This window comes from Scomber japonicus, chromosome 23 (assembly GCF_027409825.1).
Source record: "Scomber japonicus isolate fScoJap1 chromosome 23, fScoJap1.pri, whole genome shotgun sequence".
In the NCBI taxonomy this organism is placed as follows: Eukaryota; Metazoa; Chordata; class Actinopteri; order Scombriformes; family Scombridae; genus Scomber; species Scomber japonicus.
The window spans coordinates 16,412,221-16,534,116 of record NC_070600.1 but is presented as its reverse complement, the minus strand read 5'-3'; the positions used below and the strand labels follow the sequence as shown (position 1 = coordinate 16,534,116).

Here is a 121,896-nt window from a genome sequence, read left to right as displayed (position 1 = left end):
TACCCTAACCTTAACTACTGACCCAAAAATCATAATTTTACCAATTGGATACACAGCTTTTGTCCACATTTGCACAAGCTGTCCCTAATCAACTTGTCTTAAGTTTGCCGTGTGTCCTTGAAAGCCCCCCGCCACGCACACATTCATGCACATACCTTGATGGGCTCGCTCAGACCTGCTCCTACCTCACGGGCACCCACACTGTATAAACTTGTCAGAAGACATGTAGACTTCTGTCCGAAAAGAAAGAAAGAAAAAAAAAACTTGTGGGATTTCCAGTTTATTCTTGTGCCAGAGTGGAGATTCCAGCGGAAATTTCCCAGAGCAGGACACTGAGTAAATCTAAATAGCAGCACTGTTTCATCTTTTTCATACAACAGTCACTTCCCCTACAGCTTGACATTGTATTTTGAGGAAACAGCCTGGCCCAGATAATCAAAAATACATTTCACTGTGGTGATAAGCACAGATGTTTGACTCACTCTAAGATAAAACCCAAGGCATGAGTAATGTGAGTATAGTGACACAATCAATACTTAAAATAAGCAATGTCCCTACTTTATGATGGGACGGTTTAAACTTGTGCATTATTAGATCACTCATGTTTCTTCCCTTCCAGAGAATTAAGACTCATGATTTCCTGAACCAAGTTGCGTCAACAGCTTACTTGTCTGGGACTTGAAATAAATATACTGCACTTTTCAATAACTGTGCTAGAAAGTTATTTTCTCTCGGCAGAAACTGGAGGGCAGCCAATAGTCTGAACTACTCGTCCAAAAGAACAAATTAAATCCTTTTGCTTCTCATTTCCCTGCCAGGACTTGAAAAGCTGACTCACCAAGAGAAACAACTGTCTAATTCATTAAGTATATTTAAAACAATGCCATAAGCGAGACAGGCTGTTTGGCAGAGAGCCCAGTAAAGACGGGCAAACAATAGGACAGAGAGAAAAAAGCACAAGAGAGGAATCAAAGATAACTCTTTAAATCTTTAGACTAACTCTTTAGACTTAAATTGTGAGGTCTCTATCTTTACAGCAACTAAATTAAAGTTAGAACATCTGTGATGAACAACATGCAAACTGAGCAGTCACATAAATCCCTTACTGAGGATGTTGCACAGTAATGACGTTTAATGTAATGTAATAACATATTGAAACCACTAGAGGGCAGTGCTTAGTTCCTCTTGCATGAACACAGTTTAGTAGGAGGTGGTAAAATTCAACAGATTTCAGAAACACATTAAATATTGATCATATGGTGTCTTAGGTCTGTAATAAAGTTAGATTTTTTTGCTCAGATAATAATACACCAAAGCATTATACAGTAACAGAAGAAAAAGATGATGCCGGTAATATAAATACATTTTTAAAAATCACACAAGTAGGCTTAAAAATGGATCCCACTGAAAAAAGAGTAAAACAATGTCAACAAAAAATAATTTTGATCAATGGGAAAATGAAAAATCATAATATACTGGCATAACAAATAAAAAATAGAATAACCAAAACTGGACTGTAATATAAGACCAATTTTATTAAGACATGAACTGATACTGTTCATGTGCATACTTTTATTTATTTATTTTAATTATCTCAATAGTTGTCAATACTTGGGGGACTTGTGAATAAAAGATCAGAAAAAAGAAATCATGTGGGTCAAACCCTGCATCCATTATTTTAAATCAGAAAAGGCTGATGTTTAAAATCAATGGAGTTTATCTTTAAAAGTGTAATTCTGGTTCTGCTATGTCTGTCTATTTTGTACAGTACATACATTTTCTGTCGCTCTTTCTGAGTTTTCTTTTGTGGAAATTTTCCTCATCCACATTGAGCCTCTACAGATAAAGGGTCATTTATGTTGTACAGATTGTAAAGCTGTCTGTGATAAATTGTCTCTTGTATATGAAGCATGTGCTGTCTATCTCCTTTCCAAGTCTTTGTTGCAGGGACCCAACACTTTCCTGAATGGATTTTCCTCATAAGATAACTATCTACCTTATATTTTCATGTTGCTTTCCAATAGTTAATTCTCTCTTCTGTACACACAACATTGATTGCATTTTTCCTCCTTCAGAAATGAGAGTGTAAAGATAAAATGTATTGTGTGTCCTTTTAAGCGACTTTGTGATTTTGGGGTTCATATGAACATAATTTGACTTGACTTGATTTCATAAATGTGGGACCTTATACTATTCTTCTTCACTTTGTCCCCTCTCTATCTGTACAAGAAGTACTGTAACTCCAAATGTCTAACTCAAAGTGAGATGACACACCCATCTCTGAACTGCAATAACACTAATAAATGAAAATGACCGAGATTGTAAACAAAACTACTTGCATATAACATTTTAGAATTGTTACATGTATAAAACACAAAACAGAGACTCAGTGACAGAGTTGTAGTGCTTTGCTTGAAAAGAGGCCTGACTGTATCAAAGTAATCTAATGAATGAATTACAACTCTACAACTCTACTGTAGAGTCAAATCATCTGAGAGACGATATGTACACACACATCCACACACACACACACTCACAATGAGGGCTCTTTTGTTGGAAATGGCTACCCTTGTGTTAAAACTTATGACTCTGATTTGTTTCAGCCAGTCAATGACTATCCACACTGTGCACATGACGTTCATCATGTTGAACGTAATTGAATGAAGGACCATGCACAATCTGAGGTCATGCCTCCCATGGTCTTCTGCATATGACACCAACCCTTAGTGTAGCAGATTACATGATTTTAAGGTATAACAGCAGAAATGATCTATACTCAGATCCATTCATTACAATGAATAACACTGATTATCTCCTTACAATGGCACCTGGGTGGGATGTATTAGGCAGCAAGTAAACAGACGCATTGGAAGCAGGAAAGATGGGCAAGCATAAGGATTTGAGCAACTTTGACATGGGTGAAATTTTGATGGCTAGACACCTGGGCTAAATGGCAGGTCTTGTGGGGTGTTCCCAGTAAACAGTTACCAGTACCTACCAAAGGTTATCCAAGAAAAGACAACCAATGAACCGGCAACAGGGGTCACCAAAGCTTATTGAAGCACATGTGGACATGAGTGTCAGAACTGGACCAGGGTCTAATAAATCATGTTTCTTTTATATCATGTGGACGGCCAGGTGTCATTTACCTGGGGAAGTGATGGTGCAGGATGCACTATGGGAAGAGGGCAAGCTGTCAGAGGCAGTGTGATGCTCTGGGCAATATTCTTCTGGGAATTTTGTGTTTATGGCATTCATGGGGATGTTACTTTGACACGTACCACCTACTTAAACACTGTTGCAAACCAAGAACACCTCTTCATGGAAACAGTATTAGCTGATGGCAGTGGCCTCTTTCAGCAGGATAATGCACACTGCAAAAAATGTTCAGGAATGGTTTTCGGAACATGGCAAAGACTTTAAGGTGTTACCTATAGGCCAGATTCCCCAGATCTTAATCTGATCGAACATCTGTGGGATGTGCTGGAAAAACAAGTCCGATCCACCGAGGCCCCACAACACAACTTAAAGGACTTAAAGGATCTGCTGCCAACATCCCTGTGCTAGATACCAGAGAACACCTTCAGAGGTCTCGTGGAGTCCATGCCTCAACCTGTCAGAGCTGTTTTAGCAGCACGAGAGGGATCTATAAAATATTAGGCTGGTTGCCTTAATGTTGTGGCTAATCCTATGTATATCACATTTAGAATATATTCTTGGTACTAAAAGTCTGTTTCTTGATTTGTTATCTGTATTGTGTGGGTGAGGGGTTTCCGTTAGCATGTGTTTTATATGAGTGGTAAGTGGGGGAACTTACTCGAGCCTCAGAGGACGGGCTAAGAGGATTTTCCATCTTAACGTCTCACCAACTGTCACAAACAGTCAGTCACCTGGAGGTGATCCCTTTGAGAAGAGTGATGGTACTGCATGTGTGTGTGTGTGTCTGTGTGTAAAAGAGAATCCTTTCCACTGGCTAATCTTTACAAATGTTTCGCACAAAACCAAAAAAACAAAAGATGAGTAAACAGGTACTGTACATTTTATACATTGAATGTGTAGCCCACTAAAGATGATGAGTTCCCCATAGGGGACATTCTTTTAAAAACAAAATATTTTTGACACCGTGTGATTATGTAACACTCCTGACACTTTGGTGCAAGCTTCACTCATCTCTGTCAAGTACAAGCACATGTTGTGCTAGGCTCTGGGTCTAACCTTGGCCTCTGACTTTTTTTTAGGAATTCAAGTGGTTACACCAGAGCTGTTTTTATACAGACTGATTTTATACAGCCCCAGGTTTAGTCAGCTACACACTAGAAACATAGAGGCCTGCACAAAGTATGAGAAGCGATACAAATCATACATGTGAGTCCTGGTGTGAGGATCTAAATTTATAATTCAAAAGTAATGAAAAACATTACTCAGTGTGCCAAATACGTCTGGATATGTTATGTGTGCTGTATGTATTTGGTTTTACTAGAGCCCAATGAGGCAAATAAAAGTGATACAGTGATGATCTTGCTTTTTGTGCTCTAAAAATGCACTGCTCACTTTGCAGCGTCTGTCTCTAGTCCTGTTTATTCTAATTCTGAAATCCTCTTTGTGAAACTGACGTGGTGCCACTGATAGAAAGCAGGATTAACCCATACACAGAGAGGGAACAAGACATAGAGAGAGCTTCATGGAGCACTCAGCAGGACATCACCACTCACTCCATTCAACGTGTAGAGAAACGCTCAGGGCAATGAATGCTTTATTCCACACAGAGGTATAGGGCATGTGCTTTGCTCTTCTTCTTTCCATTACCCTTCGACTTCATGACAGAAAATCTCCTCCAACATTTTGAAGACATCAGTACAACAGCCTCTCCACAACAATGACAACGCTCTGCTGCTGACATTATTTCCACGGCAACACCCTCTCAGTGGAAGAATCTCCTAGGTGACGCCCTCTATTGACACGCCTAGAGGTGGCTGGTGCCTTTTTGTGGGCAGGTGCATCCTGTGCAGGGATAGACGGAGTAGCCTAACTCGGCTCTTTTTTCTGTTTTTGCTCTGTGGGAACACCTATGCAGCTCCAAATCTAGTCTGGAAGGCAGCTGCAGTGTAATCAAACAGATGCTGGAAATCAGATAAGACTATTTAGAAACAAATGGAAAGTATGCATTTGTTTTGCAAACTTTAACTCCTTCACTTCAACTAAACTCAGGCTATGAAGTTCATTTAAATTGGGGGTTTCAAGAAACCAGGGTCTTCTGTCTTGGCCCAAATGTAACCTTCAGCTGGTGGATAACTCCACTGTCTCTGTGCGTTCTGTTTAAGTGTAAGAAACTGCTGAAAAGCCGCACAGCAAGGCTAAAAGGCAACAACCTCACTGGATCAGAAACTGACCTTGGACCAACAATGGAGGGGCACGGGTATGAGCACTTTGGGGCTGATGAAGCGAGGGAGAGCCAGCAAGAGGACTATCGAAGAATTGTAGGAGTCGCTCAGCCCCCACGTACCAGTGTTTCATCCCAGGAGGGTGAACATTATGTTCGGCAAACATCACACGGCCATGGGCATGAAACTGCAGCCCAGCGATACAGCGCCACACGTATCCAGGCTGGTCTAGGCCCAGAGAGGTGAGTTACTGGGCCACCTTTAACAAAAATCAAATGATACTAAGGTGAAATACATCTGTGTGTTGTTTAATTATGTTTACAAAATGTGTCAGAAAATATTTTTGTAGCTATTTCTTATTGGATTTTTTTCATCATATTTCATATTGCATATCTCAATGCAAGTTAATTTCTTGCCAGCAAGTACCAGAGCTCTGCAAGAAATGATCAGTAATGCTTAAAAAAAAGACAGACTAAATAACGCCACAATCATTTCAGATCTCACTCAACAAGGTATAATAATTAAAAAAAGATGGAATATCAGTTCTCTATCTTTCATGCTGTGTCATTACTTTAACCAGCTGCGCCTTCATAAGACTGCACATGTAAATTAACTTCGTGCCATCAGATCAGTTTACATAGTCCACTCCACACACTTGCATTCAGATCAGTTTGCAAATGCTCCCGAGGTTAAATCCCTTGCCTTTGATTACACACTTCACTTTTGAAGTTGTCTGAAGGCCTTGTACATAATACTTTTGGCTTACAAACAGATGCTAAAACAACAGAAATCTTATATTGACAGGTGCTATTTTTAACTTGGCTCTTTTTCCCCTTGCACTGACGAGTGTGTGATGCACCATCAAGGCAGGGGTGTGCAGCATGCTGCGGGGAGGATAGACAAGGCTGAATCAACTGCTCAGAATAGCTACAGCACATAAAGGAACCACTGACCCATATCTGCAATGACCCACATTTAATTTGACACAAACACAAAATGGGAAATAGATCCCCCTTGAGTCACCTTCCCAGACATTTCAAGCAACCCTCACCTAAGATTAATATAGAACAAGAGAGGACCGTGATGCATATTGGGTTACAGGGAAGACCAAATGGTTGTTTATACTATGATGTACTGTATATACTGTAAATGAGTAAGAACCAACGCCATACAGCAGCAACGCCTATTGTTTTTCTTGTCTCTTAATATAGCACATATAATTTATTCAACACAAAACTGAAATGAAATATTCTGTACATCTGTAGACAACACCCACACAACTGTAGGTTCAGTTTAAATATACACACTCCTATGTCACATGCCAAAGTTTCAAACTGTAAACAGGTGACACTAAATTCAAAAGACCACTTCCCAGAGATAACTCCATAACCCCAAAACTGAATCATAATCCCTAATTTATGACAGATGAATGTACAGTCTTGTGTATCATGCCATCTTCAACAGCAATTCAACCTAAAACAACCTATTGGACATATATTTGTTTTAGGGTTGCCTGTAAAGAAAGTAAAAATTGCTCTTGATGTTGTTAAAATCACAAATGTGATTCCATGAAGTTCTCCATCTGATTCATGGAGCTGTAGATGAGATGATGACAGATACTTGGCATTTTATTGTTGTTATTGTTGGAAAGTAACAGTGATTTTCTATCAGGAGCTCATGCCAACCATTTATGCAGCTGACAGCTTTATGACAAGGTGGGCATGCTGATCTGATATCAAGTAATGTCAGTGTACGTGTGTGCACTGCATGCTGGAAAGACTGTGCAGTTTATTTATACTGTATTCAGTGAGAGAAGGCTACTGCTCAATAAATAACTCTTTACTCATTAGATTTCATAGCCCGAAGACTCCTTTCTCTCATACTGGCTGAACTTCTTTTAGTAGTACTTACACTTAGAAAGCAGCCATGAGGCAATTTATAGTTAAATCCACTTTTGTAGTCTACAGTATGGTGCATGTACATATGTATAAATAAATAGGACCTAAAAGTGAAAGTGAATTTGATCTAGGCTACATTAAGACTGTATGTTCTTTAACATGTTATCAGACAAGAAATACAGGATTAAGCAAGTTAGAAACGGAAGCCTGTAAGCCTACATGCAGCACGCTTTCTACAACTACTATCATGTGAGTAAAATGTGGTTTGGCGAGCTTTTCTTAATCCACTTGAGATGATTTACATGTGACCAAAATTTCAGACAGTGCCGTCCAAATTCAACATGACGTTTCTCTTTAGGAATATTAGAGCATGACATTTCAGATTTCAGACAGTACATCATTTTGCATAGTGAAGGTCAAACATCCAAAGCTGGGTAACAATAAGCAAATCATATTTTGAGATGGAGGAAATAAGATTTTTTATCATTCACACTATGCTATAGTTTGCTCTGAAGCTTTTGTCATTAAACTAATAATGACACTTAAAATAAAACCAAAAACAGTAGGCTACTATTAGCTGGATACAAAGCAGCGTTAAACCCCCTGACACAGACGGTGCAGCACTAAAGACTTTCACGTGTACCTGTCACTTTCGTTGCACGCTGCAGTAAGAGGTACTTCCCTTAATGCACATCAGCAGGATGCGGAGGGTTAAACCCGCCTCTGAGGGGAGAGGGGATGTGACGCTGCAGCTAGTACATAACACCAACACGCACTGTCTGCACACAGCGACAGGCAATCACTTCTGATTCACTTTACCGCCGACACCTACTTTCACATCTTTGGAGCCACGAACGACCGGTCTTTTCTTCTTGTTTGTTCTTCAAGGTAAAAGGGGATTGCTGCATCTATCACACGCTTTTTATAGCCCGACTCCTCTAGACCTACAGCTGGAAAGTTGCTTCTCTTTTGCTCAACGTGGGCATCAGCTCAACAAGGTAGCTAGCTAACGTGACATCATGGAGCAGGAAAATAGATTGGAGTTATCGCTAGCGAGGAACCTACATAGCTTAAAGCTCCTGCTTAGCCATTTGAGGGAGAACATGTTTTGCCTTAACGTCTCAGACAAACTAATTAAATAATAATTTAAGCTACATTAACCAAGCTGCTAATACAAAATGCTAACGGTTGTCGACATTTCTCTATTCCTAGGATGGCGAAGTCATGACCCGCCCTACTCTGCGTCTGATTGGCTTACACTGATAATTTTACCCAATCCGGACCAATGTAACCAACGGTGGAAACGAGTACTAGCGAATCAGAGGCAGAGTAGGGCGGGCTATGACTTCGCCATCATAGGTTAAAAAAATGTGGTTTAAGGATTGCTCCCACATGTAGTCTGTATGTGTGGTCTTGCCAAAAGTTAATATGCACCTACCTTTGCTTCACTTATGTGCGTTATTAATACATCGCCAGCTGTGACAGTTGTATAGTAGCGTTAATTGCGTATGGTTAAGCTGTCTCTTGATGCCGATGTAAAATTTTAACGAGACAACGTCAAAAATTGCGATGAATTTTTAGCCACGTTTCATACATTGGGTTGGGTTAACCAGCAAGTTCACCTTATTTGAACGCTAGTGTAACTTAGCAATGAAGACAGCGGGTTCACAATAAAAGCCTTTTTAAAGCAAGTAACATTGTGCATGGAAAAACTTAATTAATTGTGTTAAGCAATGCCAAATAAATATTTAGCGTGGTTTGCATTATATTATAAACCTAAATTGCCATTAACTACCCTCCGGAGGATTTTCTGCCGAATTTAACGTGTACGTTATTAATATTATTTTATGCTGCATGCACGCGCGCGCACACACACACACACACACACACGGTGTTGGCATGACGCCCAACACGCATTAACACCAAACTCGCTTGGAAACTTTGCTGAATAAGTGTTGTCTCTATTGCCAATACAACATTGTATTAAGTAGAAGAATATTTTTACACAAGTCATCATATAAAAGGAGTTACTCTTCAATTCGGCATGCAGTCAACACAAAAAAATCCCTTATTGTCATAAAACGTTTTGGCTTTTTGGTATCGTCACCCCCCCCCCCCCCCCCTTAAAATATACACGTAGATGTGTTAGACCGTAATGCGCGGTGACAAAAAAAAAATGGTAGCGTTAAAAAATGTATGCATTTCATTTTGGCTTTTGTCGGTCTCCCAAAAAAAACAGTGATGCTCCGAATCAGACGTGGCTCCATTTCTCCCTCTCTCTCTCTGAAGTGTGAGAGATGCGAGGGGCTAACAGATATGACCAGCGTGGATGCTGCGTTGGTGTTTTTTGTTGTCAAAACAGGACAGACAGGTCTGAATAGCTGGTATTTTATTAACTATAGCTTTACATAGCTGCTAATGTTTGTTAGCTTACTGGTAATGTAATGTAGGTCACCGGGCCAGTAGACGTCACCGCTCAAATGGAGACAATACGAGATTTAGAGGATGTTATGCTCTTTTTTTAAAATATCGTTTCTCGTTTACTGTAACAGTATAACGTCGTAAAAATAGAAAACGTGTACTAATGATCGATGCAGTGGTTCACTTGAATGTTAGTGGGTCACCCGGCCACATTTTGCCTCATACACGATGGTGCCAGGATTTGCCTTACTAGTATTATGTGTTTTTAAATAATAAAAAAATGCATGCATTGACAGAAAATCTGCTCTCAGTAGGATTTCTATGGTGATGTATTAGATGCACTTAATGTGTAAGCCTATGTTAATTAATGATCCACCCATGTTGCTGCAGTAGTCAAAAAATCAATGGTGCACAGCATGGTTGCATGTTTTTACAGGATTATTAATGTTTTGTTTTTGCAAGGAGAGGAAGAGGTTGTGTCTTGCACCTGCCACGCAGGCGCACTGACTTGAGGCAGCCTGGGGGATGTTGATGTTGCTATAGTTTTGTCTTCCTGTGAGAAGGTCACTAAATCGTTCCTTGCAAATAGGATGTCGAGTGTTCTTCCAAAGCATAACATATCTTCATCTGCATGTTGGGCTGCACAGGTGATTCAGGTTTCTCCTCTCTCTCTCATTTGACAGCATGGCGGATTACCTAATCAGCGGTGGTACAGGCTACGTCCCTGAGGATGGACTCTCAGCTCAGCAGCTCTTCTCGATTGGAGACGGCCTTACGTACAAGTAAGTTTCCTACATTACTAACTGATTTTTTTTCTTTTCTACACAGTCTCAGTAAAGACATAAAATTAATTCAAAGTGAGGTCTCCTGATTTTAAAACCTCACCTCACCGCGCACTGGTAGGTGACGTGTACGCTCCATTGCTTTGTAATGGCCAACACATTTTGAACCAGCAGATCTGACCAACAGTGCGTTGTCTCCGATGGTCATACGGCTGAAGAGCTATGCTCTAAAGGAGATGGGTTGACTTACAAGTGAGTAAAACAGTCGTCTTCAAACAATTTTGAAACTGTGCTGTTTAAAAATCTCTTTGTCTCTCCAAATAGTGAATTCATAAAGGGGAAGCAAATAATTGTCCTTCTAAAGCTTCTTGATTCATTTAATCAAACTATGCCAAAATCTTAATCTGGTGTCACAAAAGTGCATGAGTGCAGATGGCATTAAATAGAGGGCTTGTTGCAATGCTCAACCTGATCTTGGTCATGGGGATGAAATTTGCTTCCAGTGTAACTGCATTATTAACTTTAACTAACCATCTGAAGTGCATGACCTGTCTTGTGTGTGCACCATATGTCACAAAACAGCCCATGCACTTTTCTTTCAAACTCTTTGGTCTGATAAAAGCGCTAATCAAGCACTAATAATTTCCCACCTCTTACTTAACTTCACTCACCTCTTGTAAGCATTCTGGTGACAAATGAGGAATGCTTGTCGATTAACTCACTCTGCCTTTTGAATTATGCTTTTTAATTAATCCATTCGAAAACCTTTTCATCCCTCTAATCTTTTATGACTTAACAAAAATCAACTCACTTGTAGTGGCTGTTATACACAGAGAAAAATGCCATTTCCTCTCGTCTTGCATTTGCTCCCACATTTGAAAAAATTGTCCCAAACCCATCACACTGCTTTATCTTTTGAATGTGTTTGCCATAGGGCCTAATAGCCACTGCAGTCAATGCTTCGAATGCCCTCTCATTTTTCCCTGGTATACCATTAGTTAATGTGTTATTTTATAAATATAGATAAATATAGCTAATGGTCCATAGTACTGCATCATTGTTTGTACAAGGCCAACAAAACTTCATTCAGATTTTAAGTTATTCAAACACAATGTGAAGGTTTTATTTATCAAGTGAAAATCCTCAATCCCTCGGGCTAATCATCATCACTCCTCCTGCTTTACAGAAGCTAATTAAATAGAAAACGTAACAGTGTTTGACTGTGTCCGCGTGTAATTTGAATAACCTCTCCGCCCTGTAACGAAGCGCATCACGACCGGAGGAAAGGTTAGCTCACATGACTGCCAGAATTGGCGTCATGTGAATCGCAGGAGGAATTGAACAATTGGGGGTGGGGGTGGTGGGCCAGTTTTAGGATGAAGGATTCAGCCTTAGTCTTTGCAGGCTTTTTGTCCTATGTCAACCTTTACAACTCATGTCTTACAAATATAGATGACAGCAGCACGATTTGGCTTCTAGTCCACTTCCAGTACAGATGTGATGTAAAAACTAAGGGTGACATTTTTACTATTTCCTGCCTGGTAGATGATAAAGAAGTGAAGTCACCAAGCAAAAGTGAAACCAACACACAGGAAGTCAAACAGCTTTGTGAAGGGTGCGACTTCCTGAAGTATTGTGACGTTCAATCAGTAGAATGTGAAAATCACATCCTGAGCACGACTGTGAACATGTTTATGCAAACAAATCTACTTTTGAACTCTGTCAGTACTCCTGAAATTACCTCAAAAATAAGAGTGCACCAGTCCGTTTTTTATTAATGTAGGAAGACGTGAAGGAATTTAAGATTTCCAGACCCCCAGGAACTGTATTTGAAGTGTAAATACAGTGATGTGCATCCACTTGTAATCAAGTTTTTAAGAAATTCCTCTCATGCTTCTTTCTCGCAAGAGCCCCACGGTGTTGGTTTTGGGTAAATACTGAGTCATACATCATTGCCATTCACACAAAACGAGAACTTTCAACTACAGCGTATAATTTAAACTACATACTACACAATTATATGCTGTGTAATTCTTCTCTTGGCTCGGTGGACTTCTGCACTTACTGTCAGCTGCAGTGGATAGAGAGCATCCAAACTGTCTCCTCACTGATCACAGTGACTTTTAACAACATAAAATCTGTCTGATCTATTTAAAGTCTGAAGAGCACATTTTGCAGCAAACCCCACACCAACTCCCATTAAATCAAGATAGTAGTCGTGTAAACCACAGTCCATTACCTCTGACGTCAGGCGGGCGTATACTTCAACTTTTTCCATTTAATTTTATTTATGTAGCTTTTATATAAGGCACTTTTCACATAGAGCAGGTCTAGACTGTACTCTTTATTTACAGAGACTCAACATTCGCCCCATGAGCAAGCACTTGGCGACAGAGTCAACTCCCCTTCAAATGGGAAGAAACCTCAAGCAGAACCAGGCTCTAGGTGGGCGGCCATCTGCCTGGGCTGGTTGGGTTGAGAGAAAGAAAGCAGGAGAGAAGAGAGTGAGAGAAAAGAGAGTGAGCCAGGAGCCACGTCTATAACCACGTCTTTCTGATTGTTGTTCCACGTAGGACAGAGCTACTGTACCAAATACATTCCTGCGGCCGCCAATAGTGGAATATTATTTTGGCACACAAGCCAAATAAAGTGATGTGACTAAGGAATACACATGATACCCTCTTTATTAAAGTAGCCTGCTTGCTTTCTTTTATTTGGGTGTGGGTATGCAACCACCCTTGATTCTCTGTTACCTTCAGGCCAAGACAACGACAGGCAGGCCTCTATACAAGCAGGTGAAGACTGATTGTCGCTCTCTTTGTCGTTTGAAACACTGCTGCTTAGCATTAGTTATTTCATCTACCAAGCCAGTATTCAGTGCTGACCCTGAGTCAGTAGATGCAAGTAGAGGTTTGTGGTTGCTGCTAAATGCTCCCATATGCGTGCAGGACTTCCTGCTTTTCCCCACGTTGATGTGTGTGGGTGTTTTAGACTATATTGACAAACAGGACTCCTGAGGCAGTGACAAATAATCTCTTATGACTTTTTGACACCCACTCTCATTTAGACTCAATTATATCTATTTGTACTGCTCACCATATCTACCTGTTTAACTTCTTCTGGCCTCATGGTTTCCCCTCCGGTCCTTTCCGACGTCCTCCAGCATACAAAGCTCTCTTTATTCAAATTCATCTTTCCATCTGTCTCATGCCTGTTTACACACCCATCTGCAAAGCGACAAAATACACACACGGACTTTTGGTTGAAAAACAAACGCGTCATCCCTGTGTTTAGCTCTCGTTCCTCTTCATTTCTTTCTACTTCATTGTGTGTACACAGACCAAGAGCTGAGCTGAAAGAGGTCAACTGTAGCTTTTTTTTTTTTATCAAGAACAGGATGCACCCAGCTGCACTCAGTGTCTGGACTCAGCCAGTATGCCACTTTGCTATATTCTGGGAACCATGAAGAGACATAAGAGTATCCAACAATAGGCTGCAGGCCCTGAAGTGTGGTGGTGTCCTAGTTGAGGATGTTGCACACACACACAGAGAGAGGAAAAAAAATAAGTAGAAAATGATCCCGAAGACAATAACGTCATCACATTTGTTTTTGTTTTTGAAAACGTGGCCTCTACGGAGCACCCTGGTAGCCGACTGGTTGCGAGAAGGCATCCCATAATAACTGCAACGTCCCTGGTTTGCCTTCAGCTGGGGACGCTGGTTGCATGTCATGCCCCCACCCACCCCCCCTCTCTCACTCTCTGTCTTCCCTTGTTTTGTGTCTGCTTCTTAACTTATCAGCTGTCCATTAAAGACATAAATGCCCAAAAATACATCTTGAAAAAAAGTCATCAAGAGTAATTAAATGTATGACACATATTTAATTACACACCCTATTAAAAGCATTTGACAGCTGATCACATTCACATCTCTGTTGTTTACCAGTCTTGTTCGATGGCACTCACACGTGGTTTGTTTTTGAATTCACCCTGTTTGCCGTGAACCACTCATAACGTGGGAAAACATTCTCTGCTTTGCTTGGAGATAATTTTGCAGAATCATTATTGGTTATTCACATTCGCATAAACATGAGAAACTGGTTAGCTTCTGACACTTTTTAATTTGAGGTGATGTAAATGCTTTAGAAGTTGCAAGCATTAGCACCTTACTTTGCATTCTGCTTATGTCTTTCAGTGACTTCCTGATTTTACCTGGCTTCATCGACTTTACCTCAGACGAAGTGGTGAGTATGCATCTCTGTGTGAGGAGTAGAAGAAGGGCACGCAACGTCTGTTATTATTAGAGGAATTGTCGCAAGTAGCTGTTGAGACTTTTCTTGATATTTCGAAGGACAATTCAACATTTCTTTTTTTCAGTTCCAGCTTATGGACAAACTCACGGTGACAAATGTGCAGACTGGCTTTGTCAGCAGACACTTCTTGGCACACCCACTTCCTAAACCATCAGCCTTATTACATTGGAGAGCTGTTTTTATTTTCTTTAAGCGAACCTCTCCACTCCAGACCTCAACTTCATTTTATAATCGCAGCGTATACTAAAGTAACCTTGTTTTTGCTCATTTAAAACCATCCACATCGTTACTCCCATCCTGCCGCCTTGCTATTTTTGCCCGACGTGGTCACCCACAGGCTGCTCCGTCACCCTCGTGTTTACATTTATGTCTGGCTGGTTGCTCATCGAGCTCTCTCAGCAGATGACGGTAGAGTTAATCTCAGGGCTTTAGATGAAATCCCCCTCTTCTGCTTCATTCATCTCAGAGGGTTTTAATTTAATTGATATCTATAATCTCTCTTCGTTTCCTTTTAGAGTTAAACAGCTCTCATCGCTGTGTCAGATGTGTCTCTGCCTCGCCATGCTGTCATTGGTTAGCCACAGAGTCTTGGTCTGCCCTAGATTCTCTCTCTGGATAGTGAGTCCATTCAAGCTTGAATAACACAAATGCTTCCACTTTCGGTCTGAGTCACAACTTTGACTAGAGTTCATGTTCAGGCCGTCACTCTGGAGATCAGTTATGTCCAATATCATGTCTAGCTGGCATGCACTCGGTGAGGTGTTAAAAACATGAAGAGGGGCCCACGTGTGCTTTGGGCTCCTGTGGGAAATTCTATGGGGTCGCGATGTTCCAAACATGCTTTCCGAACTCTCGGTTGAATTTAGCAGGTTAGTGCAGTTGTGCGAACTAACTGGAGAATGGGTGCCAGGTTGATTTGTCTTGACTTCATGGTGAACCCTTGAGAAAAGCAGCAGGTTGCCTTGATAGTTTACGTCTGTGTCAGATAAGTAGTAAAAGCTTGGATACCATAGAGCTCATTTGCTGTTTTTCCCATGTGCAGGGAATGCCATTATTTCACCCTCCCAGCTGCAGATAGCAAAAGTTTGGTGCTAGCTGTTGTGGGAACCCATAAGAAGTGAAAGTGCAATGTGGCTGTCAGAGATACAGTCATTTCCATTTTTCCAGACAGGGTCAGGTTTCTTGGCCAGCAAGATAAGGCACTGTTAACTGATTACAGACACCTCAAACCATAGATGAATGCTTAATGATGTGCTTTAAATAAAATCATGAATATTTTAACTTTAAGGGAGAGAGTAACAAAACTTATTTATTAATTGTATGTATTTATTTATGTTTTTATGACTCTGCTCAAATTGCCCACATGAACCTCCTGTCATTTGAAGTTATGCCCTTTTATGTAACTGAAACAGATTTAGATTTATTAACCAATTGTGGACACGACTTTACACTGTATGTCTCTTAAGTTTAGTCTGCCCCCTGGTGGATCCTTTTGAAAATGATGGAAACATACTCTCACTAAAATGTGCTTTTTTTTTTTTTTGTCTCCTAAAGGACTTGACATCAGCGCTGACCAGGAAGATCACATTGAAAACCCCTCTCATCTCCTCCCCAATGGACACTGTCACAGAGTCAGCCATGGCAATCGCAATGGCGGTAAATAGCTGCTTTGCCAAAATAAATAAATGTTGAAATAATGCAAAAGAGCACTGTGTTTCCTTTTTATTGCATAATTCTGAATACAATTCCTTTATTTATTTTTTTTACTTTTAGCTAATGGGCGGCATTGGCATCATCCACCACAACTGCACACCAGAATTCCAAGCCAATGAGGTTCGCAAGGTTAAGGTAAACTGATTATACCTCATACAAATACAAATACAAATAAACAGTTGAAGTAGTTCCTCAAGTAGTTTATGTGAAACTGTCTCAGATCTCATTTGACCTCAGTCGTCATGTCGGGGATATTTGTTTTTGTTTCCAGAGGTTTGAGCAAGGTTTCATCACAGACCCAGTTGTGATGAGTCCACACCACACGGTTGGAGATGTGTCTGAGGCCAAAGTACGACACGGTTTCTCTGGCATTCCTATCACAGAGACAGGCAAGATGGGCAGCAAGCTGGTGGGCATCGTCACCTCCAGAGACATTGACTTCCTCTCTGAGAAAGATCACGGCAAACCTCTGGAGGAGGTGTGTATTGTAATGTGTAATGTGTAAAAGTTTTCTAAGAAACGGTGTGACTTAACATCAGTTCAGACATTTTAAAAATCTTTAACATTTTAATTGTGCTTGTGATCTTTTTAGACTATGACAAAGAGGGAGGAGTTGGTAGTTGCTCCAGCTGGTGTTACTCTGAAAGAAGCCAATGATATTCTGCAGCGCAGCAAAAAAGGTGAAAGAAAGCTTCTTTTTTTATGTAGCTCATATACCTGATGTGATGTTTTCTTTTTTTTGTCAGTTAATAACCTCACGTTCACTTTCTCTGTAAACAGGAAAGCTTCCCATCGTAAATGATAACGACGAGCTGGTGGCCATTATTGCCAGGACAGATCTGAAGAAGAACAGGGACTATCCTCTGGCCTCCAAAGACTCTCGCAAACAGCTGCTGTGTGGCGCTGCCATCGGTACCAGGGAGGACGACAAATACAGACTGGACCTGCTCGTACAGGCTGGAGTGGATGTTGTCGTATTGGTGGGTGTTGATGCTTGAAAGTAGCTGATGTGCCTCTAATCATTCATCCCAGTCTATCATGAATGTTAGATATTTGTGGCAGCACATGATGCTTAAAACATATAACACTTTCTGATTAGTTCCTCTGAGTAATTGGCAATGTCTGTGAGATCAACAGTGAGAATGTAATGTAAATTTAATGTAAATTTAGTGTGAAGAAAATATTTGAAAATAGTCTCCATAATATGCATTTTTATTTTAACCATACACATTTTTACTTTTTGCATTTCTAGGACTCGTCACAAGGCAACTCGGTGTATCAAATCAACATGATAAATTATATTAAACAGAAGTATCCAGACTTGCAAGTGGCTGGAGGAAATGGTGAGTGTGTTGACAAGAAAACACTTCTGCTATAAATACATGAGTAGAAAGAAAACTCATGGTAAAAGCACTTTGTACACAAACAGTAGCATTCCCGCCTGTTTTGGCAGCGTTCCCTTTTAATACATTTTAAATCAAATGTCTTAGTTTGCGCACTTTTCCAGACCATTCTTTTCTTCTCTTCCCGTATCTGCAGTGGTCACAGCAGCCCAGGCCAAGAATCTGATCGATGCTGGCGTGGATGCTCTGAGAGTCGGCATGGGCTGTGGCTCCATCTGCATCACGCAGGAAGGTACTCACCCTTATTATTCAGTGCCATTTTCTCAGCACAGTAACACATTATCAGAGTCCTGGACATGCATAATGTAATTTAATTTGACATAAATAGTTAAAGTATAGCATTATACTAATATAAAATAAAATCTTGTGATTTATATATAACTGCTCGCTGTGGATTTAAATACATTGAAAAGACAATAATACAGCAAGAGGCATACATAATCAGCTGTAGCACATCAATCCTTGCTGTACCTGTTCTTTATCTAGCTATGAGCTACAATAGAAAGAAAAGGCTATCTGTTGCCCATGGTAACGAGCACCCCGAGACCACTCCTAGTTGTCATGGTGATCTGCCAAGGCCCTGATCTGAGTTGCTATGGGGACCGGCCTTTCGTGCTCAGACTGGGTCACATTCACCAACAAGAATAGAAGAGACATGTTGCAGCCAGAGGACATGAACCCAAAATGTCTCCGTCAGACAAGCCAGTGAATTCATGCAGCTTTGTACTTTGGCATGTAACTTCTGTACCTCTCAAGTTCTGATCTGTCTTACCTGATTTGTTTCCACCACAGTCATGCTAAATATGTTTGTTTTGGGGTGTGTTTTTTTTTCTTCTAGTCATGGCATGTGGGCGGCCTCAGGGGACCTCAGTGTACAAGGTAGCAGAGTACGCCAGACGTTTTGGCGTGCCCGTCATTGCTGACGGAGGCATTCAGACTGTAGGCCATGTGGTGAAAGCTCTGTCGCTCGGAGCATCGACTGGTGAGATTTCAAAGATTGTGACACACAATGTTGCAACATTGTGAAAAGAAGGCCTCATATTTCACATGGCTCATTAATTTCATACCAACAGTTTGTCTCAGCACTGATGAGGTCAAGTTGTGTAATCGTGAACACAAAGATAATTCTCTCTCTTCTCCCACCCTAGTTATGATGGGCTCGTTGCTAGCAGCAACCACTGAGGCTCCAGGAGAGTACTTCTTCTCAGATGGTGTGCGGCTGAAAAAGTACCGTGGTATGGGCTCCCTGGACGCTATGGAGAAGAGTACCAGCAGCCAGAAACGCTATTTTAGGTGCGTGGGAAGTCAAAAGTAGTAAAAGCCAAATTCCAAGTGCCGCTATTACAGTACTGTGATATACCATTGGAGGAATAATGACTGATGTATTTCCACAGCGAGGGCGACAATGTGAAGGTAGCCCAGGGCGTGTCCGGGTCAGTCCAGGACAAGGGCTCGATCCATAAGTTTGTACCTTACCTGATAGCTGGTATTCAACATGGCTGCCAGGACATTGGGGCAAAGAGTCTCTCTGTCCTCCGGTGAGTAGTTTGGTTTTGTTGGTTATAATGTGTAAATGACTCAATATAATACACATGTCAACTGTTGTGTGTATTATATTTAACATGTTGTTTTTTCATGTATATCTCTCACAGTTCTATGATGTACTCTGGAGAGCTAAAGTTTGAGAAGCGCACCATGTCTGCACAGGTGGAGGGAGGAGTTCATGGACTCCACTCGTAAGTAGAAAAACAAACTTTGTCCCATTAAACAATAAAAGTTCATATTTATCACGTGTATACATGCACACTTTATTCTGACACATCAATGGAGTATCCACATTGATTATTAACACATTTATGAATGCAGCAGTTGTAATATCTGAAGTTAGACTGAATATTTCCTCTATTGGGACAGGTGAATAGGAACTCTGAATTGCTCATAGACTCATAGGAAATGTGAACATTGCGTTGCTAAGAAACAGCTTGGCTATTACTTCCTATCAGGAATTGACATTAGCCAAGCACTGCAGTGGACAAAGCAGCGTCACTTTTATAAGTAGCTTGGCAAGAGGCAATAAAAGTGATCTTTTGCTAGCTCATACAAAGAGGATACATTTTCTCCCTTTTGGTTCTTAAGTTCTTAAATGTTTCCTGCCAAGTAAATTCAGAAAATGCAAGTATTGAATTAAAGTGTAGTTACAGCAGCAATATTTGTTTATATTAAAGCAAATGCTGATGTGTTTTTAATGTTATTCATTTCAACAGTTACGAGAAACGGCTCTACTGATCGGGAGAATTGAGTGTAAATCAGCGCAGCGCATGTGACATACCCAATCTACCAGTGACCAAATGGTAAATCGCCACTTCTACTAAAAGAACTGACCACCGACAACACCACCCTTGCCCTCCCCCCCGCGTAGTATCCACCGTTGCTCTCTCTCTCTGATCCCAACCAGTTGCTTTGGGAGAGGAAAGAGGCATCGTAGCTAAGTGAGAATCTTCTAACTGACACCCCACTCTCTGATCACCTGGGATTTTGCACTCAAGAAGTGGCGCATCAGGGTTATCAGAATGACATACACACCTGTATCTTGAGTATGCAGCTGATCCCCAATTTTTTTTTTTTTTTTTTTTTTGTGTGTGCGTGTTGATAGTAGTGAGAGAATGGACTGCGTGCCTGTCTGATGAATTAAGGGTAGTGTGTGTCTGAGTGTGCGATATAGTTTAAAGTGTGTGTCGGGACAAACAAAGTGAAGGTGCACTGTCTTTTGTTTTTTTGTCCTATAAATATTGGTGAGTCTAAAACAGCGATGGTGCAGATCCCATTAGTATCTTTTTTTTAAAGGCTTTTTTGGGATCCACGCATACCAGCAAGCTCCAGGTCAGAAGCCTCACACATCCCAGTTCTTAAACACACTAGTGTGTGTGGGCAGAAAACAAGACAAAAAACTTGTCTCTATATGTGCAGTGCATCAGTATATCATGGCAATCTTCCATTGTTAATTTGTCCTGTTCTTTTCATTTGCATTTTGAAGTCATTACAGGTATAAACTACTTGATGAAGAGTAGCTGCTTATATTTCAGCACATATTGTTTACGTTGTGTATTGTGGATGCTGAGGTATGAGATATTGGCCATGGCAGTTACCCTGTTGACATTGTATCCTCCAGTTTCACCTTAATCAGTAGACAAAGCTCAGATCCACAGTCTTTGCCACTGTGGGCTTTCATTTTCCCTTCAAAGACATCTTGAGCCAAATAATCAGTGTCCCATCTCAGTGCATAGTGTTCATATGTTGAGCACAGAAGGGACCAAAAGCTGAAGAGCAGGTATGTTTAAAAGTAGAAAGGACACCCCTAAAAATATACCAATCAAAAATAATAAGGAGGAGAATAATGCATTCTCTGTCCATAATTTGAATACTTTTAGATTAAAAAAACCTTTATATTAAATCTGTATAGTCTTGGGGGCTTTGAATTGAGCATGAAGGGTTTTTGATATGCATGTTTGCTTTTTCACTAAGCCAAACATGGCTGTATTTATATTCTGCTTTATTGTAATTGCATACATACTGCCAAGTGTATTTATACTTCCTCTGACACTCTTCTTTTGTAATGTCAAAACCAAAATTAGCGTAACAAGTTGCTTGTCACTTGTTCTTTTCCACACTCACAGTGTGGCATATGTTCTCTGTAATAGGTTTATTTTATTTTTGATCAATTAGTTTTTTCTTTTTACCGGAGATATGCCTTGAAACACGGATGGATAAAGGCTGCACATAACAGCTCAGTGAAAATGCATTGAAGTGCATAACACTATACACCCTTTCGCCTCCTTTTCTTACTTTAAACAGCATAGCTGTGTTTGTTATCATTCAGCTGATGTAGGAGTAGGCTTTTCTAACATTTTCATACTGGATGTCCTTTTTGCCAGGTGTAATTTTTTTTAATAAAATGCCCCAGATTGTAAGAGTTGAGTTGCTTTTTCTAACGTGCTAATGTGCTTTACCCTGCACAAGGTTCACTTGACTAACACAAGTCTTGCAGTTGGACTGTATTGCAAGAAAATGTACATGACAATATATGGAGAAATGTATACTTCTATTCAGATGTAAACTGACTGCTGCTTGTTTTCAGTCTCCCACCTAAAGAGAGAATTCAGGTTTTTAAAATGTCTTATTTGTCACGTACTGGGTCCGGTTAGTCCATCTAAAAAGTACAGTTATAAGCAAGATATTAGGTTTACACTGTTTTTTTGTTTTTTTTCTTTCTTGTATTATGTTACAGCTACAGTTGTCAGAAGATACTGATAGCCTCTGCACCCATCAACCAAAATGAAAAGCATAGGCTTTGTAGATGGACAGAAAAGACTCAGTATTCAACAAATCCAGTAGGGTTTTTTGAGGATTATCACATCAGAATATGTTTACAGTAAAACACTCTACAGAGGAAAGTTGCTTTTGCTGTTCAATATGGTTTAAAAAAAGAATAAAGAAATCAAACTGTGTATGGACTGTTGTCTTATTCATTATGAGAAAAATAAACCAAATATTATCAAATATTATAAAACAAACTTTATTAAACAGTGTGTGTGGAGCAACGTTATGTTTGAACATAAGTAGATTTAGTAAGCCGGTCAGAAGATTCTGCGAATCAGTTTGTAGAAGCACAATTCATTGATGACACACATGTAGAAAGAGAAGGTAACACAGTGTGCATCTTACCAGTAGGGGGCACTGCTGCACCATTACTGCTAGTAAAATGTGTTGCTCATTGGTATGTAGAGTTTATAGATTGACAAACACAATTATAATCCCATTGGTTCAACATGAGTTTTAATGAGACATGAGACAATGTTTTGCTAGATTTGAAAGTGTGTGACTTCAGTAGTATTTAATAAGTGCTTAATTCAGTCACAGTACTGTATTGGAATGTTGGAATGCAATAAAAACATTTGTACAAATAAATTCATGTTATACCTCCATTCAGTAAAATGTTACTCTTCTTCTTTTGACTGTATCAAACTTCACCAGCCTTTATCAAACATGTAAAAGTTACAAATTACCTTTTGGCTCTTGACATTCTTGGCACTTAGACCCTCATAGACATTCACTGAAGACCACATAAGAAAGCTCTTCATACCTCCAAAAAAAAAAAAGTTATTTTGGCAGCTATAGGTATTGTATCATGTATGTAAAAGCTACCATGCACTAGGCTGTATAAATCTTGACAGTCAACCTGCTGCACAAAATAGGCACCCTTCTTAAGTCCTCAATATAACCCTTATGAGACCAGACTGTCGTTTTATAAATCAATAGTTTCGCTGCAAATGCTCAAAGCATCAATTTGTCTGCAAGCACTGATGAACTCTTCTTGCACTGATCGATCAGCGTCAGATGACATGTCGAGGTCCAGGCTCTCCTGTGATGCCGCACCCAGTGTATGATAGTGTCTCTGTGGGTCAGAAGAACCCTGATGGCCAGAGGACACCACTTGGCCTGAGCCCATTTCCTGTAGAAGCTGCCGAGCATTTCTCTCTGGGCTCGGGCAGAGGACCAGTGAGGAGCCCCCGAGAGAGGCTCGATAAAGGGAACAAGAGGAAGAACTGCCCCTCCAACGTTCAGGAGATGAACAGCTGGAGGAGGAGGAGGAGGACAGGGAGGGAGATGGTGGAGCGCCTACAACAGTTTCTCCTTGAGATGTAGCACAAGAGGGCTGGGGGTTAGGGGCCATCTCTATACAGGAAGAGGTCCGATAAAGGCCAGGGTCAGCTGAGAGAGGATCACAGAGGCCATTGCTGGGAAGCTCACAGTGGTTGTTTATGGATAGATCACTGCAGCGAAGAGGCCTGGTAGAGCTGAAGAGGCTCATGGGAAAGAGGGCCTCACTGAAGAGTGCCTCATCAATGCTGCGACGCAGGTTGATTGGTGAAGGTGGCCGCAGGTCTGTAGTGGAGTCACTGGTAAAGGAGGATCCACCTGATGGCTCTCCGCCTCCTCCATCCTCAGGTTTTTCTGAACCCTGCATGTCGAAATCCAAGTCCAGGTCTCTGTAGGCCAAGGCCCGGTTGCTGTGGTACAGGAGATCCAGTCCATTGAGGCTGCGACCAAGCCTCTCATCCATCAGAGTGTAAAGAGGAAGGCTCTCTGTCTCTCCAAGCCCAACTGTATCAACAATGGCAAGCTTTTCCTGCTGGCTCAGGGTCCACTGGTAGCTCCCAGGTAGGATGGGTGATTTGGATGCCAACAGTTCAGTCCAGCAGCTTCCGGCAGCTGGGAGGTGGTCAGAACAGTAGACAGGTTGCGCCACCACCAAGGCTAAGGTGAGACAAACCCCTAACTCACACAGTCTGCAACTAAACTGAAAAGCCCACCAGGGCCAAGGGTGGAAGACCTCCTCTCCTCCAGCAACACCCATTGCATTGAGTATTGCATATAACTGCAGTCCAGCACACGCTAAACAAAACAGTGCTGAAAGACAAACGGTTACAGCTGCACGGTTCCAGTCCCGGCTTTCAGCAAAGGGACAGCGGTTGTATCTCTCAGTAGGTGTTGGAGATGTGTTATTCAGGTGGTAGATGTGCTTCGAGTCTGCCCGCACGTAGATGTAGAACACAAAATAGGCAGCAGACAGAAATGTTGCCAGAACTACAAAGGCTCCACGGGAGATGAGTGAAAGAAAGAGGCAAAGGGGAGGCTTTTGCTCGTAGAATTTCAGTAATGTCACCGGTCCGAATGCAGCAGTAAAGTGCAGGGCAACCAGGCAGGCCAGGAAACAGGGTCTCTGGAAGGCTGAGTAGGAGAGCTGCATTCTTGAGCGCATGGAAAGGAGAAGGAAAACCAAGCCAAAAGCTGCAGTCAGGCAGGGGAACGGTGCCTCATAGAGCATGAGTGAAGCCTCAGTGGAGGGTAAGCGGTCCTGGTGACCGTAGGCATCGTACAGGAGCAAGAAAGATCTGGTACTACCAGCAGCTAGTAGAAACAGGCTAACCAAAGCAAAGTACCCACAACCAGATGGACATCGCAGTGGCAGGCAGAGCAGGTTGAGCGCTGAGGCCAGTGTCAGCATTGCAAATACGCAACCGGCGCCATAAATATGAGCCTCCCAGGCCAGGCCCCAGGCTGCCATGGCGCTGTTCCAGTCAGTGTACAAGGGCACCAACATGGGTGGAGCTGGGATTAGAAAGGGGTTGCTCGAGTGGTTTGTGGTGGTGGTGTTTTGTGTGGGCTTGATGTTTGAGGAGGTTGTGGCATCCCAGGTGTCAGAGAGATTGCAGATCCCAGAACGTTCTTTATTGCAGTCTGGAAGGAAGGTAGCATTGCTGTCCATCAGGTCTGACATCCAGTCTTCAGTGTACAAAGGAGTATGTTGGGGCTCTGGAGTAACGCCTGAAAAGAAAGCAGAATTTCAGTCCTATCATGATTACAGATGATTATTTAAGAGGAAGAGAACAAGAAAATCAAAAAGAACAAAATGGCTCACATCCAGCATGGTGAAAGCATGCTTTCCTCCTAATGTGCTAATCTTGTTTAAAAGCTTGTAAGAAGGCAACTTCAAACTGGGCTGATGTGTGTGCATGGGTGAGATCAGCCCACTCAGAACCACAAAGCAAGTTTCTCTTGGATTACGTAAGCCATCTTGAGTTTCCATGCAAGAGCAGTTAATTATGATTGAGTTAGACATGTTTTAGCACTGTGAAGGAAATTACTGTTTCTAGGTTTAGCTTTGGAAATTAAGAGGTAGCCATATAGATATGTGCCAGCATGAACATTACTAAGCAGCCTGTAAAGCTCATCTGCGCCGTACTTGTTTATGCAGTTCAATTATTGGGGGAAGACTTGAACGGGACACTTCAAAAGACAAACATTTTTTCAGTTTTCATATTTCCACATCAGTGCGCATCACATCATGGTTCTTTTCCATAAAACATAACCATAACCACGGGCACGCTATCTTTGCACCACAGAAAAGAACATATTGAGACCTTGAGTCTAATAATGGCAGCTTCAAAACCTTGCCACAGAAAAGGAAAGTGTGTGTGTGTGTGGCTGGGGTGGAGGTGGGGGGGGGGGGCTGCAGCCTCTGTCATTTGCACACACATAGGATCATCACTCATTTTGCTGCTAGCTTATCAGAGACAATCACTCCTCCATAAAGAACCAGGAGCTTTAATAGACCACAGAGACAGGGACATATGACAATGCAGTAAATCTCACGCCAGGTAGGTTTAGTGTTGTGTGCGTGCATAAAAACATTAACGAGTTAATTTTGTGTTGTGTGAGGGTTTTTTGTGCAAAATGTAGCTAAATATAGCCAAAAGCATTACTGGGGCTTTAAATACCTCTAGCGAAATCTGGGGAATACATTATATCTGAAGGTAATGTTATGCGCCACTTTAAGAACTTTAATGTGCAGTCGTCAGCACCACAAAACTCCAAAATTGTTACATATGGATTGGAGATGTCATATTTGTTTCCTAATTAAAACTAAAAGAATTCTTGTGGTTTAGCATTTTTGTTTTAAGTCCTTCTCATCTGTCCTTTTAATGCACTTTTATAGGCTTTATTCTTGCATTTCCTATCCCACCCTACCCCCATAATTTGCTCTTTTGTTTATAATTTCCCTTCAACACCCATTTCAACACCCACAAAAAGGGGATACACCCATAGGTGGGTTTGTTATTTTTAAACTGAGACAGTTTTCTATAGCAAACTATTCTCTTTGGCTGCTCTGAATTTTACAAGCCACTTCCCATGCTCTATGTTTTCTGCTTCAGTTGCTTTCTGACTGTTTTTCCAGTTGTACAGATCCAACACATGGCAAGACAGCGCAGTGTCCATTATGTTTAACATGTGTAAGTCTGCAGCTCTGGGGGGAGAGTGAAATGGTTGTGTCTTCTTTTAGTGCTCTAACATTACCGAGATGATGCTGAGATGCAAACAGCCTGAAGCCCTTTTCACTTGGATTCATGTTAACAATGCAATTTGTGTCAGTGTGTGTCCATACTGGGTTGTGTATAGGTGCGTTTGCATGTGTTTGTACTGGTGTCACTTGCTGTTCTGAAGTACCTCATGTGAACAAAGCCATGCTCTCTCTCTCTCTCTCTGCCTCAGATCCTCATGAGTGGCAGAAGATTTACACAAGTGGTTAAGCATAAGCTTTAGCACTTCTCTGCTGTCTGCCTGCTGTTGACAAAGTCTTTATCATTTTTCCTCGTTCGTCTCCTAACCCCAGAGCTGAATCATAGTCCCAGGTTGTAATGAAAACGTCAAGCTTGAGGAAATATGACCCCACTGCCAGCTGCCAGTGCATCTCTCAGCACGACGCAGCAGTTTTATTTCATTAGAGTTGTCTTTTGATGCTTCACAGCATCCTCAACAGGAACAGGATGAAAAACACAGATCGATGAGTTTTTGAGACACTGTCTTTTGGCTGATTCACTGTTTTTTAATTAAGCTCCGATATATCTTTTAAAGTATAGGAAATGCTGTAAAGATGACTCCCTTATGCATTCTTCCCATAATGATTTTTTCAGACCTGCACTGACATATATCACATTATATATAATTAGGTGTGTGAGCATCAGTCAGTGTATTCAGATATTTCACATATTCACACACTGCTGGTCTGACACGAAAGTACAAGCTGTGCGGGCATTAAGTCAGTTAAGCAAATGGATTAAACATCTTGTTCCATACTGATGTTTAATATGACAAGTGGGAGCTGCATTTCACATTCAGTGATTGATTTAGCATCACAGCAATGTCAAAGGAGTCTGGAAATCTCATGACACATATTTTATTTGAAATATTTTGCGGAAGAAAATCAGTCAAATTAGTCAATTGACAAAAATAATCAAGTAAAATGAAAAAGTCATTCATCAAGTTTAAATATTTGGTTATTAGTTCAGTACAGTATAAATTGCAGGAAAAATAAGGCAGAGCTATGTGTAATCTTGTTTAAAGTTATGACATTAGCTGCATTAAATGAGGGCATTAATTATGTCAGCGCTATGACAAACCTGCACAGTAGGACTGCATTGACAATGTCATGCTATCATAACAGACTGTAACTGTGTGGGAAATGTGGCTGGATTGTAAGACAAACCAGCAGCTGCAGGCATTTTGAATGTGGGGGCCACTGATAAAGTAGGTGGAGTCCGGTACAGTGTTATCCCAATGACTTGTCTATCCGTTTGTTTGCTTTCCAGGGCGATGGCGATGATTTGGGTGCCACTAAGTCAGGCAGAGTGGAAAAATGTGACTAGAGGTTGAATTAGTGCCATGTTTTGTTGCCTCGCTCATGACGATTAATGTCACATCTGAGCTGCTGGGCCGGCCGAGCGGCCTGGACAGGGTTTGGTATGTGGTGGCTGCAGTACAAGGATGGATCAGAGCGTTATGTTCCACTGCATGCTGCTCGGTCATCTGACACATTCCTGTGGGAACAAGTCTCTCATGCTAGGGACAGTTAGACATTTACAACAGACGGACACAGACTGAAAACAATGTCGTCTGTGGACACCAACTGAGAGGTCATTCAAACTAATTTAATCTTTTAAAGACATGGAGACGGAGTTCCACACAAGTACTGTTGAGGCTGATGGAAATATCATTAGTTCTTCAGGTACTGGGTTAACATTTTGACCTATTTATGGCACTAAGTTAGAGTTGTAATGAATGTCTGTACCAACTGATTTATATTTAGTCTGTACTGACCAAGTGGCAAATTCCATGTTAGGGCTCAAATTTTGATGAACACGACTATCTTTCACATGTTCTACAGCAGTAATGATTGTTGTAATTGTTACTGTAGATGTATGGTTAAGTAGAAATCAGATGAATTTCAGATCCTAGAGCTGTCTTAAGACATTTTAGTCAATTATTAATAGAAAGCAATTGCACACATTCTAAAAGATAAATGAGGAGTAATCAGCTGAAAATTAGAAAACCTACATTAGACGCTGTGCTTCACAGATGACTTCATGTGAGAAGTATTTTCATTTAGGTCTCAGTGGAAACACTATTAGAGCTCTGAGGCTATATATTTCTTAATTTATTTGGGTTTTGCTAGTAAATCTAGAAAGGCCTGACCTGAGGCACAATAAACTAGCTGAGGCAATAAAGGTGAGGGATTCCTCAGTGCATAGACCACAACCCAAGACTCATCTTGAATTGGCTGCCAGTTGACTCTGCATCGTGAAACTGAGGACTTCATGTAGTTTTCCTCTGATTGCCTTCATTTTCAATTTGGCTCACCTCAAGAAAAAAGCAATTTAGCGGGAGCTCACAGAGAAGTTAGATGGCGCATACTGAGGAGGCGCTGGTCGTGTGTGTTGGAACCCGGGAGGCTGAGTTTAATCTGATTCCTAAGCAGTTGCAGTTTGTACAAAAAAACACCTGCCCCAAGCAAATAAGAGAGCTTATATGATAACTGCAAATATGTTTATGTGTAACCTCATATGGCAGACAGAGTAATAACACTTGTGTTTTACTCATCCGCTCGCTCGCTCACTCACTGACTCATTCCTGACAAACCAAACTAGGGAGCCCTTGGGCATCCCATCGTCAGCAAGTGGCACATTTGACAAATCTATTTTTGAAAATCACTTGACAACATCTGCTATTCTGGGAGAGGTAATGTGGGTTACATCTGCTCCTGTGAACTGGGCTACATGAGAAATATGAAACCTATTTTAATTTCATGTTGATGAAGTAATATATTAATGAGGTTATGTCCATTGATATTTTACATAATATATTATACACAGATTTAAATAGGGATTATATACATCTGATAATAATTATAAAAATGACATTTATAGATTCACAAATGTATAAAAGGAGTCAGTTGACATCACACAACACTTTTAAGCAACCCTGTGCAGTAACTCTACTTTAAGTGCTCGGCTGTCATTGGCTAGCACTTCATCAATAGCTGTATGTCTTTTCAGTTTATTAAAGGCAGGTATTATTATCAGATTAATGAATACTTATCTGAAAAGCGAAACAGTGAGATATTTGTTTATCAGGTGAGCATTGTTCCCTGTCTTTTCGGTTCTTTCAAGTTCTCCAAAATCACAGCGTGAATGAGCAGATTTCTCCTCCCTTTGGAAGCAATTAATAGCTTCAGGCAAAGGATGCAGGGTAATTGTTTCTCCTAGTCCTCTGACAGATTTATTTACAGACAATGAAAAAGCTACAGGATGGCTTATCGAAGAACAGCATGCAGTCGTTTTAGTTGCCTTCATAACAGCATTGCAGAGCAAAGCGATGGGATTTTTGAAGTAAGTTACAGTGTGTGTTTACATCTTAAGTAACATGTTTGCTCACCTGTGTTCTGTGGCAGTGATGTTGTTAGCAGCTTAGCGTACGGCGTGGAAATGCCTGCCAACTTCGTGTCACCATCCCCGTCTGTAGCTGTAGGAACCACACCTTCCTCAACCTCATCCTCATCCTCCTTATCCTCTTTAGTTGGCAGCTCTGGGAAGACACAGGCAATTTAACTTGTGAGCAATCTCAAAGCCATCAGGAATACAGTTTAAATTACACAGCATTGCAGCTCTAAAGCAGTCTCAGAAAAATAGATTAACAAATCTGGAGCCTGCCAAAAAGAGAGTTTAACCCTCTCCGACCCATGTTCACATCTGAGACTTCACACTACAGAAAAAGGAAGGACTGTATTTCTTAACCCAGTTCTGTCAAATGGATCGGCCTATCATCCACTTAGTTGTAGCCAGTCATCCATAGCACAGTAGTCTGGCCCTCTGTAGTCTAATTACATTGACATCCCGATGTGTGTGTGCTTGTTTATGAATGTGTGTGCATTGGGTGTGTCTGCCCTGGTCTATCATGAACCCAGACGTCTTGTTCCAATGTCTTTATGAAATGCCTGTTCTTGTTTACCTCCACAGTTGAGGTAAACAAGTAAAGGCATTTCAGAACATAAAGAGAACAAAGATAAAGAAAGCAAGAGGCAGAGAGAATGCAGAAGTAATGCCTGCATGATTGAATAGCACGACAGAGCCGCATCTTCTGTTTTCCCTTTGGTACACTCACAGAATAATGTTCTCACAGTCAGCCCTTTGGACAGGAATTGTGTGCTTTACAACACAGTAGAGCACTTGTAAATGAATGATGGGCCAGCTGAGTATCAGGACAATTTTCAGGGAGTGAACCTGTTGGGAAAAACTGATGAGCTGACTGCGATGAAGTGTGAGATACCAGGTACAGAGTAAGTTTTCAATATTGACAGAATTGATATTAATAAAAGATGCCAAGGCATGGGGCTTCTGGGAGGAATAATGATTTACAAAAAAAATCATAACAGCTACGAGGCAATATAAACTACGATCTCATAATCTAGGTCATGCAAACAGGGGTTGCTTTAATCATACGATTAAAAAGTCTCCAAAGCAAAACCTGTTCAAGACTTAATTGCACTGTTGACCTCCACGCAGCTGGAGATTTGTCCAAGGGGAGAGGGAAAGTTAAGACTGACAACTGTATGCACACCTGCACAAACACACTGAAGCTATTATTGAAGCCACAACAGATTTCAAGGTGAGATTAAGTCAGAGACCAGAGAATTAACTATTGTCGCTTTTAAGTTTCAAGTCAAGTGTGAGGCTAGAACTTGTGATCTGAAGTTGGATTGTACAAATTGGTGATTTTGTTCAAAAAGAAGTGCTCTGTCTGTTCAAAAGATTACTAGTTGGTGAAACCTTTTGTAGTTTGAAAACCTTGGATTTTACTGGACTCTTTTAAAAAAAAATAGCTTTTGAAGTTAGAAGTAAGTAGCTTTTACAAAAAGCTTTTCCCTTTTCACAAAAAGAAAAACTCTGACAGCATCTGACTAGAACTCGCAATGGTTTGGTTTTACAATGTATTGTAATTAAGTTGTTTGTTAAGTTTATTTAGTGACTTAGACAGATAAGCTGGACACTGCAGCCAGAACACTTCACTGCAGCATCATAAATCTGCAGTTCAGACACACTGATGTGCCTTTAGTGTTAGATTTAACTACCACAACTAACAATATCTTCCACAAATGAAACATTAGGACTATTAACATATGCACTCACTCACTCACTCACTCACTCACTCACTGACTCACATCCAAACAGCGGAAGTCATCTCTTTAGCACTTCACAAGCAAAATTACTGATGACCAGCTATTTACACAGACTCTGCTGACAGAGCAAAATGAAAGCAGAAAGGGATGAGAGAAGAAGGCTTGTGTGGACTATCTGCATTTTACTTATTGAACAACTTCTACATTAGTGCTGAATTAACATTTTAGGTGTCTTCTTAATTAGTACATATATTAGCCATCCTTGTGCCTTTCTTCACATGCACATAGGATGAAAATGTAGTTTTCATTGTGTGATTTAGCCTTAAAGTATCACCCAAACCGGTGTGGTAGATGTAATTCAAATGTAGCACAATGTGAAGTGTTTCAGAAGCTCTTCATTATCAGCTACTAGAAAAAATAGAAGATGATGTTGCTGTCCATTTAATCTACGTAAGAACTGAGTGAATTTGAGAAAGGGGACATGTGTGGGTTTGTTGCAGAGACATTCAGCTAATAGTGATAAGAATCAATAGGAGTACGAATAGCAGTGCACATAATCAGATGCATTCAAATGGGATATAATGACTGAGATACCTCATCTTTAGTTTTTTCCATAATGTACTTGCACCAAATTGCATCATGCCACTGCTATTTTGGTTAATTTTCAAGATGGTTACTAAGGGATTTGTGGCATTTTCTAACCCCATTACATTCTTATGTCTTCCATTAACAGCAGTCTGAATAAAGGGGAGGAATAATCCTGATTGTTCTATAATTATAGATTTGAATCACTCAGATCTTTTCCTGTGGTTGATTCAGCCTGAAGACTGTGGGTCATAATCTTAAAAACAAATTGGCCTAATCCTTCCAGTTTTTTAAAACTCACAGATTCAGTCTGGTTTAAGTCATTGTGAGAGGATTAACATAATATTTAAGTCATCACAGTGTTCTCTATTTGCATTTTTGCCCATTTTTTTGTGTAAATTCTATACAACGACATCATTTATTCATGTCACATACTGTGTGCATAAAAACTATTTCCATAATCAATTAATCTGTCAATGGCTATGCTTTAGCTGTTTAGTTCAGCGCTCAGATCACAGAGACAATATATCCTTGCAGGTATTAATGGAGTGTGTCATGGGTCTAATGTCGCCACTGCCTATTAGTACAGCACATAGTAATGGAAAAGATGGGAGGAGGGGAAAGAAGGAGCAGGATAAAGGAAGAAAAATTACAGCAACAGCGATCTTGGATGCTTTAGAAAACCTATACAGTATTTTCAACCCCCACACCACATCATCCTCAACCCCAGTTCTCTTTCCCCTTTTTTTCCCTGCTCTCTCCTCTCATAATTGCCCTTGCTTTTGGATGTCAGAGTGTCACTTCGTAGAGAGTGTGACACAGATGCAGAGCATGGCTTTTTTCATACCTCTCAGCCTTCTCAAGGGCAATCTCACATAGCAAATATTCTCTAGATCAATGACAACCCAGCTATTTCACATTGGTGAAGGTGTTTCACAGCTCCAGTAGTGAAATGGTTGACTCTGTGCAGCTTTAAAGTAAATTACAGCACACAGCTGCAATGTTCACATTGGGATAATGTATGATAATGCAGGGGTGCCGTCCTTTCATTTTCATATTAGTCTCCTCTTGTGTCCTTTGGCGAGGTGTCATTTAAACACTGCAAGTGAATACTACTCTAGTCTGACTTCAAGGGTAAATAAATGTACATTTTTTTTAGCTTTGCATCCTTCTTGGACAACCAGAAGCTAACATTCCTGTCAAGATATTTTATCGTTCAACGCAGCATGGCTGACATGTCCATGGAACAAAATGACAGGGATTTGTGTTTGTACAGCAGCAAATATGTTTCAAAAAGGAGGGAGGGAGGCATGGATGGAGGAGACTAAATGGCAAGAAGCATGTTCAGCATCCATGAACAGCGACTGGCGGGCGGATGGTCCCACAGGAGAAGTGGTGGTTTCGCTGAGTGTGCGCTTGGAATACTGATACACGACCACAGCAGCCCTCCCCATCTAGGGCCAAGCCCCCTCCTCTTTGTGCCACCACACGGTGCACAACTGAAAACAAGTGTAGACACAACACCAGGCAACGCAGACAAAACACAACACCAGTTTCTGTGTAAAGTATAACATGGGAGATGTAAGGTCTGGAACACTGACTGTGCCCAATAGTGTCTGGATTCTGAGTGTGAAATGTATTTGTGACCTCAGATAAGAATAATATAATATAGGACAAAGCTCATATAATTTGAGAGGATTTCAGTAATATAAAACAGAGATGATGACTCATGTAGTAAAATATGTCAATTTATCAATCTGTTGCAGTAAGCAACTGAAAATATGCAACACAATTTTAAAGGTAAGTAAAAGCATTACAATAATTGGATTAAGAAACATTTAACATATAATTTGCATTGGCATTAGTACAGTAAAGATCATATTTGATGCTGAATGTATTGCAAAAAGGGTAATAATAATATATAACATGTTATACCATAATTAGGATTTATAATTAGTCAGGATTAATTGCCTTACAATAGTTTAAGTCTACTTGCTTGTGTATATATTAGCTTACAAAAATAAATTTTGATTTCAAAATTTCATTTATGCTTTTGTTGGGTGAACAGCTTTAAAATATGGAAACTAATACACAGAATATCATTGTGTTGTATTCATGCATAACTGTATGTATACATCCACCAAACCATCAAGGTTTTATCAGATGGCCGCTGTACCTCCCTGGCTCAGGATAATCAACTCATCATTTTCTGATCCAGCCTTTGACCCTAAATGATGAATGTGTCTGTACTCAGAGGAGGATCTTCTTCTGAAGGCTCATTAAGCATACAGATGCCAGACTGCCACCAGTGTTGGGGGGATGGGCCAGGGAAGGAAGGAGGTACTGCCTCAATATCGTGTCAATGTCTTGAGAAACCTACTGGCTACTGGTAGCTGCTTTTTGATCCTCAGTTTTCTTCTTTTCATGCACTGTGGAGAACAAAACCCCTCACCAAACAGCATTCAATCATATACTATTTCCTTCCATTCACTGAGGTAATGGCTTATGCAATATTGGAGTAGAGTTGCAGCTTGAAAACTCATTACAGTTTATTAAAGGAATATTTCAGACTTTTAAAAAAAGGAGATGATTGTGAAATTCAAAATTTGTTTAGGGAAAGGATGGGGTCAGTAAACAATGTAGCACTCACAAAAGGTTTCAACCACCCACAACAGATTGCACAACCGATCTGATGCTTTATTCTCCTATTCAACAGTTTGTTGAGTAGTTCAAAGTTTGTGAGAATCAAGTATTGGAAAGATGTTTCATTCTGTTGTTGTGAGATGCTTAAACACTTTTTAGTTGCTCTATCCTGTATTACTTTGGATTTCTGCAAGATGTCATTTGTCCAAAGGATCAGTAGCATAATTTATTCATGTTAATGTTGATTCCAGACTTGTACTTAACAAGTGTTGACAGGGTTTCAACATGATCTGGATTTTTGCAAATGTCCGACCTTTGACTTCTTACCATGTCAGAAATATCATTGATCAAGTTGAACTGTCAGTCTTTTGACAGCCATCTATTGAACACTTGAGACCTGCCTGCAGATGATTGATCACATCTATTGAGTCAATCCAGCCACTATTGATTGTTTAAATTTTGCTTACCTTCTATTATTGGGAAGTTAACCTCTTGGCTCTGGGGTGTGGTTGTTATGGATACCAGTAGTAGTTTGTGATCCATCTCTGTGGTAGTGGTGATTACCCCCATCTGTTCCTCCACGGACCCCGACCTGGACTCAGAGAAGCCCCAGTCAGTCTCACTTTGAGTGGGGTTTGTTGTTACCATTGTGGCCTCTTCAGTACTCAAACTAACAGTGGAGTCTTGTGGTAGTGTGACAAATGTAGTTTGTGTGGACATGGGAGTAACAGGTCCTAAAGGGTGTCTGGTCAGTGTGGTCTCCACCAGTCCTGGGTTTGGTGTTGTGGTTTCAGCCACTTCCCATGTTAAGGCAGTGGGGACTGTAGTTTCTGGTGCTGTTGTTGAAGAGATCATTTCTGAAAAATCTTCAGCTTCCTCTTTATCAGTGTGTTCCTCGGGGAGGGGTTGTGAAGTAGCACCCATGGTGGGTCCGGCTGCTTGTGTAGAGCCCTGTGTTGAGTGGGTATGTGTTGCATTTTGTTCAGGAGTGCTTTTGCTGGTGGGACTTTTGGTGAGCACAGTGTTTCTGATAGAACTGCTTGTGGGAGAGTAGGAGTCTGAAACAAGAGTATCATTGTCGCTCTGTGCTATGCTGCTGTGTGGAGAATCTGATGTCCCCGTGGGAAGTGGTTCTGTCCTTATCTTTGTTACACTGGTTAGGAGCCCCTGAGTCAAAATGGTGGGTGGTTCAGAGGCTTCAAAACTGCTCCCTTCCCCCAAGTTGTCTTGCAAGTGATCGATTGGTTCTATCAGTCCCTCGGTGGTTGTGGTCAATGCAGGAGCCTTGTCGTTACTGTCTGAAGAATAAAAGGGGATATGGAATGGCAGTGAGGGAATGGATGGGAGCTTTGGCAGAGATGGAGTCCACCAGTATGAGGTCTGCTTATTTTCAGGTGGGTTTTCTCTTGGTGGCGTTGGTCCCCAGAGAGCCTCTTCATCAGCCAGAGCCTGCCAGTGAAGTAGCAAAAGACACCAGAAGCAGAGCGCAAAGGTCTGGTGGAGACGAAGCATCCTGTCGACAGTGGTGGACGAATTGGTCACATGTTGTTCTCCATTCTTCGGCTCCCTGAGGCGGGTTTAGTTGGCTTTTCAGCAAAATGACCTAGAAAACAAGAACACACAGGACACTGAGTGACACACTTTCAGTCCACCCTTGTATAGCTAAGTTTAAGTTCAAGAAGACTTGATTTTTCTTTTCATCAAACATTTTTGGAAGCCTCAGTTTCTCAGAGTGTGACCTCCTTTTCAGCTGTTTTTTTTTCAGACTGTAAAGTAAATCAAGTTTACCACCCATTACAAGCGACTGCTGAAGTTAGCAAGCTGAAAATATGTCACCCACCACAAATCACAACAAGAACTTAAATATTACGGACACCCCACAATTAGTGGTGTCCTGTTAGATGTGGTGGTCAGTATTTATGTCATGCTGTTGCTCACATGCATACTGTGTCACAGTTGTTGGGCGGTGACACAGGCTGACCAATTGGGGTAAAAAAACAAACTTCCATGCATATGTATTCAACTCAGTGAGGAGTGGTCAAGAAATAAAGTGTGTGTTTGTGTGTGTGAGTAGGGTAGGGGGAGGTTAGCAAAGAATTAGGGTCCAGCTTTTGAGCACAAGAATAGAGGGACCTCTTTTTCTTTTGTGGAGCGCAGAGTGGTTCAAAGTCACTAGCCTGTTGCCTCAGTGAAAAGACTGAGGAACCAAAGGAATTTCCCCTGTGAGAACAACAACCTGTATGCTTTACTTGTACTTAACTCTCCCACTGGCTCCCCCTCCTTCTTTGGACTTACTCTCTTTCAATCTCAGATTTATTAGATCTTTAAAGGGGATGGAGAACGATCTGTTTATTTGGGAGTGATCAATAAAACATAAATATTCACAGAAAACTGCAATCACAGTGAGGTTCTCTCTAGCTTCTCTGTCACGCTCTCCTTCTCTTTATGAATGTTATTTCCTAGTTTTCGCTTCACTGTTCACTTTTCACTGTCATCCTTTGTTCCTTTCTCTGACAAGTTTATATACGACTCACTTTCCTCTCAAATCCACGCCAGTTCTCTCCACTCTCTCAAGTTCTTTTCTTTCATGCGCACACACGAGATCAATCAGTCACTACCATAAGAGTCTCAGGCTTGTTCTCACTGATCAGGAGAGCAGGGGCTTCACCTGCTATCTCCCCCCTCTTTTCTTGCCTGGAGGGATGGAGCCAGCCTGGATACACAGTCAGATGCTGAGATATGAAGACTCACTACCAGGAAGAGGGGGTCAAACATAGATCTTCCCACACAGTCTCTCCTTTTAGCATTTAGACTGAGCAGCACAAAATCAGTTTCCAATGAGGTGAGGTTGTTTTTAGATGCCTGTTTGTTCAAGCTTGCACAAACCAACCCACATACAGTCACACTTCATGTGTGCAGAGATATGATTGTAGATTAATTTATATCTGACTCTGCATGTCAGTGCAATTCAGAGCTTGTTCGCCCACATGCACCGTTCTGTAGCGAGTACACACCCCCACGCACATACACTTTGTTGGTTTCTTCAAGATATTTTGCACAGCAATTTTTAAAAGTTTACAGAAAGGCCAATAAGCTATTTAATGTATACGATGGTTTGCTGTGGAATCAAATTAATTTTATTATGTGTAGAGACATCTTAATTAGTTGTGAAGCTTGGGGCAAATTATCTCTAATTCCTGATTGCCTTTTTGTAGGTTTGACGCATAAGTGATCAATTATTTAGACAGCAAGGATATGTATAATTTATTTTGTCTAAAATTCTCACATCTTACCTCAGTATCACATTTGTTCAGTATTACATGATGTGCTAAAAGGAAACTCATGTAGAGCTCCAAATGCTTCCTTTACAGTATATTTTCCTTTATCTTATGACTTGGTTTTTTTGTGATTTTATTGTAGAATCACCTAATCAGAATGATTTTATGTACTGTAAGTATGGGCGAAGGCTTTCTTTCTAATATTTCCTTACTATGAAAACATCATATGTGCAGTTGTGGGCAGAATTGAGTGCACTATAAGCCAATCCTTTGAATCACCTAGGCAAGTAGGAGACTTTCCATTTCTTCGGTTTTTGATTTGACTCAAGTAATATAGCAGATGGTATTTTGTTGATGGTTGACTCATCCTGGCATAGCACACATGCAAAAGTCTTTACTTAAAGATAGATGTTTTTATTTTTAAGTCCTCTCTCTTCCAGCTTTAGAAAGGGGAGGGTATAATTCACTGCAGCTCTGTCTTGGATATAAAATATACAACTGTCAATCATTTACAAGCCCTGATGAAGGAACTGTAAAACTTTATTATGGAAAATTAAGATAAGCTACTGTATATTTCTAGATACCACAGTATCTCCCAATTAATAATCAAAACTATAATGTTGCTTCATTTTGGTTGAATACTTGCTGCATTAATTGATTTTTTTGGCCACTTGAGGGCGGTAGAATCAAGCTGTAAAGCAACACTGGAAAATTATAATGTTTTATGTTGACATGAATAACAGTTGCTTATTTACACAGAACAAAAGTATCATTCATTTGCAATTGTGTTGTCTGGCCACCTGAAAAAGTCTAATATTGACTTTCCTTTTAGCTCTGTTTTGGTCTCCACTAACTCCAATATCTACCTTATTTTATTCACCCATTAGTTGCTAACTTTGACTGAAATTCTGTGCTGGACAGCTAACGTACAATCATTTTTTAGAGCTTTTTTGTGGATAACAGCTGCCTGCTGGATTTGAAAAAAAAAAACGCAGATGAGAGGGATTGAGACAATAACCCAAAACAGTTACGACCTGTAAAACCAAAACAAGGAACTAAAAGATGCTATAAAGATCCATAGAGATCCAGAGTGGGTTTATATGGTTTTCTGTGGTTTATCTCTACAAAACGACTCTTTTCACAAACAAGTAGTCATGTGATTCACTTAGTGATGTTGACTATAGGTGCTTGAAATACTTAAAATGTAAAGAAAACAGTTGTAGTTTTTTCTAACCAATGTAGAACCGGTGTTAAGCCAATACAAACTGTCAGAAACTCTGTCTAGAACTTCACAGATTTCATTATTAGAAAAGCAAAAAATTAACTACGTAATGGATTAGCGACCGCGTAGCCACCAATCAATCTAAAAACCACACCACAGCTTGTGCTTTACTATAATTGGACATAGGGGCCTTTAACTTGTCACCACTTGTCACTGCATCAAATACGTGCCTGACAGTGTAGTGAAGGCATTGTCTGGTTTGACAGGCAGCAGAGCAAGTGGAAAGGAACTATAAAAAGTGTCTGTGGGGAATTTACAAGTCCCCTCTATTATTTTGCTGCCGTTTTGTCTCACTGCTCCTGACAAAGACAAAGAAGAAGAGGCAGAAAATAAAGGGCAGAGAGCAAAAGACAAGGGCAGTAAAGGAGAGAGAGAGAGAAAGAGAGAGAGAGAGAGGAAGAGAGAGGGAGACCATATTGATGTGCAATTGTGGCATTCTCAGTCCAGGAGAGTAAACTCTGAGGCAGTCTGCCTAATGCTCATCTTAGTTTGTTTCCAGAGCTCCTTTTATTAACTCTGTAAACACACTCCTATCTTTCAGATTGGTCTGTGTGTGTCCCCACTCTCTCCTCTCTTCTCTTAGGACCGTCAGCCATCTTGATCCCAATCAGCCTTCCGCCTGCTGTACTGTATTTCTCTATGGACATTTCTCTATTCTAAATTAATCTGATATCAGTGTTACAGCTTTACAGGCCTATCTGTGATCACTGTGGTGCTAATAATAAGACCACTGTAGTAAATTGCACAAGAGAGAAGTACAGTATGCTGAAAATGAGCATAAGGAGAGGAGAAGAAAAAAGAAAGCTATAAAAGGAGAGATGACTGAATTTAAAGTGTATATCTTTCCTGACTGATTAAAATGGCTCTACACCAAGGGGTGTCACAAATGGAGACAAATTGACTGTGGCCAATGTCATTACTTTTTAACAAACCTGCTATAAGCACGGCAAGGCCTGAGGATCAATGACACAGTTCGGGATAATGGAGTAATTTACCTCCCTGCAAATGGCTACTGTTGAGGGTCACAGTTGTTGTTTTTTATGACTCTGTTGTGTGGGTGTGCATATTTATTTGCAAGAATGAGTTTTCAGTTTCACCCTGATGTATTTCCATGGTTATATGTAGGTGCACTTGCGTGTGAGCGCGTACTTACATGTGCATCCTCCTACGTGTTGTATTTTCAATTGCAGCTCTTTAATATCATCGGCTCTATCTCCCATCTAAGGAGTCAACTTATGGCTTTTTCCTGTTGTCCTCCCCTGACTTTGATGCTACAAGGGGGATGTCAATACAGCACAGATTCAATCTGACTGGCCGCTTTAAGCCAGCAGGGATTTATTCTGTGTAAAGCAGCACATTCAAAGTGCTTTATAGAGTGTTGAAGTGCTTAATGACTGTCTATCAGACAATGTAGTTGTAATTGATGGTCACAGCAAAATACTGTCACAGTCTTGTTAAGAAGCACACTGAGAACAACACAAAGTTTGATTATTCTTAGGTGGTCAGTGTTGTCATATTACTTTGACTGAACCAAAACTGGTGAGCTCAAAGAAGCTATAAAGCTCCACAGAGCTGAGTGAAACTAGTTCTGGGGTTTCATCACAACAAGCAGTCTCTTTTATAAACAAGTATACTTTAGAGGGTCTTTAATTAATAATTCTATCAACAATAGAGCACATAAAGTATAGGAATGCAGTGTTGCAATCCCCATAAATCAACTGTATAATTCCTCAATTGGCACAACTTTCAAACTGATCCTCATAACAACTCACATCCCATAACTACATTATAAGCTGTAAGGTAGCTTGTACAAGTCTGTGAAGCAGATAGAAATGGTATAGCCAGCTGCTGGTCGATAGTTCCTGGGCATTATTGACCATTGTGAGGGCAGCTCACATGGATGAGATTTACCAAACCCCTGGTCATGTGTCAACAAGAGCAGTATCATAAGCAGGACTCCAACAGGTTATGTACAGTACATCCTGCATTCATTACAACCCAGCAGCATTCAGCATTCTATCGACAAACAAGATTAATACCATGCTATCCTAATCTCTGGGGTTTCCTCTAGTGATGCATTCTTACAATTATTATGTCTACAAGCAGCATTTCTCTCTCTTTTCTCACAATAGTAACAGCCTCTGGAATTGCATTTTCTCAAATTTGATTGGTTCTCCTAACATCTTCCATGCTTTTTTTCTCCACCTCTTTACTACCCCACTTTGACCACTCGTGGAACATATTCTACATCCTTGAGTGTGACATTAATTGTGCCAGGCTAATGCTTGTGTTAGCCACCGGAGCTGATGAATGCAGTGGACCTGACTATTATAAAGGACGCTCTCAAACACAGGCGTTCCACCGGCTGCCTTTGCCATGGTGACAGCTGAAGCCAAAGACGTCTCGCTAATCCCTCGGATTTGAGCACCTATTGGATTCTGCTGTTCTGCTTTTAGGAGTGTGTTACACACACATGCAAATGGCAAGTCACACACACACACACACACACACACATACACATACACATACATAACCAATCCATGCTTGCAAATGCATCAGCTAAAACAGGCATGCATGTATAATTCTGTACATCCTTCTGCAGTAGTCATGGTTAACATGGCTAATAAAGGCAGATGTTCATAACATTCATACATAGTCATAGATACTTATCTGTACCCAGATAACACACAATCACACAAACACACCCACTACCATATACACATTGATGTTTGCCTATAGATTTAGCCAACCCCTGAATGATTCCCTCTGATCTTCTTAATCCTGATTTTAATTAGTATTACAGCAGCCAGATCAACCACAAGCCCTCTTACATGTGGTAGCAGGAAGGAAATAGAGTATATTTGTTTGTGTGTGAGTGAGTGTGTGTGTATGTGCGTGCGTGTGTGTGTGTGTTTACCTATAGCTACATCTAGAGTGTCTGTCTCAGCGAGTCACAGCATGCATATGGGAGTCAGACCCACACATCCCTATTCCAAGATACAGACCTGATGATTAACACACATATGCAGAGAGACAGAGAGAGAGGTACACAAATGTGTACAGACAGATGAGAACATGTCAGCTACTTACCTACAGATGTAAGCAATAAGATGGAGAATCCAAAGCCAGCGGCATTTAAGTGTGTGCTGCAGGAAAGACCGTCTCTCTGAGCCAGTGGAGGTTCGTCTGTGTGGAATTGAGTTCCAGTCTCCCTCCCTCTCTCCTACGCTCTCTCCCTCTCCCTCTCTCTCTCCCTCTCTCTCCCTTCCGCTCTCTCTCTCTCTCTCTCTCTCTGTTTTTCCCCTATCCCTCTCGCTCACTGCATCGGTAGTCCACTGTGTGGCTCCCATCACAATGCCTGTGGTCACACCTCACTGAGCAAATTGTTCATTAGCAGAGATCACCCAGTGTCCCAGACACTGGGAAGCAGAGTTGGGCAGACTATGCAAACACACATGCTGAATATTACATGCACAGCTTTAATACACCTGTATGTGCAGACATACACAATGCTGGGAAAGATTTGAATGGAGCTGTTTTCAAGCTATGTATTTAGACATAGAATAACTAATATTATGCTAATTTTGACTCACCCACCATCCAAAAGAGGCAAAACTTATGTTGATATTATGTCAAGCTTTAAAAGATAATTTGGGTTCAATACAATTTAGGTCTCATTTTTCATTTTACAATCTTAGTTATCATTTCTATTGGTAATGATAACATTGCACTCACCACAGTGATTCCTGAAATCTTGGTCCTCCAAATTTAAAATCACATATAAGCATTATCTGATCTGACAATCTTACTGGCGGACATATTGCAAAGCTTCTTAGGCCAAGCAGCAACTACCATTGCTTGAGGCTGAAGCCATTGTGGAATTAGCTTAAAGCGCAATGCCAACAATGGCTACAAGACACTGACTCCAAAACTACCTGGCTCCATTTAGGAAGAGTCAATTTCTCTGTAGAAAGCTAAAATAATTGTTTTCAACGAGTCTTTATGGTCTTTAGCTCTCAATTCAGGCCCTCTAATATGTGTGCTGGTGGTCATTTTGGAAATTATTGCTCCGTTAATAAGATTTGAAGCCCTACAGTAGCTTTGATGTCTGCAGTGTTGCTATTGATTGATAGCTGTGATTGACAGTTTGCTCCACACCTCCAAGACTCACACTGAGTCAGATAATTGTCGCAATATTTCAGTAAGTTTAATGTTACTTGATTACAACTCCTGCCTTGTTAGCACTATTTAAGTCCAACAAGCTTGTGTTCGCTTTGGTCTGAGGTAGCAGGGCGTGTTTCCACCCATAAGCAGCAACTCTGGGCTTCAAAGTGGTTCCAGTTCAAACCAATAGCTGACGTCAAACCTCGCCAAATCCATCTTTATATACAGTCTATGGTTTAGAAACAAAAGTGATTTGGTTAGAGAATGTTTATGGTCATGGTTAAAGAAACCAAATAGTGACATTGTAGCTCTAACATCAGAATCATACTGCAACTGTCACTAATAGTGTCACTTGGCTGGACAGTCTCATTTGATATCTCCACAACAAAATCTGACAAGCTAAAAAACCTAAGCAATAAGAGAAACAGACAGGTTGTTAAGAAGCCAAATCATTTATTGTTTAATTACAACCCAGTAGAATCCAGATGTTGGAAGTAAAACTGTGATAGATTTTTAAAATGGACAGTTTTGGTCATAACTGTCCCTGTTAAACTTTGTTTTTGTAATGTTGCAGCTTTCCTAGATGCCAAAAAATAATTTTGGTATGATCACATATAGAAATGCTGGCCAAAATGACAAAACAAGATCCAAGTTCTAAGAAACTAGAATTACCCTTTAAACATGTGTGTAATTACTTTTCACCCCACCCATGTACACAATGACTTACGTCATCCCAGAGTGTACATGGAGGGGGAGACTCTCACTTTTGACACAGTTTTGAACATTATTTTATGAATCAGTGCCACTCATTTATCTCTAAGGACATCTACGGTGTCCAGTCACAGGATGTTGCTGTCATGCACCAACTTTGGCACAATATTCCCTAGATCCTTGCCTTTATGAATCCTAGGAATTTCTAAATATAGAAACAATCAGTTAACTCCCAGCCCAAAGAAACATAATTTCCTGAATGGCGCACTGAACGTTCCTGCTTGTGATGAAGCCCCCTCCCCGGCTTGGCTCAGTCCCACCGGCACAGCAAAGATAGCTTAATAACATATTTGACCTTGACTCTCCTTGCTATTCTTACCACCTTTACTTTTACCCTGGTAAGACAAAAGACTAGTTTCATCGTTGTTGTTGTTGTGATAACAGGACGGCAAGCCTTCTTCCTCTACTTTGAATTCAATGTATTGTCATGATTTATACAGAATAATTGGATTTTAGATTGGATATAGTGTCTAAAGATGTATATCCTCAACAGCAGAAATGCACACTCTGTTTTTCTGACCTCCAAAAGACATTCATATGCTAATACTGCAACATCTAAGCGGTTGACACAGAATTATTCTCTCATACTAAAATGAGTTGGAGAAGGAACAAGCCCAATCTTTGATGGTTTTGGTTTCAGAATCTGCTGTTATGGTCAAATGAGAGACAGTAGATATTGTTTCAAGTTTGTTAAAAGCCTGGTTTCATGACATCCAATAAGTGTAGACTCAAGCTCTTCTTTCCAGCATGTACGCTTTGCCTAAGAGCAATATGATACATAAAAAGTCCCCATTCTGATGCAACACAGATCTAAAATGTTCAGTCTTATGAAGTTATGAATATAAGACAGGGTAGCTTGATCTTTAAAATGTGCCTGAGGAGACCGATTTAACAACAGGCGGATGTGTGCCTTCTGATTACAGATCTTCAGCCTTCACTGAGCTCAGTTTTTATTAAGCCTATTCATATAATTGTACTGTTCTTGTGTTCCTGTCGTTTCTCATTTTGTTTTTGCACTGATACAAACAAAAGGCAACTGAGGGCAGATCATTTGTCATGGCCCCATGTTTTTGGCCCCTTTGTGTTCTCTTGGTTTCCACTATGTGTGTTCAGTTATTTGGTTTTGCTTATTTATATTTGGGTTTTGTAAGTATGTTTTCTCGGTTTTGATTTTCAGCTTTCCTTCTGTACTTGTCTTCACACCTGCCCTGCATTTTCCTCATTAGCCCTGCCTCTTCCTTAGTCAATCAGCTCCCAACCTGCCCATGTGTTGTGCCACCTGTTCCCTGTTGTTGTAGTTTGGTTTGTAACTAAATCAATTTTCTGTTCGATCTCTGTTGGATTCTTTGTTAGACTTGTCTAGTTTGGTTAGTTCGTCAGTTTTTTCATCTGTTTTTGTTGGTTCTACTCAGCATTCATTTTGTTTTTGTATCCATGTCCAGGAAATAAAAACCTTTTTTTGCAGCCCTGCCTTCAGTCTCTTGCATTTTGGCCCACCTGCTTTGCTTTCCATGACACAATATAACAACATTTTAAAAATTAAAAATTAGTGGGTAATATTTAAATATAAACTACCAGTGTGTCAGATATCCCCTTAAATGGATTCAGTCCCAGATATAATAGTAGCCTATATGGTTTAACCTCTTAACGCACGCTGTTCCGTCTACGGGACGGGACAGATGTTAGGAGGTAGCCACACGTTCTTCTGAATGTTTTAAACACCAACCCTTAAACATATATATTCACGCCGTACATTGTTGGAAAGCTTAGATTGTCCCGATTCATTCAAGACCACTCACGACTTATATGGTTGCTCACAGCCGTAATAGTATTAGCGATTAGCTCGGCTAGCCCCTGAGCTAAGTAAGAAAAGCTATAATGCCTACATACCTTCAAAGTCTTCCCTTTATCCACAACGATCATCTTATGACTCAGGACTTTTTGTACAGCTCGCCAAATATCCAGTCTTGTGAAATATGAAATCCGTTTCCATAAAACTGGAATACTTTCCTCAATATGTCCATGTATTTAGTCCAACACGTAACGTAATAACACAAATAACAAACCATATACGGTCCGTTTACGTCATTTCCTGACCTGCACGTCCATCTCAGAGTACACGTGACTAGGGCTGTGAAGTACGCATTTAGAGGCCGATTACGTCACAACGCCGCGCGAAGGCTGTCCCAATTCGAAGACTCCTTGAAATGCAGCCTTGAAATGCGGCCTTCTTTTCCCTCTTTTTCGAGGATGCATCGCTACTATCCTTCGCGGCCTCCCAGATCCCAAGATCCTTTGCGCGGCGCTGTTCAGTGCCGCGAAAACACAACAATGGCGACACCAACAGGTGAAGACTTTTCATTCAAGTGTAAGCATTGGTTTGTTTTATTTAATTATTTGTACTTATTACTACTTATACTTTTATACTTTTACTAATTACTTATATTATATTACTTGACTTATTTTTTTATATTTATATATATATTTACTTATATATATATATATATATACTTATATTTATATATATACATATATATACACACACACACACACACACACACACACATATATGTATGTATATATATATATATATATATATATATATATATATATATATATTGTCAATTGTTACACGTTGTCTATTCCATTTAGTATTTACAACTTAAGTACAATTTATAACAGGGTTAACAAACGGCATAAAGTGCTACTGTTCAGGAAGAACAAGGGATTGAATATTTTCTTTTATTATCAAGTGATGAAACATTTAACTATTTACAAAAATTACATCAGGAATAACTATTTACAGATTATTATTATTTTATTAATCTTTCTCTTGTGTGTTTTCCTTCTTTCTTCTCCTTTCCTTTATTCTTCTCCTTTCTTCTCTCTTATAATTTTGTCAGCTTTTTCACCGTCTTTTCGGTCGTGGCGTCTTTCTCGTCTTTTGGGAGGGAACAGTTGGTGACGCAACCAGGAAATGCCTCGAAGGCTAGACCGTCTCATTTAACAACGGTTGATGCATCCTTCGAAGGCCGCAAAGGCCGCGTACTTCGAGGATGCAGCCTCGCAATTGGGACCAGATTGGGACCGATTGGGACACAGCCTATGTTTGGCTGTCCATAAACAAACTCCAAGCGTAATCGGCGTTGAACCATATATCATTACGCACTCGGCATTTTGGTACACGGTTGGTTCTTCTTCGACTTGACATATGACTTATAGCAAAATAAACAGATAGATAGATAAATAGATATGGCCAAACAAAAAAATATGGTTATATGTAGTAATAATAATAATAATAATAATAATAATAATAATAATAATAATAATATGGCGTCAGCTTTCATTAGAGATCAAGATTTTGATTGTAGGCAAAGGGGATGTGAAGTTATAGGTGTTTGATTGTGGTTATACAGCTTTGGTAACCAAGTGTCCATTTGGAGTCTCCAAAAAGGACCTGAGGAAAACGCATGGACATACCTGTTGAAAAATCATCTTTTGGTCTTTTGACTCCAAATTTGGACTGCATGAAGCCAAGACCTGTGGCTGTGGCCTCATTGTGTCTATATCCTGCTGAAAGGTCCCTGAATGTCTGTACACATGTCATTGTAAAGGCAAACCTATGGGCGAGTAAACAACCCCGTCATTGTAACCTCTGCCACTCTTTGTCAGTAAGTCACAGAATCACACAGACACTTTTACAAGAATCCTGAGAGTGTTTCCTTTCCAATGATACCAGACACATCTCTGAGTCTCAAACTATGTGGGATCTGTGCTGCTCACAACTTGGGCATGTTGTTTAGGCTAACAACATAAAAAACAGGGGCGTGCATTAAGTGGTTAAGGTAATAAGAGCTAAAACAATAAGTTGATTAAGTGATAAAATGATTGACAGAAAGTCAACAGTATCTTTTGATTGATACATTTTGTTAACTTATTGTTTGGATAACTTTTCAAGTAAAAATGTTAAACATGTCCTGGTTGTAGCCTTTGCTCTTCTCTGTTTTATTTTATATGATAGTAAATTAAATATTTGACTGCTGGTTGGAAAAAGCCAAAAGCCATTTGTTATCTTGGGCTCTAGGAAATTGGGATTATTCTCTATTTTCTAACATTTTATAAACAAAACAATTAGATAATTATAAATAAAAATAATTGTCAGTTAAAAAAAAGAGTAAGTAGTTAGTAATAAGTAATAAGCATCTCTAATGGTGATTAAGTGTTTGTTTCCACGGCGTCCGGCTCATTTAAACTGTCCAGTATCCTGCTAGAGTACTGAAAATAATTTCCCCCTTCCAATTTTAGATAACCTTTCGGACCATATCGTGCACTTTCACACATATTGTGTTCCTGTGTTATTGATGTGACTGATGGCAGTGTTCTTTAGTGTGTTAAAGGGACTTTTTTGTGCTTTCTCAGGTCTGGCTTGTGTCTTGAGGACATGGTGAAGCAGATTGGCGTCCCCCAGAGAACACTAAGAATTCAGTGTGTGTGTGTGTGTGTGTGTGTGTGTGTGTGTGTGTGTGTGTGTGTGTGTGTGTGTGTGTGTGTGTGTGTGTGTGTGTGTGTGTGTGTGTGTGTTCATACTGATGTCCTGTCCTTGTGATCTCTCCGCTGGCTCCAGTGGACTGTACAGACAATGGCAGATTGTGAAGATCAAAGAAAGTTTCTTTGTCTAGAAAAAAAACAAAACAAAGGACACTATGAATAGTTTATTGACTCTGCCAACTCTATGGACCCTGCCAAGGTTTTTTATAGTGAGGTCAAGACCCCAAGCTCCCAAAAACATTACCCAAAAAAGATGATTCTGCTCTTACAACAAGAATTGTACTTACGGTATAATTTTGCTTTGATTATGGGAGCAGGGCGTGTCATTAGTCAAGGTCTTATATATATGGAACAGCAGCAGTCATGATGTAAATATGACCTCTAAAAAAATCCATAAACACAAACTGACTGGAGGAAGAATCCAATACAGACTTACTAGCTTGTAACATGCATGTTGCAAGTCTTGTGTAACTGCTTCTGGTATGTGTAGTCAATGAAGGGTGTGTGTGTGTGTGTGTGTGTGTCTGTTTTTGTGAATGTGTGCTCAGACAGCTTTCCCTGCAGATTCGATATGGCTGATTAGGGCAGTTAGATGAGGATCAGAGATGACCTTGGTTGACAAATCATCTGCATTTACTTGAGAGATACACAGAAAGAGAGAACTCTGCTATAAATAAACAGAGTAAACAAAGTACTGCAGTATGTGCCTTTAATGAAGCCTTTGTGATGAGGTCACAGTTTAAGGATTCATTAAGACTCAACAGGAAGAAAATTGTAAACTCATTTTATGTGTTCAGTCTGAACACGCTTTAAATCTACATTTATTTATGTTTGCGGATTGTGTTGTGACAGCACAACAAGCTGCTAACACAACACTGACATACTGTATTATCACCATTACACTGATTGATGAACACTTTAGTGAACATGTAAGCAAACAGTTGCCAATGTACAATATTCCCTCTCCCTTTACCTCTCCTCCAACTCCTGTGGGAAGAATATGGCTCTTTAGCTGCTACCTGCTGTGATTTCTTCACCAACTAGTCACTAACTTTGTTTGTGTTCAATCTGGTGGTGAGCAAGTAGCATAGAGTGGATTTATCAGAGTTTTTTGCTGCCTACTGCATCTGGAAATGACAGGGTCGTTAAATGAAAACAATGGGCATAGATATGCTAAAACAATGAGCATGTAAGAGCTGAAGGGAACTGCAGCATCGAGAGATAATTTTTTGTGTTTTGTCTTTAAGAGCAACCTCTAAAAACATATATAGTCATAGTCTGAAAAATGTAGATTAGTGCAGCTTTGAGTAAGTGATAATACACAACAAGGTGTCCAGATATCCAGAACAGACAAGAAAGAATGCGACAGCATTAAGGAGAAGGATTTAATTTCTACTCTGCATATCAATTTATATATTAAAACATTTAATCAATATCAGTGTATTATTACATTCATGCTATGGCTACTTACTACGGTCCTAAAAAGCTTTCTATTTTGTTTATATTCAGATTTCCCCATGATTAGATTTGTTGTTATCTATGCAGATAACTGCGTAAAGATTACAACAGTGATGGGATTTAACTGACATGTGTTTGGGTCCAGTGAGATACAGGTGTGCCATCTGCAATCAATGATATGTATGTTTAATACATCAGCCTCCTACACCTACTGGGGATTTTAACGTGGTTCCCATACCAATGAGGGAAATAGATGGGATCAAGAAAAAAAGGCTCCTCCCACAGACGGCAGGTGTCACACATGAGCTACAACAGTCTCTAAGCACATTATGAATGCAAATCACAGCCCTCACACAGGGAAGGGGGCAAGATGGAAGGAGATGGATGGATAAATGAAGGAGATTGATTAAAGAAGTGGTAGATGAACATGCCCAATGTTGAGTCAACCTTATGTTGTGCTCTTGTTTCTGGGAAATGTTATATTGCAGTGCTTAAAGCTTGTTCATATTTTTATATCAACAATGAATCAGACAGTTGTGTGTAATGTGACAAACCCACTGACAATTATCACCCAACTTTGCAGTCCTCTCTAGCTCTAAAACACATTACCATCTTTTACCTCATTGTTGTGGTTTTATTGCCTACAACTCTACACTGTTTTGATTCAGTATCACTGCCGTCATCAACTTTGTTTCCACCTATAGTAGGAACCTCTTTTCACTGTCAAAGGGCTGGTAAATTTTCAGTTCACTACCATCCTACCACCAACCAGTGGACAGACAAAGTCAACTGTTGAACATAGTGGATCATTAAGCTGCTAAAGAGCAAGTTATTTCCCTCAGGAGTTGGTGGAGACACAACCACAGCTAAAATGAGCATGAATACTGTGGTTAGTTTCAGTAAGTGGCCGTAAAACATGACTCCAAATCAATACTGATTGCTTTGTGTTTGCTGTACATATGTGTGAATAAACTACTTGTTGACATGACACTTTATAAAGTTGAGGTAGGCGGCAGGCCAGTGTTGAGTTTACAGCTTGTTGCGGTGTCTCCAAGTGACCAAAAAAAGAGTTAATGCACCACACTTAGAGTCTTATCTGCTCAGTTTTTATTTAGTTCATCTAGGTTCATACTGCAATTTTAAGTCACACGGACTCATGAAACCAGATAGCTCAAATATTTTACAGTAATTTGCAGGATGAGCCAAAACTAATTTGATTCCTCTATTTATGATTTAAGGTGAAGATGATGGAGGTTTGCTGTTTACTATTAATAACAGGTGTTCATACTATGAAGAACACATGAAAAAAACTGCTGGATAAATGCACCATCCCAGACTGTTTTGCTCTTGGTTCATTATAATTTGTTGCGCCTTCCAAGCATGAATAGCCATAAAACTGCAAATTTCCACGTTTCCTGTAGTTGTATCTGGATAGATTCTCATGCATAACACAACCATTGGTGTTAAAAAGCATCAACACCTGCAGTTTAAATGGTTTGATTTGAGGTAATTTACCATCAAATAACTTTGTTGATACCTGCCCATACCTTTGTATAGGCAGGTATCAACAAAGTCATTTGACTGAGTTAAAGTACATCATTAAATCTTAGAGTTTTACAGCATCAGACATGCTTGGTGTAATTTCATCCTATGCATGAAGAGAGGCACATGATGCTAGCAGAAAGCATGACAGAGATGAGCGGAGTAAAAGTGAAATACTGGGAAAAAGAAAGCAGGAAGCTGCAACGGAATTTCCACACCCTGATGTGGGTGGACTCCACATACCCAGAGAACAGAGAGGGCACATTCTCCCTCTTTCCCCTCCTCCCTTCTTTTTCTCTTCCACCTCCCCTCCCTCCCATCTTTCACTCTATGCTCGGACAATAGGGGCCATGGAGAAACAATGCAAAAGGGAAAGGTTGGGGGTATGTGCAGGAGCAGTATGGGGGTGGTCTGAATTAAGTTTAGAGAGGGGAAGACGGGGAGAGGGCCTTGGCGATTTGCAGGGGGGCGAGGGCAGGAAGAGTGATGGAGGCTTTCTTTTCCTGCGAGGAAAGAAAGGTTTTGATGAGGAGAATGTATGGAAAACCAGCAGGGACGAAAGGGGGTGATGAAGAGGATGACGTAAGATGTGGATAAGGGGGGCGTCTAGTGTTGAGGGTACCAGAGGCACATGGCCTAGGGGGCGAGGGTTATGTTTTTGTGGGACTTAAACATTTTTCTGCCTGACTGAGCCTGAAAGTGATCATGCTGAGTCAGGCAAAGGCAATCTCAGGCTCTTTCTCTGTCAGTCACACACACTCGTATGCACATAAAATAAAAACACTGTCAAGAGCAAACCAGAGGAATAAACATACTTACACTCTCAACACCAGGTGGTCAGCTCGCTGTTTGCATGGTTGCACAAAATACACAAATATAACACTTACATGTGCATATATAAATAACGAATAACCAGGATGTGGGAAACAGGATCATAACTAGGATACTAGTGTTCATTTAAACTCAGTAACAAACCCAAAAATAAATGCTGATATTAAAGTAGGCACTTACTGCTGTTTTCATATTGAAGGTCAAATTTAGAAACAGCAGCACAGGATATATAAGGTAATGTGTGTATGTGTGTATGTGTATACTTGTACATCTATCTTTGTAAGGACCAATTTGAGTAGTAGTGGGAGTGAGAACATTTTTGGGAAAGTAAGGATGTTTTGGCAGACGTTCAATTATCTGTTTGATCTGAGAGAGTTAGTTAACTTTATTTATTTGTTTATTTGATAGGGACAGACCACATTATTGAACATCAGTATGAAATACAAGATGTTAATGTGCCGGAGTTAGCAAGAATGCTAATTTATGTCTGTAGTAAATGGCAAGTAACAAAACACAGAAACAGTATAAGAGAGAATATACAAATACAAATATACAAGTACATAAGTAGAAAAAGACAAAATACATGTTATACACATCTAGTTAAAAGTGATCACAGTTCTGATTTGCCTTGAGCCAATGTTTGAAAGTTAGAATTTTTAGGTAAGGGTCTGGCCAATGCTTTATGTTAATATGGGTCCTCACAAGGATAGAAGTACAAAGTGAGTGTGTATGTTTGTTGGTGGGGGAGAGTGCAAATGACTGCAGAAAATAGATCCAGGAAAGAAGGGGGGAAAAAGAGAGAAAGAAATGTGATGACCTAAACCGGCCTCTGCTGCCTGTACGTGAAAGAATGGAAAGTGTGGCGACGGTCACCTACACCAAACATTGTCATGACAACTGCTGCTCACTCTTACAGCTTAGTCAAATTGATGAATGTGGTAGGAAAGATCATTATTAACTGGTCTTATAAATTGTTCATAAAGGAAGCATCCAGGCTATAACAAAACAAAAGCACTCTTGAACATGTATCTTCCATTTCAATACTCATTCACTGCTTTGGTTGAAGATATTTCTTGTTCCCACTGAGCTAAAAGTAGCCAATGTGACACATCAAAATATTTCCAGTGCTGCTAAAATGGAGTTTCATAGTTGAAAGTTTTATTCAGCCCTCTAAAACAACTGTGATCAGGACCACAATTTTAGACACTTCAGTGGGCAGATTACCAAAGTTAGGAAAGGGTCATTGTAGCACTGTAACACAAAATCAAATCCTGGAATATAGACCTACTGAATGAAGCAAAATTATCATATATAAAAGTAATTTATCTGAGGTTGAATTTAAATAAATTATAGGCTATATCTACCACTTTTCCCATCTAATGAATAACAATCATGAACATTCATCAACACACCACACACACTCAACTCTATGAAGTAATAAAGTAATCTTCAGCCTTTGGATTGGGTAACAGTGTTAATCTCTGGCTCCATCTTGTGGTACTAAAATATCACGCAGCTATTTTAATGGGTCAAATCAAACAGACCCTGATGATGTTGCAATGTTTCCTTATTTAGATGGCGTTGGAGGTCAGTGTGACATTATAACCAAAGCTTGCTCATGGTCACGAGTTATTCTGAGCTATAAATAAAGATAAGCTCCGTTTAAGCCGCAAAAGAATGTATCAATCAACGTGCTCAACTGCATTATCGGTGCTTATTATAAGTGTAAAATTAAGTGTGTGGCTCATTTATTGGTCTATTTATGTTCTCTTTCATGAGCTAAATGAGGGCCGCCTTCCATGATTTTTGCGACTCTTAAATAAAGGTTGAGAGACAGAACAGGGGCAAGCAGCACATCAGTCGCAGAGGAAGAAGCGCGTTCACGGGATGCGGAATTGGAGAGAGAGAGGGAGAGTGCCCGAGATGCTGTGCGCGCACCACGGAGGTGCTATGGAGAGTGATGTAGCCCAAAACTAATTTTAGTGGCGATTTTTATCTGTGGCATGTCTTTATTAACACAACCAGCTTTTATTATTTCCACCATTAAACCATTCTCTATCATTTTCAGCAGTGCTTTGTGAGAAGATGTTTTTATTTTGAATGTATTCTTTCTGCTGTGTTTACACATTCACCTAACTGTGATTTTATGGCCTAGATATATGATAATTTCCAAAAGGCATACTCTATTGACATTCACATAAATGGGGGAGGGGGGGGGCTGTCACTGTCAGATACTGTTTCCCTCTGTATTCAATAATAAGAAATGAAGTTTACATTTACTGACAGAAGACTGAAACTCAGAGAAGCTTCCTGTTGTGGGGAAATAAGCTGGCAGTATTTGCATAAGTGATTCCTTTCTCATGTGGTGTATGGCCTAGTATCTGACAGAAACCACTGTGTACTTGTTGTGATAAAACCCCATCAGATGTACAGTACAGTATAGTTTCCCCTTCACAGCTGAATCAAGTGGACAACAGAGACCCCTTGTGGCCAAATTGTACAATTGCATTCCTTACATACCAACATAGCACAGTTAAAAAAAGAAGGGAAAAAAAGGACTGTAAAAATGAAATATGATGACGCTGCTGATGATATCGCACATTTGGGCTAATAAAATCATGGTAATGTGTGAATAAGCACACATAAATACTGATAGTGGTTCACATGAATCAAAATGAAAATGCCCTGCATCCACTAAAGTTTAAATATGATTTAATTATGAAAATAACAGTAGTTAGTTATGTTGACAAAGACACCGAAACACTGCAAAAAACACAGGTTTGTTAAATCATTTTTCAACATATAATAGGCTGTAACTTTCCACAGATAAAAATCGCTCCCTGTCATTTTGGACCACCTCAGCAGTACGTGCACGGCATCTCGGGGGCGAGCATATTTCTGCACGCTCGCTTCCTTCCTCGTTTTCACACGTGGGCGGGGCTAGGGGGAGTTTAACGGCGAGGAAACAGTCCGACGCAAAGCAAAGGACAGGTTCCCACTTTATTCCTCTGCAGCGTCTCCTCTGAGGACCTGCGGCTGTCGGCACCGTGGAAATCTCATAAAGCCTCATAAAATGGGGAATCTGCCTTTCTCCGCCAGGTAAAACATGAACATGTCTCTTTGATATTGCAGAACCGGCTATGAATACATGCAGTGCGATGCTATTCCAGCCTCCAGGTTAGACCATAGTGAAATTGTCATGTACAGAAGTACTCCTTCACAGTTTTAATGGTTATAACTAAATGTAAACCGTGCACTTTTTGTTTTTTTTAATCTTTAAATCTATTTCTTTTCTTCTAGTCTCTTCGGGACTGGTGAAACCAAGTCTGAAAAAGGCACTGAAGGGAAGTTCATAACCAGGAAGATCAGCAAAGGCATAACCTATTATTATGCTCCATTCTCAGAGGCTGCCGACCAGACAGTGTGTCCTGCTAAAGACCTCTCCAATTCCCTAGGCTCATCTTTTCCACACTCAGCACCCTCTGCTGCTACTGACCTTTCCTCCTCCTCTCCCTTGCTGTCTGACACAATCCCACAGACACCCCTACCATCCCAAAACACACACCAAACACATGCAGCCTCTTCTAACCGTCCAATTCTTCTTTTCTTCTCCTGGCTCGGTGCCCAGCCAGGAACGGTGGCCAAGTACACAGAAATGTATTTGGAGCGTGGCATGGATGTTCTCTTGGTCCAGAGCAGTGTGTTCCACTTCCTGTGGCCTTCATGGGGGCTTGATTATGGTTTGGAGGTTTTGAAGGTACTGGAGGAGCCTCAGTTCTCAGGGAGACCCATACTGGTCTACGCCTCCTCCATTGGTGGCTATACTTTCACCCAGGTGGTCACCCACATCGCCCAGAGACCGAAAGAGCATGCAGACGTGGCTCAGAGGGTGACAGGGCACATATATGACAGCTTGGTGGCTGGCAGTCTGGAGCACATGGCCATAGGTGAGTGAGAGTGATCTGCCACATGCTCACTGGGGCTCAGGTTACTTTTGTGTTGCCTATGTGTGTCAAAACTTTGAATAATTAATTCATCAGCTGGCTCACTGCTCCACTTTGAGAGAAGTCCAGGATTTCTTTTTTCTGTGTCAGCTCATATTTCACTTACTTTAGGATAGTGCCTGTAAACAGCTGTTAAATGCAAAGAGACAGCTGTAATTGGGGCACTCCCTGACACAGAAAGTGTGAAGCAACTATTTTCTTTATTTTGTAAAGACTGTTATTATACTAATCCACTGTGTTTTTGAGGGGCTTAGGATGCTTGAAAGCTCACACGTCAGAACTTGCAAAAACTGCATATTATAAAGTTCTTAAGTGATTTGGCTCGAGCATGACCAGCAGGCTCCATAGTGCCCCTTAATGCAGGGACATGTTGGGATAACGTTTCTTGGGATGTTCATGAAATTTGGTGGGATCATTACTCTCATCATTCTGAGACATGGTATACATATATCAGATTTTTATTTTCTGGACAGGAAGTCAGCCATTTTTTATTTAGTGCATCAATTTTCATTTTATGAACAAAGATGAGGCCTTAAGGATGTACAAAAACTCACAAAACTTTGCACCCATGTTGGAACTAATAAGTATTTAGATTTGATATTGCAATTGGCGTTAGGCATCATGTGGGCTCTATAGTGCCCCTAATTACTCTTAGCATGTTTGAGTTGCTAGGGGAACTTGGAAACTAACAAAGCTTTGCGCATGCATCAGAAGTGGCAAAACTAGATATCTGAAACAGGTCTTGGGCTTGGGTGCAAAATGGCTCAACGGTGCCCCCTAGAACATTTCAAAGTCAATACCCCCACCAGTAAATTTGATGTATTTGTATGAAGTATGGTAGGCAGATGTAACATCTCCAGACTTTTTAAAAAAAAGACCTCTTGGAGCCATAAGTCCAACCAGAATTCAGCCATTTGTTGAGTTTTCATGGGATGCCCCTGGCACAGCGAGCTGGTCATTTTTTTCTCCAAAACATCAAACATCATCCAACTTAGATGAAATTTACATGGTGCAATCTAAACATGATATATAGGAACATGACGTATAATTAGTATAAAGTGCCACAATAGCCATGTCAGTTGCCTTCTGCTAAATGTATTGCTGTATTAATATTTCACTTTTATATAGTTTTGCAACAGGAAGTGAAACCTAAATGACACATAGTTCATCAAATGTATACACAGTTATTATCATATTTTACCCAGTCACACAGTGTTTGATAATCATGACCAGCCTCCAGTAGTGATACCACACTCCATCCAATGACCACAAGGTGCAGTGTTTTAGACCATACAACAGTCTTCAATCAAAACTGTCCTAAAGCAGCAAATGTTAACATTTGACATAGTTGAACTTGGCCATGTTTGTATTTTTTTGTGTTTAATTTTCCCAATGAAGTTCATGTTGATTGGCTAATTGTCAAACATGGAAGTTTAAAAGTGCTGAGTTGGAGTTATCTTTTACACATTTATACACAGTTACATATGACGAGTCTTGTAGGGCTAATATTTTTAGAGTCTGCATTTTTTAAATTAGACAGTTTTTTTTCTTCAGTTTATTTTATCTCTGTGTACTTCAGCTCAAATGAATACACTTGGTCAAAGTGAAATGACAGTCGTCTTCATAATGGTCCACAGCATAATCTTTTATTACACTTAGATTTTTAGTTTCTTTACAGTCTAACTGCAGTGAAAGTCAGCCTCATACATTGTAACTAACTTGTGTGTGGAGATGAATATGCAGGCTGTTTTGTTTAGCCAGAAAGTTGCCCTAGATATAAATGTAGATCTCTGTGTAGTAAGCCATAATAGTTTCTAAAGGGAGCAATTTTCTGGCTTTACTTTTGTTCAGACACAAACTTTTGAAGCAAATTCATGTAAGAGTCATGTTTATTAGAGAAGATGTAGGAGTCACAGCAAATCTCCAAGCTCCAAGCCTCAAAGGCCCCATTTATGGGAAATATATCAGGTTAAAATAAACGTTCTTCTTTTTTAACACCACCTTTTCTATTTAACAAAATAAATCAATCTATTTAATTGAATTAGTGTTTAAGTTAAACACAAATCAGTTGAACAAGAACTTTGCTTTTGTGGAATACAGTAAAAATGCCAAATTATTACTTGTTATTAATTAATATTTATTTTCAGGAACTGGGAATTGAATGCATTCAGTGCCAATTTTGGGTACAGCTTTTAATGTTCAGTGCTAGAGACACATTTCTGTAAGCCTCACTGTTATATACTGTATATACATTATATGTATATAATGGAGCTTAAAATCTGAACCCTCTGTTTTATTATATTATATTTACCTTTTCTGTTGTCTTTTGTTGTCTTTCAGGTCTTGGCAAGACTTTGTTGCCAAGTTTGGAGGGCTTGGTCAAAAACATGGCCATGTTTTACTTCTGGCTCTTCAAGACCCAAACAGCAGACTTCTACAACAGCGGCATCCAAGTTTTCCACAATAGCCCTATTACTGCGCCGGCCCTGTTCTTCTTCTGTGAGAACGATGCCCTGTGTGACCCGTATGCTGTCGAAAAGATTTTGGACACCTGGAGAAGGAGGGGCGTGACTGTGCAGAGCAGGAAGTGGAAGAAGTCGATACATGCAGCTCACATGCGATGCCACCCGGAAGAATACCTCTCTACGCTGGAACAATTCTTGAACTCACTGCCTGTTTCCTCCCGCAAAGCAAACATATGAACTGTTGGGGGGGAGGAAGGAAAAGTTTGGTTTGACTGCCATTTAAACATTTTAAAAGTTGTTTTATGTAAGTAAATTATTTTAAAGAGGAGGCACTTTAATGACTTGTGGTTTATTCATTATTTGTTGGAGTAAGTTAAAAGGACATTTTTTCTCCTTATAAGCATTCTCAAATGTTTGAATCTTATTGTTTTTATTTTGACCAGGGTTACACTCTGAGTGATTTGCACTAACTGAACTTTAACTGAATTTATTTGGTCCTTTATGTCAGATGACATGTATTTGTGAATGAACAGCTGTTACAACGATACCAGAGATCTGGTTTCTGCACAAAATGTCAAATAAAACATTCACACAAGACCTTTGCATTGTTTATTTGAGTGGAAAAGTACTGCTATACATCTTATAGACCAGGTTTATAGTGTTCATGAACATGATGTAATAAAAATATGAGTTCAGCAAGAACTTTGAGGGGATCGAGTACTTGGATTAGACTTTTCTTTTCGCTGAATGAAGACGAATAAGGACAATATGAGCTCAATAAAGAGAGGTCAGAAGGGACTAAAACATTAAATAACACCAGAGATGTTTTAACTGAACTGATCATCTAGCCAGTTTAGTGAATACAGGAGTGATGTACAGAGCATTACATATAAGCCATTGGGCTGTTTCTAACTCTGATAAAGACTATCATTTTAATCATTATTTGTATTTTATTCTATACCTTGTACTGTGGGATTTTGCTTTCAAAGGAGTCACGTCCATACAATATATGGCTGATTGCGGGCTAACATAAAACATATACCCAGTCATGCATGAGACATTCAGTATGTACGCTCACTCTTACTCATACGTACAGTAATACCACATTCCTTACCATCCCACTCATGTTTTTCTAACTACCATTTTCTATCACATACATGCATACACAGTACATATGAATGCCATCTTGAGTTTCTCACCGGCGCTCCCACTTTTTGTACAGCACCATAAATGTACAGATACAATACCTTTTGTAAAATATATCTGAGAGTTTCAGATCCAACGACTAACTGATATATATATTCTCTGATTTCTATCCAAGTTTTGTTCACTTCTGTACACAACCAGAAGGAATGAATAAGGGATTCATGAAAGCCACAATTCACCCCAAAAAAAAAATTAAAAAAATCTAATTTATGAATTTAGTGTAATATATTTAGCAATATACTGTAATCAGTTTGTATTGTTTTATTGGTAATTATATGTATGACTTAAACACTTCTTCCATTTTATAATTACAATTAAGATCTTTAGTCCAATTATAATATACATTTTACAGTGAATAGTAATCCAGTAATCCAGTTTTTCCCATAAATAATTAATCTCTATTTAGCTTCATTTATTTAATAAAAAGCTGAAAACTGAAAAGTCATATAATAAGACTGTGTAGCTTAATTTCCACATTTCCACAGTAATTATTTGGTAGTGGAAATATGCCCCCCCCCCCAACAATTATTGTCTGTGCTGCCTTCTTTGTTTTCAGTGTATGTTACCTATTTTGTCACCTCCCCAAATTCATCTTTACTGTAATAATCAATTCATTTGTGTTTAATAATATGAACTAATGCTGGAATAATAACATAACATCTGATGCCTTTATCTAAAAATATAAAGAGCCAAATGCAACTTCCTTTCTGCTCACTATACTCACCTCTTTTTGCCGTCCATGTGGTAGATGATATTAGTGTGTGTGTGTGTTACTAAAATCTGATTTTAGTAACTCCGGTGTCTGAAATAATTTCTCTTTAAATGTTGACAAAGGTAGGCACTAATTACTCACTGAAGAAATGAAAAGGATCATGCAAAGCTTTATTATCACACTCTATTGATAGTTACAAAATCCTTATTTTACATCTGTTAAATGTAAAATTAGATTTGTGCTATTTAGTGTTTGATGTATAGGCCTGTATTTAGTTTGCTTCTTATATTTTGTTTTTCTTTCTATATAACATTCACATTATGTTACTATAATGAAACACACATATATTAAAATTTCATCATTCATATTTTAGTTTCCTCTTTCCCTTTTGAAATTGATTCATAATTCATTATTTTATCTAACTGAAAATTGTCTCCATGAAACAAACTTAAATCCTCAATTTTATATAACTATTCTTTATTTATACAGCACATGAATATTATCATTATACTGTATAGATATAGTCTAAATTTGCTATTTGTAATGTTGTGTAGCATGAGGACTGGCCAGATGTTTTTCATAAAAAAACAGCCAACACATATTGATTAAAGCTTTATTGCAAAGTTTAATATATAAAAAGGTTTAGTTCAAACTTTAGTTTACATTGTTGTTGTTCACCACAAGCTTAATGTTTCTGCTCAAGACTTTTACAAAATATTATATCAAAGAATAAACAGTGCTCCTCAAATCAAATTCAAATTAACATTACACATTCATAGGAGTTTTTCACACATTTCATTACAAAATCTTTCATACTTTAAAACAGCATTTCATTACACTATATATATATATATACTATCTGTTGCTATTAATTTGGACTTTTTTAGCATTACTATAGTCACATTTAAATATATCAAATAATATAAATAAATCTAATCATCATTGGACAGACATTAAACACAAAGCTACTTGTTTTAGTTGCATTTTATAGCAACCAGATTATTGCTTGAGTATTTAGGATGAATTTGAAAACATTTCTGCATGCCTTACAGAACTATGTGGCAAGAGTCAGAAGACAAAAAGATGAGGAAAAATAATATGTGCAAAGTATAGTATTTGTGCAAATAAGCCTGTATTTTTAGATAATGGCAAGACATAGCATACCTGTGACATACATTTGAATTGATCAACAGACCTTGAGTTTGTCCTTGTTGAGGAGAAACTTCTCCAGGTAGTTCTGCACCTTTGTCAGAGTCTGCGTAGCGTAGCTGTCCGGGAACAAATTATCACTGCTCTCTCCTATGGGTCTGGCTGCAACAGTCGGACCCATAGGAGGACAGTGTATTGTCTTGGCAAGGGAGATCACGCGTCCCTTCAAGCTGGAGACATCAGCCTGGATCTGGCTGAGAAGCTCTGTGAAAGGGTTTTGTAGTTCATTATCCAAAAGTCCAAGGTCATGGCTGATACTAGTCAGTCCCTCAATGGAAGGAGTGTTGACTTCCATCTGGGGAGACACTGGCAACTGAGGAAAAGAAGAGGAAGGTGTGAGCTGTGTGTTAGTATGTTGTTCGGTTTTGCTGCAGAGGAGATCTAATCTTGATCAAATAAATCATCCATAGTCATTTATAAATCACTAATGTGATTATTTTTACTGTTACAGGACTGTGCTATAAGGAAAATGTATGTTAAGTAAGGAAATGGAAATCTAACAAAGCAGATAACAGTAATAATGATGGCAAATTTAATACACATTCTGCACCTTAAACCACAGACTGAGACAGACATACTGTAATGTGAGACATCAGTACACTATGTTTATATGAAGCAATGTGAATACCTCTGTTCTGAGTTTCTTAATGTGGACCAGGGTTGTTTGAGCAATGCTGGTGATGCTGTGCATGGTGTTTCTCACAGATGCTCCCTTTGTGGGGACACTCATGCACATTGGAGCTGCTGCGACAGAGATACAGAGGAGGGCCAGAAGGATTTGCATCCTGCTAAAATAAAAAAAACATGTCAATGAAGAGAATAAAGAATAAAAGAAAAGAAAAAAAATCTGCACATTTTTTATATTTTCACTTAAGCAAAATGTTATGAATTTGTTTAGATTTTACTTTAACATTCATCATTTCCTCATTTCCTTTTCTCATATGAAAGGTTGATAGAATAACTTGAATTAATATTATAATTATTTTACACTGTAACACATACACATATATATCATAGTTATATATCATAGTCTTACCTGTGTTTTCCGTAGTTGCTCTCCTGTAACACTGAGTGACAAAGAGATGACAAATGCCTCCCTGCAGGTTTCCCCCATTTAAATAGTCTGCTCTGAACTTGAGTCTTGCCTGGGCCCATTCCCCTCCTCTCTCCTCCCCTAACTCAAACCTAAGCCTGACCCTTGCAGGTCAATTTATTATCATGCTCGGATTGTGCGGGAAATCCACAACAAAGAACATATGACTGTGACTCAGTTACTTGGAACACACATACATTTGATGTTATTTCTTTTGTTTTTCTTCTTACGCATGCTATCCGATGAATAATCCTTTTGATTTAATCTTAATTTTGAAATACTGGAAAATGTGTAGGTAGATGGTAGTTTGCGCAGGCAGCATGGAAACCCACTAAAACCCATGTATACCATGTAAACCAAATAAATAAAACGTCAACATTTCAATTATGACTTAAACAAACTATTTCAACTGTTTGTCATCCCTTGCACATTAGTTTGGAGGAATTTTATCCTATTCTTCTTTACAGAACAGCCTTAACTTATGGATGTTGCTTCAGGTCTTTCCACAGTATGTCTGTAGAATTAAGGTCAGGACTTTGTCTCAGCTATTCCAAATTATTAATTTTCATTTACTCTAACAATACTGTGGTAGAACAAATTGTGTGTTTGTTATCAGTGTCTTTTTTCATGACCCCCTGGTTGTTGAGCTCCAGGTCATAGACGGATACCTCGACATTTTTCTGTCGAACTTGCTGGCATAACTCATAAATCAAAGCTTTATCAATGTTTGCAGGCTTCCCTGGTCCAGACGCAGCAAAACTGACCCAAACCACAATACTACCACCGCCATGTTTCAAAGATGGGATGAGGTTTTTACATTTGAATGCAGTGTGTGCTCATCACCAAACAAAGCACATCTCATTCAGACTGAAAAGCATAATTTTTGTCCTCATCCATCCACAGATCATTATTAAAGTCACTTTCTGGCTTATTCATGTGGTCTTGAGCAAACTGTAGACCAAACTCTTTTGAATGGATTTGTGTTCCTTTACAGCCTGCTGAATATCAGCATCCTGTTATTCCACCAACCTGTGTTGTGAAGCTCAGATTTTGATAGTGAAGAACTCTTCTATAAATATTTAAAAAAATATTTATCTAGTTTTAGGACTTGAATAGAAACATAATCATGTTTTAGATCATATTTATGCAGAAAAAGAGCAATTTCTCAAATGGTTCACAAACTTTCAAGCATCACTGTATATACAGTAAATGCCTATTTACACATCGGTGAAATTCAGTGCATTATGAATCTTACAACTCAGAATAAAGGCAGTGAGTCATCATCTTATTGCTCGAGATCTTTACTAATTCTCCCTATATTTTCGTTGCATGAGATTAAAAAAAAATCTACATACTAGTTCTTTTTTTATACATGATATACAAGAACTGTGAAATCCCTTTGCTGGGATGTGGTGCCAATACTGTTAATCTGCTATTATTGCTGTTGTTATTGGCAACAGTGGCAACAATAAGTTTACAATTATGGTGGTTTCCGGAGGTGTTTTTCAAGGTCTGTCTGAAGGCCTGATGCTCCTACAACCACACTTTCTGAGTGTGTGTGTGTGTGAGTAAATACAGTATTACTCACTGTTTGTGTGGCTGGAATGTTCTTCTTAGTTTATCTTAATTTGGTGTTTCCCCAACGAGAGTTTCCTTGCTTTCACCTCAGGGTTAAACAAGGTCATTCTCACACTAAGCGAGGATGTACACTATGCTCCTCGCCATTTCCACCGAAAAACCTGAGAAATGCTTCAATGTACATAGTGTCTTCATTGTCTGGCATTAAAAAGAAGTGTGTCCAGTGAGCTCTTCTTTACAAAGCAAAGTTTTGCAAAAGTCACTTCATACAGTTATTGCCCTTCTCTTAGGCCTTTATAAATAACTGTAGTCTATATTAACTCATTTAAATCAGAATGGTGACTCACTTTGTTTAGCATTGCTAGCTAGATTAGCTAGAGATCAAGATAAGCCATTTAGTTTAGGTTTTTTTTCTTTTTGAGTAGCAACCTGTTAACTGAGCAAAATACTTTGAGTCTAGCTTCTGTTTAAATGCACACACATGTCAAAAAAGGTCCTTAATCCCTTATGCATATCTTCATGGGCCATTAATGAACTCAAGCACATCTGGCTAACCCAAAGAGTTTAGAAGCTGATAGATAGAAGCTGAAGATACCCAAAGCTGAAGATACCCAAAGATCACAGGTTAAAAATCAAGGTTATTGTTGGTCCGGCCTTGGTGAATACGAGAAAAACCCATAGCCCAAGCAAGCAGGATCTGCTTTAAGCAATGGCTTACTTCATAAACGGATACATCTGCCCCCTGAGGTGCTCCAGTCTGGATTTGCTGCATTTGTGACTCAGAGGCCAACAGCTTAAGGGCAGATGACTAACCAGCTGCTTTGTTACACCTTGGGTTTGAAAGGTTAATGCACTTATTCAGTGTCAACATACTCTTTTTTGTCTTCAAGTACCAGAAAAAAGTTTGCATTAATGGATAAGGTCAATTTGTGATTGAGATACTGGAAATTCAGGAATGAAGACCAAATAGGAAGAGCAAAAAATTGAGCTGTAGAGGATAAAATGCAAACAAGGGCAAACAGGATACACAAACAGAAAGACACACACTGAAAATAAGCAGCCAGTCTTGTTTTCTATGTGACAACACAGTAAGCAACATGCATTGTATGCATTCTCGCAGATATTTAAAATCATACTAAGCTAGACGTGGAATCCCCCCGTCAGAGAGATATACGGCCGTTTAACTACTCTTGTCAAAAATGAAAGATTTTGAGTCACAACCTTTTAGAGGATATGGCCTCCCACGTCTTATTGAGAGAATCCTTGCAATGGTAGCATAGTAATAAAGTGCAAGTTTAAAGAATAGGTTCATAAAATTTAAAGTTTCTCTGATTACAGCGATGTTAACTTAACCACCTGATTATTGGTTATGAAGCCCCCTTTTAATCATATAACATCAACAATTTCATTTGTGATATTATTATTATTTTTTTGCTTCTAAGGAAATTTTACATCTTAGCTATCGTTCTAACTAATAACTTTACAAACTAAACATTTTTTCTCTGCGGGCAGGGTGATGATGAATCATATTTATAAGTCACTGAGGCCCCCCATAACGCTAATTGGGCCCCATTTCTGTAGTTGGCGACCCAGGGGAGAAGGATTCCCAGAACTTTAATTAAGGTCAATAGTTTTGTTGAGAGCGATAATAACATAATGATTACAATAAGGTTGCTAAATCAAACATGTTGCCCATTTTGCCAGGTCTACTGCGAACAGTGTGATGCAGATGGAAATACTTTGCTTCTGAAGTAGATGATAGGAGGAGACCAAATGGGGGAGGGGTTATTTATTGGAATGCTTGCTTTGGTCATTTCCAGTAAGTCCACATGGCATGGGGCCGACTTTGTAGAACACAGGTTTTTTTTTGTCGAAAACAGTTACCCATCCCCCTTCTGTTTTTTCAGTGAAAACATACTGTAGGCGATGACTAGTCTGAACAGGAGATGGTTCATGGCTCATGATTGAACACATGTGAGAATGAGAATAGAAAAAAATGAGAATGTACAGTTGTGTGGTGTCACTTACCTACAGTATCAATCAAGTTTGACTATAACAAAATAGTTCCTTAATCCCCTTTCAAAGTATGACACACCAGATGTTTTTATAAATATACTGTGCATTAGATACTATCTGGGGCCTCCATCATTGAAAAATACAGAATCTATGTCTGTGCAAATGTTCTTAAATTCCAATGTTAAACAGCTGGACACAAAATGTCTCCTACTTCACTGAAAAGCGCACTCGATGTACCTTATGTGTGCTTGAGGTTTCAGGTTTCCACATCACACTTAGGTAAGTTGCATATTGGATCATGATTGGCTTCTACACTACCTGTGATATCATGAGATCATATTCATACATAAATGTGAGATTTAAGATGAGCACAGAGAAACTTTCCCCCTTCAACAGATTAATGTGAAAACAGCCTTCTAGTGCCCAACTCTGCACATACATCATCCTGCACAGTGAAGCTCAAATATCAAACCGAAGAGACAATAAGTAAAATGCATTTTTGAGTGTAGGGGGACTTAAATTTGGCTGTATAGTTCCTTAAATGGAAGAAAAGGTTGACTCTTTGCTTACAGTGCACAATTTGAACCCAGACGCATGTTGTGGCTTTCATGTGTAGCTCCACTTGTTGTTGTAGATTATGTGACTTATTCAGGTAAATCCACAGTCACAATGCATGGCAATGAGATCACATTCATGTAACTTTTATTGCCGCTTACCTAAGTCTGTCTGGATCATGTACCACTTTATTACATTTAACTTGTGTTAGTTAATTCAGGTGCAAAACACAACTGCTCATGGTGTTTTTTTTTAGTCATAGTTATAACGTCAGCAAGTGGTTACTCTTGGAAGTAATGAAACACATCTACCAGAACTTCTGCCTGACTCCACTGATCCCTTTTTTCCGTCATCTCCAGTGGCCTGAATAAAAACAGCATAATGTTGCCAGTCCTACCAGCAGCATGACTGACTGGAACAAGATTTATTTTCTGCTGAGTCAACTCGAGTCAACTCAAATCAGTTTTATGATATGCTTCTGGCAATTAAATTTGATCTCCCTGCCGAGTTGAAACAAAATACTTGGCAGTGCTTAGCAAAAACACCAAGACTGAGAACCAAAACACAGAACTTTAGGAAACCAAATGCCAAGAGTAACACACATTTCCTCACAAAGCATAAGTATTGGATTATTCATTTTAAATGTCTTTTACCGTAACTTTGGTGTAAAAACGTCATAGGGAGGAGATTACCTGCTACAAACCCATTATCCTTCCAGCTGGGAATTGTGAAAACTTTACTGGAACACTTTTTGATTTTTTTCTGTGCTGTTTTGAACTGTATTATATTTGTCTCTGTGATGGAGCTATCTGGTGTGCTCTGGGTTGCAGTTCACAAAATATCCTCTGGAGGGGTTCACTCACCCAAAGATTTATTTGTGGAGCCGTTGACCAGTTTATGTTGAGTGTCTCTTAACAGTGTAAGCCATATCTCCTTATTCATTTCCTTTTAACCGAAGCCTTACAAAATCTCTCATAGATTGTTTAATTATGTTCTTGAATTATTATGGATGTATTCTTCTTGATGTTTTTCATTTTATTTTCATTTCACTGCAACTTGCACGTTCTATTTTTCCTACCTCACTTCTAATGTTTGATTCAATTGTACAGTTTCTTATTTTATCAGTAATATTCTTAAGTTTACTTTGTCTTTTGGCACATTAAAATTCTTTATTAATTAAAAAAAAGGTTCAAATCTTGCAAAATTTCAATACTATACATATGAAAAAAATAGATATTATACAGCGATTCCTTCTTCTGCCTGTGGTTACCAATTTTAATTTTCTCTATTACAAGTGGGAGAGGAGCAAAAGTGCATCCACCAACCCACATGCATATCTGACGGCATGGATGAGGCACTGCCCTATTTCCCAGGGCGATGTGTGACACACAAATTGTGGGCCACGGCAGTGATTTAACTGGGAATCTCTAGCTCTAATCTGAAGGTCAGTTGGAGATCTGTAAGGTCAATTAATGGATGCAGGGGCCCAGTCCACTGGAAAACGTGTCACTCATATTACTCTGTGTAATACTACAGTGACTCACAAGGTGGGGAGAGTTGGTGATTTAGTCTGCAGTTAGTTGGTGCTGTTGTTGGAATTTAACATCAGTTTACTTTAGATATAAATAATAAGTGCATTATCCTTTTTTCCTCATTTGTGCCTAAAATTGCAGGGGGTGATTTTAATTTGGACTATTTTCCTGGCATAATACTTGTAACATTTGTATAAATATACACTTGTAATATTACATGTATCTTCAGAAAGAGTTTTCTGTCCTTTAATGCAAATAATCCTGGGTTGAATATCAGTTTTTCATCAAGCACTGTGAGACAAGTCAAAGAAAGATTTACAACAAGACAGTACAATATTTCATCTTAAATTGATTTCTGCTTTATTTCATAACAATAAAGAAAGAAAATGCCCAGTTTATGAGTCTGTAAATTGCTAGCTAGATGGGAATTTAAATAAAACAAAACTAGTAAAAGATGCTGAAATGAAAAGATTTAGTAGGTTTATAGTATTAGTCATTTTGGTTTAAGAGACATAACATGTGGATAATCTGAATAACTTGCATGTGTATTTGCTCATGATAAAGTTAAGGACTATAACATGTACAGTACACACACACACACACACACACACACACACACACACACACACACACACACACACACACACACACACACACACACACACACACACAAATGCCTATGAATGCTCTCTGAGCAATATAGTCACATGATAACTGTGTGGTCAGTGAAGTGTCCTCGTCAGCGCACAGGAAGCAAAAAGCGCCTCAGGTTTTGATGCACAAAAACCACATTGTGTGTGCTCATGGCTTTTGATAAATAATTACATTTACATAACATAGTACGTCAAAGGCTCCAGGCTACATATTCATTTACCTCCAGCTCGTTTGTTCACTGTGTACATCATATTTATCTTATTTGTAGTGGTAATTCCATAAATATCTGGCCTGGTGTTACACTCTACATCCCATTCAAAAGTTCTATTAAAAACAGAAATGAATAAAACAGATATCCTATAATAGATATGCCATAATGCAATTTAATGAAATATTTCCTTTCTTTGAAGTACAATTTCATGTCATATTCATGTATGTAGTATAGAGTAATGAACTTCAAAGCAACAGACATATAAATCCTTCACATCCAGTTCATTTCACAACACAGTGTGACAAACATCCTTGATAATGTACAGCAAAAAGAAAACAAAAGCTGTGATATACAAACCATGACCACACACAACTGCATGAAAACATCCCTAATTCATTTATAACAATTTCCACGTGAGGAAAATTTAAGATGAAATTAAAGATTTACATTTTCCAGGAAGCTAAATCTTGGTATTTTGGACACAAAGGGGAAAATATTAATACTCTATTACATGATTGAAGTAGAATCTGTCATATGCATACATTCAATGTAAAAAATACAACAGAAAACCCATTGATATTTAAACTAATTAAATCAACATCTGCTGCACTTTGTCTCCAGCTGCTTCATTGTTGAAGTCATCATCATCTTGACTAACAAGTAATATGTCTTTACCTGGATTCTCCTATTAAAAGAGATATAGTATATTTTGTGTAATTACAGTAAATACTATATATAGTATTAATGACACTCCCTATGTTGTGTACAATGAAGTAACTTAAAACTGACATAAGTCTATATGAATATGTCCACCAGAAAAAAAATGTGATTTTAGGGTTAACTTTAGGAAGTGTAGCTTTAGACTGTTGGATCTAGTAAAGTTATATAGTCTGGTCCTGTAATATGCCTCTTAAAAATTCCTATTAAAATCATATTCTTGTATTTCACAACTGACACTCAGATTATCTTGAAGTACCTCAGAGGGCCGTGTGTGTGTGTGTGCCACAAATGAGTTGTGGCCTCACTCTGAAACACCCACAGAGACGAGACGAGATACTCACTGCTCCATCAGGGTGAAAGGCGGTGTCTGGTGCAGATGCCAGAATCCAGCGCAGATACTTTTTGGGGTAAGGGCTTCCTGGCTACTGCCTTAGGAACAGCAAGCCCAGACCGCAAAAAGACCCACAAAGGACAAGGTTTTGATCCCACAATCTGGTGGTGATCTCCCCGGCATCTATAGAAAGAAAATGAGCCATCAGTGTGAATTTAAGCAGGAGGTTTTCAATATGGGTGGCAACACCTGAAAACATGAGAGTACAAATTGTGCATGATGCAGTGTTTAACTGAAAATATGTGCCTCTGCTTACAAGTTTCATTTATCCTTGGTAAATCAAAACATTTTAAAAGACTATCATCAGTGTATCAAGAAGACAATGAAAAGATTAAATGTATACATGCCTCCTCCACCCCATAATGCTTAAATACACCTATATGTCATGGAAATAAAGCCTGAAAATGACACAATACAACATTTTTGGGACTGAACCAAATGTTACTTCACCTCATCAACTAAGGAATGTAAGTACAATTAAGTCTACATAAATAAAGACAATGTCAAACATCACGTCAAGGTCTGGATCCATACTTCAATAAACAGCTGCAGCTCATTTCCGCTAAGCTCCTTGAAAAAAGGGTTTTAGTGACTGGTCCACTCAGATAACACATTTTTGTCTGCACGCTCACTTCTTGACTCACTTCATGAGTCCCCCCTCAGTCCAGAATAGCTCAAACAAGCCGTCCTGTTAACCACAAGTTTGTGGATGGTGAGTCATGACCTGAGAGGCAAATGGGCTCCATTCACAAATATCTTTCTGTTTTTTTTAGGGGGGAGTTTTAAGAAAAGGTCTTACAATACACCAAAAGGGATTCATTAATTATGTTTTCCAGGTTTATCTGGATGGGATCAATTTGTAAACTGTAAGTGGACGCATGAAGAGTAGCTGAGGGAGACAACCTGGCTGCAAAAAGTCTGATTGAAGTAACAAAGACAAATACTGTAGCTGGATTTTCATAGATAATTAGCCCTCAGCAGAGTTGGACACTGGTTATATTCATCATAGTATCATCATCATTGTATGCTAAACTGAGACTCCATGGTATAATATCATAATGCCAATTTTGACAGCTAGTATGGACAGTATCTTCCTGGTCCTAACTGATTTCCAGCACATATGGTACTGGAAATATTACACATATACACATATTATATTACACATATGGTGTAAAATGAGTAAGAGTGTGACTTTATTGTAATTAAATGCTTTATCCTGAGAGGTCTTACATTAGATTTTGGTCATGACAAAAGACCATCTAGTTAGTCCTAAAACTCGTATTAATTGAATCTCCATTAAGAGCACCAGCAGCAACATGTACTGTGTTAGGATTTAATCCTGGTCAGCAGGAAACCCTATTCTGATCTACTGCAGAATAGGAGGATTTAATATATTATAAAGCACATCTAAATGAAAAATATAGTGTAGTTGTTAATGTGAGATCAGAAAACACTTAACTCAAGAGGGAAGAATATTATTATTAAATTATAAAAGACATTTTAGGTACACGTCAAGAATAAATTTTTTCTTCATTTTTGACATTCCCATATGTTAGAACCAACTGATCCAACTTTATCCAAATCAAGTCATGCATGCATGAGTTTTCTGCTTGAGGATTGAAACTTGACAATGTTTGACAAAAGAAGCTACCACTTCCCTTACGAAAAACATAATGAATACAGCACATTCAATATTTAGAGCTCTATTTTCAGAAAATGTTGAAGGATTTCCTGCCAATTGACCTGCAACCATCTAAAATGTATCCAAGAGTCACATTAGAAGATGTTAGATTAACTTGTGAGATCCAGACATCTTGTAGGAAAAGTAGTGCCCACAGTGGAGTTCAGTTTGCACAAAGAGGAACATTTCAAACTTCTAAAATGAAATATAAGATGTCATGTCACAGGATCGGTCAACATGGAGTTGTTTCGTCCTTTGTTGTCCTCAGCACATTTCCAGAGGCCAGAGTTGCCACCTCTTTGTGATGAAACAGGTGTGCAACCATTTTGTACTCCTCTAAGACTTCTGCCATCAGGCCACAGAGATACACCTGGCAGGTTGGCATGTTCACCTGATCCTTTCACCTCTTGAAATGTGACTTCTGTGTTGGTCATGAGTACCACATACTCCTTTTTGACCCTGGTCATCTCTGCACAGCAGCAAGCTGGTGTGGTCCAGTCCTTAAAGGGTATAGATGTTCTCTTTTCTTCTTTTCTTTGTGTGATAAACTCCTCAATGTGATATATTCTGGTTTTCACCACCAACATATTTGAAATCCTCACTTGTCATTTTCTGTGCACGGACCGAATCATTTAAAATACAACTATGGCATGAATTGTCAGGATTCAGAGAAATGAAATTTTCCTTTGAATTTAATTTGTCAAGCTGAAAGCCGGTGCTAACGTGGCCACACACATACATCCCAATAACATGTGAAACCATATACTGTAACATAATACTGCTTAAATGTTACAGGACTCCACAATACAGTTACGTAAATCAATTTCCTCAATTTATCTGACTGTTGTAGCTGAGTGTAAATTAGAGCCTCTACCTGCTTGACAACCTGAAACACATTACTAATAATCTTCATTTCTCAAACTGTATCACCCACCTCCAGTTCAGATACAATAGTAAGTTAAAATAATACCCCAAATACTGTCACATTACTGTAATTGAGGCATCATTTGAATCAGTGAAATATCACAATTTTGACTTTGCTTTATCCACTAATATACCCATATTAGTGGACAGGAACTTACATCTGTTCATTATAATTAGATTTGGAAAGATAGAGTTTAAAAACTGTTGTTTCCACATTTTATCAACTCTAACTCAACCAGTTCAAAGTTCCATTCAGAAATCAGCACCACCACCACCAGCAGCGTTAACTCTCTGACACTCAGTAGAGATGATTCAAAACTCCACTTCATCAGTTTCAAACATGGCAGACCTCTAAGGTCATGTTTAGGCCACTTAATGACATTAAAGTTTACATAAGCCAATTAAACCGCACACATATGACAAGAACACTCTAAATACACCCCATCAAATCAGCTGATTTATGTCAGGAGAAAATATCTTCTTATAGTACCTATTGATTATAGGGGAACCACAGAAAAAGCTGAACATATGAAACATTTAGTGCCAGTACATCATATGTAGAAAGCAACAGAAAACACATCACATCTGTAATACACCGTGGATTCAGTGATACTGCTGGTTGCTCTAAACGTCATTGCATGCCACACCCTTATCATAACAAAATAATTGCCTGCAAAGCCATTACCTGCCAAATATCTAGGCCTACATCCTCTTTCATAGCATGGTGTAAATGGGTATTTTACTCAGAAACTTTTTTTCACCCTAACAGCTAAACTGTATCTGATAATCTAGTTTTCTAATTTCCCTCTTTACAACAGTTTAACCTGTTCAAATATTTTCACCATATTGAAGGTGTAATTTGACCCTCTGCTGTGCTTTTCATAAGGTTATTGTCATCAAAACTTGTTTTTTAGATATTTTTTTTTATAACTGATGAGAACTGTGTCTTAATTGAGGGTAATTTATAATAAGGAATATTCCATCTGTTGTTGTAAACCAGAGAAACTAATGATTTCCTGGTTTTTCATTGTCATTTATTAAGATATTAAGGCTATATAACACTATAATAAATGTTTTTACAAATGATGTAACCCTAACCCTAACCCTCCGCCAGTGTCCTTTATCAGTTTTAGGAAACTTAAATAGATGTAATGTAAATTAGGAACTTGTTTTGATTATTTGTCTTAGCAATTCATTTGGTAGCACAATATGACCTCTAATGCAAATATAAAAGGAAAAAAAAGTATTTGCAGTAATGTTTTTGCATTGATGCCTTATATATGTAACAGAGCAGAAAGAGTGCAACTGGGGCAATATTAGTGAAACCAATGCAGATGCAACCTTTAATTGTTACAATCTGCAGCAATCATTGTTACAACAAATATCCCTAGAGGTTATTTGCAGCTGTAGTTTTCGTCATTAATCACATAGAAAAATCTTGCATCTAAATTCAGGATCCAGCTTAACTCTTTACTCAAATCTAGGAAATGGAGGGGGGGGGGGGGGGGGGGGCTGCAACATAGGATTAAACACAAGCTAAACTGTAAGTGTAAATCCATTCAATGTGCAGGCCTACATCATGAAATTTCATGCTCCAGTAAAGAACAAGTTCATAAAAGGAAGATTTAAAAGGGGGCTTTTGTGGATTGTATTGAGGAGGCGTGCACAGCACATGACCACATCTGGATAATGGGGCCCATGCCTGTATGGGTGTTACGTCAACCCAGGAGCGGATAGGGACCAGCAGACTGGACCATCTGTACACGTAGGCATCTGCTACACTTACCTCACCACATGCGTCATATGTGGGGGGGAAAAGTGTCACATCCCCTGCTGCTCTTTCTCTAAATGTGTCTTACATTGTCCCATTTTCCGCTTACAATGGAATTCATCATACAACGATAAGAAATCTGTGTTTGATTACTAAATAAATAACGTAGTGTATGTAGGATTGCTTTAACGGCTTCCAATTGTTCTCTTTTCGCAATGGCTGCTCTGCGGGCCCTTAACTACTTCAAGCTCTTCGTCTTATAGAAGTTGCTGAGGTGGGTCCACTTTTACAGCAAAGGATGGTCAGTATTCAAAGAGGATTGCATGGCACTGGCTCATCGGCCTTAACACGATAGATGTGGGGGGGTGGGGGTGGGGGGCGCTCTCCGTGGTCCTGAAATACACTGTGAGCTGTCCATGGTACTGAAACCAGCTCTCGCTGCATGGTGAACGCCCTGCACTGGAGCCCAGTTTGAGAAAAGAAGAAAAAGTGGAGTTGGTATATCAAAAAACAAAGAAAAAAAGAATATAGAATAAAATGACAGAAACACCATGAATCAAAACTAAAACACTGAAACGGAATAAAACTGCTAACACAACCGTATTATCTCTCTCAGTCCCTTTCCGTCTTCCTCTTTCTCAAAATATCGGGCTTTTGGGGCATCATGATGGGATGTGCAGGTTGAAGCTGAACTGATCGTGCATGAATTGGCACTTGTTGCCATAACGCATTGAAAGCCTGCCGAGTGGGCAATATATGTGCGTGTGCGCGCGCGCGTGAGAGCCAGAAGAACGGTCTAATCTTCGCTATTCAAAGGTAAAAGAAGTAACGTTACTTCTTCTAGCTTACACGCGCACGACTGCCCCCCCCCCACCACACACACACACATACACACGCGCACACACACACACACACACACACACACAGCACGTCTATGAAAAGTAGCCGATTGGTAAATGATGTATAACCAGCTTCATTTCTAGGTTATGGATATCTCGATTCCAATCAAACTCACCGGAATTGTTTGTATTTCACTAACCAAAAACATGTAAGATGTTGAATGACTGGCATTGAAATTAGACGACAATGCTTGCAAGTATTGCCTTGATCCTCTCATGGTGTTTCTAATATTTCAGTGATCACGACTAGTCTTCAAAATTGCAATTATTGACACTAAAATGTATTTCCCGTCAGTACACACACTCTCTGTAAACAGAAAAAAAAAGCACAGCGGTGAATATATAGCCTATCGATGGATGCAGAATTTGTATTGCATCGGAATAGCAGGGCTCTAGACGGAGCACGTCCACCGCTGCGGTTAATGATAAAGAATTGCAATCAACTCAGTGGAAGTCAGCACGAAGACACTTTTAGTTTTATATGCTTTTTCTTCTATCCCCATACACATCAACACGTCTCTCCGGAGAAAACACTGGCCACTCACGCCTCACCGTCAAACTCGGGGATGAATTTCTCAATGGCTCTCTATATGGCAACACTGTCTATAACCACAAAACAGAATGGCAGGTTGCTGTTTTACTCACTTCAACAATAAGCACAGAGGAAATAATAAAAATAGAATGGGCTCACCCAGTCATCACCGATCCGAGGAAGCGTGCATCATTTTTCTCTTCCCCCCCTTTTTCCCTCCAATAATCCCTGGGAATTTGAACGGCACCCATTGATATGCAGCAATAGGGTCCCCCCCCACCACCCCCATCCCCCAACCAGCCCCCTCCACCCTCTTACCCTCCCTCCTTCCTCTCTCTTCCCAGACGTCAGTCGCATTACCTCCCATTCATTTCGGTCTATATTTATTTTATTGCTGTGCATTTCTTAATCTTAATCCATTTTGTCCTCCTCCCTCCTCTCTGGAAAATGCTGCAAAACCTCTAATGGAAGCCACTCAATTCCTCCAGTCTGCTTCTTGCTGGTGACCTGCATTGACGTCATTGCGTCATTAGGTTTCCCCTGGAAACACGGGAGAGCCAAAAATAGAAACACATTAATTCAAACCCCAGGCTGGGGGGTGGGGGTTGGGGTAGGGGGTAGTTGGGGGCTGTTTTTGGCGACTATTTCTTTCTATCTATCTATAATCTTCTGACCCCCCCACCGCCCATATACACACACACCCCTTTCTCTTAGGTCTCCTTTCAGTGCTTACTGAGCTCCGACTCAACATACTGACAATGTCACTTTATCATATTTCTTATAAGGTGTTTTAAATATTCCTGTTAGTAAATGATTTAATGTTGACCTTATCATTATTTGACCCTTTTAGCATGACTCTATATTCATTATATGTATTGCTCTATTATTATTAAGCCTATACTTTTTCTTGTGTTTCTTTGTTACTCTGAGGGCTTTAAGTGATTAGCTCCATTATAATGTTCTCCTAAAGAATAGCAGATCTTGGGTGTGTGGTTCCAAAAGTAAAATATCTATATATTAACTTTATCTTACTGTACTTAAGCGCTGTTGTGATATTATTAAACTATAATATGACAATTCATTAATTATGGTGGCAAATCACTTCATAGTTTTGCTCTAATATCATGTAATTATTAAGCTCTAATAGTAATGCAGCAGCACAATATCAATGATAATAAAGGACCATTGTATATGTATATATATATATATATATTGATATGAATATATAAAACCTATATTTGACAAAGGTTTGAGACAATTTGAGAAACAATGTGGTCAAATTGTAATCAGTGTGAACAAAACTAGATCAAGTTACCAAGAGATAAATAAAAACGTGTCATACAAAGTAAATAGTAAGTCACGCCACCCCCACACCATGCTCTAAAAAGAACCATACGAGACAAAGAGTATCTGTAACTTATCCTTTTATTACTCACAATGATTTAAAAATATGTCATACTTAAAATGACAAAATTAGAAAGTAGAGGGTAGCAGAAAAGCTCAAATAAAGATATTTGAACATTTATAGAATATTATACATGTTGTATATATCTGTTATATACTACTGAACTGTAGTGATTGTTGCAACATTTTGTGGCAAGTCATCTGGAGTTAGTTTCCCAAAACCTTTTATAGTTTCACAATGTTTTGGCTCCTTTTGGGTTTAGCATATAGGCAGTGATGGAGTTGTAAAAGCTATGACCTGAACTCAATGATCATGATCAGAGTAATATCACCAGCATGCTTTGTTCCCCTTAAAAGCCAATGCTTAAATAATGAACATTACTCTAATATTGTGATCTAAAAGTTTGCTATAAATATCCCACATCAGATTAAAAAGTGAGCAAAATATGACCTCTGACCTTAAGCAAATTATTATAATAAAGCAAACAATCACAGACACTATCAACATGTAGAAAATAACACCCTTTTTTCTCTTTTTCCTCATAAGATTGACATTGTTTGGGGCTACTTTCTGTAATTAATAGTGTCCAATAACTTTTTGTTTAATAAGACGAGACTGTAAATGGTGGACGAATTAAAAGTAAGCCATTACTTCTATAGTTTTCATTCATTGTTCTTTCATTCATGTAGTTCTCTTAATCCATTCACATATCCAGGACAGCCACCTTTCTAGTGACGCAAAGCCCTCCTCTCATTTAATCGCTTTAGCTTTATCTATCTGCTCTGATGTTCGAGATCAAGTGACATGCGGCACAGCGCCCCCCCACCCCTTTCCAATGTGCCCCCACCGTGCACCACCGCTCACATAAAGGCACGTGTTCACGTGCACACGCTCCAGCCTCGTGACACCCGGCTGGAGGCACGCGCACTGGCACATGAGTGGTGATGCTGCATTCACGCCGTATCCTTACAGAAAGAAAGAGAAAATAAGAAAGAAAGGAAACACTCCGGTAGCATCAGCATCGCGAGATGACAGTGGACTGCAATGGCAACCTGCCAGTTGTTGCCAAGGAGATTTCCCTAAACACGTAACTCTAACGCCCACAACAGTTGTGTGTGGCTCATCATTTGCAAGGTTTTATTATTAAAGAACAAGTTTTCAATTATTGTCTTGAATCAATAGTCAGGTGTTCATATGGAAACAGTTTTTGCTTCATACTGGCCATCCTTCGACCCCTAACATTCTTCTAATGCTAGTGATGGAAGACCCAATCCATAGTCCTTGTTATCTGCAGGAATACAGGAAAGTTTAAGTTTTGAGTATTGTTAGTGGTACAGTCTTTTCTTTTCTTTTTTAACATTCCTTCTTTGTGTTACAACAGAGTGAATTTTACTAAAAAAAAGTTTTGTTAAAATATTTTAAATAATAAGAGTGATAATTCTTACGAAACAGTTAAGTATAAAATATATTCTACTCTTTGGATTAAGGAAAAGCAAAAATAAAATAACATTGATAAATAGTGAAATATGTGGTCTTAGTGAAACATGTTGTCCAGCTTTCCATTTAAAATACAGATAATACAGGCTTCTTAAAATTATATTTACCCTGAAAAAGTAGGTGCTTTTTTTCTAAATCATTCCTCTACAGAGAGTGGACAATGAGGAGAAATACTCATTAGTCTGTCTATCACTACTGGAAAGTGAGCCTTTGTGATTGTTGTGTGTGTTAATGTTATAGATTGCTTTCTGGCTTCATAACCTTTGACAAACTATTAGGAGTGGTGGCAGTGGTGCAAATGGGCAAACACACATTTGTCTTGTTCAACAAACACTACTGATAGTGCGCTTACCATGGATCATGGTGCACTCTTCAGTATGATTCAGGAACTGTTGATCAAGGGGAAAATATGTAGTTCCTGTGGTCATGGGGCTAGCCCTTGCTCTCTAGAGAGTAGGTGGCCACAAACACACTCTAATATCTGTGGGTCTGTAATGTAGATGTACTGTAGATCTAATTGTTAAGCTAAGCTAAATTAACATTGTGACATGACATCCATGACATTGCAGCCAATTGTAACAGTATATGTGTTATGAAATTAGAAACATGTGTTCATTTGTCAGTAAATTTGATTCATATTCATTTATGTTCATTTTCAGTTACTCAAATGTTTATTTGCATGAACTCCCATCCATATTGGTCTTGGGTCCGAACTGCCAAAGAGGAAGTGAGATAATGCAAAAGGGGAGCCCAGACTGTGCCACATGGATTGGAATCCAAATGGCTTTTTATTATTGGAGATAGTCTTTTTAAGTACCCTAAACAACTTATGTGTTGATATTTCCATATTATGACAAATACAACTACAATTTTACGTCTGTAAAACTCATCAAACTGCAAATAAGGTCAATTATGACTTAATCCATGGAGGTTTTATTTTGTAAAACTTTCCCTTCAACAATCTGTAACATCATCACAATGTGAAGTCTATACATGAAGAGACATATAAAGAGCATAGCATCAAGGTAAGTTCTTTGACACTACTGTGCAGTGGAATAACACATAGGCAAACCCAGAAGCTATAACTTTTATTTGCATCATGTGAGCAATTCTTATAGGACTGAATGGGTGATGTTTTTGGTCCACTATCCAGCTCTTATAATACATCCATGGTTGAATGTTGTCACCATTGATTGTATATGAAAATGGATGTTATGACGGCTCCCCAAAAGTGAAGCTAAAACAATTAAATCCCGCCCCCTCCATGTTGGCCAATGGGACATGAGTCAAACTATAGACAAATAAATAATCAAAGTACACAATAAATAAATCTTATCCAGATGGTTTCTGTCATCTAAGGTCAGTCTTATCACGCTGATGTTTGTCCAAGTGTTTATTTTTCTGATAAATTAGCCATTTGATAAGATATAATGGGGGCGTGGCAGCTGATCTCAAACGTCCGTCAGGCTGAGGGGGCGTGTCCCACGGCTCGTCATCACGCAGACTTAAACCCTTAATTGTTAGCTAAAAGGTACCACATGCCAGGGGTAATTTAAAGGATAATTACCGTTTTTTACAACCTGGACCTTATTTCTAGCATAAAATACGACCATTTACTCACCCAGACAACTGTATCACAACACTGGAGAATTTCCGCTCAATGATAAACCGGGCTGTGGTAGAGACGTTCGGAAATGACATCATCCAGATCAGAGGTTAGTAGGTCAACGTACAGACCCCGGATGTTGATAACATGCCACCACGGGCTCGGAGGGGAATAGCACTAACGTATCATAACACAATATTGGTGAAATGAACTAGTTTCGCGGCAGATAATGCGTTATATAGAGGCTACGCTTCGGTGCCCCGTGTAGGCCTACTCGCATTATACGGATATACGTGGCGCAACACTGGAGCTAATTTCGTCCGAATGACACCAAAGTTGTCTGGGTGAGTAAATGGTCACATTTTATGCTAGAAATAAGTAAAAAACGGTAATTTTCCTTTAACCTGCTGAGAGGAGCATTGTAAGCTAGGAAAATGGGATGTTTTTATGCTTACACGATTTTCAAGGTGCTTTGGTTTCTATGGTGACACACTAGCAGTGGGGGGCCATGTTCTATAAGCAAAGTGGCTCTTAATTTGTTTATTTTTTTTACTTTTTAGGTGATAGCATGTGTCATTTGACTTCTTCAAGACAAACTGCTAAATAACTGCAGCCCCAGAGAAGAAAAGCGTCCTAAAGTTCCCAGTAGAGGTCTGTGCCACTTTATAAACTGTTCATGGAGGACCAGTCCTGTTAAGGTGTGGAGATTACAAGACAGTCAGGTATGTAGATAACGTTTTTCACAGTTTCATTTGTTATTGCAGTTGCAGTAACACACTGATAATGTAAGGGGGAAGATTACCTCACTCCAGCCATGTGATAAATCCTACTTTTATGTATTATGTGATTAATTTTGGTCGAGTAGTTTAAACTTTATGGAAGTTTTGAGGCTGAGATGTGTGATTATGTGTTTTGTTAATAGACTACTCCACACACTCATGTTGCTTTTTCATGTTACTGGGTTGGTCTTTGACATTTTCACAGCATGAGGTTGTAGTTTCGATGTGCTGGAAGTAACAGCTGTCAGATTTAAAATGTGCCCTTGCCTAGTTATTGAGAGTGGCAAGAGTTGCCATTTGCAGGGGTGCCTGTTTGGCAACCAGTTTAATGGTACAACACCAGTTGGAAGTGCAGCTGCGTGATAATTTGATCATTAACATGATGGTGCAGTATGATGGAACATTTTATCACTACCATGGAGTTATTAGAATCTAAATGAAATACTTATGATACTTGGACAGTCCTCAACCTCCACCCAGCATGGTCAATTATACACAATATTTCATAATATAATTGGTCCCATCTTTTAAATCAACCGTAACACTTTAAGGAATCAAAACGAACAATATAATGCATTTAAAAACAAGTTAGAAGAAGTCAAGATTTGACCAAATGAGGCAGCTTTGTTTCTGTATTGCCCATTTTTACACCTTTTATGCTTTTGGTTGTCTAACTGTGATAACGATTTGCAAATGATACCAACACAAATCTGTATGTGCTTTCTTTCATTGTTGCTGTTTTACCTCAAGTCCTGAATTTCGGCTGAAATTGGATCATTGTGCTTGTGACACTGATGGTGATGATGGTGATGACTGGTAACAAGATGACCAGTTGTGTGTGTTCCCATGACTTCTCTTATACTAGAAGCAGATTACAGCACACTAGGCTGCAAAGACAAAATCGTGAGTTATTTTTGGTTTTTGAGCAGTTTTTTGATTGGATCGTGAGCTCTTGAATTTACTTTTTTGGTGTTGCTTTCTACTGGCTCTTGGCCAGCAGGCAATTGTTATAGTTCAACCCAGCTTATACAAGAAGTGAGAGCATGTTGCTCTTGATTAAGGAGGGCATATGGGGCATTTAATGAAACACATGGTTACACTTACATAAAATGACAATAATTTATTAACTTAATGAATGAGTTGTCAGAGATGCAAAATAGTTTAGCCATTGAATTTTAAAATGCATAACAATAATTATATAACAACAATCAATGTGGTAGTCTAAAGCAAATATTTACTCTTTTCTATCTTAACATAGCACAGACTATACAGTGACATTAATTTACTAGTTCTTACACTTAATCTTCATGATGATACTGTCTGTATATTTTACAGTTCAGAGCATAAATACACACCCTTCACCGCCCATTTAGGCTGGCCATATTAGTACTGCTAGATGAAAACACCAGTTAGCTAAGTGCAATTTTTTCTTACCTCACCCCATTACCTCAGTCAATATCTAATCGTCCTCTTCCTCCTTCTGATGTTTATATTGATTCCCCAGACAAGTTTTACCATGCTTGTTAGCATGTGTATTAATGATCTTTCCCTTTTCCCCCCTTCTCTTTCACACAGACACACAAGCAACTGCAGCTAGGTCAAAGATACTCTGACAGGGATGCTTGTGTGTGAGTGTAAGTGTGTGGGAGGGTTAGCTGTTGAAGGGATTGAAATATCAAGCAGAGAGTGAGAGGAATAGATGCAGTTGGACTAAGTGCATGGATTTCTAATGTTCTCCCTGATATATGGACCCTAGGTTGTTTGGGTCAACTGAGAAAACATCATCTATGTCACAAGCAGATTCCCAAAATGTTGTCACCTTAACATAGACACTGACCTCAGGGAGCGGCAGCATCGGGTTGGTTGCACTGCACCACACCACTACACACTGCACTAACAACTGATGCCATCTGCTGGCCAAAACTGTAAACTACAGACAGTGTGTTTACTCTGATCCACCAGATCAAATGCCTTTCTGCAGTTTTTTCAAGCATTCCTAATACTGTGATAATCCCTCCCCTGCCTTCTCTACTGCAATTTAGTTTTCACAAAGCAATGCACCATCGGTTTTTCTGCATCAAACTCCTGTGCTTAAAAAAGTGTGTAGTGGTTTGAACAAGATGAACAGATGTCTCCATAAAAATAGGTTGAGAAAGGGAATCTAGTATGCTACTTGTTGGACTGACATCTGGATCTGCATGCTTCAAATTTGTGTTAAATTATGATTGCCATTGGCAAATAAACCATCTCTATGAAGTCAATATTCAAGGTCTGACATCAAGCGTTTGAAATATGTAGCAAATGAAACACAATTTGCTCCAAGAGTATTATGAAATGATGCCTACTCTGTCTGTAATTCAAGATCTAAATCCCAGTCTCTGCATTTATGAATGAAGGAGCTTTACCACCCCTTGGTATTTTTGCCTCTTTGGAATTTAAATGTATGCAAAGATCAAAGGCATCCTTCAGGAGGCAGAGGTGGTGCAATAAGCAGAAACCCCAAGACTATTCATACAGAAGTCCCTGTTCTACTATAATTCAGTCGCAGCCTGCCTTGCATGATCTTAGGTGTTACTGCAAACTACCACCAGGGGGCAGGAGTGCTTAGGAGTGTTTTTTTTTCTCCCTTTCTGTCTCCCTAGTGACGTTTTCTCTTCAACTGTTAGTGTGTCTACACAGAGACGCACACATGCGTGCAAACACATACAAAACTGCCAGCATACATGGTAGCACATGTGAATATTGATTTCCTTGGGGGGTAAAATGGATGTTTACACACAGTTGTACATATTAAGATTAATGCCTGTACAGACATCACATCACAGTTGCTCCTGAGCCTGGGATGACATTGCAGTTTCTCTCTGATCACAAGACCACATTACACTTGTATTTGGCCCCGAAGTGACTTCACAAGGTCACAACCTCCCCATTCCCCCACCACTTATAGCTCCATCACTGCACTGCATGATCAAGGTTCAGCTGCATCGCACATCCCTTCACAGCTACACATCTACTAACTTCCTGTTTATACCAGATTGGTAATGGCTACTCTTATTAATTTCACAGGGAGGCAATCAAACAAATCCTTACTCTGGGGGTGTACAGCAGATGTCTGGTATAACCTTCGAAATGTTTTCAAATGGACCCTTAGCAGGCGGGCCACAACCTTGGTGTTGGGAGGAAGACATTAAAGGGAGAGAGAGATAGAGAGAGAGAGAGGAAGGGAGAAAAATTAGATGAGACTAGGTAAGCTGTATGAAAAGACAGTTAGGAAAACAGGAAAAGAAAAATGAAAGTGTGTATAAGATGTAGGGACAGAGTGAAATACAGAGGGGGAGGGCAGGCTGATATCAAAGAGGCCTTTGTTCAAGCGTCCCCCAGTAGCTGTATGAGGATCAGAGCCAGAGAGCAGTGGACCTTGAGGACCTTGAGAGGGGGAATTGAATGCTTACGGTGCAGAACTCTATCTTCAAGGCTCTCTGCCCTCAACTTTTTCATTTTTTATCATTAATTATTTCTCGCTAATTGCCAGGATTAGAAAAAGAGGGAGAGAGAAAGGGCGCTCTGGGTCTCTGGAGTCTTAGACCAATGTGTGTATGTGTGTGTGTGGTGTGTGCATATGTAGTATGCCTACACGTCTGGCCTCTGTATAAAGAAAAGAACAAGGGGAAGAAGCACAAATTGAACATTCTTGGTCAGCAAGGTTGTTAGCACTGTGTAGTTGATTGTGCTTGTTGAACCATAGAACTATTTCCATTAAATTTAAGAAGATGGTCATAGCCCAGCAACGTCCTTGTACAATGGTTAACACTAGAGGTGATTGGGTTTTATTTTTTTCTTCGCCTTTTCTGTTAGTATTACTACTTACTGAAAAGACATGGTGTTAAAGTTTGTACACTCTAGGTTTGATAGAAGCATTCATGTGACACTGTGTTAAGTTGTGAGGCCTTGTCTTTGTTCCTTTTTCATTTTCAAACATAAAATGTTAGCGTTGCTGACATTCCTACAGTCTGACAACATCCAAAATTAGAACGCAAAGCTCTGAATATACCTATTAATTATTATTATTCACAGTCCAAAGCTTTCAGTAGTAATCAGAAGGAACATTGTGAACAGTGGTTTGAATGTCATTCATTGGGATGTTTGCAGATAGAAGGGAATGAATCTAATTACTTATTTTAAGTGAAGCATTTTAATCAAATGTTAGTTGTTTTTGCCAGTCTGAGTCCTAATTTTATTATTTATTTTTGACAGTATTGTGAAGCATTTTCCAAAGTGTGATGTTGTAGATCGTTGTGTTTTTCATACCTATGAGGCAGCCATTTCCCTCCATTTGTTTCAGTTCAGATGGACAATTTACTTATAGAGATTTGAAACTTGCTTGTGCTAATCTATTACAGTGATATCTTGTTTTATTTATAGCTATAAAGGGATGCACGATGCAGTTTTCCTTATCGGTAAAAGTGCCTAAAAGTTTGATGCTGACTCTTGCCTTCACGTGCTGTTAAGAACCTCTAAAATCTGTGTGAGTTTGTTGATGAACAGTACTGCATCTATAAGATGTTTGTCGTGACTTTAAATACTCATGATTTGAGCAGAGTAAATCAGCCACTGTAGTGGTAAATATAGTTTCTCAGTAAATAAATGCTATAGCTCTTCAATATCCAATCTAGGTCCCTGTGTTTTGCTTACCAAATGCTGAGTAAGGTGAAGGGAGTTAACCCTGAAATTAACTACAACATCAGCCCTGGGGCAGAAATCAAAGTTTCCACTGTGCTGCCTGACCACAGTCTGTGAGCTGAGGCAACAGTGCTATGTCATAATCATCACATGAGAAAATATCCTCACCTTATATTTAAAATGTGTGCTATTATTTTTCCATTTTTTCCGTCTGTTTGTAATCAACTTGACTACAGAATATTTTATTGTTGGAACAGTAAGTGAAACATGGTTTTCAGTCATTTCTATAACTTGGTACACATGAATTCATATTTTTTAATGATCTTCTATGACTTTTTGTTAGGACATCATTATCAGGCAATATTTCTGCTCTTTTTTTATAGTAGGTATTTGTTAATTGATAGTTTATCATACTGCTGTCTGCCATTGTATCTCTCTACCAGAATCTGGTTTAATTGACCAAATTCACTCTTTCATACAGTTTATACCTTTTATATAGTACTCTGTGTTACATACAGGATTCAAAGGGTGCAACTTCTCTTCCTTCTTGTCTGCTCCCTTTTTGGAGAGGACAGAATATATTTTGCTGAATCATCCTTACCTAATGAGTTTTTAATGTTCTTGGGCAGGAAGGACACATTTTGGTGTATTTTGATGGACTGGTGTCTCCTCAGAATGCTCTTGGCCCGAAATGGCACACAGACCACACACTCTTTGCCAAGATCAAAACACAGCAGTGCTTTCTCCTGAAAATAATTATTTTCAGCTCCCTATAAAACATTTCGGTGAATGTCTGTCGAAGTACTGCATGATATGAGGAGATTGATGACACATATACATGGACACTGTATGCTAGAGTATCAATACTCTGTGAATGATACTTTGTGATAGAGGATGGAACCAATGAGTAACCTCATTCCTATCCAAAACCGCTTATGGAAACCTAACATGAAATGACGGATTGCACCCATGCATCTTTGATAATCTGCACAACATCCACTGACAGTCCCAGACCCATTACTCTGTCCTTCTGAGTAGCCAGACCTTGAGAACCTGGACCAGACTGGGCATTGTGCCTGTAGCTTTGCTTGCCAACGACATTGTTCACCAGCACTGAAGAAGTTTCCTGAGCTGTGCTGCAGAAGTATTCATCATTTCTACATAACACAATGCTGTCATTGCATATCACTCTGGCCGCCTGTGAAGCAATAAAATAGAGGACACAGAAAGTCTCCATCATGGCTACAGCCATATAGTAGGTGCATATTGTGCCACCCACAATAGCATTTTATCTTCAAAAAGTGAACCGCAGCTTTCCTTTTTAAATGTTCAGACCAGACTCTCAGTGGCAGAGCATAGTCTTTAGTCATCTGCCAGAGCTTGACCCCCAACATGAAGTTTAGCTTGTGTTGTTCATGGCTATGCAGTACGTGAGAAGAAGTAGTTTCATCTTCTTTTAAGGCAGGTCATTAATCTATCTAATCCCATCAAACGCTCAGCCAAAAAGTGAATAAGTATACTTATCAAAATGTCAAACAGTTGGTGGTTGTTTGGTGGTGTTGTAGCCAGGTTCTTCTGGATGACTGAGGTACCTGTCTAGCTGTCCTGCTGCTCTGTTGAAACCACATAAACTGTCTATTTTGGCACCAAAACAACTAGACAAGTTGCCTCAATGTAATGTCATGATAGGACAAACCTTGTGTGAAATGGAGCCTTCTTTTTCATTAATGTATAGCTTGTTCTGAGGGTATCCCCATTTATCATATTTGGGGTCAAATCACCCTACATATTATCCACCTTAGAATGGACCAGGCTTTATTTCTCATCAGTTGGTAATAAAAGCTCTTGTTGACAGCACAGCACATCCATCTGGCTCCTGACCAGTTCCCATGGCTTGTGTTATTTAAAAAAAAAAAAAAAAAAATCACCTTGTTGTGATGGATGAACCTGCCTGGCTGCTTCTTGTCGTGTTTTACAGTTAATCTGATGCCTTCCTCTTATGTTCAAGTTCAGAGCAGTCGTTAAAAGTGCAGCTCCAGCAGCAGAAATGCTAATGTGTTTTGATCGGCACCCACTAGCTGACACTTTCCAACATTAATGTCGCCACAGCTAATTGGTTAGATTGACTTTGGACACTGAAGTGTGCTCCCTGCAGCATAAGATACTTGAGGCATTTCATGAAGTATACTGATATGAGGGAGACATATTGAAAAAGAGAAAACAAGATATTCAGTATTAATATCTGACATTAGCAGGTCAGAACCTTTTATGTATAGTTGCTTTAATACCACTGTTTGTAGGTCACTGAAGCACAGCTGTAACATTAACCTCAACCTGTGGTCAGAGTTTAGACTTTCAGTTAGCATGTTAGCCCTGATTCTCTCTTTCTCTCTCTCTCTGACCTCTCTTCAGACCCTTTTCTGCTTCAGTCCCTCAACAATGTGCTGACATTTTAGTATTAGAGGTTCTGTCAGAGTGTGAAAGAATGAACTGTCTCCCCTCTCAGCCCCTCTGGGATAGCAGAATGTCTGATTGGTATGTGTGTTTTGTGCATTCTCTGCACCAAATGATATTTTTCAGTCAATACTGAAGCCGGCTGTGTATCATTGGGATTGAAAGCACCTCATAGCCTTTCAGCTTCTCTAAATCCACCCAAGATGATTCTATAGCAGTGTGTCAAAGTTCAAAACGCATAATATTCTCACTCAATCCCTCCATAGGACCACGATCCTGTCCAATCGCATCACTTTACAAGCATTCATACTCTGTCACTCAGCCTTGTCTATACCTAAATTCATGTGCCAGCCTGTGGACCAAGACCTTGTGGGTATGTAGAACACAGGCAGCTGGCTGTGCTCATACTGTATCTTGAAGCCTTCATTATGTGGTGCCTATATGGAACAAACCAAATTCAAACTCTGAGTACCCAGATGGACTACCACAGGGCATGAAGGGACACATTTGTGTGATCTCACAGTGCGGCAGCTAAAGGTGTGTGCGCGTGCACATTGTTTTTGTTAGATTATTAAAGGATATTGTGTTTATGTCAGGCATGATAAAAATTAATGTGTTTTTGTTCGAGTGTTAGATCGGGAAGAGTATAATGTGTTTGGGCGCATTGGCCTGGCCTGCCTGTTGTGTTTAGTGTCAGGATAAAATGTGATTGCGCAGACTAGGCTGGCATGGCTGGGCATGCCCCTTGCACCCCCACAGGGCTTTTGGAAAGTGCACATCTCACCAAAATGTCACTTTCACTACAGTGAGTCACCCTAAACACAACCAAGTGCTCTTTCTCCCTTTCTTCTCCTTTCCTCTTTCACTCATTCTCACTTACTGATTTACACACACACCTGAATAATCCTTTTTGAAGAGGCAAATATAAATGCCAAGCACTGTCACATGTACTGTAATTAACTGCCTGCTGTACAGTACATCCATACTGTGTCAGTGTGTGAGTCAGAACATGTATGCTGATGTATTAGTTACAACTGTTACAGAAAATGTGTCCACTTTAGATGATGATTTTTGTGCAGTTGAGTGGAGTTCAGTAATCTTCTTGTATGTTAATGATGAGAAGAGGCATATATTGCCCCAATTCAACATCTCAAATGCTATATGCGTAGTTATGCAATTATGATAATAAGCATTTTACAAGCTGCAAAAGAGGCGCCAGGGGCCAAATGGGGAGATGAGGGAAAAGTTACTTAGGCCCTGAAAATAATTTGACGGTAGTTATTACAGGCTTATTGCTGTGGATGACATCTATTTCTCTGGCTCCTGACAGCACATCATCCGGACTTTTCTATAATAGCTTTGGTTGGCAGATCAGGACTGGTGAGAATAAATTAGAAATGATTCCTAGAGCGCAGTATTAGGAGCTTTTTTTAAATAGTGGCACTTTTATGAAAAAAAGGCCATGTAATCACTCAGGCTAGACTTTGATTAAGCGGTAAAGTGAGCTGGTGAAAGTGTGGATTTCATGGTGACAGAGCTTATGTGGTTTTGACAGTTCATCCTCCGTGTCTTTTCCTAATTCCAACCTTCCTTCATCCTTCCTGTTACACCAGACCCCTTTCATGTTAGTACCTATTCTTAATTTCTGTGCTTGTGTCACTCCTTAATGTCCTGCTGATATCACACTGATTTGTACGAATCCCTTTTGCTCTCTTAAAAAAAAAAAAAAAAAAGTAACAATAGCTGTTGTAGGGAGATTAACCCAGGAACAGAACAAAAGTTTAATTCTTTCAAAACATTATGATTCCTTTTGGCTTAACCATCAGTTTGTGTAGGTTAGGGCTGAGCAGTTAATCTAATTTTATATTCTATTAAGATTTTTGCTTCAAATTATTATGAAAATAAGATAATTGGGATAAATTGATTATTGTGCAGACAGACAGCAGAACTCTTCCTCACAGCATGAATGTGTTTGAATTAAACCTTTAGTGGTACAAAACCAACTTATTTTGATGTCTGTAGGCTACCTTGCTTTAGTTTCAGTCAGACTTTGGGTTATATTATTTTAAAATACAAGGATGCTTTGCTTGGTATAATGATCTCTCCTTTCATCAAGCTGCTTGGCGCTCTGATTTCTCTGTCTGCTGTCTGTTATTGTACACATGCTTACTTGTAAAAAGCAGATTAGGAACCTGGTTACACGTATACATGGCAGAGAAATGTGTGTTCTCCATGGAGTAAACCCGTAGAAACCAGTTTTCTCTAATCCAATACTCCCATTACAGAAAGCGGGTTTCTCGTTCACATGACAGTTAAGAAATCCTCTTTCTGGAGAAAGCCAACTGTAATCTGGTTACTCGGGTGCATGTAAACACAGTGCATAATAATACCAGTCAATAATCTCTTTCAAACCTCTCAGACTATCATGATGAGTGATCATTTTAGTATTGATCACTCTCCATACAAGATGCATCTTCACAAAATCTAAATTATTTATTTTCATTTATTATTTCTATGTATTGAGTATATGTTTCGTAGTTTACAGTAGGCTATCCATTTTTGTATTATTATTATTTATTTATATTAACATTTATATATTATACATTTATTTTATCTTATTTTTTAATATTCATTTTTTTAAAGTTGTTTTTCAGTTGAAGTATTCAAGTTCAAGTTCAAGTTAAATGCTTTATGTTTCCAGAGTCGCTGAATAATTCTGTTAAATAATAATGATCTCAGTCAGTATTGACCAAAATAATAGTGATTATAATTTTTGGCATAATCAAGCAGCCCTAGTGTTGGTGCAGAAGCACAGACACACAGGCTGAAAGACCTCTCACCTAAGGCAGAGGGATGTCACGGAGACACAAAAAGGACTAAAGACCTGTGCCTTCTTCCACCAGCCACAGGAGGAAAATGGACAGTTGGAATTAATAACTTTGTTTTTATGTTCAGATACAATCAGACTACACCGACTTGAACCTTCTCCCTCACCCCACAAACAACCTGGATGAAGGATTCCCCACTCAATCCCCTCTCTAAATTTGAGAGAGGCCACATTCCTTTGAGTTGCTTTCCCTACTCCACTTTTTTCTCTTATGCACAGTGTCTGAATTACAATACAGTATACCATGCACCCTATGAAATGCACCTCCTCCTTTTCTCAACCAATTTTGTGGAAATCATTTCAATAAATACCACCATCAGTGAGAAACTGAACACATGAGGTGATGTAGAGATAATCGTATACAGCTGTATGAAGTCTGAGTCTAATAAGAAAATATCTATATTTAGGGTCACGTAGGATCCAAGTACTTTGACGTGGTTGAGGTTTGGGAGGTATTCAACTTATTAAAGACCACAGTTCTTCATTTCGTTATTGAAGAGCTGAGGCGTGCGATGGCGAGATGGTACAGCTGCAGCTTGCTGTAACTGTTCCCAGTAGGTTTACTGAACTGTGGGATAGTGTGAAGTGTGTTCAAGGACATATTGGCTGCTGTCAGAGTGCTTAACATTTTCTACCAGGCTTGGTTCAAAGCGCGTGTGTGAAATGATAATGTTTGCTTGGAAGTGATTGATCTCTTGTTTTTAAATTCACCGCCCCCCCCCCCCAGTGTTGCCTTAAAGTGTTACTATCTCCCTTTTCCATGTGTGTGTCCGTGTACAGTTTAAAATTTTTTAAAAAAGTAGCAAATGCATCACTTATCCAAAGGGTGCAAAAGTTTGTATAGATTTGTCTTGTGTCGGTATGCATGTGTCAGCTCTAACTTAGTGATTGTGATGCTCATCTGACTGGATTTCTGTGTGTGGGTGCATGTGACCTCCAAGCGTAAATCCCCGTACTTGACTGTGTTTGATCTTTTATCTCCAAAACACAAAGATTGAATAGTACTGTACGTGCGGACTATGAAGAGATTAGCTCAGAGCCCAGAACATATTGATCAAGATTATATTTGGAGAGCAGGCCTTGCGAGAACTTGGCAAAGCACATTCATCAGTTATGGGGGGGTGGGGGACGATGCATTTAAATTGTAATTACTCAACGTCAACTCCTATTCCACTACTCAACTCTTCTTCCCTTCCCTCCACACCTGCTTTTTACACACTGCTATCCATATTCATGAATAAAGATAGAGATCCACTCACTCTGCTTTTGGATGTCCTTTTACAGGGGGAAAATTACACAGGTGGTTAAGAGTGATGGAACAGTGAAACATGCTAAATTAAATGCATTTACTGTATGAAGCCAACCCCCAACTACCACATGAGCAGGCCTTAAAATAAAGGTAGGCCCACCTACTTCCTGCAGAAACACACTAAGTGCAGTAGCATTTCTAAATGGCTCATACATTATATGAAACATACATTAAAACACACTTACAATTATGACCAAATAATTTGACTCCACACATTTGCCACCCCACGGATTAAATCCCATTTATGCATATTTAACTGCTGTAGGATTAGAATTATCACTCTTGTCCAATTACTCTTATCCCAGTTCCATTTGCATTATTGCTCTCTCCCCTTTTCTCCGTCCTCTTTTTATCCTTTCTATATTTCTCTATTTTTTATTTCCTTTTTTCCATCTCCCCTTCATTTGCAAGGTTACAGAGTGGTAATTAAATGAACTGTAGGATAGAAAGTAATCATATCTTTCTCTGAGCTGTGTGATCAACATTTCCTCCCGATGTCACTGCAGCCAAAATCAAAAAGATGCCTTCTACTTCTATCTCCTGTTTGTCCTTTTTTGTCTCACTCCCTCACTAACGATCAATAGGTCCCCAATGTTTCACACTTGCCTAAGTCTCTCTCAACTCTCTTCTATTAAAATGCAAAAAAATAAATTATACACAGAAGTAGTAAGAGAGGAGACAGTTAATTTTCCACTAGCCGCAGGCAAGCATTTTGAAACAGCATTTTGAAACATGTAGCGAGAAAGAGGGGGGAAAAAAGACAGAGAGAAAATGAGAGGAAGTTCGAAGGGGTAGAGATGGTGAGAGAAAACAGCTGGTGAGGTCTAGCAGTGCTGTGTTTGCAGAAAACGTAGGCAGCTGGTGACCCAGAAACATCCTCTCCTCTTCCCAACACCCAAGCATTGCTGCAATCACTGCAGTGAGAGAGGGAGCAAGTCACTACACATTCAGCCTCGGCTCATAAGACAGTGGTTAATTACCATAATGAAACACAGATAACAAACAAAAAAGCAGCCAAAGAATACAGTTAAACTTGCGTTGTGCTTATGCAACCTATTGCCTCTGTTTCAGCATCCATAACATTATATATATACACCATGTGGGAAAAAAAACTGCAGTCAACTCTGAAGTCAAGGCACGTGTCAAGTGTAGCCCCTTGAGTTGTTTATCTATTGTAGTACTTTATTTATGCATGTGTTTTCATATCAAAATATGCAAGTGTTTTTCTTTTTAATATGCTGCCTAATTGCAAAAATCAGAGGGATAAATGGTATGTCTGAGCCTGTGAGGGATTTATGTTGCATCTCAGCATTAGAAGATTGTACGCCAGTATTATTTACTTTGCTACTTCTGCTTTCTCTCATTTAAACAGAACCTAAGGTAAACTAAGGAAGCCCACAGGGGACTATATTAAAATGATAATGTAAACTTGAAGATGAAAAGCAGCATTATACTTTTCCACATGTATGAGTGATTTGAGTAAATGAAAATGCAATAAATCCAGTTTGAATTATTCATTTTCACATAGTTGTATGAGTGTTCTCATATTAAAATGAAAATAGAAAAGCTGCTTGACATTTAATTTTCAAAGTCATATCCTGCTGTACAGTGGACAATATTCAAATTAGAAAATTTAAATATAATTTAAAAAAAAAAAATGTAACCTGATTTTTCATTTATGCAAAAAAAAGGAAAAAAAATTAAATTAGAATTAAAATGCTATTTTTTTTTTACCAATATGAAAGCGGCATTTGACATTTAATTTAGTTAGTTTAGTTGTCAGGGAAACAAGATGACCCCCCCCCCCCCCCCCCCCCCGTGACGACGTCCTCTGAACAGACTCAGAGAAACACTGATTTTTACCATGAAACTGCTTCATTCAGTGTTTTTACTGGTTTTATCCTCTTCAGATAATACCACTCCCAGTAAAAACACTGAAGTAATTCTAACTGGGAGAAGCTGACTGCAATGATGTCAACGGTAGTTGTTTAACAATAAAGACGACTCCCATCATCCCAGGCTGCTTCACATCATCATCAAACTTCGTCTTTTGTCATTGTTTTGATTGAGAGACCCCTAGTGGCAGAAATGACATATTGTGCGTTTAACCTGCCGCACAGTGGACAATATTTAAATGCAATAATGAAACAGTGTCCCCAGTCTACTACATTTACATTCACGTCACCACACTTTTTGCATCAAACTGAAAATGCAATCTGTCAGTCCTCTCATCAAGTCAGATCTTCAGTTAGGACGTCAATCATTCTCTGTCGGTGGGATATCATAGGCTACCTATATATATCGAGTTCTGCCTGCCCCCTAAGAACTGCATGCACCTTGTGGGAACATGCACAGCTAAATGGAAAACTAGCCTTCCAGACATTGTAATTTGTTTTAAGCCAAAGTACTGCTTAGAAGCAACCTCAAATCAATAGTTTCTTTTTTAACATTTGATGAAACTCAGTAGTAGCAGCATTTCTTTGATTAAGACTGGTCTGATATTTAAAACGTTTCTTAGGGCAAAGTTTTCTGTGTTGTTTGTTAACTTGTTAAGTATAGGATTGGCAGAGTGTCAAAATCACTCTGTTAAAGTATGTGCTGATGATAATGTGTCATTACTGGGTGTTAAGGTGTGCATGCATTATGCGGCAGAGCTGATTGTTGCTGCCAAGTAATGCATCCCCTGTTATATGAGCTTAGGTCATTATTAAATGAGTGGGTCAAACCAAGATGTCCAGAAATAAAGTTACAGTACGGATGCTTTAATCAGAAGAAGTGTATTTTATTGTCTGCATCTCCTTTTTCAGACCAGGTGTGTCTTACATGTATGAAATTGACAACGTTGAGCTACAATGGCCCACTATATGTTCTGATAAAAGAACTTGATTCATATATGGGGCTTTGTTTTTACTATGTTTACTCAAGAGCGTGGTCTTTCAATTTGAGAGCGTGACTTATTGATTTCCTTCAACCCCTGCCCTCACCCTAAAAAAATAGCTCTTCCTTGTGCTTAGATTTGCACTGTACTTTGCCTTTTAAAACCATTACAATATCTGGTAGGCTAGTTTTACCTGTAGCTGTGTGTAGTTCTCAACGGGCAGGTAGAATTCTGCATATAGACAGATGTCCTTCCTACAGAGGATGATTGATGTCCTAACTGAAGATGTGCCTTGACGAGAGAACTGACAGACTGCATTTTCTTTGTCATTTTGACACCAAAAGAGCGTAGTGACATAAAAAAAAAAATGTAAATGCAGTAGATTGGGGCGCTGCTTCACTTATTGCATTTGAATATTGTCCACTGTAGGGCAGGTTGAGTCTTTGAAAATGAAATGCTTGAAATGCTAAAAGCCGTTTTTTATTTTAATTTCAAATTGTAAGAGAATTGTATTTTAATTTTAATTATGACTTTAATATTGCTTGCATAATTGAAAATCAGCTTACATTGTTCATATTTCATTTGAAATGGTGCTATGCTATGGTGTTTTTATTTTCAAGTTTATGTCACAGCTGATTTGATTTCTTAAAAAAATTGCACTTTTAATGTGATAATGTGCAGGCATTTCTATTGTTAAATTAGTCTGTGTTAAGGGTAATTCTGCATTAGAGTGTGCACCGATTATGTTATTATTACACATTTGGATGATAATATTGGCCAGTGTACAGTGAACAATTACTTGCCTGATTGCCTGGCCCAAAACAGCATTAGCCGAAGCTTTTGATTTCTTGAATAATCAACACAAATGAAGAGGATAAGTGGTTAATTTGAAGCTTTATTGCATGATTTAATAAGAGTTTCATAGATCCCCTATGGATTTGCTTACGGACTAGCTCTATAATGAATAATGTTTCCCCGTCTTTCCCTGTTTAGTCACAGCCAGATATCATAGCAATTCACTCCGATGCGAGTATTATCTGCGGAGTGGTATTCCATTTCTTATTAATGAATGCTCCCCAAACATTCAGTTCAGCTTCATGAATCTTAAGAGAAACTTTGACATGAATCATCTTCTGTGAAAGCATACATTTCATTTCAAACTGAGATTGACTTGATGGGATGCCGCCTGAGATGTCTTCACACATAATACACCTCATGCATTTGGCTGAAAGGTGAGGATCATGATGAGGAACTCTAGCATTAAGCTTATGTGCAATAAGTGAGAAAATTCTATTGAGATATATTTATTTATAATAGATTGCACATTCACATCAACAGTCACACTTAGCCACTAGTGTATCTATTACCATGGAAACACACTGTTGCTCTCTGTGCTCTCTCCTGTAGCAATTTGCAAGTTTTCTCTATCTTTTCCCTTCCCTTCTCTTCTCCTCTTAATCCATTTCTTCTTCTGACACAGTTATCCTTTTGCATTTCTCCCCTCAGTCTCTCATTCCACTTCCTTAGCCAGTAGTAAAGCAGGAGCTCAGCAGAAGGGCCTACTGTGATACGCTAGTTAATAATAAAAAGGCTGATAGGTGGGATGGGATCATTATGCACAGAGAAGAAGGTGTGTATATTTTATATACCTGACTGAGCCTTCAACTGCGCTACTGGCTCTTTTCTCCCACCTTTTCTGCCTAATTCACTCCTTTCTTCTCTTTCTCTCTCCTTTGTGACTTCTTCCCTGAAAGCCTTCGTTTTGATTCCTTCTCCTGCAATGACCATGTGTCTTTGCTTTTCTCCTACAAACTTTTTCCACTATTATTTTTCTAAAACCCCCTTACATCTTGTTCTCCCAACATCTTTTTTTCTAAAGGCGCTATCTCTCCCATACATAAAGAAGTATATTTTTCTGCTATTCTTTTTTGTATGCTCCCTTTTTCTCACTCCCTCTGTGTGGGAGGAGCGCACTCTTTTTCAGCTGAAGTCCTTATCAAGCGTGACTCACAATTCAACTATTTCTACAGTGGAGCTCGTCCTCTAGAGTCTCGATCTTTTTCTCTGTCTTCTTACATATTTTATCTCTTTTCAGCATTTCCTCCAATTTTCTTACCCTGGCTTTTTACTCTACCTAATCTTACCTCTCTTATTGTCTCCTCATACTGCATAGTCTCTCTGTCTTCTTGTCTCTCTCCCTCGCTCTCTCTCACACCACCGTCCCTTTCTACTCTCCCCTCGAGTTCTGTAAACATAAAAATTTTGGTGTCTGCCATCGGAGATATCGAGGGTGACTCTGTCACCGGAATCATTTCAATGCTAATTTCCCTTGCATCTGTGATAAATAAATTCACTATGACAAACACACAATCATCATCTTCAGAGGATTGGACCGGTTTGTTTTAATCCTTTCCTCCCTGACTCCCTCTCTCTCTTTTTCCCAGAGCTGGGCCATCAGGATCTGAAGCCAGCCGCATTCAATAAACACACACAGACACATGTACACACGCAGTTGCACACATTTATGCATATTTTCACACTCAGTGTGATCTGTTTTGTTATACCCATGCAGATGCCACCTCTGTTTATATTCACTGTTATTCCCTAACTCAGACAGACTGATTGAAAGATTCATTCAGACAAACGCAACCTTTTCCGTGTCCTCACCTGAAAGCCCATGTGTCCATTCACACAGGATATGCATGTATGGAGTGAGAGGGAGTGCACACTAAGTCTAAAACAGACAGTGTTGGACAGAGAACAGTTACATCTTTAATGTCTCTATGCTTGGTACTGAGCAGAGGGATTCCAGGGGAATCCTCCGCAATGCAGTATTGTAGTGGGGAGTGAGCCCTCATAGCCCTCAGATTCAAGCTCATATAGATATTATGTATTACATTATGTATTCTCACTGCAGCCGCAATACACTTCCTGTATCACAAAGATGCGCGCACATGAAAATGATGCACTTAAATTAAGATTAAAAACACCCCCAGACATAAATAAAAAGAGGTCGTGAGACACTCACTCAACAGTATAAAGTTCTACACACTGTTATTTTACATTCTAATAAATACTCTTCAGTATCTATCAGTATGCAAATCAAAATGTGCTGCCTTAATTTACCAGTTGGAGCAGTGACAGCACACACGCTTGCATGCCCATATAGAATCAAACAAAAAATGCTTTATGCACAAGTTTGACAACCTATGCTCGATCATGGATGCTAATGCATCAATTCAGTGTTCATTCACTCGTGAAATCTGAAGATAATATGCAGCCAACAAAAAAGCAAAGAAAAACACAAAAGAAATGATGATCAGAGCAGGGACTTTGCTATAATGACTGTTTGCACTATTGTTTTTATCATTTAATGCATGCACATTTTATGCTGTTGTATACTAAAAATGCTACAGGGATCAGGAGTTTGTACATACCTGTGTGACTGTAACAGTATTGACCTTTTGATGTTTTTTGTAAGCACCAAATTTAGCAGAAGCTGTAGCAACATATAAAGTGTCTTGTCATTCCAATAACATCAACATGAAATGAATTCGAATTGACATCTGAAGGGACAGTCTCTCTCTCTCTCTCTCACACACACACACACACACACACACACACACACACACACACACACACACACACACACACACACACACAATATTAAGTCGAAGAACATGGTGCAACTTTGCTTCAATTGTGCTCATACACACAAACAGTCTCTCTCTTCCTTTTCCTTTCTCTCCCTGTCAGCTTTAGCAGACACACATACACACACACACACACACACACACACACACACACACACACACACACACACGTACACAGAGCATCTCTCATACAGTACTGTTTATCTACCTTTCCCCCTCCTCTCAGCTGTCTCTCCCTCTTAAACCATGCCTCTAAGACCTTTCGTCTTCCCTGTCTCATTCTTTTCCCATCATTACTCTCCCTCCCTATACTTTTTGCCCTCCCTTTCTTCGAGCTCTCTTGTCTCTCTATCTCCTTGCTTCCGTTTTCTCTCTCCTCCCGGAGGGTCTGTCTCCACCACTGGGATCAGGGGCCAGGCACTCAATATCTCCCACCTTGTCATGCCGTGAGGAGGCCACAACCCTGGCTTTGTTGTGTTGACACACTGATCCTTTCTACCATGCCATGAAGAATTGGAAGTGTGTGCGTGTGTTTTATGTGTCAGTATGTGTTCGTCTGTACACAAATCAATGATATTTGTTGTTTGATTAGCATCTGTCTGTGTTCAATGTGTTGTACAATTTGTGTGTGTGTGTTTCTTTTTTGTGTCATGGTGAGCAATGGGTCGTTTTCTTCTTTAACTTCAAATGATTAAAGTTAGACATACTAATCCTTTTATTTTAATCTACTGTCCTGGCATGGATCATTTTTAACTTATTTCACTGACTTTCACTCCTCTGTCCTTAAGCTATCCAGATTTATCATTGCTGCTGATTTTAACATTTCATGTTGACAATATTTCTGCCTCAGTTTTGCCTCTAGTGTTGTTCATATCACAGACCTTTTAATCTGGACTTTGTTTTTACTCTTGGTTTGAATATGGATTTTTAATTTTCCGAGGATCTTTTTATTACTGATCACAACAGTATTTCATTTGACATGTCGTTTAATTAGATTCCTTACCCTGCTGGCGTATCATTAGCTCTCACATCCTTAACCACCTTTCTACTGCAAAGTTTTCTGACACTTTCCATTTTAACTCTATTATGCATAGTGATGTTGACTACTTGGTGCAATCTTTTAATGAACACTGCCTTTCAGCACTAGATAAAGTGGCCTCTATTAAAACTAGATCCGCGCCTTTGATCAAGTCCTCCCCTTGGATAAATGACAATATTCTCTCTCTAAAGAGAGGCTGTAGGAGAGGTGAATGTCTTTAGAAATCCACTCAAGTACACATCTACTATCTATCTTTATTTTTTTTTTTAAAAACAACCCCCCCCCCCCCCCCCCCCCCCCCAAAGCTTTTAATGTATTTCAATATTGTGGTAAAGGATGCCAGAGCTACCTACTTCTCTAATGTTGTGTCTTACAGTCGGTGCCATGCCAATTATTATTTTTGACACTGTTAGTAGTATTTACTCATGCAGTACCTGCTGTTGTAATGTTTTCAAGTGAAAGATGTAGCAAATATCTTTCTTTCTTTGTGGGTAAGATTATTGACATCAGATCGAATATCTTCACCTCATCTTCCCCCTCATCTCGTCGTCCTCTCGGTGTGCAATCCCAGAGAGGTTTTCTCCTAGATCTTACTAACTGTGTTAACCACATCTAAACTCCCTCTTGCCCCTTGACATCTTACAAACATCTCTGTTTAAACATTTCTTTGACTCTAATGGTCGTGCTGTGCTCTCCATTATTTAACAAACCTTGATCCCTCTCTACTCCACAATTACAGGCTCCCTTTTGTAACCAAAAGTTTAGGAACAATGGTTGCTAAGCAGCTAGAAACTGGAATAAATGAGCATAATATCTTTGATAAGTTTCAGTCTGGCTTCTGTTAGTTGTGCTCAACAGAAACAGCTTTTCTCAGAGTCTCGAATGATACCTTGATGTTTTGTGCTGTTGGATCTCAGTGCAGCTTTTGATACTATGAATTCCCTCATATTTCTTTGGCAGCTTCGTATCCTGAAACTCTGTATTGTGGTGTGCCCCAAGCTTCAGTCCTTGGTCCTATTCAATTTGCCTTCTACATGCTTCCCACTGGACAGCTAATAAAGCATTTTAAAGGTATCTCCTAATGGCAGATAATATCTTACAACTCAATGCATACAAAACAGAAATCCTTATTTCAGCCCCTCCTAGTCTTGTCCCTAAGATAAGGGGTGGTCTTGGGTCTCTTACCTTGTTGGTTAAATCCCCAATAAGACATCTCGGTGTCCTGTGGACCAGGCTCTGACCCATGGCCAACACATCAAGTGATTCACTCATGTTTTTTTCCAGCAGAGAAACATTGCAAAGCTCAGGCGCATTGTGTCTTAAACAAAGATGGAAATGTTAATTTGGACTCCCAGATCGTCCCGTCTAGACTACTGTGAGTCTCTTTACGCTTGACTCAGTAAAACATTGCTGGATTGTTTACAAGTCTAAGGTACTCTGATCAGGGTTTGTTGGTTATTACGAGATTTAGGCTTTAAACTCCTAAACGTTGGAGCTCTCCCCCTTTTGGATTCTGTGGATAAACAGCAGCTCAAGATTCGTTTGTTTAGACTTGCCTTTATGTGCTTTTTTATTTTCTATTTATGTCTTGTTCTTATTTAGTTTTCTATCTGTATGTATGTTTATGCTTTATTTTCTCTGTGAAGCACACTCTCCACTCTTGAAAGTTGCTATATAAATAAATGTACTTGCTTGCTTGCTTAATTCTGTTGCCATCCTTGTGGGAACCAGTTTGAACTTTCTTATGTCTGTGGCTATTTTTCCAGGATAATTAGGGCTTGTCTGTCTTGTCACCATTATTTATTCTGGTATGATCGAGTAAATGGGGCATGAGGCTAGAGACACTTTCCATACTCGGATATTGAAAATGTTATTTAGGTTTGTTGGGTTGCATCTCCCTGATTAACAGTGTCAGTTCTTTCGGCTTCATCACTTTGTCACCGTCACTTGGCGGGTCAGTGATATTGTCACTGCAAATTAATGATGCTAAAGTGAGGTATCATCATTTATTTCTAATTTTTAGTTCAATATTAAAATCTGAATTATGTCTTGCATGGGTTAAACTGTTAAGTAAGGGTTAAGGATGGAGTGGTGAAGTTTAGAATTTATGACTGCAAGTGTATCACCAAAGTACAAGAGTGCATCCCAGGTGTGACAGAGTTGCATTCTGGGAGGCTCATGTCCGTATTCTTTAAAAGTTCATACTGTATTTATTTAATCACGACTTCAACTGTGCGAATAACGCACTCCATCATGTTCGCTTGTCAGTGGAAGTGTACTCACAAATATAGTGAGACTGCAGCGTGTGTCTGTATGTTCTATTTCTGTGGCTTTGAACAGTGTCTCTCTTTTTTTTTTCTTTTTTTTTTTGCTGCCACTGTCTGCAGTTCCAGACTGTTAATTTAGGATACTGTCTGTGCAAGAGTGAGGGGAGTTCCACTGGGGAAAGTGAGCTACTTGGAAAAGAGGAGAGTGTGTCTGGACTCATATAACAGGGCAACTACACCCCCCACCCCAATGCGACCCCATCCGCCATCAGCCACCCCCTCAACCGTCCCCTTGCCCCTCAGAGAAATCCAGGGTCCAGTCAGTGTTGCTGCATCCACACTCCCAGCTGAGATCATTCCTCAGATGTCAGCCACCTGAACTAGAGTGGGTAGATTAAGGGTGCAAAGGGTATAGTTGTCCCCTCCCCCTTCTCTCACCAAGTGTCTCTTTTCACAGAGTTGAATGAGAGTACAAACAGGCAAAATATTTTTACAAAATGGGTGAAGGCAAGAACACAACTGAGTCTCACAGCAGTTTGTGAAATGGTTACAAAATTAAATCTAAAGACTTGTGTACATGGGCATGAATCTATATGACGTGACATTTGATGCAGAACCAATGTCTTGCTCTGTTAGTTATTAATTAAGAAACCACACTGAATTAAATATGAAGAAGAATAATATATAGAGAATCCTTATTTTTCTTGTTTTGTATATCTGATGCTGTGTATTATCATTATATTATTGTCAGAGGGACACACACACACACACACACACACACACACACACACACACACACACACACACACACACACACACACACACACACACACACACACACACACACAGATGTCCACCCACTAACAAACACCTGCCCTGTCCTTTTCCAAGGTCATTTCAAATCAGCCCTTTCTCTCCCCTCCCCCTTTTGCCTCTCCATTTTTCTCACCTTAATTTCTTAATCAACAGAAATTTAATTACATCACTTTGAATTACTTCTCTTAGGAAAGCATTTAAGACATTCTGACGTTCACTTCGCTCTAACCAGGACATTTCTGTCGATGCTGTTTTTTTGTGGTGTGATTGGCCTTAAAATAGATCTTTAGTGGCACATCCTCAAGGTTGAAGTTGATGTTTGTACTCTGGATTCTGCTACCTGATTTACTTGCCATTAGCTGTCCAGTTTGTCTATCTTTCCTGTTCCTCTCTCTGTCACTCTCCCTCTGACTGTAGTGTTAGGCGTGTCCTTCGATGCTTTTAGCTTTGCTCTGCTCTCCCCAGCTGAGTGTGCATCTGTCCTCTGCACTTTTAACACAACTTCCTGTGACAGTGTTTGTACAGTGTGTGTGTGTGTGTGTCCTCTAACTGTGCTCTCCACATAGGAAGTAGTGATGCAGGATGCTGCTCTAGCTGGGATGTGGCTGCAGGCTTTCAGTGCCATACATTGTCATTGTCAAGGCGCCTGAGTGGGTGTGTACACAAACAAACTGTGTGACACACACACGTACACAAAAGTGTGACTTGTGGCGGATGAGGCTGACTTTTTTCCTTTCTCCTGCAGCCAGTATTCTAACCATTTCACCCCACTTGCTCTCTCACTTACACGTTTATGCAGTAAGAGTACCCAAGACAGGATATGAGAGAGAGTTGGGACCAAAATCTGACAAGATACGTCTGGTTACACCATGACACTCTCTGGAGACCTTTATTTCATCAGGATGTTCCATCAAAGTATTCCCCCTCCTGCAGACTTTGGTCATCAGACCTAAGGCCTCTGAGACATGTTTTCAGTCCAGAAATCTGTGCAGGTTCTTGTTCCAAAGTCCCATAAAACTTATTAGTGGCATGAAGAGAATAAGCCTTTAATGTCCAGTCAAGCGTAAATTGTGTCACTTGTGGGACACTACTCAATACTGCATGTCTCAATAGAATTGTAAGGGATCTCTGATAATAGAGTAGGGATTTGATTGATTAGCCAAAACCAATTCTCCAGATTCAGTATTGGCCAATATTGAGTGGCAGTCAATCAAATATCAGTGATCTTTTTCCCCAGTTGTAAAAGTCTCTGAGGAACAGTTTAAGATCATTCCTCTATGTGTGAGGTAACGTTGGACTGTAACTACACTTCAGTTCTTAGCTAAAAGTGGAAATGTTGATACACCACCATCATTTTTAGGCTTGTACCACTTTTAAAGAGTAACCTAACATTAAATCCACTCATGTGGAAACATTTAATTTTAAACAGACACTAAAAAGAACTGTATTTAATGTGAATCGGTTATGTTTGACCGATAACAATTATAGGGTGGTACAAAAGACAAGGGTCATCACAGCCCTGTCAATGCAAAAGCAGATGTGACAAGAGAAGAAGTTACCTTGTTTCTGGCCAGTGAACCACCCTGCCTACACAGTACCCTAAAATAGTGAGTTTTCTCTTGCTGCCTCTTTCCTTGCTGTGATTGTACCAGAATTGTTGCATTGTACCTGCTAAAAAAAAAGCAACCGTGTCCAACCAGTGCTGGACCACTGAAGCAGATTCCTCTACATTATATGCAACATGGTTTCAGAAAAAGCTGTTTCTGCCATTCCTGCTTCACCTAGAGATCCTAAATTTCCTGTCTGGACTCAAAAGAATTAGTTGTGTGGAGAGCCTATTGAGAACTCCTACTGATGCTCTGTGCTGTTTATAAATCCAGCTGAAATGCCCTAATTGACCCCTGAGTGCTCTGGCAGGGTGCCAGGAAACCACACTGCCGCCCTACTGTCAGTCTTCAGTGCACACTGCACACTGAAGACTGACAGTAGGGCGGCAGTATAATCTATTCATCACAGGTTATTATGCTAATGGTTTGTTCCAAGGATTTCCTCCCATACATAACATAATTTGGGCTTCTCTAGATGGTCATAGTCATAGTTTATCGCTATATGACGTGATTTCCTTCAAATATAGCTAAGTTGGTGGATCACTCATTTACTCACCCACTTTTATACCCTCCATGAGTCTAGAAATTGTAAGTTGTGTGGAAATCAATAAAGGCAATAAAGTTATAAATAAGAAAAGCATCATTATTACATTGTAAACCTATACCTATAAACATGGTTAATAATGACATTTGATAGCACATTGTTGTTCCATATATTTGTGATATGTGTACATTTTGTAAATATGTCTCCAACTTACTAGTTTGCTATGTTTTGTCTGGAAATTCTTTGGAAATTTCCATTCTTTATTTGGAGCTATCATAACACAACCAATAGGAGTGGCCATCACACTACGATGCATTAACTTGAACACATTTGATTTGACCATGATTTATAGTTTCATTTATATTCCATCAAAAGACACTTTTAGAAGGCACCTCATCTCAATGTACCATGCTCAAACACAGCAGAGTCCTGTTTTCTCTCCCTGTAAAACTTAACTCTTTTTTTCCTATTGACTTTCTTCAACCCTTCTCACTTTCTTACAGCAAAAGAGGCAAGATAGGTGAAATAAAGAGCAATAAAAGTTGACTTTCATGCTCTGACACAGAAAAACCACTTTAAAGGACAGCAGTGAGGGAACTTCACTGCTCAAACAATCAATATAGTCCCTCGAGGACCTGAGATAAGAAGAGTAATATAAAGCAGTAATGTGCCATCATCACTTACCATCTGATTACAACCTCTGCTGTTATCAATAAACATCATCTCTTTTGCAATTATTTATGATACTGTCAGATTGTTTTCATCATGCTCTGTGAAAGCGAGAGGTTATTTTTCTTTCCAGCAAGGTCTAGTGGCGCCTTCAATAAGTTAATGTTATTTCAAAATGCCATAATGTAAATTTAAAATAGCCCACCAGTCTGCTCAGAATTCTTCAGTCAGGAATTAACCTTATATCAAATCAAACATACCAACAACAAGTCACTGATAGCGAAGAATGGATGAAACATCTGACGCAATTCAGCTAAAGCAACTTATGTGCTCTGCCTGAAATGACGTCATACTCTAACAACATGTCTGATAAATTAAAAAAAACAAGTAGCAGTTTAGCTTTGCTTTGATTTGCACTGGTATTGCCAGTCTCTGGTTTGATGTTTGCTGATGAAGAAAGAGTGGAAGGCTGAAAAGGGAAAGGAGCACAAAGTGATTTGAACAGCATCTAATAAGGATTGACTAGAACAATCAATATCAGACACTTGCAGGTTTTGATGTTTTGGGGCCTTAGAATTGTAAACACCAATTGAATTGACCAGTCACTCACACTTGACTGCTGTGCAACATGTTAAACTTATACCTAAAATAGCCACATTATATCTATACTTCTCTTATTTTGCTCAATAAATAGATCCCTCTACATGAATGTATTTATTAGTAGGTTGTTTAACCTGTTTGCTTTACTGTTGTACCTTCTGGCCATTACATTGTTTACTGCACCAAAAATCTGACTCATATTGAGACTAATGCATTGCAGATGCAGATTTTCTGTTTCTGACTTTCTCATGCACACAGAGGCACACACACACACTCACACACTCCTCCTCACTCCTTTTATGCCCTTTTTCTTGTGTACCCTGCCTCAACACTTCATTTTAATTTACTTTACACAGTCGTGTGTCAGCCTCAATCCTTCCTGACCTTGGTATGTCCCACTCCGCTGTGTGAACGCCTACAATGTCTTTAGGCCCTCAAGGATGGCAAACAGTCAAAACCTTGCCCATCATTATATTATACAACTAATGCAATAACAGTTAGGTGGAGGAAGTATGCCAGCAAGCTCACTGCAGGCGACAAGGGTTCTGTCTATGTGTGTACGTCTTTGTGCTTGTGTATACTTTTGTAATGTATGTGTGTTTGTGCACCTGCACATTTATGGGGGCTGAAGGAGGGGGGAATGTTTGTGTGTATGTGTGTGTATGTGTGTGTGAGGGTTTAATGAAGCACTCTTAACTCAGCACATTTCCCCAGGCATGGGCGACTCAGGGGCAAGGCTGTCAGAGTTTGCATGGGTACACTGCCAAAAGATTGCCTTGTAATGTTAAAGCAAAGAGAGCAGCCATCACTTCACTTGCCAATCTTATTCCTATAATCCCAATTTTATTAGATAACCTGATACTGTGCGTGGTGGTCTGCAGTTCACATCCCTTTCCTACACATGCGGACACACCTGGACATGTTCACACACTCACACAGAGTCACGCACGCACTTCATGACTTGCCAAAGTTCGATCGCCAGGCTCAGCCAAGTGTGGCTGGATGCACAGTTGATATTTCACAAAGCCAGATCAATGCTCTTCCCGTCTAACTTCAGAATTGCCTTTTTATTGTTATAGATCAAAGGGAAAGAACCCAGCGTTGAGCACATATTGACGAGAAGCACTCTGCAATGTCTCTGTTATCTTTACCTTCATCCTTTCATCAGATTTACCGTATATGCATGTGTGTGTATATGCTTTACAACAGCCTCTTGAGAGTACATTTGTTCCTGTTGCTTGACAAGTAATGTAATAAGTGACACTTGCACTCAAAGTGGGTTTTAAATAAGAGCTCCAGGGGTCCTTTAGGAGGTCATTGTCAATTGCGCATGTACACTGATATAATTTGGTATTCGACTGCTTTAATATGAACATAACCACATGCTTTTACAAGACCACTTTCAGCATCCACTTATGGGCAGTTTTCTTATGATTCCAGATGGTGAAGGTGGTGATAAGGAGGATGCATTACTTTCTCATTTGTGCTGTTTGTGCTGGGGTGAAGCCAAAAATAACTTGTATAAGACTTGTACACTATATGTACTTTTCAGTGAAATATTCCCATTAAGATGTAGCTCACTAAGCACATTAGTAGACAGACTAAGTGCACTACATAAATCTGTAAAAGAATATTTTAGTGGGTAATCCGCAGTTTTCACTTCTTGTTATGTAAGCATATGAGAGTCACAGAGCTAATTACTGTTGAAAGTTGTAAAATCTGCCAAGAACCTCTTTATGAATACCAGATTGATATGAGTTTTGAGTATTTGTCACTAACTTTACACTGTTATTGATTTTTGTTAGCGGCATTCCAGTTTGCATTCATATGAACAAGCTGTCAAACAGTCTCATTTACACCTTGACTTAGAGGACAGCTTAACCAAGGCTGTCATGCAAATCAGACTAAAATATGGACAATCTGTCTTTGAGGTGGATAGAGTGATAGGAGCCAGAGTGCAGCGGAGGAGCGAACAGGGAGAACACGAGTGGGACAAAGATCAAAGCAAGGCTGCCCTGCTAGTTGAATACCAATAGATGGATATTATACCAAATAGTGTGTGTGTGTGTGTGTGTGTGTGTGTGTGTGTGTGTGTGTGTGTGTGTGTGTGTGTGTGTGTGTGTGTGTGTGTGTGTGTGTGTGTGTGTGTGTGTGTGTGTGTGTGTGTGTGTGTGGCCTGTCATAGGCTTGTTTTGGAGACAAATTTCAGACTCAGGACCAGTTAATTGCATACAGCTTGTCCAATAGGTGACAAAAGCTATGTTCCCAATTTGCAATAAGCTGTGTTTTGGGTCAGTGGTTAAGTTTGGGATTAGGAAAGTAGTGGTTATAGTTAGGGTTAGGAAAAGTCTCCCAAAAAATGAATGTAAGTCTATGCAATGTCCCCAGAAGTGACCATGGCCTGATATGTGTGTGTGTGCTCTTGTCATATTGTGAGGAAACAAAACCTGGTAGTGCAACTAATATCTTGGTTTCCAGAACTTTAGCAGTTTATTTGTGTTTGTGTAAAGTTAAGGTATGGATTAAAATGAAGTATTTAGTTATGAAAGTGATAAGAAATGAGTGTACTTAATGGAGAGTCCTGGCAAATGTAAACAGTTTGTGTATGCTAGTCTCTCTGTGTTTGAATCTCTGGCTGAATGCAAGTGCATGTATCCACTCATTATGTAGAAATCCTAATCAAACACCACTGAGCTCTGACCACCTGCACCCAGTTGTCAGCCAGCCAACGTCAATTGTGTGTCTGCCAGCGTCTCTTAAAGAGAAATAATTTCATCACAAGGGCAATTCTGGTGTATGCTTAATCTATAATTTAACATCCGCTTTTATCCAAAGTAATTTACAAAACAGAGAGTGCTCTGAAAAGCGGCCTTACAAACATGGCAAGTGCTGCTTGGCAACAGTACGAATCAAATCTCTTTTTACCAGCACAGCCGCACAGAGCCAATGCTCAAAGTATCTTTATTAATGTGTTTATTTTTCTGTCGTCTTGGGAGGTGAATTGGTAAAATAAAAATAGTCATGAAATAAAAATCACACAAACTTATTTTCTATTTGTGCTAGTAAGTCAGAAATGTCTAGAAGAATTGAATTTACAGACTGGCTTCAAGGAGTAACATTGATGCTATTGTAAAAGGACATTGTCACCATTCCACTTCCTCAACAATGACATTTTTGTCACTATTTTGGCTCGGTGGTGTGTTTACTTTTGCCGCTGGCAGCTAAAACCCCACTTTAACTTTGCTCTCAGTTTAGCCAAGTGAATGACAGCCATGTTGCAACCGGCAGCACAGTCCTGGCAATGGATAGTTAGCTTGGTAAACATCAATGGCAAAGCAGCTATTCTGTCAGATATAATTAGACTCTTCGGGGGGGGGGGGGTAGAATGATTTGTCAATGTCAAAAAGAGGAAAAAGATCCATTGTGGGATGGTGAAAGAACAGTGGACGAGTGTCTCTCCTGCTCACATGTGTTGTGAGCAATAATGGTGAGACAGGGGGTTTTGGATGGAGAGAAAAGGGGAGGGAGAGAACAGAGAGCAGAGAAAATTGCACAAAATGAGAAACTGTGAATGATAAATGGAGAGAGGCCGAGTTCCTGAGAGGAAGGGATGGGGTAGGTGTTGTGTAACATTTATTTGTGTGTGTGTGTGTGTGTGTGTGTGTGTGTGTATCAGTGTATGTATTGGAATGTGCATGAACACGTACCAACCAGGAAGAGTCTTGGGGCCCTTGTGTGTACGTATGTGTGTCCTAATCGATTCTCTCTATGCCATCTTCAAGTCCTCCCTCTATCCCAGCCTCAGGGATATTTGTGTTTGCCTGCAGTGTGCCACTTAAAAGAAGCTCTAAAAAAAAAAATCACCAAAATTTGCAGGAGACATGCGCACTCAGACAGCATTCCACACACAGAATAGAAAATCAGTCGCATTTCTCACATCTATCATCCTCTCTCTCTCTGTTTGCCTCTTCAAGGGATGTTCTTTCAGCAGCCAAAGCACAGGGAGTACCAACCGACTTAGGAGGAGCCTCAGCGCCAGTTTGGCAGTATTGTGGCCCTGAGGCAACTCTATCGCTCCATTGTCCACTTTTCAACTCTGAGGCACCTGGTAATACCATGACAGCAGGGCCCTAATTCACTGGCTCTTCTCTTAGATTAGATCTAGATTAGATTAAAACAAGAATAATGAATAAAATTAACAGCAGGCATACACACCAAACTCTCAATTAACAACATAAATAAATATCTCATGTTCAAAAAGGAGTAGAAAGAAGTGAATATTTATTAAGTGTTACTCCTTTTTGTATATTTTATCAATATTCTTAATGTACCTGGTACTGGTACCTATTCTCCAGGTAGCTGCTTAACCAAGAGAGTGCTAACCCTTTCCCCTTTTAATCCATATCTTTGTAATACAGAACAATTGATCAACAAAAAAAATAAAACAAACAAATATATAATCCGCTTCTATGTTTGAGTTTCATTAACTGTAACATAAAATTGTGTTTATCTAAAATGTATGCTCTTTTTTACTTGTGAGATACTTCTAAATCTTTGAGCGTCTAAAAATCCTTCTTATGAAAATTTCAGAAGGAAAAAACAATCCTTATGAATTTGTTAAAATGCTCAAAGCATCATAATATACTTTATAACATCACTACAGCATGACAGCAACTACCATGATGACTCATCCTTTTTTACAAAGTCACTCAAAGCAAGCCAGTGGAACTCAACTCAATTTCCCCAATGTCTGTTGAACCAGTCATTTTAATTACCCCATCATGGAACACTCACATTTACAGGACATGTTTCTTATTTTCTTGTCCTCCTTATGACTGAGACATAATAAAAATGATGGTATACTTAATCAGCATATACTGTTGCTCATAGAAATAATCCTGGTTGTTGTTTACGTCTCCTTTATGTGTACGTGAAGATGTCAGATACACCGTATAAGCCCATAGCAGTTCCTCTGCTCTGGGCTGATATAGCTTACGCTGCTGTGGGATGTTTCTGTGGTTTTGAGGTGAAACTGTGTCACTGCACGGCCCCAAGGCATTTGGGGGGCTCGTCAAAGTTAAGCCTGTTATCTGTCTGTGATGTCACCGTATCACACAGAAAAAACACACACACACACACACACACACACACACACACACACACACACACACACACACAGACAAACAAAACAGACCTTATATAACCATAAAACATGACATGGCACTTGTCCCACAGATATCCCCCTCTGGAGAGAGACGGAAGGAGCCAAGATGGGAGTGGTAGTGAATAGAAGAAATGAAGGCAGAGACTGTGGGAAATGGGGTGTGAGTGAGAGATGGAGAGGAAAGTAAAATTAGAATGTTTGTGTGTGTTTACCTAAGGCAAGAGGGTGTGAGAAGTAGTAAAAAATTAAAAAAAAAAAAAGGGGAAAAGAGATGTAAGGTAGGAAAGCAGGGAGCTGTCAGAGCTGGAGGTATTGACTGACTGATGAGGACTCTAAAGCTTTATAGACTGCATCAAACACATAAACACGCGTATGTTTGTGTCGGTCTCTCTCTCTCTCTCTCCCTGTCCCTCTCTCTCTCTCCCACTTTCTCTGTTTATGTCTCTCACTCGAGTACTGTACATATATTCACTTCTCTACTCATTCCTGTAGTCTGTGCTAACTCTTTCAAGCCTTCAACTGTTCCCCTCTCCTTAATCTTGCTCTACCCAAATCTTCATCCAGCTGTCTTGTCAACAGCTGAAGACGAGGGGCCTCGGATTTCGGCACAATCTCCTTCAGCATCAAAGTTTTAAGGAAAGGGTTTTCTTTTTTTCTGCTGCTTCTGCTGCTGCTTCTGCTGCTGGTGTTGGAGATGTGCAAGTCTATCCCCGCCTCTCTCTCTCTCTCTCTCTCTCTCCCTCTCTTTCTGTCTCTGTGCTTTGCCCAGCGGATGTTTATCCAGGCCCTGAGCTTGCAGCTCTCGGTGGACTGGGCCTTCCACCAATCATACTCAGCTTGAATACCAACACGTAAACAGACAGCAGCTGCCAAGCCGCTTGTGCTAAACTACGCAAGGGAGAGAGAGAGAGAGAGAGAGACAGAAACTGTGTGTGTGCGTGTCTGTGTATTGTGGGAGTATGTTGGATTAAAAAAAGGAAAAACAGTAGAAAATATATGTGGGTTTTAGTATCACCCCATCTACTCAGTTTTCTCTATCATCAGTTGTCCTCGTTATGATGCCTGTGTGCCTCTTATCACCGCCCTGCTCTGTAGCCAAGAAATGATAGCTGCTGTAGCGTAATTTAAATTACTCATAACTGCCTCCGAGATATTTTGGCTGCTGATTCAACTCCTGTTGCAGCATTTCATTTTATGTACATGGCAGCTTTACAACCAAATCAGAAAAGGGTTTGTTGACTGCGCTAACCACTCACTGCACAAGTTGTCCTCACTGCAGAGAATTGTGAATAAGGAATTAGAAAGAAAAAAAAAAAAGTTGACCCGCATGTTATATTGTTTTGATGCTGTGTTTGATCCTCACAGGCTGCTGGAGTTCAGACGCTTTTGATTGACTGCTTCCTCTGTCGTGCAGTTTCCGTCTCCGTTAGATGTTTTCAACGTGGTTACATCTGTGTTATCTGACGCGTCTTCCCCGACATTGTTTGGGCTCTGTGATGCAAGGTTGCTGTTTTTCTAATCTGTGTTCAGTACACAGGGAGATTGGTATTTGCATGTGAATTGCTTTTCTGTTGCCTCTGATGTGGGGCACGATAGCATGCTATATGAGCGCCTGATGGGAGAAAAGCAATTCTTGTTTTGTTTTGGGGTTTTTTTCTCCTTTTTATGTCTGAAAAAAACAATAGATGGAACTGAGGCTCTTCTGCTGCATTGCTGCGGTAGAAATTGAGAAAGTGTAGAAAGAAAGATTTGTGGGTTTGAGGTGTGTGAATAGTGTTTGAGTTAGTCGCTCAGCTGGAATATTTGGGATAGACCTCCTGGAGGTCCCATAGCTCCTGGCAACCCTGCATCCTCGCTTTTCTTCCCACCCCTCCACCCCCCTATCTTCAGCTTTGACTCCATCCCTCCTCTGATCTGAACTTCCCTATTCACACTTTCTTCCTTTTTTTTCCCCTTTCCTCCCTCTACTTTATCTCTCTATATCCTTTGCCCCACCCCCTGTTTCGGAGCCAGCTGTGTAACTCTGCTAATGACGCTGAGAAAGCATGCTGTCAGCACATCCTCCAAGCCGCCAGGGCACGGTTACATAAGCTGGTTAACAGAGCAGGCCCATTGCCATGTCAACCCCTCATCATTATTATGAGAAAAAATGATAGAAGAAGAGAGAGAAGAAGAGGGTGAAAAAGGAAGAGGAGCGGGACAAAAGTGAACATTTGCCTACTCACTCACTCACTCACTCACTCACTCACTCACTCACTCATCACGCTTTAACTCTTTCTGTACCTCTCCATCTCATAGACACCCACACCCGTGCGCATCAACAATAATCACTTAACCCTCCTCATCTGTTATACCAACTCATTTTTCACCCCCGCCATTTCTTGCACACTTGGCAACAAACTGGCACAGTCAAATAGGATTTTTTCCATCCTCTCTCTTCTTCTTTGTCCATCATATACAGAGACAAACCTCCTGAGAAGGCTTCAGCGGAAGGGGTCTTTTTTTTTAAGGATTCTCAGAGCAACCAGGAGGGTCGCCTCTCTCATACTATCAAGGGCCCTAATTAGAGCCATCAGGTAATTAAGCACAATTAGGGGATTAGCGACTATGTTGGAATAAAAACGAAAGACCTCACACCACTTCTACCCGAAGGCATACAAAGAGGCAAGCATGCACATGCACGCACATGCATACACATTAGGGCCATTCCTGCTTCCTTTTTTTCTCATCTCCCAGTACTATCTTAGCTCAGCTTTAATGTATCTTTTAAGACCTCTCTTTTCTCTTTGGCATCCCAGCTTAAAACTGCAGATTCTCTTTAACAATCTAAATCCCCCCAGTTGTATTCCCCCCCCCCCCCCCCCCCATCTAATCTCTAATCTCTAACTCAGCTGCAGAAAGGAAGGTCACATGGGACATCCCGGGGAAAAAAATAAATAAATATAAAAAAGAAAGGCGAGCGTAGCGACACACAAATGTGTAAGAGGGTAAAGAGTTATATAGACCCTCAAATGGCTCTTTGGCCAAGCAAAACAAAGTCCTCTGACGTATCACTGATCAGGCCGCTAACAAAGAAGAATGAGCTGCTTACGTGTGACAAATCGGAGCATCACCTTAAAACAAATGAAGCTTCACAAAAACAAGCACCCACGAACCAAAGTCAAATATGCTAATCCAGTTTTCACATGTGTATAGTATTGATGTTTTATTTTTGCTTTGACTGTGGTTTTATGGATATCAGGAAGCATTTCATTTCTGGGCATCGCTCATCCATGTATGTGTAGTGCAGTGAATGCATCCATTTATATTGCCTTGCAAGCAAATACATATCTGGATTTCTTTTGGATTTTTGCCCTTTAGCTCAGTTGAAGTAATGGCAACTTGCAGTGTGGAAGTTAAGGTCCCTTTTCTTTGTATGTGTGTCTGCGTTGTGTGCTTTGCCCACAATTATGAATGCGTAAGCTTTACCCACACCCTGCAGCTTGGTATGTAAACTTTGCTTTGATGTTAATCGCATAATGCATTGATTTGAATGAGTGTGTGTGTGTGTGTGTGTGTGTGCGTGCGCGAAACAAGACAAGAATTTGCATTTGCTTGTGTTATAGTTACGGATATTTGTGTGTGTCTGTATTTTTTCTTGTGTGTGCATCTGTGCATGAATAATAGCTTATTTACTTTGTGTATTTTGTGTGTGTTTGGGATGGTGATGGAGCAAAGGGATTGAAGAGCAGAGGGAGAGATAGAGAGAGATACATACAGAAAAAGAGAGCATGGATGCACATGCACCAGGCTCTATGTACTTTTTGTCCGCAATATTATGTAATAAAATAAAAAATAAAAACTGGCACAGAGGGGTATAAACAAAAAGCTAAAAGGGGGGAGGGAAAAGCCATTTAGGGATCTGCCTTTGTCATTAGGCAAATTAAATCTTCTTAATGTTCCCTCTGTTTAGTAATGGAAGCTCCTCTGTCATCCCCCTCCTTCCCTCCTCTTGTTCCCCTCCTCTCCCTCTGTCTTGCTCCCTCTCGTGTCTCCCTTTGGCATCCCTGCGGTGCTCAGTACTCCGCAGTCAGCTTTTGCTGTCTAGCATACGCCACTAAAGCTCTAAGTACATCTTCCCAAGACTCTGTACTTAGCTATGGTGCTGTCACTGCATTGCTGTAAAGCTCCTACTACCCAAGCAAAGCACAGCACCAGCACAGACATTTTCGCTACCTTTTTTCCTTTATCACAAACACTCTGGGACTTAACTTCGAGTTTTCCCATCTGATTATACAGAATATGCCGTCAGAATTTGAACAAGTAGTGCTTTTAATTGCACATACGTCACACTTACAGTTTTAACTCCTGGAACTTTATGGGACTTGGCTCCACAGAGCTAATATAGCTGCAAGCTTGTTCATTTTACATGTTTGAGTTGTCAGCACCATGGTCAGCTCTGGGCCCAGCCAGCGTGCTCTGTGCTCTGGCAATGTGTTTCAGGACTAAGGACAGTACCATTACACACTTTCTCTTTACAGAAGAATGAGCAAGCACATAAGTAGATATTTTAAGTGATATTTATGCAATGCAAAGGAAGATGTAGCATGCCAGGAAAGAAATAGGGTGGATAGTTTTAGGCGCACTGTTTTTTACTTTAACCAGAGACTGTGATTAATATTTTACTGTTAACGATCAATGCTGGAATTACAGAGAGAGATGTCAATCAACCACAGTCTTTACCTGCTTGCAAACACCTAAAAGAGTTTAATCTAAATAAGTGAAAACACCTGTGGGTGGACCATGGGTGTGCACTGACCTTTTTTGTAGTTTGGTCTAGCGCTTGTTGTTGTAACTGTAGTCTCAGACCTTGTACTACCAATGTTAGGGTCATTTTAATTGAATTTTAAGAATTGATCCCTGAAGATGCAGCACTTCTTTAATTTGGTGCCAGGCTATAGTGGAAACATGCTTAATCTGAAAAGGCTTTCTGCTTTTAATAGATTTTGTCACCACCAGCGGTCCTCGTTATTGGACTCCAGTGTACTCTCAGTGGCTTAGTCCAGTGATGTGACTCGAGTTCAATTATATGGAGTTTTGAGAAGAGCATTATGACAGAGCACATATTCATTTACTGCTCATAGATGTCTATACAACTGCAAATGTAGATCAGTGCCTTATCTAAAAGAGTGTTATGTTTTTTTAATCTTCCTTTCACTAAAGTTCATGTCACGTTCTAACTTATCTCTGACAGATTATATGAGCTCACAGTGCGCAGCAGGTACGCATAACCCATGGGCATCCATTACACAGTACTGCAGCAGAAAGAAAGGGAGGGGAAGGGAGTGGAGGACACTGAGACAGAGAGAGTGACGAAGCTATGAGAGAGACAACATGAAAATGGGAATGCATTGGAGAAGAATTAGAAAATGGTGGAAAAAGGGGGAGCAAGAAAGAACTGTTGAGGACAAGGAGAGAAGATAAGGAGTGAAGGAAGATTAGAGAGAGTGTCTGTAAAACACCTTTCGAACTCCCAGCAGACAGTGTGCAGTTACATCTCATCACCTGAGAGGGGCAGCAGAGATGCAGCTTTCTTGTGGCTACTTTCTCTGCCCCTATTTACACAGACCAACAAAGACTAATCATCCTTTTCTTTTTCCCTCTCTCAAACACATATTCAACAGACATGTTGTCCCTTTCCCTTCCTCTCCCTTCCTGTCTTTAAACTTGACAAACAAGGCTGAGGAGATGTAGAAGCTCTTCTTAAAGACTGGTGCAGATGTGTCTCTTCTCGAGTCAACAAACAGCCAAGCGCCACTCTTTAGAGCCAGCCTCTTCATCCACCTCCATGTTCAGTCATCTCCTTCTTTAATAAGCAGTGTGGAACAAGCAGGTGATCTGCACTGACAGTGTGAAGGCACAGTTTATAGCAAAGGCTAATTGGTGTGGACTGACTTCAGAGAGCGTGTAGCCACTCAGTTGCTGAGTGGTTGGGGGAGGTGGCAAGGCCAGAGAGCATGGTAGGACATGCAGTGGAAGTATCGTGCAGTGTGGAAGAGGGGGCTTCTTTCTCTTCCTCTTGGGCCTATTTAATCATTATCGAGGGCATACTGATGGTTCAGTGCACATACTGAGCCTTGTACTTGTTACATTGAACAGTGAACATTGCTCAAGGCCTTTCTTTGCATGTGATCTTCATTCACTAATAGAATGTTACACAACAACTTAAAATGATCCTACACATGTGCTTCTAAACCAAAGTGAAGCTTCTATTTTGTAAAGATAAAGTGATAAAGTGCTCTGTGTGAAGAAAGTTTGGTTACATTCAAATTGGGACAAAATTAATTATTTCCCAGAATACCTGCTGGCTAAAATTACAAATGACCTGCTTAAACATAAAATGCAGTAAATACAGTTATATATATACACACATACACATACACACACACACACACACACACACACACACACACACACACACACACACACACACACACACACACACACACACACACATATACATATGCAAATGTGGAATGGAAATATAAATACAGATGTGTAGAAGTGGTAGTATGCTTGACATTTGGCTGAAATGTCTCTGATGCTGACGCAGCCACTGCCAGGGAGGAGTGATGCCCCAGAGGCAGGACTCAGCGTTTGCTCTGACTCATCAGCACGTGTACACACACACACGCACGCATGCACATGAACAAACACACACACACATACACACAACTGTGGATGTCAGAGGCTCCTCTTTGTTGGCATGAGGGGGTCTTCCCCATCTCTCATCCCTGTAGAGTTTAGTACAGCTCTTCCAGGGGAGTGTGTATCCATTGCTGCAGGGCACGCTGTTAGAGGAACTGTATGTGTGAGTCACAAGCTGCAGGGGAGGGATTTTTGAATCCAAACTGTACACTGCATAGCTATATATATATATGTGTATATATATATATATAATAAATAAAATAATAATATATATATATATATGTGTGTGTGTGTGTGTGTGTGTAGCTTTATATAGAGGCAGGGCATGTTTGCATAATATGCCTCTTCACCTGCTGGCTTCCTCTCTTTCTTAATGCCTCCCATTTACACTTGAAACGAAAGTTCACTGCTGTGAATATGATGATTTCTTTAAAACTAGGTCACCTATGTAGTAGAAATGTGCAATTATTTTTTATTTTTGTTATTTTTGAAACTGGTGCTCTATGACTTTACCTTGTGAAGCAGCTGGGTTGTTGAGATCATCATGAGAGAGATCACACGAGAATCCATCTTGTCAGGCCTCATGTTATGTGCTTGTGTCTGAACCACCAGTGGTTCAGACCAGTCAGCGTCACGATTCCAGCTGCCTCGCACGGTAAGACAGTGATAGACAGATGGCTCGTCCAATCACCTGCAAAGTGTTTTTGAAAGTGCCTTTAAACTGTTTCCAAGGACAACTTCTCAGACTGTTGTGTAACAGACCATCTGTGTCAGGTTACCTATGACAAGAAAAACATGAGATTCCCCATACTGCTCTTAAGGGGGAATCCTACAATAACCAGAATGCATTGTACGTGTCTCATTCAATCAGACTGATTGATGACTCTTCTGACAGTGTGTTTACAGCTAGCAGACCACCAAAGACAAAGTTAACAGAGACAAAGTTAGTGAGCAGCAGCACTATATCTCTTCTCTGAGACTTATTTTTCCTCAAATATCTCCATCAAGTCTGGATATATTGTACTGGTGTGCAAGGATCATAACACAAGCGGTGCACTGGAGTCACTTATGTAACATGGATCAATGCAAACGTATGAAGTGTTGCACGGTGCCATGGATGCAGCCACAAATTACAGGGAACACAGTTGCTGTTGTTGGGTATTCAGAGTTGGCAAAGTCTGATATAATATTGTCAGTAAACAGTCAGTTTTACTAAAGAACCACAAAGTCTGTTGCAATGCAGAGTTTTCTGTTTGTCTCCAGTCTCCCTGATGATCCTCACTATAAATTGTAGTGTAAGGCAGATCTCCAAAGTCCACTGGATGATACATTTTGCCTCGTCTGGCAGACTTTTACCAGCAAATGAGCAGGGAGCTCTGGGTGCAGTTAACATGGAGGGAAGTTAAACATTGTTCATTTGCATATACTGTCCACATTGTATGATACAGTGCTAGTTCAGAATCGGCAGTTTCCCCTCAGACACCAACTCCATGTATATTTTTGTGCATCATTAAAATCACATTCTGTGTGCTGCGCAGCGTACAAATCAGTCTGCAGTCACCCTTCCATTTTAAGGGCTTTAACATGTCTGCATAATGTTAGTTCTCTGCATCAAGAAAGTGGAGTGGGAGGATGAGGGAGTAGGAGTAGAGAGACTGAAAGAGAGAGCAATGTGCAGGCATGTTGTGAATCACACGCGTGACCTACGCAGGGAGCTCAATTAGGTGAGCGTGTACACCAACGCAGTTTGATAAGGGACCGTTTAGCGTGAAAGATGATAACAATGCAGTGCACGGTGCTGCCAAACTAAGTCGCTATAGGAAGAGAAGAAGGAGGTAGAGCTCCAATCAACAGTGCGTTTAATGTGTGTGTGTGTGTGAGGAAAGGAAATGTTCTAGTGACTTGATTTATAAAAGGAACACTTTACCTGGATTTAGACAAAATAAGGCTTTTAAAAGTCTAGTCTGGACAAAGTACGGGCTTGAATTCATCCAAGACTTCAATTTTCCTCGGAGTCTCAATTTTCTTTTACCTTAATGGCAATTAATCTACTCGGTAGAAAGCTACTGCCAAACAAATGAGCAAATAGTGAGCTTACTTGCTTTCTCTCTCACTTAAT

General features: G+C 39.7%; 4 protein-coding genes across 5 annotated transcripts; 2 read left to right on the top strand and 2 right to left on the bottom strand.

Annotated features, from left to right (window-relative positions):
* Positions 1-8,050: 8,050 nt before the first annotated feature.
* Positions 8,051-22,409, top strand: LOC128385102 (inosine-5'-monophosphate dehydrogenase 1b). Of its 2 annotated transcripts, XM_053343947.1 has the most exons (16): positions 8,051-8,167; positions 10,384-10,482; positions 10,657-10,734; positions 14,677-14,725; positions 16,349-16,450; positions 16,568-16,642; positions 16,779-16,985; positions 17,100-17,187; positions 17,288-17,487; positions 17,760-17,850; positions 18,047-18,142; positions 18,749-18,892; positions 19,059-19,203; positions 19,305-19,448; positions 19,563-19,646; positions 20,175-22,409. In XM_053343947.1, exons 2-16 carry the CDS (start codon positions 10,385-10,387, stop codon positions 20,194-20,196), a joined length of 1,623 nt encoding a protein of 540 aa, XP_053199922.1. In that variant the 5' UTR covers positions 8,051-8,167; position 10,384; the 3' UTR covers positions 20,197-22,409. The 2 variants fall into 2 exon arrangements, with proteins under 2 accessions (XP_053199922.1, XP_053199923.1); XM_053343948.1 differs by lacking the exon at positions 10,657-10,734 and having other exon boundaries at positions 8,156-8,277.
* Positions 22,410-22,766: 357 nt separating this feature from the next.
* Positions 22,767-36,796, bottom strand: prrt4b (proline rich transmembrane protein 4b). Its single transcript, XM_053313786.1, has 3 exons — positions 35,677-36,796; positions 30,241-30,390; positions 22,767-25,296 (listed from the first exon to the last, which is right to left on the bottom strand). Exons 1-3 carry the CDS (start codon positions 36,719-36,721, stop codon positions 23,213-23,215), a joined length of 3,279 nt encoding a protein of 1,092 aa, XP_053169761.1. The 5' UTR covers positions 36,722-36,796; the 3' UTR covers positions 22,767-23,212.
* Positions 36,797-56,053: 19,257 nt separating this feature from the next.
* Positions 56,054-60,143, top strand: LOC128353327 (uncharacterized). Its single transcript, XM_053314018.1, has 3 exons — positions 56,054-56,182; positions 56,384-57,030; positions 59,428-60,143. Exons 1-3 carry the CDS (start codon positions 56,157-56,159, stop codon positions 59,787-59,789), a joined length of 1,035 nt encoding a protein of 344 aa, XP_053169993.1. The 5' UTR covers positions 56,054-56,156; the 3' UTR covers positions 59,790-60,143.
* Positions 60,144-62,585: 2,442 nt separating this feature from the next.
* Positions 62,586-63,735, bottom strand: LOC128353357 (leptin-B). Its single transcript, XM_053314046.1, has 3 exons — positions 63,716-63,735; positions 63,308-63,467; positions 62,586-62,992 (listed from the first exon to the last, which is right to left on the bottom strand). Exons 2-3 carry the CDS (start codon positions 63,461-63,463, stop codon positions 62,657-62,659), a joined length of 492 nt encoding a protein of 163 aa, XP_053170021.1. The 5' UTR covers positions 63,464-63,467; positions 63,716-63,735; the 3' UTR covers positions 62,586-62,656.
* Positions 63,736-121,896: the final 58,161 nt, after the last annotated feature.

Excerpts from the sequence above, each read along its gene's own strand:
- LOC128385102 (XM_053343947.1), top strand. The coding sequence starts at position 10,385 with ATGGCGGATTACCTAATCAGCGGTGGTACAGGCTACGTCCCTGAGGAT. Across the intron at positions 16,986-17,099 it reads ACGGCAAACCTCTGGAGGAG|ACTATGACAAAGAGGGAGGA; the intron begins GTGTGTATTGTA and ends TGATCTTTTTAG. Across the intron at positions 19,647-20,174 it reads GGAGTTCATGGACTCCACTC|TTACGAGAAACGGCTCTACT; the intron begins GTAAGTAGAAAA and ends TCATTTCAACAG.
- prrt4b (XM_053313786.1), bottom strand. The coding sequence starts at position 36,721 with ATGCTTCGTCTCCACCAGACCTTTGCGCTCTGCTTCTGGTGTCTTTTG. Across the intron at positions 30,391-35,676 it reads TAACTTCCCAATAATAGAAG|AGCTGCCAACTAAAGAGGAT; the intron begins GTAAGCAAAATT and ends GTGTCTTCCCAG. Across the intron at positions 25,297-30,240 it reads ATCACTGCCACAGAACACAG|GCGTTACTCCAGAGCCCCAA; the intron begins GTGAGCAAACAT and ends CTTTCTTTTCAG.
- LOC128353327 (XM_053314018.1), top strand. The coding sequence starts at position 56,157 with ATGGGGAATCTGCCTTTCTCCGCCAG. Across the intron at positions 56,183-56,383 it reads AATCTGCCTTTCTCCGCCAG|TCTCTTCGGGACTGGTGAAA; the intron begins GTAAAACATGAA and ends CTTTTCTTCTAG. Across the intron at positions 57,031-59,427 it reads TCTGGAGCACATGGCCATAG|GTCTTGGCAAGACTTTGTTG; the intron begins GTGAGTGAGAGT and ends GTTGTCTTTCAG.
- LOC128353357 (XM_053314046.1), bottom strand. The coding sequence starts at position 63,463 with ATGCAAATCCTTCTGGCCCTCCTCTGTATCTCTGTCGCAGCAGCTCCA. Across the intron at positions 62,993-63,307 it reads TTAAGAAACTCAGAACAGAG|TTGCCAGTGTCTCCCCAGAT; the intron begins GTATTCACATTG and ends TCTTTTCCTCAG.